Here is a 137,343-nt window from a genome sequence, read left to right as displayed (position 1 = left end):
TCTACATTTATATGGAAGCATAAATGCAAAACAATAAATGGGACAAAAAAATAAAATAGACAAGACAGGGCCACTTAATCTACCATTTAGCAAGATGTTTATTAAAGCTATAGTAATTTTATATTATTGACACACCTGTTTGCTTTCTTTCAGAATGAAAATATGTTACATTTACAATAAGTGGAAATAAAGCTAGTTTCATTTCACAAGCAACAAACATAAACAAACAATATATGCCACCCACATGAGATCTTGTTTTTTTCTCTCTCTCTTTCAGTCTAGATTCCCTACAGAATTTTATTTATTTTTAAATTAACAAATAAGGCCAGGCACTGTGGCTCATGCCTGTAATCCCAGCACTTTGGGAGGCCAAGGTGGGCAGATCACCTGAGGTCAGGAGTACGAGACCAGCCTGGCCAAAATGGCAAAACCCCATCTCTATTGAAAATACAAAAATTAGCCAGGTGTGGTGGTGAGCACCTGTAGTCCCAGCTACTCGGGAAGCTGAGGCAGGAGAATCGCTTAAACCTGGGAGGCAGAGGCTGCAGTCAGCCGAGATATCACACCATTGCACTCCAGCCTGAGCAAAAAAACGAGACTCTGTCTCAAAAAATAAATAAATTGACAAAATTGTATGGTGTACAACATAATGTTTTGATACATGTATGCATTGTGGAATGGCTAAATTAAGCAAATTAACATATACATTACCTCATATACATTTTTGTGGTTAGAACAGAAAATCTATTCTCATAGCAGTTTTGAAGTACACGATATATTATTAACTATAGTCACTATAGTGTACAATAGATTTCATTAAATTATTTATAAGTAAATGAAATTTTATATCTTCTGACCAGAATCTCTTCAATCCCCACCTTCCTCCGCTCTCCCATCCTCTAGTAACCACCAGTCTACTCTCTGCCTTTATAATATCAACTTTTTTTTTATTTTTTTGAGACGGAGTCTCACTGTGTCACCCAGGCTAGAGTGCAGTGGTGCGATTTCGGCTCACTGCAACCTCCGCCTCTCAGGTTCAAGCGATTCTCCTGCCTCAGCCTCCTGAGTAGCTAGGATTACAGGCACACACCACCACACCAGGCTAATTTTTGTATTTTTAGTAGAGACGGGGTTTCACTATGTTGGTCAGGCTGGTCTCGAACTCCTGACCTCGTAATCCACCCGCCTCGGCCTCCCAAAATGCTGGGATTACAGGCGTGAGCCACCACGCCTAACCAAGATCAACTTTTTGTAATTCCACATGTATGCAAGATCACACAGTATTTGCCTTTCAGTGCCTGGCTTATTTCACTTAACATAATGTCCTCCAGATTCATCCATGTTGTCTCAAGTGACAGGATTACATTCTTTTTAAGGCTGAAGAGTATTCCACTGTGTGTATATATGCCACATTGTCTTTATCCATTCATCCATTGGTAGGCACTTAGGTTGGTTCCATAACTTGGCTATTGTGAATAATGCTGGGGTGAACCTGGGAGTGCAGATATCTCTTTGACATACTGATTTCATTTTCTCTGGATATATACCCAGCGGTGGGTTTGCTGGGTCATATGGTAGTTCTCTTTTTAATTTTTTCAGAATCCTCCATACATTTTTTCATAATGGCTGTACTAATTTACATTCCCATTAACAGTGTACAAGGGTTCCCTTTTCTCCACATCCTTGACAACACTTGTTATCTTTTGTTTTTCAATAGTAGCCATTCCAACAGGTGTGAACAGGTGTAAGGTGATATCTCATTGTAATTTTAATGTGCATTTCCCTGATGATGAATAATGAGCATTTTTCACATACTCATTGGTTAATTGTATGTCTTATTTTGAGAAATATTTATTCAGGTCCTTCATCCAATTTTTAAATGGATCACTTGTTTTCTTATTGAGCAGTTTTGAGCTCCTTACATATTTTGGATATTAACCTCTTACCAGGTGTGTTTTGCAAATATTTTCTCCCATTTCACAGGTTGTCTTTTCACTCTGTTGATTGTTTCCTTGGCTGTCCAGATGTTTTTTACTTATATGTAATTCCACTTGTCTATTTTTACTTTTGTTGCTTGTGTTTTTGAGGTCATATTTTAAAAATTATTGCCCAGACCAATGTAATGGAACTTTTCGCCTAAGTTTTCTTTGGTAGTTTTACTTTCAGGTCTTACATTTAAGTCTTTAATCTGTTTTGAGTTAGTTTTTGTAAATGGTGTGAGATAAAGATCTGATCTCATTCTTCTGCATATGGATTTCTGGTTTTCCCCAACACCATACGTTGAAGAGACTTTTCTTCCCCCATTGTTCGTTCTTGGCATCTTTGTCAAAGATCAATTGACCATAAAGGCATGGATTTATGTCTGAGCTCTCTATTGCTCTATTGGTCCATGCATCTGTTTTCATGCCAGAGCCATGCTTTTTTTTTTTTTTTTTTTTTTTTTTTTTGAGACAGAGTCTCGCTCTGTCACCAGGCTGGAGTGCAGTGGCGCGATCTCGGCTCACTGCAACCCCCGCCACCCGGGTTCAAGTGATTCTCCTGCCTCTGCCTCCCAAGTAGCTGGAACTACAGGGGTGTGCCAACACTCCTGGCTAATTTTTGTATTTTTAGTAGAGACGGGGTTTCACCATGTTGGCCAGGATGGTCTCAATTTCCTGACCTCGTGATCCATCTGCCTCGGCCTCCCAAAGTGCTAGGATTACAGGTGTGAGCCACTGCACCTGGCCAACCATGCTATTTTGAGTATTATATCTGGTAGTAGGTTTTGAGAGCAGGTAGTGTATTACTTCCAGCTTTGTTCTTTTTGCTCAAGATTTAAGATTGCTTTTTCTATTTCTGTGAAAAAAAATCATTGGAATTTTGATAGGGATTGAATTGAACCTGTAGATATCTTTAGGAGCATGTATATTTTCACAATATTAATTCTTCTAATCCATGAACACACGGTATCTTTCCATTTACTTATGTATGTCTTCTTTAATTTCTTTCATCAATATTTTATTATTTTCAGTATACAGAAAGTATACAGTTCACCTCCTTGATTAACTTTATTCCTAAGTATTGTATTATTTTAGCAGCAATGTAGAGTTTTTTAATTTCTTTTTTTGATACTTTATTGTTACTGTACAGAAAGGCTACCAGTTATTTTATGTTGATTTTTTATTCTTCAACTTTACTAAATTAGTTCTAACAGTTTTTTGTGGAGTAGTTAAGAGTGTTGTGTATACAAGAATATGTCATCTGTGAACAGGACAATTTGACTTCCTTCTTTCCAATTTGGATGCCTTTTATTTCTTTCTTTTGCCTAATTTCTCTGAAGCTACAGTAATTTTAGAAGAGTGAAATTAGCCTAGAAATACATGAATAGGTAAATGAGGTAAATGCAACAGACAAAAAGCCCAGATACAGACAGAAGCATAAATAGAAGTATAGTTGTATGATAGGGAAGCATCACAAATCAGTGAGAGATAATGTACACTATTAATCAAATGGTAGGGAGACAGTTATCACTATGGAAAAAACAAAATTGGAAAAAAATGTGGAATATAAAATAAACTCAATAAATTATATACAAAACTATGGAAAAAGTAAACTGTTTGAGTCAAAAAGTTTATGACCTTGGGTTACAAAGAAAATAATTGTATTAGCCCAAGATAAGAACAATAGAATAGAAAGTCATAAATGTGGCTATATCAAAATTTTAAACTTCTACTTAATCAGAAACAGCATATACAAAGATGAGACAACATGTAGGATGAAGAACATATATAATGGAGTGTTACTTTTAATGATATGATACCAGGCCAGGCGCCTGTAATCCCAGCCCTTTGGGAGGCCGACGGGGGTGGATCACTTGTGGTCAGGAGTTGGAGACCAGCCTGGCCAACATGGTGAAACCCTGACTCTACCAAAAATATAAAAAAATTAGCCGGTGTGATGCACGTGGCTGTGATCCCAGCTACTCAAGAGGCTGAGGCAAGAGAATTGCTTTAATTCAGGAGGCAGAGGTTGCAATGAGCTGAGATTGTGCCACTGCACTCCAGCCTGGGTGACAGAGCAAGACTCCATCTCAAAAAATAAAGATATGATACAAAAATAACTAAAATTTACAAAGACAAAGATGACTCAATAGAAAACTTATGGAAAATATATAAAGGGGCAATTTACAGAATCCAAATACCAACAAACATATGAAAAGATGATAAAAGTCACCAGTAATCAGGAAAGTACAAATTAAAATAATGCTATGCCATTTTTCACCCATTGGATCAGCCAACATTTTAAGATCTAACAGTATTACATATTGTTGAGAGGTCAAAATGAAGTTCAGGTAAGTTGCTGATGGAAATCACTACAACCATTGCAGAGGGCAATTTGATTGCATTTATTAAATGTGAAAATATACATGCTCTATTTCTCAGAGATTCTTTTCAGTCTCTAGGTTAAATATGTGTGGATATGGAAATATGTAAAGATGAGTATTACAGCATTCTTTATAAGAGAGGAAAGGAGGAAGGTAGAAAGTAACCACATAATTCAACAGGGGAATGAGTAAATAAGTGAGCAAATGAATTGAAATCACATGGATGATTATTCAGTAGTTATAAGAATGAACTATATTTATAGGTATCTATATATATAGTTCCAAAAATAACATTGAGTAAACAAGTAAGCTGTCAAATAACGTGTACCAATGTGTATGAAACCCCAGAAAGAGAGTATTTTCTGTGGCTATATGTGTGTGAGTGTGTGGGGGTGAAAGTATATAAAAGAACCCTGATAATAGCGATTGGTTCTGCTTGGAGGTTGAGTCAATATGGATTATGATAGGGGTCAAAGTAAGAGTTTGTTTCTAACCATAACATTCTAGTTTTTAAAGAACTTATCATATAGTCACATATAACTTGTGCAATTTTTGTTGTTGTTGTTGTTGTTGTTTTTGGAGACGGAGTCTTGCTCTGTCGCCCAGGCTGGAGTGCAGTGGCCTGATCTCAGCTCACCGCAAGCTCCGCCTCCCCGGTTCACGCCATTCTCCTGCCTCAGCCTCCGGAGTAGCTGGGACCACAGGCGCCCGCCACCACGCCTGGCTAATTTTTTGTATTTTTTTGAGTAGAGACGGGGTTTCACGGTGTTAGCCAGGATGGTCTCAATCTCCTGACCTCGTGATCCGCCCGCCTCCGCCTCCCAAAGTGCTGGGATTACAGGCGTGAGCCACTGCGCCTGGCCAACTTGTGCAATTTTTTAAGATATGATAAAAAAACCAAAAGCCAACATGCTAATATCTTAACACCGGTTAATTCCAACTGGTGCCAGTATGGATGAGTTTTCTTGTCTGACTTCAACATGAAATCTTTCACCTATTCTAGTAGGAGTGAAGTTTCTCATATGAAAAATACATAAGTACTATATTATTCATTGATTTCAAATAATTTTATAATTTTGTCATCCCCTGAGAAACCCAAAATTTCTGTAAGTCCTGGCATTAAACCAAAAGTCTGAATTACCAACAGATTCTATTTCTCTTGGATCTTTTTTTCTATCATATGCTTCCACTAAAGATCAATTTGAGCCTGAATGTTAGTGTTCAAATATATTGCATTTCAGATGAGTTATAAGAATGAAAAGGCAGAATTCTTTATTACTAATAAAGATAATTCATTAGCTGCTGCAGGAAGAAACCATGCTATTTCCAAGGGACTGGGGGAGGAGAATAGAGGCAATTATCTATTAAATGTACTCTCTATAGAGGAGCAAATTAAACTAGTAAAGATAAGGGTGGAGTGTATCCTGAAGTTTCTTTAATCCATTTACAGTGTATGCCTGGCACTGGAGTACCTAATACACTAAATCTTCGAGTAATCTAATGCCCATTTTGCTCTTGGCTTCTAGCTCTGAAAGAAGAGTGGCAAACTAATTGTGAAAGCAACAGAGGCTTTTATGGTCTTCACAAAGCTTGGTGTATCCAAATGCAGATTAGTCTCAGGGATGCCATGTCAGTTAAGAGTAATCTATGGTCCTTTCAAAACTCTTGCTGGGTTTTGCCTAAGATTCGAAGCCTAAAGCTCTGAATTCTGACCTCCCTGATTACTGACTGAGGAAACAATATCCCCAAAATGGAAAGCTCCAGGTCTGTGTGCTTAGATTTAGGCTCCAAGGACTGAACACCCTGCATGTAAGGTGTGTGTCTAAGCAGTATTTATGACATAACAAACCAGCCAAGAGCTGGAGGTTCTGATCAGCAAATAAGGAAGGAACAACATCTGACATCTTTACCCACTTTAACTGTGAGTATATGAAATCTAGGCAACAAAATAAATAGAACAGAGACTGGAAGACGTGATGCTTCCTGGGAGAACATGTGCCCGTAAGGATCGATCTCATGGGATTCTTAGGCAGGTCTTGCTAACACAAAATCTGTGGGTGCAAACAATATGTATTCTATATTATATTATATATAGTCAGACCTCATTTTCCCACTGTATCTGGCATCAACACCCACCATCTATTTGAAGCACAAGTTTCTAATATTATATTTACAGGCAAAAAGTCAGGACCATCAAATGGCCTGCGTGCTAACTGCTGTACACACTAAGCAAAAACAGATTGAACTTTATCAATTTGCTGTTCGTAAAATGACTTCAAGATTCAAAGGTCTAAAGTTTTCTCTGGTGACCACACCTGAGGGTATCACACATTCAAAGCTTTTCCACGTGACTTTCTAACATTCTTGTCATTGTAGGATTAAAAATTGCACCACTGACTCAGGGAAATAACCTGGTTTTTTTCTTTTGCTCAGGAAAGTTCCCACAATAATCTCATCATGAGGCTCACTCGTTCTCACCTCCAGAGTTCTGGGGGGTAAAATAATACATAAATGCAAGGATTATCTTATATATACACCAAGGGAAAGGAAATACTGCCTATTAAGAATTAGCAGCTAACAGCTGGGCGCGGTGGCTCACACCTGTAATCCCAGCACTTTGGGAGGCCAAGGCAGGCGGATCACAAGATCAGGAGTTCGAGACCATGCTGGCTAACAAGGTGAAACCCCGTCTCTACTAAAAAAAAATACACACACAAAAAAAATTAGCCGGGCGTGGTGGCGGACGCCTGTAGTCCCAGCTACTTGGGAGTCTGAGGCAGGAGAATGGGATGAACCCAGGAGGCGGAGCTTGTAGTGAGCCGAGATCGAGCCACTGCACTCCAGCCTGGGCGACACAGAAAGACTCCGTCTCAAAAAAAAAAAAAAAAAAAAAAAAAAAAAGAGAGAATTAGCAGGTAACAGGCCAGGCACAATGACTCACATCTGTAATCCCAGCACTTTGGGAGGCCGAGGCAGGTGGATCACCTGAGGTCAGGAGTTCGAGACCAGCCATAGCGAAAACCTGTCTCTATTAAAAATACAAAAATAAGCCGGGCCTGGTGGCGGGCACCTGTAATCCCAACTACTTGGGAGTCTGAGGCACGAGAATTGCTTGAAACTGGGAGCCGGAGGTTGCAGTGAACCAAGATTGTGCCACTGTACTCCAGCCTGGGTGACAGAATGAGACTCTGTCTCAGAAAAAAAAAAAAAGAATTAGCGGCCAACAAATTAACCAGGAAAAGCTCCTATAAACTAACTCTCTGCAATCAGGAATTTCAGAGAAATGATAGAATGTAGAAAAAGACTAAAGTCCTAGGCTAGAGTAGGATATTGTAAGTCCAGACTCTAAGTCCAAATGGGATTTACACACTGTGGCATGTCTATAAAAGAGTTGGGTCTTCATGGCAGACTCCGAGTTGTCTGTTCTACCAATAGCTAAACTGACATGTCTGTCAAACCTGAGAAATCTTTGCCTAACCCAAGGTCACAGAATTTTTTTCTATGTTTAGTTCTAGAAGTGTTATTGTGTTGGTTGTATATTTAGGTCTATAACTTATTTTGAGTTAATTGTTGGGTATGGATTGAAGTTCAGGTTTATAAGCTTGCAACACTCCCTTATTGGTACCAGTAGCTTTTATGTAGGTTCAATTGGTCCAAAATGTGGAACATTGAAATTTCAGCTTCTGACAGATCTCTTTAGTCTCTCCTCTTTCTCTGGGAAGAAGAGCATCAGGGTAAACAAAGACTAAAACTGTCGGCAGATATTACCTTGGCTTCAAGGCAAGGACCAGGATTCCTCTGCTTTCTGTCTACCTGTGATAAACTCCTCTGGGCAGAGCCTCTTCTCAGGGAAAAGCCCTTCCATTGTTGCAAGACTTTGGTTAATTTCCAGAGTTTTGAAAAAAAATGATTTTGATAATTTTCACAAGTGTTAGATCTTCATTATACTTTAAAAGTTGAACATTATGATGTGTGAACTATAACTCAAAAAAGTTGTACTAAAATTAATTATATTTCTATATAGTAGCAATAATCAGAAACTAGAATGTTAAAATCAACGATATTTACGATGGCATAAAAAAGATGAAATAAGAATAAATTTAACAAAATATGTGAAAAATCTGTACAGTGAAAGCTTCAAATGTGACAGAGAAATTCAGGAAGATCTAATTTAATGGTGAGATATATCGTGTTCATGGTTTGGAAGAAATAGACTCACATACATTGACAACTGATTTTTAACAAAGATACCATGATAATTCAATGAAGAAAGTATAGTCTTTTCAGCAAGTGATGCTAGAACAATTTGATATTCATGAGCCAGAAAAAAAAACAAAACTGAAACTTCAATCCAAACACAAAAATTAACTCAAAAGTGTTCGTAGACCTAAATGTAAAACTAACACAATAGGACATCTAGAACTAAACGAAGAAGAAAATGTTTATGACCTTGTGTTAGGCAAAGATTCCTTACATATGACACCAAAAACATGATCCATAGATGGACAAATTAGTTAATTACATTTCATCAAAATTAAAAACTTCTGCCCTTTGAAAGACACTGTTAAAAGAATAAAAAAATAAGTCAGAGTGGGAGAAAATATTTGCTTTATTAGCTACTTGGTAAATCCAGCCTTACAGCTAGCAATTGGTAGAAGTTAGGGTTCAAATTAATGTATGGCTGACTCCAAAGCCCATGTTCTTCACCTTACTCAGACAAGGCTCCTTCTATAGCACTGAACCCTGTCCCTGCCCATGGTATATGCTTAATAGATGGTTGTTGTATGAATAACTACTAAATTAAATAGAAGGGAACTCAAGTGTACGTATATGATCTAAAAGAGTTTCATTAGAGGCCTTATAAACAATTAAATAATATATATTGAGAGAAAATACAAACAGATTACAATTTTTAATTCATACAAATTAAAAATTGAAAGAGAAACATATAAGATACAGTAAATCAAGAGGCATTCCAAGAGTAAGATCCTAGTGAACAGATCCGGGTAGGAGAATTATCACTTTTTTAATAGTGTGTGGTCTTCATGGGAGTCCCAGAATTTAAAGAACAGCTTCAAATAGGGAAACTAGCATTATCTAGGCATTTGACTTCACAGACATTAACAGCCACTTCACATTTACAAGACTGAGTTTGGGGTGATGCCTGGGGAAGAGTTAACTTAATGAATTGGCCTCAATTTAACATTTAAAAGAAATAGTATGCTTGTTTGTTATCCAATAGATGTTTAAGATTATAGACTAGTTAATTTCCAAGGTTAAATGAAATAGATTTTTTAAGGTCTTATGTTTCACATAGGGCAGCCAGCTTCTTTAAAATACATACACATTTCCAAATGGAAATCACTCTCACCAAAGCAAAAACCTTCACTAGGCAAGTTAACATTCAACTTGGGCAACTAAAGAGTGCAGGAAAACTTACTGAAATAAAATTGCTATTTTCTGGTTAAAACAATAACTTCCCTTTGTTTCCTCATAGATCATGAGGATTTAGCACATATTTTTGGCCTTGGAAGTCCTTCCCAGTGAGCTCTTGGCATTCCTTCATCTTAGCATCATAGATGCACTATATCACTATTATTTATTTTCAGTGCCTGTTCTCTATTTGGACTGCTATTTAATTTGTCTTTCCCTATCCAGCATCAAGCAAAGAACTTGTAATACGCTGAATGCTGCATAGAAGGTTTTGAAACTACTTACCTGCTGTGGAACACCTGTATAACTTTAAAATGCATCAATCAATCTCGAGAGTATGATCATGCTTCCTGCTTTTAAGGATCTGAAGTTAACTGCAACTCCAAGTATACAAGACTTCTTTGGGACCCATGGAAGCATCTCTACATGCTCATGTTTGCCAGATTCAGTGGCCTCCTGAAACCTGGCCCTAGCTAATAAGTTAAAAAGCTCTAAGTAATCCCGAGCTGCATTTGAATCTCCAAGATCACTTGTTCATGGGTTGGTAATACTTTAAAGAGCCATTTGTTTAACTGCTAATCTGGATCTTATATTCTGAGCCCCAGCTTTTTTCTAAAGCAAAGAAAATACAAAATAAAAGTAAGACCAAATGCCTTTGTACCATGGAGAGAGAAATGACTCATTGGAATGCTTCTGTTTTTCATCACATCAAAGATGCATCAACATAAATCAACCATTATATCATGCACCATGATAAAAAAGGGGGATAAAAGTCCCCAAACCACTGCCAATTAAACCAACACAGTGCCTTTGTATTATTCAGAATTTTTATCTTAGCCTTATTGAAAGAGCTTTTTTAGAACATATTTAAACAATTCTGTCATATTTCATTCTTGCATACTCATTAAAAAGGAAAATATGAGAGATACAAATGAAAGGTTTCCAAAAGTTTCCTCTCATTCAGAATCCAATTCTTCAGAATTATTTTGCAACCCAGACTCTTTGATGTCCTCGTTTTCCCACCAAATATGTTATCAAGAGCATGGTAGGGCAGAGTTTCTTAGAAGAAGGCAATGTTATTGTCATTGAACACTGGCACTCATCCTACAAGTTTTGATTTTGGCCTCTTTTTTTCTGTGGGGTGGGGGGCAGGGTCTCGCTCTGTTGCCCAGGCTGGAGTGCAGTGGCACAGTCATGGATCACTGCAGCCTTGGCCTCCTGGGCTCAAGTCGTCCTCCCACCTCAGCCTCCCAAGTAGCTGAGACCGCAAGTGTGTGCTATGTTTTTATTTTTTTACTTTTATTTTTTTAATTTTATTTATTTACTGTTTATTTATTTATTTATTTTTGAGACAGGGTCTCACTCTGTCACCCAGGCTGGAGTGCACTGGTGTGATCTGGGCTCACTGCAACCTCCACCTCCTGGGTTCAAGCATTTCTCCTGCCTCAACCTCCTGAGTAGCTGGGAGTACAGGATTGCACCACCATGCCCAGCTAATTTTTGTATTTCAGTAGAGACAGGATTTCACCATGTTGGCCAGGCTGGTCTCGAACTCCTAGCCTCAAGTGATCCGCGCACCTTGGACTCCCAAAGTTCTGGGATTACAGGCGTGAACCACCAGGCCCGCCCTAATTTTTTCATTTTTTTTATAGAAATGGGGTCTCACTGTGTTGCCTAAGCTGGTCTCAAATTCCTAGTCTCAAGTGATCCTCCCACCTCGGCCTCCCAAAGTCCTGGGATTACAGGTGTGAGCCATCACACCTAGCCATCTCTTCTTTGTCTTACCAGAAAGTGTTAGTGGAAAGTTTTTCAGGCAACAACCAATACTCTTATTATTTCCTGAAATGGTTCTCAAGTGGTCTATTGGCCCAAGCATTGAAGTGTGCAGGTGGTTTAGTCTTGCACCAGAATAGCAACGGACGACTGCATGTACAGGCAGAGCCAGCTAGGGTATGAGATAGTGATTGCAAGATGTGTCCCAATTTCAGAGAGGTAAAATACGGGTGGAAATGTCTGTGTTGGAGCCCTTGCTGGGATCTGCTGCTTTCTATTTGTGTCATCTTGGGCAGGAGAGCAAAAGTGTTTCCTGAATTTGGAGTGAGAAGAAAGCCACATTCTAATCCTGACCCTGTGACTCATTAGCTATGGGACTTTGGGCGAGGTGTTCAAGCTTCTACGGATTCAATTTCTCCATCTGTTAAATGAGGATAATGGAAATACAAAGTTATTGAAAATACCTTTGTAAGAAATTAATTCCAGATACCTAGCGAAAGTTCAGTGAATCTTAGGTATTATTATTCTTATTACTTAATGTCTTTGAATCTGAGCTCCCTCAAGTGTATTACAGGGAGAATAATAATAACATTTATCTTACTCTACCCACAGAATTATTCAATGAGTATCAAGTCAGCCAGAATTTTGAAATCACTATGTAAAGCACTAGGCAAATATATAATATTTCAAGGAATTACTATGACTTTGTCTTTGTTTCCATTGCTCTATCCATTATTACAAAAATTGGCTGTGTGATTAACACGCAAGAGTCAGAAAGAGATGAACTTCTGTACATGAGACCTACCTTGTCACCCTTCCAACCAAAATGGGCTAAATACTCACAAGTATCTTGGCAGAATGTTTTTATGGCTAACACAAATGGCTTTATTTGTAAAAGTGAATCATCATCTCGTACACTTGAAAGTTAGAATACAGTCTGCTTTAGAATATTAAAAACAGAATACAGGGATGCTTTCGCTCCCTTTTTACACTACACTGGCGTCAGAATATCAGGATAGTTTTAAAAAATATATTGCGGGGAATGGATAGTTACCTTGTTATTATTTGTCCATGTTAATGGTGTGTCTCTTCAAAAAATGATACAGGCTTTTTAGATTTTTACTTTCTATTCTGGTGCAAGAAATTAAATTTAAATATACTTTGACAAATCCTTTTTCTGTTTATTTCAGCTAGATAGGAATTTTGGAACCATTGTTGGGTCCATTGGAAAGGAAAATGTGTCCATTATGCCAGCTGAATGTTGGAGTTGATATTAACAATAATTTACTGTTTAAAGCAGAGAAAACAGAAATATAGGTGAATCACTAAGTCATTTGTGAAAAAATATGAACTAATCCATTGTTTTATTTATTTATTTATTTATTGAGACAGTCTCACTCTGTCACCCAGGCTAGAGTGCAGTAGCTAATCTCAGCTCACTGCAACCTCTGCCTCCCGGGTTCAAGTGATTCTCCTGCCTTAGCCTCCTGAGTAACTGGGATTACAGGCCCAGCTAGTTTTTGTATTTTGAGTAGACATGGGGTTTCGTCATGTTGGCCAGGCTGGTCTCGAACTCCTTTGGCCTCCCAAAGTGCTGGGATTACAGGCGCAAGCCACCATGCTGGGCCAATTGTGTTATATTTAAACATATATCCTAAAGTCTTAAACAAATAACTCAGAACATTAGTCTGAATTCTTCAGTTGCAAGCAAAGAAACCCATTCTAGTTAACTCGCAAAAAAAGAATTTGGGAAGCCTGTCGGGACTCACACACCTGAGGGGAAACTAGACCATCAGGTTGGATCTGAATCCACCAGGCAGCCTCGACAGCAGGAGCGCAGGCCCTGCACCTTGGCTGTAAGGCAATGAGAGAGAGCTCCAACCATGTGCCCACTCTCCAGCCCTCTGCACCATGATCCTGGCAGAATGTTTCCAACAACCTGAGTGGAAGTCACAAGTCTGTCAGGTGGTAATTTGGGAGCTAATGAGAGAAAGCCCTTATTTGGGGTGCTGGGCTTTAATTAGTGTTTTTGGAAATAAAGAGGTAGATCTGCTAGAATGAGTAGCCCAAATGAGGTCCCGGTCCCAGTCAAGACTCCTCCAAGTCTTTTTTTCTTTTCTTTTTTTTAGAAGGAGTCTCACTCTGCAGCCCAGGCTGGAGTGCTGTGGTTTGATCTCTGCATACTGCAGCCTCTGCCTCCTAGGCTCAGGTGATTCTCCTGCCTCAGCCTCTTGAGTAGCTGGGACTACAGGCACCCGCTACCATGCCTGGCTAATTTTCGTATTTTTAGTAGAGACAGGGTTTTGCCATGTTGGCCAGGCTGGTCTCGAACTCATTACTTCAAGTGATCTGCCCACCTTGGCCTCCCGAAGTGCTGGGATTACAGGTGTGAGCCACTGCGCCCGGCCATCCAACTCCTATTGTATCTGGATATGTTGACCAGCGAAGGCTGCCCAGAAGCAGTGAATATAATATTTCTTGTCTGGGCTGCCTTCACTGCTTCTGGGCCACCTCTTCAGGTGAACATAGCCACATAAATATAGATGGGAGGTTTCAAAAAATACCTAATCTGATTATACGAGGTTCCTAAAATAAACCTCTTCATGGCTTCTAGCTGTGTTCTGGGTAAAAATCCAAGACTCTTATTTGGTTCTTCACAATCTCTGCAGTCAGAATGTTTACGGCTCAAATCCTGGCCCCACCATTAGCATTTCACTTCCTGTGTCTCAGTTTCACTTTTTAAAAAATGAGCATAATGGTTGCTGTGTGATTAAAAGAGTGAATACAAATAATACAGAACAGTGCCTGGCCCAGAGTCAGGGTTTTGTAGGTATTATTTTTCATCTTGTTAACGTTTTTACCTTTACAATTATCTAATGAAAAAAGCATCCAGTTTAGTCTTGGTAATAGGATTGCAGGCACCTGAAGTCCCACTGTGATTGACTGCATGTATTATGGGTGAGGTAATTTCCAAAAAAGAGACTAGGTTACTGTTAAGAAGAAAAAGTAAATGCCAGATGGTGTATTATTAGTCAGGCCCCTCCAGGGAAAACAAAAAACCAGAACCAATAGGAATGTGCATCTATAAAGAAATTTATTTTAAAGAATTTGTTCCCATGACTTCTACACTGCTGGTGGGAATGTAAACTAGTACCACTATGGAAAACAGCATGGAGATTCCTTAAAGAACTAAAAGTAGAACTACCATTGGATCCAGCAATCCCACTACTGGGTATCTACCCAGAGGAAAATAAGTCATTATATGAAAAAGTATACTTGCACATGCATGTTTATAGCAGCACAATTTGCAACTGCAAAATAATGGAACCAACCCAAATGCCCATCAATCAATGCGTGGATAAAGAAACTGTGGTATGTATACACGGTGGAATACTACTCAGCCATAAAAAGGAATTAATTAATGGCATTTGCAGCAACCTAGTTGAGACTGGAGATTATGATTCCAAGTGAAGTAACTCGGGAATGGAAAACCAAACATCATATGTTCTCACTCATAAGTGGGAGCTAAGCTATGAGGATGCAAAGGCATAAGAATGACACAGTGGGCTTTGGGAACTCAGGAGGAAATGGTGGGAAGGGGGTGAGAGATAAAAGACTACAAATTGGGTGCAGTGTATACTGCTCAGGTGATGGGTACACCAAAATCTCATAAATCACCACTAAAGAACTTATGTAACCAAACACCACCTGTTCCCCAATAACCTTTGGAAATAAAAAATTAAAGAAATAATTTAAAAAAAAGAATTTGTTCACATGATTACAGAGGCTGACAAGTCCTAAGATCTGCAGGGTGAGTCAGCCAGCTGGAGACCAGAAAAACCAATAGTATAGTTCCAGTCTGAGTCTGAACACTTGAGAATCAGAAAAGCTGATGATAAAATTCCAGCTCAAAGACTCAAGACTCCAGGAAGAATGGATGTTTTCAGTTTCATTCCCAAGCCACAAGAAGAAAGTTGATGTCCCAGTTCAATAGCCGTCAGGCAGGAAGAATTCCCTCTCACTCAGGGGATGACCAGCAATTCTGTTCTACTCAGACCTTCAACTGACTGGATGAGGTCCTCTCGCATCAGGGAGAGCAATCTGCTTCACTGAGTCTGCCAATTTAAATGTTAATCTCATCCAAAACATCCTCACAGACACATCCAGAATGACGTTTTACCTGGGCATCTCCTGGCCCAGTCAGTTGACACATAAAATGAACCAATTCAGATGGCAAACAAATAGTAACAATGTTCTACATGCAGTAATTTGATTAATTTGGTAGAATATTGCAATTTATTTAAATTGCTCAAATTCATAGGGCGTCAGCATTGAAGTGCCATCGTTTAAGCAAATGGGAAACTGAAGATACCATCCTCTTAATAAGGCTAGTCTCCGTGTTACTGGTGGAGGGGGTCCATATTTAAATGATTTTCTGAACTAGGTACTGAAGTCGCTAAGCATAGGCAATTATGTAAGTAATACTTTGAGACCCGATTCTTGAACCAGATTAAGAATTCCAAATTTACATCCCTACTGCCCAGCTTCAGAGTCCCCGTGCAATTAAAGGAAAAGAGACCTTTTATTCCAAGAGCCTTGATGTCTAAGACACAAAGTTAGGTGACTTTTTTTTTTTTTTTTTGAGATGGAGTCTGACTGTTGCCCAGGCAGGAGTGCAGTGGCGCGATCTAGGCCCATTGCAACCTCCACCTCCTGGGTTCAAGCGATCCTACTGCCTCAGCCTCCCGAGTAGCTGGGATTACAGGCACCCGCCCCCATGCCTGGTTAATTTTTGTATTTTTTCTTTTTTTTTTTTAGTAGAGACAGGTTTTCACCATGTTGGCCAGGCTGGTCTCAAACTCCTGACCTCAAGTGATCTGCCTGCCTTGGCCTCCCAAAGTTTGCTGGGATTACAGCAAAGTTAGGTGACTTTTTAAAAAATCTTAGTAAGTGTTTTCTTTTAGATGTAGCCTCGGATCGTCACTCTTATTGGACCACTCTCTAAGCCTGGTTTCTCTTGTCATCACTTGATTTCCTCAGGACTTAACAGTTGTCTTTATTCCTCAATATAATCTGAATCCACAGAGAAGTGTGTACCCACAGTTCCATCACATGGGTGCAAAGACCGCACAATCTATCCTTCAAATGTTCTCTCTGAATATTTAAGGTGACGGGTATCTCAACTACTCTGACTTGATCATTACACATTATGTGGATGTATTAAAATATCACATGTAGCCCCAAAATATATACATATATTATGTATCAATAAAAAATACAATTTAAAAATGTATCTTTGAACAAAACAAATTATATTGGTATGAATCACAGACTCCCAGACAAAGTTGATCCACATGTTAGCACATTCTAAACCAGTGGTAATGTGACCCTGGTGAACCATTGCCAAAGTCACTGAAAGCTTCTTACAAAGAAGAGAGAAAGCAAGAAAGGTGGTTCACACCTGTAGTCCCAGCACTATGGGAGGTAGAGGTAGGGGGAATGCTTGAGCCCAGCCTGAGCAACATAGTGAGACCCCATCTCTACAAAAAAATACAACAATTAACCAGGCATGGTGGCATGTGCCTATAGTGCCAGCTACTTGGGAGGCTGAGGTGGGAGGATCACCTAAGCTCAAGGAGGTCGAGGCTGCAGTGAGCTGTGATTGCATCGCTGCACTCTAGCCTGGGCAGCAGAGTGAGACCCTGTCTCAAAAAAGAAAAAAAAGAAAAAAGAAAAAAAAAGTGGTTTTCAAGTCCTAAGGGTGAGGATGTAACACATTCCTAACTATTTAACAAGTCTGACATCTAGTGGTCAACCGGTGTATCTAAGGTAGCTAGAGGAGACAGATCGACCCTTATTCAAGTTAATTGTGATGGAAGTATTGTGTAGATATTGGAAGTGTACTTCTGACTGTCGGAGTCAGTGAGACTGGGTTAAAAAGGGAAGAATGGAAATTATTATGCAAGCCACTCCGATGTTTGTTACACCTAAGATAAAGTAATTGAAGTAGACCAAGAGCCGGGAGTTCCGAGTAATCACTTCACAAAGGAAAGGGAGACAGAGAAAAAAGAATGAGGCAGGGCGTAGTGGCTCACGCCTGTAATCCCAGCACTTTGGGAGGCTGAGGTGGGCGGATCACTAGGTCAAGAGATCGAAAAAAAAAAAAAAATTAGCTGGGCATGGTGGCGTGCACTTGTAGTCCCAGCTACTCGGGAGGCTGAGGTAGGAGAATCACTTGAACCCGGGAGGCAGACGTTTCAGTGATCCAAGATCGTGCCACACTGCACTCCAGCCTGGCAACAGAGCGAGACTCCATCTCAAAAAAAAAATAAAATAAAAAATATAAATAAATAAAAAGAATGAGCCTGAGGCAGTGCATATTTGCATGTTTCTTAATAATAATCACAATAATAGCTATTTGACATGATACTATATGATGAGTCTTACACTAAATGTTTCATACATTGCTGTCTTTCCAGAAACTGAAAAGTATTATAATTCCCACGTCATCAATGATGAAACTGAGGAGCAAGGTGACTTGCTGAGTTGCCCAAATTCTTACAAACAAGACTTAGTAGAGCTAAATCACTATCTTAGATCCATTTGTTTGTTTGTTTTAATGTGAGTCAGGGTCTTACTCTGTTACCCAGGCTGGAGGGCAGTGGTACAATCAAAGCTCACTGCAGTCTCGACTTCCTGGGCTCAAGTGATATTTCCACCTCAGTCTTCCATGTAGCTGGGGCCACAGGGGCACACCACCGTGCCTAGCTAATATTTTGTAGAGACAGGGTTTCGCCATGTTGCCCAGGCTGGCCTTGAACTCCTGGGCTCAAGCAATCCCCCTGCCTTGGCCTCCCAAAGTGCTAGGATTACAGGTGTAAGCCACAGTGCCCGGCCGATCCTAGATCTTTTACATTCCAACTAGGCCACCACGCCATATTGTCTCTGTTATTCAACAGGCAGAGGAAGAGAGCAAAAGCAATTTATCCTCTCTGAATTGACAAATTATTATGGCATCATATTCATCCATACATTGAAGACAAGTTTTTAAAAGCATCATACAGAGTTCTTGAGTGTTTCTGCTATTCAATTGGTGTGTGTGTGTGAATCATATTGGATTCTCTTTGATCCTGTTTCATGTTTGCTTTCGTTTTTCCTTTAGAATGTTGTAATTTCCATCTGGAGACTATATTAGACCAGAAAGGGCAATCAAAGAGATTTTTACTCCCTCCATATCCCCATTTTCTGGACAGAGAACAAATTCCCAATAGACGTGGATAGCTTGAAGCACCGCCAAACTTTCACTCTTGCAGAAGCCTTTCAACCAAGGACAGTGTTTTAGGTGTCTTTCCAACCTAAACCCCGCCTTCAGAAATTCAGTGACCTGCTCAAAGATTTTTAAATTTAGAGATTAGAGGGCCCAGGCAATAACCGTTCCTGGACTTTACATTGCTTTGTAGGCTAAGTTTTGTGTCACTCTAAATATCTTAGGACATTATTCAGTTTGTACCTCATAATTTCTGGAAGAACTCCTCTGAATCCTCCAGATGACAAGGCACTTACCCAGAGCTCCCAGATCCCCTGTCTGTGTCAGACACCCCTACTATAATCGAGCTAGAATAAGGGTTCTAGGGGCAACGTGATCCAAAAACACACCAAGCAAGTGACCTAGAAAATGTTCCAGCTGGGCACAGTGGCTCACGCCCGTAATCCCAACACTTTGGTAGGCCGAGGCAGGTGGATCATGAGGTCAGGAGTTCGAGACCAGCCTGACCAGCATGGTGAAACCCTGTCTCTACTAAAAACACAAAAATTAGCCAGGCGTGGTGACATGCACCTGTAATTTCCAGCTACTCGGGAGGCTGAGGCAGGAGAATCACTTGAACCTGGGAGGCAGAGGTTGCAGTCAGCCGAGACCGCGTAACCACACTCCAGCCTGGGCGACAGAATGAGACTTTGTCTCAAAAAAAAAAAAAAAAAAAAAAAAGAAAGAAAATATTCCTATGCATGAAAACAAGGAAGAAAGTGGATGGTGATGTACATGAATGAGGTGCTGGGGGGCAGGTGGGTACACAGAAATTCATAAAGCTGGCATGCTCTCACTGCTTACAACAGTCATTGGCCATTAAACAATGGACCGCTTGTCCTTAAAAGAACTGTCGAGCAGGAAATGGGCAGGCCCGGGATCAGATTTCCTCTCTTGTCTAAAGCCTGGATGTTGCTTCACTCAAGAGCTGGATTCTTGGTTCCAGGGGGCCACCTGACTCTCAGGGTGGTACATTGTAGACAAAGCTGAAATCTATGTGCTAAAAGAGCTGGGTAACCGGATATGCTAAGTTTGGAAGCCCAGGCATGTGGTCAACAAGCAGTGTCGGCCAAGTTTAATACCAATAGGAAGCGGCTTCTTTTTTTTTTTTTTTGAGACGGAGTCTCGCCGTGTCGCCCAGGCTCGAGTGCAGTGGCGCGATCTCAGCTCACCGCAAGCTCCGCCTCCCGGGGTCACGCCATCCTCCTGCCTCAGCCTCCCGAGTAGCTGGGACTACAGGCGCCCGCCACCGCGCCCGGCTAACTTTTTGTATTTTTAGTAGAGACGGGGTTTCACCGTGTTAGCCAGGATGGTCTCGAACTCCTGACCTCGATCCGCCCGTCTCAGCCTCCCAAAGTGCTGAGATTACAGGCGTGAGCCGCCGTGCCCGGCCGGAAGGGGCTTCTTAATCCACCACATGCTGAGAATTGATTGCTGGCCCAGTAGTGTCAGAACACACCCAGGGCTTTCAGCTGCAGTCGGGCCTCTGCACCCAAGTCTTGATGGCATCGTAATTAGGTCACCTGCGGCCTAACCTGGGGGACGATGACTCCGCCAGCCTGCCAGGGATGGTTTCAACAGCAGGACTGCATGGCAACAACAGCCACAGCAGTGAAAGCACTGACATTGCTCCAATAAGATGGGCAACGCCCAGGGCTGACCCTTTAAAAATACCCATGTAAGTAGATGCAGGTTTCATTTTATGCCTAAAGTGGGTGAACGGGATTATAGTTAGAATCCTGCAAGGTGTCTGTTAAAAAATCAATTACTTTGATATATCACCTCTCTGAACTTTTTTTTTTTTTGACACAGAGTTTCGCTTTTGTTGTCCAGGCTGGAGTTAAATGGTGTGATCTGAGCTCACCGCAACCTCTGCCTCCTGGATTCAAGCTATTCTCCTGCCTCAGCCTCCTGAGTAGCTGGGATTACAGGCATGTGCCACCGTGCCCGGCTAATTTTGTATTTTTAGTAGAGATGCGGTTTCTCCATGTTGATCAGGCTGGTCTGGAACACCTGACCTCGTGATCTGCCCGCTTCGGCCTCCCAAAGTGCTGCGATTACAGGCGTGAGCCACTGTGCCCGGCCACCTCTCTGAACTTTCTGTGTCCATATGCTCTCTCAGAAGAGCTATAGTTGAGAAGGTTTTCAACTCCAATCACCATTTATCTTCCAACTTGGGTGGGGAATAGGAATTAAAACCTCAGGGGCCGAAGTTTTTCACTCTAATAACTTTTCAGGAGAGGGGAATAGAAGTATAAAATATATTTCTTCAGATGTATTTGTCTTCCTTGGAGATTTTTTAAAAATGATTTTCATTCTTTTAAAGTACCAGGGATATTCCTTTATTCTTGGGGCATGCATGTCTGACCCTGGCCCTGACTAAATGCTGGTAAAAGATACTTTGAAGAAAGCAAGATAAATTGAAAAAGTCCCTTGTGGTGTAATCCCTTTTTCCCCTTTACAATGACAGTACAGTATAAATGAGATGGTCTGGATCTTTGTAGATGGTTTGTCTTATTTATTTTCCCACTTCTCCCCAGTTTTCTCTGCTTTCTGCAAAGGACCATAACACATTTTTTTTTTTTTACCTTGTGTCTCCTTCTTCATGCTTCATTTTATACATTCTAAGTTTTTTTAATTCCTATTTTTGCTAGCTAATATTTAAGATTTGCAGAATCAAGGCAGCTTGAGTCTTATCCTGTTTTATATCCTTTGATAAGGAAAGTAAATGTATCGTGCCACTGCACTCCAGCCTGGCGACAGCAGAGTGAGACTCCGTCTCAAAAAAAAAAAAAAATTAGTGAATAAGCTTGAACTGAGCACTTCTTCTCTTCTCTTTGTTTCATTCTTAGGTGATCTACTTCATCAAGTTTCCTGGCTTTTTTCTTTTCTTTTCTTTTCTCTTTTCTTTTCTGCTTTTTCTTTTGAGACAGTGTCTTGCTCTGTTGCCCAGGCTGGAGTGCAGTGGCGGCATCGCGGCCCACAGCAGCCTCAACCATATGGGCTCAAGCAATCCTCCCACCTCAGCCTCCTGAGTAGCTGCGACCACAGGTACGTGCCACCACACCTGGCTAATCTTTTTTTAATTTTTTCTTTAAAGACAGGAACTTGTTATTTTGTCCAGTCTGGTCTCAAACTCCTGGGCTTAAGCAATCCTCCTGCCTTGGCCTCCTAAAGTGCTGGGATTACAGACATGAGCCACTACGCCCAGCCAAGTTTCCTGGTGTTCATTTGAAGTGTATATTTGAGCTACACATGGTGGTGTATTCCTGTAGTCCTAGCTACTCAGGAGGCTGAGGTGGGAGGATTGCTTGTGCCCAGGAGTTCCAAGTATAGCCTGGACAGCATAGTGAGGCCCCATCTTTAAAAAAAAAAAAATTTATATCCAATAACAGTCAAATATATGAATTCCTGGTTAAACTCCCCAGACAGACTCCCAGCCCTAAATCCCAATCTCAGCCATCTATGTGGATGTCTAACATAGCCAAAATCCATACTCTTGATTCCCATAGGGCAACACCTGCACCATGTTGACCTTGCAGTTATCAGAATCCATCATTTAGGCGAAGGCTTAAACCACAGCTAAATCTGAGTTTTGGCAGATGCCTTGTGATTTCCCCAGAACACACGAGGATGGAAGGTCTACAAGTTACAGCTATGAGACCATCCCTCACTTGCCTCCTTGTCTTCCCTTGGATGCTATCGGGAGATAAATTCTCATCGGCTCTCTAGTTCTGATGAAATGTGGGGCGTCCTGACAACCACCCTCAGTAGAGAGCCGCAGAGGCTACTGTACTATAGTCAAGAATTGGCTCCTCAGCAACAAGGAGGCAGCATTCCTGCTGCCGTCACTGAGCCCTTTTTGTTTCAGATCATTATTTTGGTGTGTGAGACAAGAATCAGAGGGAACTGGTCTCTTTCACTTACTCCTCTGTTCACTACCTGTGTATGTAACAAGCTGTGCAAAAGTGTGTCACCGTATCTTTACCAGGAAGATCAGCCAAATCAAGGCCTTGACCTTGGCCAGCCTTGGGCTTATGACCTTGACAACTCTCCCCACAGCCTGCCTCCTTCTTCTGCAGTCTTCTCCATCTCAGTACATTGCAACACCAGCATTCAGAGCCCAGAAGTTTGGAGCCATCTTTGCTTCCTCCTTTTCGCACCCGATCCATACTTTCCAATATATCCTAAATCCTATTGACTCAAATTCCAAAACAAACCCAGAACTGGACCACTTCTCACCATCTCCAGTCCAATTCCCCACTGCAGGCATCTGTTTCTCTCCCAGGGAAGATTGCATGAGCTTCCTATGTGATCTCCCAGCTTACTCCTCCTTCCGCTTCGGTCTGTTCTCCACACACCTTCCAAGGTGATTCTTTTAAAAAGTGTCAGAGCATGCTATCTTTGCCCTGTTCACATCCGTCCATCTTCACATTCTATCAAAAATCTCTATGGGATTCGGCTCTGTCCTCTCTGATCTCAGCAACCACTGTTCTGTACCTTGTAATTTCCTGATGGGTTCTTCCTGCCTGCTGCACGGACAAAACCAGTTCACCAAAGACCATGGTATTTCAGTAAAGAAAGAGTTTAATTGGCATGAAGCTGGCTCTGTGAGAAATGGCATTACTACTCAAATCAGTCTCCCTGAAGCCTTGGAGGTTAGGTTTTTTTGAAGGATAGTTTAGTGGGTGGGGACAAGGGAATGGGTGCTGCTGATTGGTCAGGGATGCAGTTGTCGGGGTGTGGGAAACGGTCCTTGTGCACTGAGTCCGCCTCTGGCTGGGGAGTCCACAGGACCGGTTGAGTCATCAGTCAAGGGTCTGGGTGGAGTCTCTCAGTTGCTAGAATGGAAAAGTCTGAAATACATCTCGAGAGACCAATCTTAGGTTCTACAATAGTGATGTTATCTACAGGAGCAATTGGAGGGGTCACAAATCTTGTGACTTCTGGCCACATGACTCCTGAGCAGTAAGAGATTACAAAAACTATGCCTGCATTGGCCAGGGGTGGTGGCTCACGCCTGTAATCCCAGCACTTTGGGAGGCCAAGGCAGGCAGATCATGAGGTCAGGAGTTCAAGACCAGCCTGACCAACGTGGTGAAACCCCGTCTCTACTAAAAATACAAAAAAAAAAGAAAAAAAAATAGCTGGGCATGGTTGCACGCACCTGTAATCTCAGCTACTCAGGAGGCTGAGGCAGGAGAATCACTTAAACCTGGGAGGCAGAGGTTGCAGTGAGTCGAGATCGTGCCACTGCACTCCAGCCTGGTGACAGAGCAAGACTCCATCAAAAAAACAAAACAAAACAGAACAAAAAACTATGCCTGCATTTTAGCAGAACTTAGATTCCTCCCATAATCCTCATCTCCTGGTCTTTGATTAGTTTTACAAAGGCAGTTTAGTTTGGGGAAGGGCTATCATCATCCTTACTTTAAGGTTAAACTATAAACTAAATTCTTCCCAAAGTTAGCTTGGCCTACACCCAGAAATGACCAAGGACAGCTGAGAGGTTTGAAGCAAGATTGACAACTATGTCAGATTTCTCTTACTGTCTTAATTTTGCAAAGGCAGTTTCATCCTCTTCTCTCCTTCCTCCTTCTCAGAAGGCATATTCTCACCTTACAACTGTAACAGTGCTTATGCCTGGAACAGTTGCCCTCAGATGCTAGGACAGCCGCCCCTCCATGCTTCTACTCAAGTATCCCCCTTATTAGTGAGGCCTTCCTTGTCTGCTGCACAGCGGGCCCCTGCCCTCTGCCCTTGCATTTAATTTCCTTCTTTCCCTGTTTTTTCTCTACAAGAACTATCATATGCTATAGAATTTATTTATTGTCCAATTGTTAATTATTAGACTATTTTATTTATTTGGAAACAGGATCTCGTTCTGTCTCCCAGGCTGCAGTGCAGTGGCACAATCTTGGCTCACTGCAGCCTCCACCTTACTGGCTCAAGCAATCCTCCCACCTCAGCCTCCCTAGTAGCTGGGACTATAGGTGCACACCACTGAGCCCAGCTAAATTTTATTTTTTAACTTTTTGTAGAGATGGAATCTCACTATGTTGCCCAGGCTGGTCTCAAACGCCTGGGCTTAAGCAATCCTCCTGCCTTGGCCTCCCAAAGTGCTGGAATTACAGGTGTGAGCCACTGTGCCTGGCCTTGATTCTCAATAGAACGTAAAATCCATGAAGCCAAAGGGTTCTTCTGCTCTGTTTCTCTTGCACCTGAAACAGTGCCTGGCACCTAGTTAAGTGCTCAACTAATATTTCCTGAAAGTATGAGCCACAAAAAAGTGTCAAGCATTCTTCAATGAAACAATGGAACCCAATGTTTACTACATTATAAATGTGTGAAGTTGAATCAATCTGTCTTGGACTTATGAATGAATTTCCCTACTTTGAAAGGATAATATCTCAATACTTACTTGCTGTATGTTTTATAATGACAACTAAACTTAATTAATATTTGGTAAGTATATAAAATAGATAGTATATCAATGTAGTAGAACACAGTATACGACCTTGAATTAAGTATCATCCCTGATTACAGGGAGTTCAAAATCCATTAGAGGAAACAGATCCAGACATAAATAGTTCCATTTTAAATATATTTAACAAATATGTTGTGTTTGACCATTAGAGGGTGAACATTAATTATCCACTTCGTCAATTGCTGGTGTGCGCCGAGCACTCTGTAAATAGTAGCTGATGTGATGGTTGTTTATCATGAAAGAACAAGTGAACCGTTCTGAATGGTGAGAAAAGAAGTCTTGTGAGACTTTTCGAGCCAGTCTTCATAGGGTAAGCAGATACTTGCTGTTGGAAAAGCAGAGGAAGAAATTGCAGGTTCCACTGCCCAGCCACGCTGCCTGAGGCCATCGGGTGTGTGGCGAGCGGGGAAATAGCTGTCTCAACTGGGGATGAGCAAAAGTGGGAGATCAGAAACAAAGGCTGGGCCAGGCACGGTGGCTCACACTGTTGCACTCCAGCCTGGGCAACAAGAGTGAAACTCTGTCTCAAGGAAAAAAAAAAAAAAAAAACATAGGCCGGGAGGGGTGGCTCACACCTGTAATACCAGCACTTTGGTAGGTCAAGGTGGGCAGATCATCTGAGGTCAGGAGTTCAAGACCAGCCTGGTCAACATGGTGAAACCCTGTCTCTGCTAAAAATACAAAAATTAGCCAGGCTTGGTGGCATGCGCCTGCATTCCCAGCTACTCAGGAGGTTGAGACAGGAGAATAGCTTGAACCCAGGAGGCAGAGATTGCAGTGAGCCGAGATGGTGCCACTGCACTCCAGCCTGGGCGACAAGGGCGAAACTCTGAAACTCTGTCTCCAAAAAAAAAAAACAAAACCACTTTGCTTTAAGAAAGGTAGGATTTGGGGATGCTATGGCTTCAAAAAAAATCACATGTACTAAAAATAAGGGTAAAATTATATCAATGGATGATCTGTGTTACTCACATAATACAAGTTTCCACTGAGTGAGAAAATATCATCTTTCTTTAATTCCATTTCCCTTGAAAATAGTGGTTTCCATTAAAAGGAGGAAAAAAACTTGAAAAACTTAAGCTTCAGGAAATAGGATTTTTTAAAGAAAATCAAAATATACAAAGTAGTTTGGTGAAATCAAACCACTATCAGATTTCTTTTTTTTCCCCCAGAAACAGATTTGATAGTTAATCTAATTGGCTATTAAATGTATTCCTTTTATAAAGCCCATTATGTCATACTCTGTTTCAAAGCTTTGGAAGAGAGATATAAATAGTATCTCATCCTAAGCAAAATTAAACTGGCATAATTTCATTTGGAAATAAATACCTAGAAAAACTTACAAACGTTCAAAAAAGTAAAATCTGTTAGTCTGACAAAATCGTCTACAGTGAAAAGGCAGCTTCGGGAAGGAAGATTACCTGCTGTCAAATTAGAAAATTACAATTAAACCATTGATATTTCCGTGAGAAGAGAAAACTAGTAACCGTGAAGAAGTGAGGGAAAACAAATGATGACGTCATGTTAACAATAGGAAAGACATGTCCTTTTGTAAAAGATGCTGTCACCCATCACAGACTATTTCTTCCAATATGGATTTGCAAAACATGACAGTCGAGCTCACCAAATCTCTCGTGGTTGCCGTGGGGCAGGGCGAGGTGGCCCACACCTGTAATCCCAGTACTTTGAGAGGCCAAGGAGGGAGGATTGCTTGAGCCCAGGAGGTCAAGGCTGTAATGAGCCATGATCATGCCTCTACACTCCAGCCAGGATGACAGAGCAAGAGCCTGTCTCTAAAAAAAAGAAAAAACAACATCTTAAGAGATGTTACATCTCTTAAGAATACATTCTGGCCGGGTGGAGGCAGTGGCTCACGCCTGTAATCCCAGCACTTTGGGAGGCCGAGGCGGGCGGATCACAAGGTCAAGAGATCGAGACCATCCTGGCTAACACGGTGAAACCCAGTCTCTACTAAAAATACAAAAAATTAGCCGGGCGTGGTGGCAGGCGCCTGTAGTCCCAGCTACTCTGGAGGCTGAGGCAGGAGAATGGCGTGAACCCAGGAGGCGGATCTTGCAGTGAGCGGAGATCACCCCACTGCACTCCAACCTGGACGACAGAGTGAGACTCCATCTCAAAAAAAAAAAAAAAAATACATTGTGGCTGAGCACGTTGGCTCATGACTGTAATCCCAGCACTGTGGGAGGCTGAGGCAGGCAGATCACCTGAGGTCAGGAGTTCGAGACCAGCCTGGCCAACACTAGCCAAACCTTGTCTCTACTAAAAATACAAAAATTGGCCAGGCATGGTGGTGCATGCCTATAGTCCCAGCTACTCGGGAAGCTGATGAACAAGAATCGCTTGAACCTGGGAGGTGGAGGTTGCAGTGAGTTGAGATTGTGCCATTGCACTCCAGCCTGGGCGACAGAGCAGGACTCTGTCTTAAAAAAAAAAAAAAAAATTCTAATATTGTCCAACTCTTTTTCTCTTTTTTTCTTGTCTTTTCTTTCTTTCTTTTCTTTTCTTTTTTTTTTTTTTTTGAAACAGGGTCTCATTCTGTTGCACAGGCTATCGTGCAGTAGCATGATCATGTCTCATTGCACCCTTGAACTCCTGGGCTCAAGCCATCTCCGGCCTCAGCCTACTAGGTAGCTGGGACTACAGGCATATGCCACCATGCTGGTTAATTTTTAAAACTTATTTTTGTGGAGACAGGGTCTTACCATGTTGCCTAGGCTGGCCTCAAGCTATTCTCCTGTCTTGACCTCCCAAAGTGTTGGGATTACAGGTGTGAGCCACCACACCTAGCTATTTTCCAACTCTTAATGTTAGGAATTCTACTGAAATGTTTACCATGATCTAGGGCTGCAAGCAAATCATTTCTTCATGCTCAGGCATTGAGAAGATAACAAAACCTTCCCACAACCTCCCCAAATTCTATGCCTTTATGTACACAACCCGTCTTCCCTCCAACCCAGTCTCCACAGAGATGCTCATGTCTGCCTTTCCTTACATCTTTATCATCATCATTGGTCTCCTCTGAACTGATTGTAATTCAATGTTTAGAAATTAATGCAATATTTATTGTATATTGCACTGAAGTACCATAGAAAACTAAACTGGCTGACATCAACTCCTTAAAGGAGACGATCACCCATAGTCAAGATATGCACCCATTGCAGGGAAGCCTGAAATGATTCATTCCAAATCATACAAAGAAGTGTATGTGTTGTAATTGCATAGTCATTTATTTATTTAAGTCTAAATGTAATTGTGTAACTAAATGCAATTAGATGCTCACGATTTACTAACACATAGCCACTTGGATCTGGGTTTAGAGAGAGAAAGTGACTCTGGAGTCTAAAGAACCAAAAATGTGTGTGTGTGCTCATGTAATCTACGTGTTAAGTATTTGTGTGCTGCAAAGAGGACTCCTACGTCTTGTTGAGAGGGCCAAATGACTCTAACAAACAAAATTTTGATGAGTTAAGTGTAAATGAATCAGAAACATACGGATTACATTTTCGTTAATGCACAGGGATTTAAAAATTAAGGGAAAAATATTTGGCAAAGCTAATTTTGGCTTTTGCCAAACCCAAAGCTTTGGAAAAATAGTTGGAGACATTCAATGATCCAACTAAAGAAAACGCGGCCCACTTCCCCTCTCCTTTTTATAAAATCTTTATTTGTTCACACACATGGCATCAGAAAAGTTCGTTTCTGTTGGAGACGACGCCTGCTTCTAAACAAGACTGTGAGAAAATCCCTTGTTTATTAGTGAACTTGCCAGGCATTTATGTTTATGGAGCATAATTAATTCGCGAATCTTCTGAAGATGTATCACTCTTCCTCAGCCTTCCGGAGAGAAAGGACATCCGCTTCTGCCTGGGCACTACTGTCTGCCTGTCTCTACATCATAAATATATTTCCAAAGGATTCTCAATAGAAAGTATCTTCTCTTAATTCCTTCCAGATGTTGTTCTTAGTAGGGATGATTCTTCTGACTGTCTCCTAAATCCTGCTGGGTAATTCTGCACGTGGTCATGGTTAACACAAGCATGTGACGAATCCCAGATGTGGAAGTAATCAAAGTGATCCACAGATCTAAGGCAATACTCCAGAGAACAAATGAGGGGTATTGTGAGGTCAAAGCAATTAAGGAGGGTCACACTGGAAAGCCTGGGAGTTATGGAGTAGGGGAAAGAGTGAGCAGGGGGTCTGGGGAAAGAATGGAAATCCCTCATAGTTTAGAGTTATCGCTTCTGTCTCAGAAAACAGGGATAGGTAAGAGAGGACGAATATGAAAACCCCTTATAATTTAGTTATTGTTATGTGGACAGATATTCTGCTTTTCTGTGTGTCCTGAAGGCAGAGGATGACTAATTTTCTGTCCTTTATCCATAAAATTGTGCTGGATGTGATTGTTTGATTGAAACCATTAGACCATGGTGTCAAAGACAGATAAAAGAGAAAGACCTAAGATAGTCATAGAAAGTTAATAGAAACAAAATCTGGCTTACATATGGTGGAGAGAAACACAGCAGGACTGTCTAGGTGGTGTGGAATGGCAGAAAGTGCATTTGCAATGGGAAAACCTTGAACACAAATGCCAGCAACATCTATGGCTGGAGACACAGGGAACGATTCATTTTTTTGACTTGTAAAACGATGGTAATACCACCTATCTTAGAGGTTTGGATTGAAGGAAAATAAGCTTTATTTTAAATATTTTTTTAGCAAGAAGTGTCAGAATAGAACTGAATTTGGGAGACTTTAGTGGGGAGAAATGAAGTTGTTGTGAGTATTTTATTTAATTTTGCCCTTCTTTTTTTTTTTTTTTTTTTTGAGACGGAGTCTCGCTCTGTCGCCAGGCTGGAGTGCAGTGGCACACTCTCGGCTCACTGCAATCTCTGCCTCCTGGGTTCAAGTGATTCTCTTGCCTCAGCCTCCTGAGTAGCTGGGATTACAGGCATGCACCACCACACCCAGCTAATTTTTGTATTTTTAGTAGAGATGGGGTTTCACCACGTTGGAAAGGATGGTCTCAATCTCCTGGCCTCATGATCTGCCCACCTTGGCCTCCCAAAGTGCTGGGATTACAGGCGTGAGCCACCCCATCAGGTCTTAATTTTATCCTTCTTAAATGAATATGTTGTGCTTTTTTATTATAGAAGTAATACACAAAGTCACATATTCATTCAATTCAAACAATATAGAAGTATATGAAATACATGAATATAGTCCCCCTTCTACTTTCTAGTTCTCTCTTAGCAAGCAAAGTTAATGGTTTGATATGCATCCTTCCCTACTTTTTCCTAGATTTATGTACGTATATTCATGTTATAGGGATTTTTTAAAAAGGAAAGTGGGATCATATAATAAATAGATAAATCATCCTGCAATCTGCTTTTCTTTCACTTAATACAGCAGGAGCAAAAGGCATTTTAACTTTATTACAATGTTTGAGAACTGTGCATTCTTTATGAACATAGCTGCAAACATCAGGATTCTTAGGTACTATAATAAAAATGTGAGTATAATTTAATGAAAAACACAACGATGGTTCAATATTATTTAATATATGCCTATTTCCCATCACATCAATAAATCAAAGCAGACAAATCATATGCTCACTTTGAAAGATGAAAAAACTCTTTAGATTAAATTCAATATCTATTCATAATTCTAAAATATATCTTCATAAACCATAACAAAAGCATATTTTCTTAATATGATAAAGCATTAAGAAATTAAATAATAGCCAAGCTCACATGGAATAGTAAAAGCAATAGAGCCAACCTAAGTGCATAAGGAAGAATACAAGAGTTCTTGATATTACTACCTTAATATTTTACTGAAAATCACGTCATAATACAATGAGAAAAAAATGAAAATATTTGTATACAAAAGGAAGTGAAGGGAGGGAGGGAGGAAGGGAGGGAGGAGAGAGAGAGAGAGAGAAAGAAAAAGAAAAGAAAGAAAGAAAGAAAAATAATGTAAATTTAAATCTATATTAAATATATGGGTTATATCTAACTGTTATATAATCATAATTTGAAATATATGCCTATGTTATATCAGAAGTCTATCAATGAAATGTTATTTCGAGATGTCGGGATTACACAGTGCCTTTTTCTTTTTGTTTTTCTATTTCACAGAAGTCTTCTATAATGACTATATATTATTTTCAAAATCAGCTAAATAGGCCAAGTTCAGTGGCTCATCCCTGTAATCCCAGCACTTTGGGAGGCGGAGGCAGGCAGATCACCCGAGGTCAGGAGTTCAAGACCAGCCTGGCCAACATGGTAAAACCCTGTCTCTACTAAAAATACAAAAATTAGCTGGACATGGTGACACCCAGCTGTAATCCCAGCTACTGGGGAGGCTGGTAGGCAGGAGAATCACTTAAACCCAGGAGGCAGAGGTTGCAGTGAGCTGAGATGGGGCTACTGCATTCCAGCCTTGGCAACAGAGAGAGTTTCCCTCAGAAAACAAACAAACAAACAAAAACAAACAAACAAACAAAAACTAGTTAATTAAATATATTAATAAATTTTATTTAAAAATAAACTTTTTGGCTGGGCGTGGTGGCTCACACCTGTAATCCCAGCACTTTGGGAGGCTGAGGTGGGCGGATCATGAGTTCAGGAGATTGAGACCACCCTGGCTAACACAGTGAAACCCCTTCTCCACTAAAAAATACAAAAAATTAGCCTGGCATGGTGGCAGGCACCTGTCATCCCAGCTACTCGGGAGGCTGAGGCAGGAAAACAGCGTGAACCCAGGAGGCAGAGCTTGCAGTGAGCTGAGATCGCACCACTGCACTCCAGCCTGGACAACAGAGCAAGACTCCATCTCAAAAAATAAATAAATAAATAAATAAATAAATAAACTTTTTGTATTACACGAGAACACCAGTTCAGATTGAGTTACTCCAAGGTACATTTTTATTTTGGACTGAATTTTAAACCCAAGTCCAATTTTCAGAGTTTATGCAAACCTCCCTCCATTTCCCCTCTGCACTCACACATTGCATCCAGCTGTATGAGTTGGTGATGAGCATCAATCTTTTGACAGAATCTCAGGGGACACATAAAATTTCCTGTTTTCTCTTAATTTAATTTTTGCTCCATTCTCCAACTTTCTCAAGGAAAAAAGTTGGTCTTCTCCAGGTTTATGGACTCTGTTTACCTACTTCTGGCAAGGCAAAATGCCACAATGTTTCTGGAGGTTTGGCAACATAAATCAAAAAGCTATTTCATAGAGTTGATGGGGAAGAAGAGGAAAAGAAGAATATATGCAGTTGCTATGGTAACAGGTAGGACCACATCTCTTACGCACCTCCTCCTCCATACTCCATAATTAGTTTTACCTTGAGGCCATTAAATGGAAGCTTGCTCCTCACAACCAGCTTTTAGAAAAAGCGAATTCTGGCCGGCATGGTGGCTCACGCCTGTAATCCCAGCACTTTAGGAGTCTGAGGCGGGCAGAGTACCTGAGATCAGGATTTCAAAACCAGCCTGGCTAACATGTTGAAACCCTGTCTCTACTAAAAATACAAAAATTAGCCAGGCGTGGTGGCTCATACCTGTAATCCCAGCTACTCAGGAGGCTGAGGTGGGAGAATCACTTGAACCCCAGAGACGGAGGTTGCAGTGAGCCAAGATCACGCCATTGCACTCCAGCCTGAGCAACAAGAGCGAAAATGTTGAGAGAAAGAATGAAAGAAAGAAAAAGAAAGAAAGAAAAGGAAGGAAGGAAGGAAGGAAGGAAAGAAAGGGAGGGAAGGAAGGAGAGAAAGGGAGGGAAGGAAGGAAGGAGAGAGAGAAAGAGAAAGAAAGAGAAAGAAAGAAAGAAAGAGAAAAAGCTAAAGGGAGGAGTTAAAGAATCTGCCTTACAACTTTAAACACTTATTAAGTAAACGCTGAATTGAGCATCTGAAAATAAGCTTCTTTCTCTCCTGGAGAGCAAAGTGCTTCAAGTTTTGAAATATATTAATGTTTTGTATTTGCATAAAAATCTTACATCCCAAAGCAGTCTGCATTTCAGAAACTCTTTTTTTGGAAATGCCAAGTTGAATTTGGCATCAGTTTAATAATATGCAGAGACAGCGAAGAATAGTAATAATAATGCTTGCCTGGTCACACAGCAGAATGTGAGGAGATTAGGAAAGACTGCAGTGTTTTCTTCCCCTCAGGAAAACAGAACTAAATTCTCATTAGAGTCAGGAGATGAGTGAAGTCTTGCAATTTCAGAAAGATTTCAATGATTCCCCCAGTAACCCTATCGACACCTGGCTGGAGGGGAGAATTCCAGGGATGATGACATCAACTTGAAGAATCTCGGAAGGTTGAAGCTGAAAAGGACACTTCCCTATAGGCTAATCCTATAAGACTAATCCTGTATTTTCCAGAATGAGAAACTGATCCCCAGAGAGGTGATGTGAATTGCCCACTGCCACCCGATGAACTGATCACCAAGTGAGCTCTTGAACACAAGTCTCTATATTTTCAGAAGTGCTGCATCTTAAACTGGCCTCCTTCTCATCCCTCTTTCACTCCTGGGCTGTGTTACTGCTAGAGTAATCACAGTGTGGCAGACAATGGGCTACCCTGGCAGCCTTTATTTCATTTAATTCTCACTGCAGTACTATGAGGTATGGTTTTCGCCTCTTTCACAGATGAGGAAACAGAGCCTCAGAGATGTGAAGTAATTTAGACACAATCTGGAAGCCAATTGTATTCAACTTCGAGGCCTATGATCCCAAGTATTCCTGTTGGCAGAGAGCAATTCCATCAGGCCTCCTCCCCGTTTGCCTGTTATTTACCCATTGGGTTATCTGGAATAAGGTTTTTTGTAAAAGGTACTTACAATCACAGCCCCGTGTTTGGGAAGCGAAACTTAGTTCTCACTCCTTTACCTCTTTTTCTTTTTCTTTTTCTTGAGACGAAGTCTTACTCTGTCACCACTGGACAGAGTAAGACTGCTGGAGTACAGTGGCTCGATCTCGTCCCCTGCAACCTCCTCCTCCCAGGTTCATGCGATTCTCCTGCCTCAGACTCCCGAGTAGCTGGGATTACAGGCATGCGCCACCGTACCCAGATAAGTTTTGTATTTTTAGTAGAGATGGGGTTTCACCATGTTGTCCAGGCTGGTCTCAAACTCCTGACCTCAGGTGATCTGCCCACCTCGGCCTCCCAATGTGCTGGGATTACAGACGTGAGCCACCACGCCCGGCCTATACCTCTTTTTCTACCTACACATTTTGTAGGGCACATGGCAATATTTCCCTCTGTATCTAAAAAGTGAATAAGCCTAGTTCACATATATATCATTGAGATTTTCAAACTCTTTTTTACTGGGTGTCTGTTGCATATCACAGAATTTTATTATATTGTCTGTAATCTGTATCATAATCTTGAAAGTTAGAGATGACATCATTTGCTTATTTTGTGTCTTCCCTTCTCCAGTGTACTTAGTTCAGTTACAAGTGCCTCATAGAGGCTGAATATCACGTGATGGGTTTAATTGAATTGGCATCAGTTTCCCCGGAGACCACAGAGCACTTGCATAAATCTAAAATATCTGGATCCCACCACTGATCACTGGCTTCAATGGCAAAAGAAGGGGAGAATGAAGGTCCAACTGAAATATGCAAAGTGCCATCTCCAAGCAGCAGGTGCAATTTCTACCCGGCTCTGTGGTGTTTAGCAGCTGTGGAATCTGCCATCCGTCACCTTGGAGCCAACACTCGCCCCTCCAGGGCTGAAATATTGGCTTCCCCTTGTGTGCTTGTCTCCTACATAGAGACGGCCTTGCTTCTGTCAGCCTCCCCTTGGCAATAGGCTTGGAGCCTGCCTGCTGTGCTTGGAATTGATGTGACTCTGGTCCCAAAACCAAGATGCAAAGTCTTTTATGGCCAACTTTAGAGAAAGGAGTGAATAGGATAGAGGGGGAGAATGCAGAGGCAAAGGGAGAAGAAAGACATGTTGAAAGGTGAACAAGACAAGGCCGGGCGCGATGGCTTACGCCTGTAATCCCAGCACTTTGGGAGGCTGAGGCAGGAGGATCACGAGATCAGGAGTTCAAGATCAGCCTGACCAACATGGTGAAACCTTGTCTCTACTAAAAATACAAAAATTAGCCGGGCGTGGTGGCACATGCCTGTAATCCCAGCTACTCAGAAGGCTGAAGCAGGAGAATCACTGGAACCTGGGAGGCGGAGGTTGCAGTGAGCCAAGATCGCACCACTGCACTACAGCCTGGGCGACAGAGCAAGATTCTGTCTCAGCAAAAAAAAAAAAAAAAGAAAAGAAAAAAGAAAGGTGAACAAGACATAAATAATTCCATTAACAAAGGCTTTGGGGAAAATTATTTCTCTGTTAGCCTTGAAACACAAAAGCAGGGGCTCTGAGGGTAGCTGGCCCCTGAGAAACTGAGGCCTATTGCTCTGTTCATTCCCCTTTCTGTGTTTTGCTTAAAGCAGTGAGGAGTATGAAACAAGGAGGAAAGCTGGGCACCTGTAGTCTCAGCTACTTGGAAGGCTGAGGCAGGGGCATTCTTTGAGACCAGGAGTTTGAGACTAGCCTGGGCAACAGAGGGAGACCCCCACCTTAAAAACATATATATGTGGCCAGGCGCGGTGGCTCATGTCTGTAATCCCAGCACTTTGGGAAGCTGATGCAGGCAGATCACTTGAAGTCAAGAGTTTGAGACCAGCCTGGCCAAAATGATGAAACCCCATCTCTACTAAAAATACAAAAATTAGCCAGGCATGGTGTTGCACACCTGTAATCCCAGCTAGTCTGGAAGCTGAGGCAGGAGAATTGCTTGAACCTGAGAGGCAGAGGTGGCAATAAGCTGAGATTGTGGCACCGTACTCCAGCCTGGGTGACAGAGCGAGACTCCAAAAAATGTGTGTGTGTGTGTGTGTGTGTGTGTGTGTGTGTGTGTGTGTGTGTGTGAGGGCTGAGGGCTGAGGGCTTCTATCAGCTTTACTTGTGTCACAAGTAAACAAAACAATATTCCCTGAGGATATTCACGGCCTACTCACTAAAAGAACTTCTGAGGCCTGGAGCGGTGGCTCATGCCAGTAATCCCAGCACTTTGGGAGGCCGAGGTGGGTGGATCATGAGGTCAGGAGACTGAGACCATCCCGGCTAACACGGTGAAACCCCGTCTCTACTAAAAATAAAAAAAAAAAAATAGCCAGGCGTGGTGGCGGGCGCCTGTAGTCCCAGCTACTCGGGAGGCTGAGGCCGGAGAGTGGCGTGAACCTGGGAGGCAGAGCTTGCAGTGAGCTGAAATCACGCCACTGCACTCCAGCCTGGGCGACAGAGCGAGACTCCGTCTCAAAAAAGAAAAAAAAGAACGTCTGTTTTTGTCTAGAAAGATGCTTCCTTTATTCTGAAAGGGATGATCTATTGCTGTGTTTTGATTGCTGTTGTTGGTAGTTTTGCTTTAATAAAGTGTATCATCATCCTTACCATATCATTCTCTTTCTAACCCAAAAGAGGATTGAGTATACTTCTGTCTTCAGTGATTTATTGAACATGGTACCATGTAAATAGAAATGCATGGGCAGGGCACGATGTCTCATGCCTATAATCCCAGCACTTAAGGAGGCCACGACAGGAAGATAGCTTGAGGCCAGAAATTTGAGACAAGCCTGGGAAACATAGCAAGACCCATCTCTACAAAAAAAAATTTTAGAAAGTTACTTTGACATGGCAGTATGAACCTGTAGACCTAGCTACTCAGGAGGCTGAGGCAGGAGGATTGCTTGAGCCCAGGAGTTTGAGGCTGTAGTAAGCTGTGATGACACTACTGAACTCCAGCCTGGATGACGGAGTAAGACCATGACTCAAAAAAAAAAAAAAAAAAAAAAAAAGAAGAAGAAGAAAAAGAAAAAAAAGAACATAGTCCCATTCAATGGAAACCAAGGTGATAATGCCTATATATAAAAGCAGCCAGTACAGTGCCTGGCACTTGGCAGTTTTTCAAGATTTATTGTAGCATACCTTTTTGCTAGGGAGATTGCCGTAACCTAAGACAGGGAACTGATATTGAAACGGATGAATGCCCTGTGAACTCTATGAATGGATCACAAAACAAAATAAATAAATGCTACAATTAACTTATATCTAAGTAAAAGAACATTTATGGAATGGAAAAAAAAAAGATGAAAGCGTAGCATTTATTGAACCAGGATGAGATTGCATGAGAATAAGTAATCACATCTTTTATTTGACCCGAACGTTTTCTGGTGAAAGTTTGGAATTCAAAGTTGTTTGGGAGACGGAAGGAAGTGATAAAGCAAGCTTGGAATGGGAGAAGTATGATTAAAAGCAGCTTGTACAGAGGTCCACTAGTATGGGTTTTTGGAGGACCAGGGAAAGAATGTGAGAATTTTTCTCAAAGAAGACTGCCCTTCCTTTAGTTTTCCAGAATTAACAAACTAATAGGGAGGATGGGAAATCATGATGACTTCATGGTGATACTGGTACATGGATGAAATAGTACAGGCTGTAGATGGACAGAGAAGCTGATCTGATTTGGAGGAGGGCAGTGGGTTTTGTTACTAGACTAAAAACTCCATACAACCTAGTGATGTGCCTCCCACTCAAAGTCAAGTTGATGTTGACACAATTATTTGACATCATCCAGATGATTGAGAGACTGGTTAGAAAATCTAGATGGAGAGCTTGTGCGCAGACAGCATGGGCACCCCACCAAGCTGATCAGGATGACCAGGGACGCACAGCTCGCCATCTTGGCCAGCATGCCAGGCGTGCCGCACTTCTCCTTTGTCGTTCTCTATCGCTCTGTGGCCATCAGCAATCCCAGGAAGCAGGGATGAAAATAGCGCTTTCTCCACCCGAGGGTTTCAGAACATAATCTAAGGCAGGATGCAGGGGGCGAGGGGCCTTCACACTTCATCCTTTCTACCCATCACGCGTGCGAAACAATCACACCGGGATTTTTCCAAACAACCTTTATTTCCTCAAAGTCTTCCTTAACCCTATGGAACAAGAAGCTGCCACTGAATAGGGCCTACCATAGGGGCTGCTTTCTTTTCTGCTCTCGTCCCTCAATATAAAAATACGTTTTGTGGTCCCCAAACCCCCAAAAAGAAAATCTAGACCCAATAGATTCTTCATTGTCAATTATCCAAGTTGACTGTGTAGAATGCTTAACTCACTCTCGGTTGATATCATGCTTGACTGCCTTTCAACCCTACAGCGAAAAGTCCCTCAAAAGCCCCTTGTGCCTGCCCTTACAGTGCGAGGGGTCAGAGGATGCTGGAGGTAGAGCCCCTGAACAAGCAGCAAAGAGCGCTGTGCACAGCAGAAACCTACAGATGAGGGTGCCATGATGGAGGCGCTCAGGGTGGCAGGCAGGAAGGAGAAACACGGCAGGGAGAGAGGGCGGGGTGAAGATGCGTGATCACAGAATCCACCTGAGAGCTGTTGGAGGTGGGAATCTCTACTCCAGAGGATCAGAACATGGAAAATGTGCTGATGACTAAGGTTTGTTTTTAGAGCTCAATATTTATGGATTAATTTATCCTAGGACGTGGAATGTGGAAAGCTCATCTCCTCCTCAATATTTCCACCGTGTGTTGTTGTGCTTCCTTTTTATCTGATTTGTCTTATTAAAATTTGTTTTAGAGAATGATAGGAAAAGAGAGATGAGAAAAATTAGTCTGTGGTGTTCTTTGATGTTCGTCAGTAAAGTTTGAAAATAATGGCATAGAAGAGCTTTGGAGATCGCCGCGGAGCCAGCGTCGTCAACCAATTTATGTTTAGAAGGTATACGGTATACCTACATATTTAGAAAAAAACTATTTTGAAATCAATAGGTCTCTTAATTGTTACAGAGGCTAGGAAGGGGAGTGGGGGTAAAGGGGGAGGTGGAGATGGCTAATGGGTACAAAACGTATACTTAGAAAGAATAAATAAGGTCTGCTATTTGATAGCACAACAGGGTGACTATAGTCAATAATAATTTAATTGTACATTTAAAAATAACTAAAAGAGTATAATTGGATTGTTTGTAACAGAAAGGATAAATGCTTGAGGGATGGATACCCCATTTTCCATGATGTGATTATCATGAATTGCATGCCTGTCAGAACATCTCATGCACCCCATAAATATATACACCTAATATGTACCCACACAAACTAAAAATCAAAAACTTTTAGAAACTAATCCATGTGGCAAACATAAACATAAAGTGACTGGAAGAGAGAAGAAAAGCATTGACATTGAGTAAAATATAAGAAAAAAGAATGAATAACAATTGCACAAGAAATAAGAAAGAAGTGATCAGAACCAGTTTCTTTCCCGGGGAAGGCTTCTGAGTGGAGGCAGGAGCATTACAGACATGGTGGACCAGAGAAAGACATGAGCAGGAGTGTGTAGGTGATTGTGCCCTAGATATGTGGAAAGGCACTGGTGTGGGGACAGGAAGGTGTGGGGGCTGGAGGCACGGAGTGAGGATGTTCAACAGCATGAAGTGTAGAGAATCAACAGCCTTCACATCCAGACTTCACGAAATTTAAGGTAGGTAGCCATTGTTCTGTATTGATTAATGAAACTAAGAGTGAAAGTGGAACCAGGGCCAGTGGTATGAGCCTGTAGTCGCAGCAACACAGGAGGCTGAGCGGGAGGATTCCTTGAGCCCAGGAGTTCAAAATCAGTCTGGGCAATATAGAGAAATCTTGTCTCTTAAAAAAAAATGGGAAAGATGAAAGATTGGAGACGGGACTCCACACTGGAATGAAAAAACAATACTTTAGTCACGAAATGATGAGAGGCTGACCCTGCACAGATCCGTAGTAATGGCTGTTGAGAAAAGCTTCAGTTGCTGGAGATAAAAGCTAGCATACTGGATTTACTTTATGAAATGGAAATTCTAATAGCATCTAAATGTTTCTTTTAAATCTGGGATTTGGCAGTGTTCATGTTTTAATCATGCAAAACATTTGATTGGTTGGCTGAACCAAAGGATTGTTATTGTTATTTTTGTATCCAGTAATTTATTTTAAAGCTGTGAGTAGAATTTCTGTGTTATGTTGCTTCTGGTTTAGTGGGAAAGAATGTACTATTTAACTTTCCTCAGTAGGAAGGGTAAAAAGAGAGACAGAGAGGAGGCTGATAGTTGTTTATTTTAAATTCTGAAGTTTAGAAAACTAAGGCTGGTGGCTTTATGATCAATGTTTTCAGTAAAAGCCTGTCTGGAAAGGAATGGAATGGAAATTTTGCCTTCTAAAAATTATGTCTGTCTTTTGTTCATTTTATTCAAGACACCATCAACTGAAAATACATGAAGCTTTTCTTGCATGTCTATTCTGAGGATGGAAAAACTTCCAAAGAAGAAGTACCTTATCCCAGATAACTTCTTCCTCCTAGAGATGGGTTTAATAGTTGACTTAGGAGATTTTCCGATCTTGTGAACACAATTTACTTTGGCCTTGGAGATAGGGAATCTGTCGCCTAATAACAACTTAAGTTCGTTGCTTGATATATGACAGTTTGCACCCAGCTATCCAGGCAGACACCAGCTTCTCTCAGTCATGCTCTCATCAAAGACTTTCAGTCCACAGGACTGTCCTTGAATGAGGCTCCTGAATCCCTCTCCCATATCCAGGAGACAAAATAGGGATTTTGTGCAATAAGGCCAGAGAGATGGGAGGAGGGTGTGTGTAGGTAACACACACCTGTTCTCAGACTTGTTGCTATGTATTTTTAAGGGGTGATCTGGAGGTTTTAGGTTTAAATCTAGAGATCATATGGACTTGGTGATTCAGTACCATGAGAGATCCTGAGGTTGCCATTCTGGGAAGTTGCCACTGACTTTCCAGGGAATAAGGGGCAAGATTTTTTTTTTTTTTTAACTATAAGTCCCTGGCTATAGCACTTTTAAGTACCTCAAGATGTTACTAGCCTAGCCAGGCGTGGTGGCACATGCCTGTAATTCCCAGCTACTAGGGAGGCTGAGGCAGGAGAATTGCTTGAACCTGGGAGACGGAGGTTGCCGTGAGCCGAGATCATGCCATTGCACTCCAGCCTGGGCAACAAGAGTGAAACTCCGTCTCAAAAAAAAAAAAGTTGTTACTAGTCAAGGCTTAGAGTGCCAAGAAAGATCTCTAATTAGGGTCTGTCATTCCATGATGGGGTCAGTTTTTTGTTTTTTTCAATTTGTCTGTTTGTTAAGCAGTCTTGCTACTAAACAACAATTCCTCTGTAGTTGAGCATTCATCATGTCCTGTCTGCTCCCGTCTTTCTTCTCGTTCTTCATGGTACTTGATCCTTGTCTCATTGTTTCATTGATTATCCATTTGAAGTACCTTGTCCTCTCTGAAAATATGTCGCATCCTTTATAAACCAATTAAAATTGCACCTCTCCAATAATCCTAGAATGACCCTTTTCTCAGCACCCAGGTATTTAGTATGAATCTTAAAGGACGATGAGTTTCTCTGGAGAACAGGATATTGCAAAAAGCCATTTGTAAGGGAAAATGAAGAGTTCTTGCAAAGATTCGGAATAGAGAAATGCATGTTGTATTGATCTGATGTGATCTGATTCCAGGATGCTTGGAATCAATATAAGTTGATTATGAGAAGGTAAGCTCTAAGGACGCTGAGCATCTTGTACACTGTGCTAAGGACTTTATTCCATAGTCAAGTTGATGGTTTCCACCAGATATTCAGATATTTATTTGTGACTGAAAATTCTAGCATCTGCCAAGATTTCTAGGCAATATAATTGGTTGCCTGGTTTGATGATAACAATGACTCTTCTCAATCTCTTCAATTTTCTCTTCTGTTCATGTTCAAAGAAGCTTCACTGAATAAACTCTGGCTTTATCCAAGTATCCTAAACCTTGGTCCTTTGTATCAATCTGGAAGGTCCTCAGGATCCTTCGGGATTTATGAAAGTTCAGCCCTCTTTTCTTTGTGTGCTGGTTAAAAGGCAGCATACCTGACCTAACATCAAACTAAACTTAGAAAGTGAGAAATCAGGCAGGGTGCAGTGGCTCACACCTGTAATCCCAGCACTTTGGGAGGCCAAGGTGGGCGGATTATCTGAGGCCAGGAGTTCGAGATCAGCCTGGCTAACATGGTGAAACCCCATCTCTGATAAAAATACAAAATTAGCTGGGCGTGGTGGTATGCGCCTGTAATCCCAGCTACTCAGGAGGCTGAGGCAGAAGAATCACTTGAACCCAGGAGGCAGACGTTGCAGTGAACTGGAATTGCACCACTGCACTCCAGCCTGGGCAACAGAGTGAGACTCCATCTCCAAAAAAAAGAAAGTGAGAAATCAATCATGAGGAACTGATATGAGATTTTCGTATGTTGGAAGTCAAATAAAAGTGAACATATATAGTTTACAGTCATCATATATTCTAATGAACTGACATGAATTCTGTGAAATAAACATTTTCCTTTTCACAAAGATAGGAAGCCTATGATCCACATAAAAATGGGGTCATTTAACCATGTCCCTATTTGTAAGACTGACATATATTGCCTATGTCATCGGCCTCACAGCTCTGCCAGGGAGATAAGTGATTAAAAGGGCATGGGAGAGTTTCCTTGTAATTCATAGCACTATTAAATCTTTCTTCTGTATCTATTCATTTAGTTGCTCATGCACTTACTAATTCATACATTAAATCAATATTATTAAGGACTGACCATCTGCCAGTCAGATGTGTTAAGTGCTGGGGTTTCAGCATTGAACAAGTCACGGAGTCTGATATTATGCATCTTATAGTTGAGCTTATAAGGGGGCTGGGAAGTTCTATGCTGAGTCAGTCATTGTAAGAATGATGTGTATTACTAAGAAAGCAGGCTGCTAAGGAAGCATAAAATAGGTGGTCCTAACTTAGCCAAGGGGGACCAGAAAATCCTTCCTGGATAAAGTGACATTTAAACTGAGACTTGAAAGATGAGGGGAAATTAGGTAAAGAGCTCTAAAGAGTCTGGAATGAATGCTCTTCTAAGAATCTACCATTAGTCAAAACGCTTTCTGACATCATGTAAAAAACAGTTTCAAAGCACTGCCCTTTGGAGCAGCCATCCATCTCTGGATCTTGGCTGCAATAAGTTCATCTTAGTGATTTCACTAAGTCCAGTGATTAAATATTGCACGGGGAGAGCAAAGAGATGTGACTCTTTGACGTGCTTGGCTCCATCCCAGATTTATGTCTACGAAGAGGGATAAACTCAGGAAACGCCAAGCCAGGAAAAATGTGCTGGCATCTCCTCTTGGCAGTCAAGGACTTTTGAAATCATTGGCGACTAGATCAAATCAGAACAGGCAAATTTGATCTAAAGTAATTCCCAATACTCTAATTACATCCAAATTATCAAACAAAAATTTAAAAATTGATGAAACTCTCTGACCTCAAGAGAGTCCAAACATCAAATAGCAACAATGTTTGTGGATGACAATACTATAAATAACTTTTCATCCAGGTGCATCATCAGAGGGGCTCCAGATTTCTTTAAAAAAGAAAAATGTAAAAAGAATGCTTGACAGTCTACGTTTTAAAAAAATTTTTAATTTCCACCTTTAAGGCTGTTTATTATATTAGCACAATATTTTTAAAATGTCTTTTTACCTCTAATCCTTGTTCTGAACCGCTTTCACTGGTTTTCCTATTCTTACCCAATTATTCTGTTCCAGTAGTTTTTCTTTCATGAGTCCCGCTTCCACTGGCTTCATTCCATTTCTCTTAGACATGCTCTCTCCTCTCACTGTGCCAGACTGTTTTGTGGTCTCTTCTTTCTGCAGTATGCATCTCCTTCCTTCTTTTCTTTTGCCATTAATGTTCTGTTTTTCCATGAATTTTCCCAGGATTCTGATTTTTCTCTATTTACTCCTTTCCTTATTTTCTGAGTTATTTGATCTCCATTTCCATCTTCATACTAGCTTGTTTGTTGTTACTTTGTTGGCAAGTGTAAGTATTTTCCTATTTCTACTTCTGGCACATACATTATATATCAAAGAAACCTATTATCTGTGCCACTGGAAAAGAAAATACCAACTCTGCCATCACTTTAGGCTACATAGAAATCACTGCACTTTGGTGGCCAGTGATTACTATTCATTTTTACATTCAACAATTTATATTTCATTATTATATGTATTTATACATCTTTATACACATGTATAAAAATAAACATTTTCATGCAGGGCATGGTGGCTCAGCACTTTGGGAGGTCGAGGTGGGTGGATCACGAGGTCAGGAGTTCAAGACCAGCCTGGCCAAGATGGTGAAACCCCATCTCTACTAAAAATACAAAAAATTAACTGGGTGTGGTGGCGGGCGCCTGTAATCCCAACTACTCGGGAGGCTGAGGCAGAGAATTTCTTGAACTCAGGAGGCAGCAGAGGTTGCAGTGAGCTGAGATCACGCCACTGCACTCCAGCCTGGGTGACAGAGTGAGACTCCATCTCAAAATAAATCTCAAAATAAATAAACAAACATTTTCAGATATTATGTACTCTTAAATTTATAGATCCTCTCTTGTCCACTCTCTCTGTTAATATGACAGGCTCCGAGGCATATAATTATTTTCCACTCACAGGAATTAGTGCACAAAGGGGATAAAGAACTTTCTCAAGGCTGGGCATGGTGGCTCATCCCTGTAATCCCAGCACTTTAGGAGGCTGAGGTAGTGGATCACCCGAGGTCAGGAGTTCGAGACCAGCCTGGCCAGCATAGTGAAATCCCGTCTCTACTAAAAACACAAAAATTAGCCAGGCATGGTGGCACACACCTGTAGTCCCAGCTATTCGGGAGGCTGAGGCAGGAGAATTACTTGAACCCAGGAGATGGAGGTTGCAGTGAGCCGAGATCACGTCATAGCACTCCAGCCTGGGTGACAAGGTGAAACTCTGTCTCAAAAAAAAAAAAAAAAAAACTTTCTCAAGGACCACAATCTCCTAAATGGCAAAGCCAGAATTCAAACCATGACATCCTGCCTTTAAGCCCAAGTATCTTTCTGCTTCTGTTTTTCTACTTATACTGTTATCAGCATCATGTTGAATGGGCCATTCAGGTAATGTAGGATGGAAAGCTTTGTGTGAGAGAAAAAGAGCTAAAAATATATTAGCAAAAATATCAATAATCTCTTGAAGCAAAAATTATTTCTTCTTTGGCCTACTTAATCCTATGAAAAAAAAAAAACATGTATGTGTGGGAGAGAGCAAGGGTGCTGGGGGCCGAGGGCTACCTTACAAGCCAGTCCATGACTGTTTCTTCTTCGTGCTTGGCACTGGGGAAGACGAAGAAGCAAGACCGCAGTAACACTGAGGGTAACTCATCCTTCAAGCCCCGCACGTCTTTTCATTGTTATTTCTTAGCATTTCTGTAGCTGAAGGCTTCAGGCATGAGATGCCAGAAGTTATGTGTATGGAGCAAGTCCATTTTTTCCAGCTTTTCAATACTGCCTGCTCTGATTCCAGAGGAAGCTCTTTCCTGTCTCCATTTGTCTGGCTTCTCATCCCTTAGAATGCCCATACTATTTTCTCATATAAACTTTATTTGCTATTGCTGCTCTCCTACTGCTTAACTCAACTGTATTTTCCCCCCAGATATTTTCTAAGGCTGCCAGAGCTCCAAATCCTAACACAGTGTGGTTCCACAAAGTTGGACATATTAGCAAGAAATACGGTAGAAAATAAAGAGATGTTGGCTGGGTGCGGTGGCTCACGCCTGTAATCCCAGCACTGTGAGAGGCCGAGGCGGGCAGATCACCTGAGGTCGGGAGTTCGAGACCAGCCTGACCCACATAGAGAAACCCCGTCTCTACTGAAAATACAAAACTAGCCAGGCATAGTGGCGCATGCCTGTAATCCCAGCTACTCGGGAGGCTGGGGCAGGAGAATTGCTTGAACCTGGGAGACGGAGGTTGCAGTGAGCCGAGATCGTGCCATTGCACTCCAGCCTGGGCAACAAGAGCAAAACTCTGTCTCAAAAGGAAAAAAAAAAAAAGAAAAGAAAGAGACATTGATGAGTTTTTAGAATATTACATCATAAATCATCATCATCATTATCATCATCATCATCTTCACAGTTCTAGTTAATTCTTTTTGGGTGCTCAATCTGTGCTAGTCACTTATAATCTCTCATCCTAATTACACTCATGAAATGTAGATATTATTAAACAGCTTATAAATGAGAGAACTGAGTTTAAATGGCTTGCCCAAAGTCAACCACTTGGTCTATGGTAGAACCAATATTTATGCCCGGGACGCAGGCCATAAGCAAGCCCTATCCCCAGTCTCCATCCAGTGGCTCAGTCCCTGCCCATCACACCCCCATCTTCATTCTCCTGAACCCCATAAGAAGTCCAAGCCTCAGGCCATGTATCATTACACAGATGTCCCCACCAGTTCATCCATACATATCTATACTTTCCCCAATCTGACCCATCAGTCACCCTCCCAAATCTTTCCTTTGTGCCAAGAACTCTCCAATATCTTCAAACTCTTCTCTGAACATTTTCCTCACTTCCTAGCACTAACCAAAACCTTGCTGTACCCTGAGGTCCCTGCTTTTCCCGTGGCCTTTTTAAGAGGAAGTTGTTTGGTTCCCACATCTCCAAATGCCTCAGACCCTAGAGGTAGGCTAGGTTTTCCTTGCTCTTCATTGCTACTTCTTTTTTTTTTTTTTTTTTTTTTTTTTGAGATGGAGTCTCACTCTGTTGCCCAGGCTGGAGTGCAACGGCATGATCTCAGCTCGCTGCAAGCTCCGCCTCCTGGGTTCAAGCAATTCTCCTGCCTTAGCCTCCTGAGTAGCTGGGATTACAGGCACGCGCCGCCACACTCAGCTAATTTTTGTATTTTTAGTTGAGACGGGGTTTCACCATGTTAGCCAGGATGGTCTTGATCTCTTGACCTCGTGATCTGCCCACCTGGCCTCCCAAAGTGCTGGAATTACGGGTGTGAGCCACAGCTCCTGGTCCTTCATTGCCACTTCTAAACCACCTCTCCTCTGTCCTTCAAAGCCCCTAGATCCCTTGAAACTCAGGTGATCAGAAGTTTCCACCCGTTACTCCTCCTATTGGTAGGTGTCAACCTCCTAGCTAATTGCCCTCAGTACTGATGAATATGAGTACCTAGCTGTCTTTCTTTCCGCCACTGCAATGCCTCTCATAATTCTCGTTCATGTTAAAATCTACTTGAATGATTTATTCTTCACCGTAGTTCTCCTGTCCACATCTTCTTCTTTTGCTGCAATAATATTTTCTCACACTCCACTTTAGCCACTCACCTACATTGTCACACTCTAGATCTGCTTATCACTTTGTAAAGTGGCCCAGACACTTTCTCTCTATATGACTTAAGTTAGTTAATGTCTCATTCTGCAGCAGTTTCTTCTATAAAATGAGTCTATCTGTGATTCTAACTCCAAAAGCCGTTGTATAGTTTGAATGAGTTCGTGAATATAAACCTCCCAGTACATTGCCTGTCACATTTGAAATATTCAATAACAGTTATTCTTATTATGGTTACTGTTACCACTTATAAATCCTCGATTTTAAAAGTCCATGTCTGAACATCGCTTTCCACTCATTTCATCTAATTTACTCTAGTTCTCACCCTATATCAAATATCCTCCTGCACTGAGCCCTCTGGTCCATTTGCTCTACCAGTTTTTTACTATTTATCACCCCAAGAATGTCCTCCTTACCCAGCCTAGCTTCCATGATACAGCTCAAAAACCATTCCCTTGCAAACATCGTTTTCTTAGGTTGGTCCTCTTCCCCACAGTCACATTTGTCTAGAATTCCCAGATATTATTTACTCCATATCCTCCCCAGAGCAGCTGAAATTAGCCTGAGAAAAGTTGCACAACCAGGGTAACTGGATACATCTCAAATGTAAAACCACAAGTATGAAACAGGAATTCAACAAAGTCATATAATCCTTCCATGCTGCCCTGGTCTCTTCTCTTTCCCCCTCTTCTCAAATCTCCAGTACCAGGCCGGGCATGGTGGCTCAAACGCTTGTAATCCCAGCTTTGGGAGGCTGAGGCAGGCAGATCACGAGGTCAGGAGTTCGAGACCAGCCTGACCAACATGGCGAAACCCTGCCTCTACTAAAAACACAAAAATTAGCTGGGTGTGGTGGCGGGCGCCTGTAATCCCAGCTACTCAGGAGGCTGAGGCAGGAGAATCGCTTGAACCCGGGAGGCGGAGGTTGCAGTGAGCCGAGATCGCGCCACTGCACTCCAGCCTGGGCCACAGAGCAAGACTCTGTCTCCAAAAAAAAAAAAAAAACTCCAGTGTCCCCACTCCCCTTGCTATCAGATGTTGGTCGCACCTCATACTTCATCCAGAATGTCTCCATTGTCACACCATCCAGTCCCTTAAACCACAGTCAGTGCCATGCCTGTCTGTCTTAGGCCAGACATGCATCCATGTCTAAGGCCAGCCTCTCTTCTCTGTGCACTGGAGTCCACGTGACTTTCGTAAGACACATGACTACTGTTATCCCTCCTCAACTGTTTGAAAAGTGCTTTTCCCAGATGTTCCCACAACTGCATTTTCTCTTCATTCAGCTAAAAATTCAAAGGTTACCTTCTCAACGAGGCCTCTCCTGCTACCCTGAAAAGTTTCCTCCCTACATTGCTTTACCACCTTCATTGCAGTTGTTAGCACCAACAATTATCTTAGCCATTTTTTTACACCCTTCTTTTTTGTTTTTTAGACGGAGTCTCACTCTGTTGCCCAGGCTGGAGTGCAGTGGCATGATCTTGGCTGACCGAAACCTATGCCTCCTGGGCTCAAGCAATTCTCCTGCCTCGGCCTCCGAGTATCTGGGACTACAGGCACTAATTTTTTTGTATTTTTAGTAGAGACGGGGTTTCTCCATGTTGGTCAGGCTGGTCTTGAACTCCAGACCTCAGGTGATCTGCCCACCTCAGCCTCCCAAAGTGCTGAACCACAGCACCCGGCCAGTTTTACACCCTTCTTATCTCTCCCACTTGAATAAAAGTAAGCTTCATAAGGGCAAGAGATGCCTGTCACTCCTGTAACCCAAGCTCCTTGGATAGTGCCTGGCACTCTGCAAGAACACAGTGGACGTTTTTGAGTAATTGACTCTAAAAGCCTGTGTTATTATTTCTACTGCAGCAGATTATCTTCCCACTGAAGGCAAACGATGAAAACAATCAAAGGAAAACAATTCTGGATGAGCACTTTCTGGAGAAACAGAGGCCACACTTTCTATGGCAGAGACTTCTAAGAGAGCAATGAAGGAAGGAATGGTTGCAGTGGCACTGTGATGAGAAACAGAAGAGTGCGTCCCATGAAATTAAGACTAGCTAGCTGGAGAAAGGCTCAGATCCCAAAAGATTTTACTTGTAGATGGGCAGAGCTCACATAGAAATATCTATAGGGCAGGGCACCGTGGCTCACACCTGTAATCCCAGCACTTTGGAAGGTCAAGGTGGGTGGATCACGAGGTCAGGAGATCAAGATCAGCCTGGCCAAGATGGTGAAACCCCATCTCTACTAAAAATACAAAAAATTAACCGGCAGATCACCTGAGGTCAGGAGTTCGAGACAAACCTGGCCAACATGGTGAAACTCCATCTGTACTAACAATATAAAAATTTGCCAGGCATGGTGGCATCCACCTGTAGCCCCAGCTACTTGGGAGGCTGAGGCACAAGAATTGCTTGAACCTGGGAGGTGGAGGTTGCAATGAGCCGGGATCGCACCACTGCCCTCCAGCCTGGGTGACAGAGCAGCACTCCGTCTCAAAAAAAGAAAAGAAGAGAAAAGAAGTATTGTATAGAAACAATGTGTGCACAAAGACAATTTTAACTAAAATAAAAAATGCCCTTGGATATTTGACTCAAGAGAGTGCCAGGGAGGCTGAAAAGCTGGGTTTTTCAATAAAACCAGCTGAAATGTGGAGAGTTCCATGGTCAACTATATGTCTTAACAGAGTGGCCACTGGAATTTTCATTAGCTGCACTCATTTCAAAGGGTTATAATAGGATAATTGAACAGAAAGATCCCTTTGGACCTGAACTTGGCAGAGAAAGTCTTTCCCAGAAGATCATTTCACCCAATATTTGTAATAGATAAGTGTCAAAATATGTCATTTGGAAGATGATACTTTCAATTCATACAAGAATAGTTTTTAGAGATAATTTTTACAAAATAGAAAATATGTAATTAATTAGCTTGATTCCCAAGTTAGAAAAATAAGACACACATGTGTGCTATGCTGTGACTGCTAAACCCACTAGTTTTACAGTATCATTCAATTCTGCAATTCTCACTATCCTCCTACTATATATTGTAGTTATCAAAGAGGTTAAAAAAATTTGTTTTACAAATTTTATGAAACATTGATCACCTCATTATTATTTTCAAAGAGTTTTGAAAACTTGCCATCTCTTTTGTCTGGTTCTTGGGAGAAGCATATTTCTATTAGGTTGGTACAAAAATAATTGTTTTTGTTATTACTTTCAATGGCAAAAATCACAATTACATTTGCACCAACCTACTAGTTATTATTATTTTTGTTCTTAGGATTTTGATGAAAGTAAACTTACTTTAATTTAGCAGTAAATCCCATCAGTTGAATGAAGAGAGAAATGGATAGATAGAAATGTGTAGAAATGTGAAGAAGCAAATATATTAAAATATCCTAAAATGTCAGTGTAGAACATGGGTGGGGGATGTCTAAGTGTTAGCTGTAATATTTGAATATTTCTATTTCTTTAATTTTTTCATAATATAATATTTTAAAACAAATTCGAATAAGACTAATCCATATGATATTCTTTATGTAACAGTTTTCAGTTTTGTGTTCATTATACCTTGCTTGGTTCAGATGTCATGGGATTAATTGTATAACCAAAAGATACGAATACCTAAATCTTGAGAGAATATATTTTCCAGTCATTAGAAATAAAACCTAATGATATGGACTCTTAATTGATGACTCTATAATTGGCTAGATTTGTAAGAAGAATAATTTGCTCAAGGGCTTATGAGAAAAAAGAAAAAAAATTTTTTTAGCAACTTTTTTTCTTTTTAAAAGACTAGTCAAGTGCAGTAGTGAAAAGGGGGTAAAGAACAGAACAAGTTCAGTCTGTAACTGACTGTGAATAGTCAATTGAGATAACTCACAAACTTCACACTGGCCCCTAGCAATTTTTTTCTATGAGACAAAACCCAGGAAGGTGTGTATCACGTGTGCCCCCTTCCGTGTATTTATATATACATGCAAATTCACTTGCATGTACACACAGCATTTCTGAAAACAAACATAAGAGGCTGGGTCCATTGGTTGCTTCCAGGGAGGAACATTAGCCAGCCAGCACTCAGAGGTGGGAGAGAGACTTCACTGTCTGCCCTTTTATATCTTTTGGATATTGATCTGGATGAATGTCATGCTCATGCCAAAAGTAGAATGAGTTACTACCTGTACAGTTAGCAGGCAGTAGGCAGGGATTGTGAGTAAAGGCTGTTCTCAGACGTAGTGGGCTGTTTCTCAACAGAGACCCCTCTCCGGGCCTCTGAGAAACAATCGTTTATTTGGAATTCATTATATGTCGGATCCATATGTGTTAATGGCTATGCATGCATTCTTTCTTTAATATACATGGCGATAGAGTTGCATAAGGGACTCACTCTATTTTATAGAGGAATCTGTGGCTCAGGAATTCGAAGTTCTTCATCTAAGTTCATACACTTAGGAAGTGGCAGAATGGGGCTTAAATGCAGGTTTGTTTGAATCAAAGTTGTACTACTGTCACTCTGTCACCTCGATTACTTGTTGGATTACTGAAAATCAGTCACAATATCTCTATTATTTGATTTATTGGTCTTTTCTTTCTTTCTTTTTTTTTTTTCTGAGACAGAGTCTTGCTCTGTCGCCCCAGCTGGAGTGCAGTGGCACGATCTCGGCTCACTGCAACCTCCGCCTCCCTGGCTCAAGCAATTCTCCTGCCTCAGCCTCCTGAGTAGCTGGGATTACAGGCACACACAACCATGCCTAGCTAATTTTTGTATATTTAGTAGAGACGAGGTTTCATAATGTTGGCCAGGTTGGTCTTGAACTCCTGACCTCGTGATCGGCCTCCCAAAGTGCTGGGACTACAGGTGTGAACGACCGGGCCCGGCCGATTTATGGGTCTTTAACAGAACAGTAATAATTTCCCTAATATTTTACTCTGAAAGCTTTATTAAACACCCCATGTCCTTTGATACAGAATCTGAGAGCTAGTAGAATCCTCAGAAATCATCCCTTACCAGGCCGGGCGCGGTGGCTCACGCCTGTAATCCTAGCACTTTGGGAGGCCGAGGCGGGCGGATCACAAGGTCGGGAGATCGAGACCATCCTCGCTAACAGAGTGAAACCCCATCTCTACTAAAAATACAAAAAATTAGCCGGGCATGGTGGCGGGCGCCTGCAGTCCCAGCTACTCAGGAGGCTGAGGCAGGAGAATGGCGTGAAGCTGGGAGGCGGAGCTTGCAGTGAGCCGAGATCGCGCCAGCCTGGGCCACAGAGCGAGACTCTGTCTCAAAAAAAAAAAAAAAAAAAAAAAAAAAGAAATCATCCCTTACCAACACCTTTAGCTGATGGAAAGGGAAATAATGTACAACCAGGTTAAATAATGTATTCAAAGCCATATGGCCTCTGAGTAGCATTGCTAAGAAAGATTTATATGGCTCTTCCATTGTATCATGATGCTATTTTATTGTAAAATGCAAAATTAGAGGTGTAAATTAATTTAATCTGATTGGTTAAGTACTACATTGAGTTTAGCATCCACACATTGCGTCTGCTATGGCATGCCTTGATTCCTTATATCAATATCAACTCTTAGTTTAGCTCATTAATCTAGAGTACATTTAGCCCAGCTTCTACAAGGCCAATCTCTTTACCCCAACCTTGTTGCTGGCACTGTTCCACTCAGGGATGGATAGAGAACAAGCAAGCAAATAATGCTTTTTTCAATAACATGTCTTTGTTCTTTCAACACAGGCGAAGTTATGTTACATAAAGTCATTTCACTGATATATTTCAAGTTTTCATGGGAATTACAATTTCTCTTTTTTAAAAATGTCCCCGCTGACTGCACTGATAGGGAATTAAAATTTCTATTGGGTAAATTTAAATGAAGGGGAAATTGACAATGACATCACCTGGTGGGAGAATTCAGGGACACATTTCAAAGCAGCCTCATGGTAAATAGGTTACCAGGACCTCAACTACATAACAGAGTAATTCTGAGATGTGTTAGAATACATCAGTATTGATGCTAAATCCAATGTACACTAAATCAAATCCTATAAATATTGATTGATCTCCTGCCAAGAAGACCTCTTAATCACTGTGATACGTTGGCAGTTTTGAAAATGGCATAATAGGCTGGGCGTGGTGGCTCATGCCTGTAATCCCCCCACTTTGGGAGGCCGAGGATGGGCGGATCACAAGGTCAGGAGATCGAGACCATCCTGGCTAATATGGTGAAACTCCGTCTCCACTAAAAATACAAAAAAATTAGCCGGGCATGGTGGTGGGCACCTGTAGTCCCAGCTACTGGGGAGGCTGAGGCAGGAGAATGGCGTGAACTTGGGAGGCGGAGCTTGCAGTGAGCCAAGATCGTGCCACTGCACTGCAGCCTGGGCGACAGAGGGAGACTCCGTCTCAAAAAAAAAAAAAAAAAAAAAAAAGACAATGGCATAATGATGGGTAGAGAAACTCAAATAGAGACATCCAGAAAAGAATGGAAAGAGTCAAATTTCCCCTTGTTTCCAAGTGCTAGAGCTCTTTACTAGTGAACGTTAATCTGTATGGCAGAGAGTAAAGGGCACACTCAACAGGTGGCATTTCTTTCAGGATCTAGTGACATTTTCAACACCAACCCTGGTGAAGTGGAAGAGGAGGTCAAGGAGTGCGCTCCAATGGCAGTGGCCAAGTGAGGGGTGTCATCACCCTAAGAGTTTCATGAATGGCAGTGCATATATAACTCCACGCTGATTTATGGCCACCTTTAGAGGCCTCATGAATATTACCTATTTATTCCTTCCTTGGGCTTCCCACATATCTAAACTTTGGGACTTGTTACCTTGTACTGCGTTCATTTATGTGCCACCTTCTTCATTTTGATGGTGAAAACTAGGTCTGATTTGAGGGAGGGTACATCCTAGGAGTCAATTCTTTTGGTTCTAGAGCTAGATAATTTTGATTCAAATCCTCCTCTGACATTGATGAGAATGTGATATCGGCCAATTCACACAACTGCTCTGTGCCTCAGTTTCCTCATCTTTATATATTTGAGTAGTTGCTAGGAGGATTAAATAAATTTATATATATATTAAATACATTTATATATATATATGTATATAACATTTAGAAGAGTGCCTGGCACATGGTGAGAGGTAAGTCCTCCATAAGGTAAATTATTATTATTATTATTTTGTGTCAATGAATGTCATAGCAGTAATTTTATTATTTTAATTTAATTTAATAAAACCCACAATTTTTAATTAGTGATTAGTAATTATTTTAATTAATGATGACATGTATTCACACTTCACACAAATTCATAAAGAATAAATCATAGAGGTAAAGCTATAATAAATATCACATTGCAAATACACAATTAGCAACATGAAAAGTACATGGAATTTTTGAAGCATGAAGAAACTTGAGTGCTAACTCTAAACAGATAAAGCATCTGTTTATCTTGGATAAGTCTTTTAAACTTTATAAAGAATAACTATGCAGAGATAACATTTAGTACTTAAGAAATAATAAATTTACATGACTTTCTCTCTCTTCCTGTGAAATAAAGATATTAGACCAGATTATTACTTCTTGCTAAAAGATTCAATGACTCTCAGACAGGAGATGAAAATATAATAACAATTGCCTTGGGTCTCCAATCTTGACACATACTGTCTACAGAATTTGGCACACTTTGTTGCTGTCCTCTATTATAATATATGTGTTTGAATCTTTTCTGACTATCTAGTTTAAGACTGGAAACCATTAATTTAACTTATTAATTCAATGGACATGTATTAAGCATCTGCTATATCCAAGTTAATAGGATCTGGAAATACATAGTGACAAAAGCAGTCTCTCGCCTCCGTGAGTTTACAGTCTAATTGTGAGAGAAGCGTGAAAACAAAGAGTTCAATAATCATTACATATCCACAGTGGAAGTCTATACAGAGCACAATGGGAGCACAGAAGAATGAGAACGTGTTTGCACTGTGAAATGGCCGTAGTAAGTAAAAGTTTCACAAAGGAAGTAAAAGCTGTTTAGATTTTTATCATTCTCTTCCCATCAGTCCCTATTATACTGCTGGCACTTTTTGAAATAAGCAGAAACCTAATATGCAATTTCCAAAGATTGTCTTTAAAGATGTACCTTATTGAATACATGTGGATATATAGCCTAGGGCACATGCTACACCTTCTTGTCACTAAGTACGCACATTGCAGGAGCCTGCCAGTCCCAGCATAGTTTCTCATTTCCACTTCATAACACTGTCTACAAGATTTTACAAAGAGATCAATTGCTCATTACGTTACTGGTATCTTGTCCTCAGTTTGTCCCACATGCAGTGAGAGAAATATTTTATACCATCCTATGGAAGACTGAGAATAAAAAGAACATATCCTTGCTGTAAGTTAAACATCTAAAAATGGTATGATTCTTTTCAGAGTGTGCTGCCAGATGCTGCTAGATACTGGGTATGTGGCCAGAAGATGTTAACCCAACACTAACAGTCATATAAATCATGATTCCCCAAAGGTCAGATGCTACCACTGCATGGTTATTTTCTTCAACTTACTCTGTAGTCTCTCTTATAGAATTTGTAAGGTTTATGCTGTACACATTATGGGACAAAAGGTCTTTATCTCATGAAACAGGGCTAGGCAGTGAGAAACCCAACGAGAAGGGCAAAATTAAGATTTCCTACGGATGTCACCAGCAAAGTCATTATTATTGAAATTGAATAAATGAATGGAAAAAGCAAAACAAGCTCTGAGTTAGAAAAATAAATTACACATGGCCAAGCTCAGATTCATTCCTATTACCTACAATTAGAATTTTTAAAAATTGAGCCTTCCCTTTGAATTTCCAAAATTAGTAGGAAGGGGGAAGTGAAAAGGCCATTAAAGGAAAAAAGGAAGAGATCAGAGTTTTGAAGAGACCATCAACAGATGTTGTTTCAGAAATTGGATTTGGAATGAGTCCAAAAGGACTATTTCTAAGACAAGAGCTAAGTAGACCATGGGTGAATTTCATCTGATGCATTTCATCTGAGCATTGATACTGGAAGACACATTAGAGAGGGCATCTGGAAGTTAGCTTACCAAAAGGAAATAGGATCACTTAAGGAGTCTAATAATGAGCAAAAATAAAGAGATTGAGCTATTGGAAGGAAGGCAGAATCATGTGATGGTTTCTTTAGAAAGTCTTGATCATCTTTAGATGTATATCTTAGAGACTCACTCCTAGAATCTTACACACCAGTAATTTTTTTTTTTTTTTTTTGAGATAGATTCTCACTCTGTCACCCAGGCTGAAGTGCGGTGGCGTGATCTGCAACCTCTGCCTCCCGGGTTGAAGCGGTTTCTGTGCCTCAGCCTCCCGAGTAGCTGGGATTACAGGCGTGCGCCGCCACGCCCAGCTAATTTTTCTGTATTTTTAGTAGAGATGGGGTTTCACCATGTTGGCAAGGTTGGTCTTGAACTCCTGACCTCAAGTCATCCACCCACCTCAGCTTCCCAAAGTGCTAGGATTACAGGTGTGAGCCACCATGCCCAGCCACACCAGTATTTCTTTACCCTCTATTTTGATCCAATGTTTATCCAGAAGTAGTTCAAGATTAAGAAGTAGTTCAAGTGAGCAGACAACTTGAATTCCATTGAGCCTAATCTATATTTATTTTCCCTCCATAGTTACAATATGGAAAACATAATCACGTAAGTGTAAAGGAAAGTATATTCTACGTCCTGAAAAATCACTGTGGTTCATTCACGCTGGGAAAGGTGGCCGCTTTTCTGACATGAATCCGTAGCTGCATTATCATGGGGGTTTCCTGGGTAAAGAGGAGGCTGCCGGTCTCTTGCTTCCCCCACTTTTCCATTTTTTCCTCTTTTGCAGCCAGCCATGGTCCCATGCTTGCTAGCAACAGAAAGTACAGCAGATGGCAGCAAGCAGCTGCTGCATTTTCCAAACCTTGGTCAGCAACTGTTTTCAAGCCAGCACAAGGCAGGTTGAATGGAGGCAAAGATGGATGTGGATTTGTTAAGAGTCCCCCGTCCTCCATCTCTTGTTCTGTCTCTACCTTTCTGCCCTGCCCAGTGATGAGCAAACACCTCATTTCACAGAAGCAGAGCAAACTGGAAACAAGAGGAGGAGACAAAAGCTGGGGCTTGGCGGGACACACTGAACTGGACTCAAGCCTGAAGTGACCTAGTCAGGCGTGGTATCGATGTCGTGGCAGATCTTCCTTGGCCTCCGTGGGCTGTTGAGCAATTTCTTGGACCCACATCTGTGAATGCTAATCCAACACCAAACAATATTTTGCAGAATTATTCCATCCACTTTGCAACTTCCAGCTTTGTAGGGGCTTCACGGGGGCTGCAGGTAGCAGGAAAGACCTGAGGGTGAACTGCGTTGTGCTGAGAGATAAGCCTGGATTTTACCAATTCAGGCTTGGCAGACCACATCAGAGCTGTCAAAAGGCTATGAACTGCTCTGAGCTCCTGCCTTTAAACTTGCCCTGTTTAGTTCAGCTCAGAAGCCTGGAATTTGTGAAGGTAAACAATTCTTATCCCATGGATAAACTGGATAATGCAATTTAAAATACAGACGTATATTCTTCAGACAAACGTAACCGCCCTGACATTAATGGGGCCATTTATCTATGTTGAAGTCAGTAAGCCATAAGCACTGTCAGTGATGTGGGGATTTGGGGATTTGATTAGTTTTGGGTTTCCAGTGGCTTAACAGGAACAGAGGGTGCGAGGTGAGGTAGCTGGTCTTATCTTCTTGAGTTATTAGATAACTTGTGTTCTTTCTCCTTTGTGCTAAAACCTAAAAGGTAAATTTGTTCTTTTGTGTTTTCCATAATTCAACAGATTGTTAACCTGGTTTATTTTTCATAACCAGCAAATTGTACCTATGCTGATCATTCAGTTTTGTGGTCAAATATTACAAAGCTGGGTTATGTAAGCTTATATTTTTCATGAAATCAGCCCTATAAGAAATTAGGATTACAGGTCCTAACACTTTTTTCTTTTTGAAACGGAGTCTCGCTTTGTCGCCCAGGCTGGAGTGCGGTGGTGGGATCTCAGCTCACTGCAAGCTCCGCCTCCTGGGTTCACACCATTCTCCTGCCTCAGCCTCCCAAGTAGCTGGGACTACAGGTGCCCGCCACCACGCCCGGCTAAAGTTTTATATTTTTAGTAGAGTTTCACTGTGTTAGCCAGGATGGTCTCGATCTCCTGACCTCGTGATCCGCCCGCCTCAGCCTCCCAAAGTGCTGGGATTACAGGTGTGAGCCTCCGTGCCCAGCCTACAGGTCCTAACACTTTAACTTCCAGAGTTCAAGATTATTAAAGTAACTTCAATACTGGACGGCATTTGTAAGCTTTACGTGCTCCCAGCTGGTTCGTTGACATGGAGTTCAGACTTGCATGCAATCACCCTTGACTATCTTTGGCTGTCCTTTCTCAGAAACAGGGCAATCATCTTAACAAAAACCTGGCCAATAGATTTCCAAATGTTGCGTTCATAGAAAGAACACTGGTTTTGAGAAAAACTTTCACATGTATTTTCTTTTCCCTTCTCTCTCTTTTTTTTTTTTTCAGACAGGGTCTCGCAGTGTTGCATAGGCTGGAGTTCAGCGGCATGCTCACGGCTCACTGCAGCCTTGACCTCTTGGGCTCAAGAGCTCAAGCAGTCCTCCCATCTCAGCCTCCCAAGTAGCTGGAACCACAGGCACATGCCACCACACCCAACTAATTTTTGTATTTTTAGTAGAGGCAGGGTTTCGCCATGTGTCTCAGGCTGGTCTCAAATTCCTGGGCTCAAGGGATCTGCCTACCTCAGCAACCCAAAACACTGGGTTTACAGGCATGAGCCGCCGTGCCCTGCCTCAAATGTATTTTCAAGTGGAGCAAAGTTAAGGGGCTCACAGTCACTTGAAGTTTTAGCAAAACTTGGGAGTAAGCGAGAATGTTCTCTTAAGCAACTGTTCTGCCTCATTGGTGGGATGAGCCATTTGGCTGCCTCTGGTTTCCCACTAGCAAACAGTAACTGATTGGGAAGATGAACAGGATTAGCTAAATGATTAATCTCCATCTGCTCTAATACATAAATTATGAAATCATACTCATCATACCAATTTTTGCCAATTCAAAATGTGAACCCATTGGCAAAAAAAAAAAAAAAAAAGGAAAAGAAAAATTTCCAGTCACCGAGAGATGTTCCACTGTAGTCTTTCAAAATGTTTTTAAAACAGTTTGAAAAATCTTACTTTCAAAGTTTGAATTTTATCCCAGTCCATTGTCCTCCTGCCCGACTGTTGACAAATCATCACCACAGGGGATCTGGTGAGAAAAACATGGGTGGCCCTAGGCTGGTATCTGGCCAAATCAAGTATACATTTGGCGAATATGGCCAGACTGTAGGCTACCTAGGTGGCTTTGTGGTCTCATGTGATCAAAGTCGGGGATAGATTAAGGAGACTAGATCTTTCTTTAGTAGATGGAATATAGCAATTCCAATTACTGACATCCTAAAAGCTTCTCTGGAGATGCAGAGCAAATTCTCTATACATTTAATGTTTTCTACATTAAAGGATATTTTGCTTCCACAACTGAAGTGAATTATGGAAACAAAACCTCCTTTAAGATAAGCCTGAAATTATCATTGTATTTGACAATGGGAGGAAAAAAGCTGAGACGTTTTCAGAATCTACCAGCAATGCATCCCCCAGAGAATACACAATTTGCATGAATCCCCCTGAGCTAGGGAAGCTGAGGATATCTGAAAGAGAAGGGGGAAAATGTATTTTAAAAGCTTCCCAGAAACAGATTAAGAGTTAAGAAAAAGAAAAATCCTGTTAACAACTGGAATGGGCAGACACCGCTCTGCCAGCCTTAAAAGAGTCAGATGAGAGGCCAGACACGGATTTCTGCTTTTCCGAAAGTCACCCAGACATAGACAAGGATAAAGTAAAAACGAGAAATGTAGAACAACATGATCCCTTTATTTTGATAATTTAGAAAATAAAAAGAAATGATTGCAGTGTAGGCAAGCAGCAGAGGCCTAAAACTTCAATACTTTACATGGAAAAGGAGACTGGAGGTGTTTGAAGAAAAAGCAATTTCAATTGCAGTGGCTTTTAACCTTTTGGGAGCATTGAATTGCCTTGAGAATCTGGAAAATGCTATGCATCCTCTTCCCCCGAATACAAATGCATGATTTTCCATTCCATTCATGAAATTTCACTCATAATTATTTTGCACGTATGACAGGTTAATAACTCTTACACAGAATAGAGTTTCTGGCTTTGTTTTGTTTTGTTTTTCATCTTTTTGTTTGGTTTGTTTGGTAATGAGTTTTGCAAACCTTGGGAAGGTAGTGTGAGGCAAGGTTATTGGTGAGGGAAGGTGATTAACTGTGTTCTAAATAAATAGTAGTTATGGTGAATCATTTCCCTCCCATCCTACCTCAAAGAAAAAATTTGGATAAATAAAATATGTACGAAATTACAATGACATACCAAGAATGGTGAATTCTTAATGCTCCTCAATGTAAACTGGCATGTAAACACATGGACATTTTTCTTGCATCTCTACTTATTGGTTATATTTGTTTCAATCATTAAGATCTTTGAGACTGGGCGCGATGGCTCATGCCTGTAATCCCAGCACTTTGGGAGGCTGAGGCGGGCGGATCACCTGAGGTAGGGAGTTCAAGACCAGCCTAACCAACATGGAGAAACCCTGTCTCTACTAAAAATACAGACTAGCCGGGCGTGGTGGCGCATGACTGTAATCCCAGCTACTAAGGAGGCTGAGGCAGGAGAATTGCTTGAACCTGGGAGGTGGAGGTTGTAGTGAGCCGAGATTGTGCCATTGCACTCCAGCCTGGGCAACAAGAGTGAAACTCCATCTCAAAAAAAAAAAAAAAAAAAAAAGATCCTTGAAAAGCATCATATCATTCATTGTGTCTTTCTTATGTCTTTTACTTAAGACAGTTACCTGGTGTGGCATGACACAATATCTCCCAGCCTCTAAAATATTATTTCTCAATCATATTTTGCCATAGGAATGATCTTGTCTGGTCACATTCCAGAAGCAGGAGGAAAAAAAAATAGCATTTCTGAAGCCAATGAGTGCCAGTCACTTGAAGATGGTAATCTGAACAGGAAGAGCACTGTGACTTACTACTGTCCTTCAGAGAAAAAGGAAGAGGTGCACGTCACAGACGGGAAGTCAGTGAACCAGAGGCAAAGGTACTGAAACTTTATTTGGCAAATATGAAACATCCGTTGTGCCAAGAGCACAGATCCAGTTTTTGCAAGATGCAAATTTCATGGCAAACAACAAAAGCCTGAAGAACCACTTAGCTAATAACTGACTTCGTACTCAGCATCCCTTTTCTGTTTTTCTGCTGTGACAGGCCTTTATTGAAAGCCAGAATATATAGATCAGTCAAAACCTCAGAACAAAAAGGTAGTGGGCCTGAGCTCAGAATGTCAGGCAATTAATGCACTAGTGTTGGCATCAGCCTCCAAATCCTTGAAAATATAAAATACTTGAACACTCGTCTCTCTTATGAATGAGTTCCCCATCATATATTGGTTTCCTTAATGAAGATCAGAAAGGAGTTTCGGAAAATGATATGCTTAGCCAATTTAACACCAGCTGTTTGATTCTCCAAGTTTCCTTACCCTAAATGACTTTACAACAAAGTCAAGTAGAAACGCCGCTGAACAATCCTGTCATCCTTTCCTCACCCTGGCCGAATGAGGCTTTTTTTGGATTGCAAAAATTGATTAAAATTAAAAGACATCGTTTAATTAATCTTCTGTGCCATGAGACTCCATCAGGCTGTCTACAAAGACCACTGGGAGGCTGAGGATCACTTGAGCCCAGGAGTTTGAGGCTATAGTGAGCCTCAAAGGGTCTCTGCACTGCAGCCTGGGTGACAGAGCGAGACCTGTCACACACACACACACACACACACACACACACAAAGACTTTTAGCCACATTTCCAGATTTCAATGTAAATGGTACTTGGGGAATGCTTTTTGACCCAAGAAAGGAAACTAGGTCTGAGTGTTTATCGTTTGTAGATTGGTGAATAGATTCAGAAAAGCTAATAACACAAATTTGAGAGTGGCATTTTGTGGGCATAGATTTCACATTAAAACTGAGACCAAAAGACTAGTGTCTGTTATCTTGACATTTTGTGGAGTTAAAACTAAGGACAAAGGCTGTTTAGAGAGCACAGCGGTGATCTGTACTTATGAAATTTAGTGACCCTCAGTTGCTTGGCAAAACTACAAAAAAAAATTGTGACCTGCTTTTTATACAGGTGAATAAACAATTCAGGTATCAAACAATGAACCCCTTGATTTCAAAGGACAGTGATGTGTTTGACGATAAGAGACAATTCCTATAATTCTTTTGTATTCCAGTGAAGTTTATAGCATGAACGACTTGTTTTTTTGGTACAATCCTGTACATTAATTGTTACCAGCACGTATCTCGGAGCTCCTGTCCACACAATAGTCATTACTAACACCTGAGTTGATCTGCACAAGGGCACGGATTACACGGGTAAGTGAAATAGCATCCACATTCATCACCGATTTCAGTTATGTCTAAGAATATAGGATCAAATTTTTATGTTCAGACTATAATCAAAAAATATTTCTAGAGGATACTTTGTTACTATACAGGTGTGATAGTAATCAGATTATCTAATGACTATAGGAAGAATTGTGCTTTCAAATTAAGGAACTGGCCTGGGTGTCATGGCCCACGCCTGTAATCCCAGCCCTTTGGGAGGCCAGAGTAGGAAGATCGCTTGAGACCAGGAGTTTGAGGCCAGCCTTGGCAACATAGCAGGACCTCGTCTCTATTTCTAAAAAAATAATTTTTATATACATATTTTATATATATTATATATATTTTTATAATATATATATTTTTAAATTTAGGGACTGGCCCTTAATTTAGCAGTGATGTCATATAAGGGAACAAAAATCACATCATTTGAAGTAGCATAAGAAAAAAAATGGCTCTGCTACTGTTTATAGGAACATTATATATGAGTGTATATATAATATTTAAAAAACATATTAAAATAATGTTTTACGTCTGTAAGTACAGTATATGTTGCTATATGTTATATATATGCACACATATATACAGATTATATTACATGTATATATGTATACATAATATATAATCATGTTATCTGTATATATACATGAAATTATATTATATATAATTTTATCACTGCATTACTTATATCTTGGCAAAATTTTATTGAAATATAACTCACACAAAGTGCATAAATGCTAAGTGCAATACAGAGTTCAGTGAATTTTACAAAGTGAATGCCTCTGTGAAACCACCCCCCAGATCAAGACATAGAATATTAATAACACCTTCAAAACCTTTCTCATGTCTATTCACCTTTACTACCCTATAGAAAAAGACAAGTGTTCCCACATTTTCTATTACCTGGAGAAGATTCTTCCTTAAATGTTAGAAGAATTGGTGAGTAAAAAAATCTGGGCCTAGAATTTTGTCGGGGGAGGGATGGGAGTAGTTTGTGGAAAGGTTTGTCAGATTTTATTTTTCTTCTTATTTTGATTTTATTAAATAATCCTTTTTATTTGAAGAAGTGTGTCCATTTGACAATAACTCTTTAAATTTTGGTGTAAGCTGCTCATTAGATTCTTTTATTAACTGCTTTAATATCTGTAGGTTTTGTGGTAAATCTGTCAATTTGTGTTTTTCTATTTTTATGATATCAGTTTTTCTAGTAATTTATATCTTATTAGAATTTTCAAAGTCAACTTTGGCTTTATTGATTTTCTTTTTATTATGTTTGCTGTTTGATATCTGCTGTTAGCATTATTTCATTTCTTATTTTTCTTTGGGTTTAATTTGCTATCCTTTTTCTAGCTTATTTGATGAATATTAGACTTTTTTTTTTTTTTTTGAGACAGTCTTGCTCTGTTGTCCATGCTGGAATGCAATGGCGTGATCTCGGCTCACTGCAACCTCCACCTCCTAGGGTCAATCAATTCTTCTGCCTCAGCCTCCCAAGTAGCTGGGAATACAGGCACCCACCACCACACCTGGCTAATTTTTGTATTTTTAGTAGAGACCAGGTTTCACCATATTGGCCCAGCTGGTCTCGAACTCCTGACCTTGTGATCCACCCATCACGGCCTCCCAAAGTGCTGGGATTACAGGTGTGAGCCATGGCACCTGGCTGAATATTAGACATTTTGTAGATCTTTTTTCTTTTCTAATATGTGCATATATATTTCACTCTAGGCCTTCAGATGCATCCCTTACATTAAGTACCATTTCTCGTTATCATTCATTTCAAAATATTTTCTTATTTACTGATATTCTTTTTTTTTTTTTTTTTTTTTTTTTTTTTTTGAGACAGGGTTTCACTCTGTCCCCCAGGCTGGAGTGCAGTTGCACGATCTCAGCTCACCTCAACCTCCACCACCCGGGTTCAAGTGATTCTCCTGTCTCAGCCTCCTGAGTAGCTGGGATTACAGGCATGCACCACCATGCCCAGCTAATTTTTGTATTGTTAGTAGAAATGGGGTTTCGCCATGTTGGCCAGGCTGGTCTCGAACTCCTGACTTCAAGTGATCCGCCCACCTCGGCCTCCCAAAAGTGCTGGGATTACGGGCGTGAGGCACCACGCCTGGCCAGTTGTTTTCTTTTCAATTTTATCCAGCTTTCATAGCAGTTCCCAATATGGGAATTAGTTTGATTGAAGCCATGTCCTCATGGCTAGAAGTAGTTTCTTCTTCTTCTTCTTGTTTTTTTGTTTGTTTGTTCTTTGTTGTTGTTGTTGTTTTGGTTTGTTTGTTTGTTTTTCGAGATGGAGTCTCACTCTGTTGCCCAGGCTGGAGTGCAGTGGCACAATCTTGGCTCACTGCAATCTCCGCCTCCCGGGTTCAAGCAGTTCTCCTGCCTCAGCCTCCTGAGTAGCTGGGATTTACAGGTATGGGCCACTATGCCCGGCTATTTTTTGTATTTTTAGTAGAGAAGGAGTTTCACCACATTGACCAGTCTGGTCTTGAACATCTGACCTCAGATGATCCACCCACCTTGGCCTCCCAAGGTGCTGGGATTACAGACGTGAGCCACCACGCCCGGCAGAAGTAGTTTCTTCAACCAGCATTTAAACCTACTGAAGTTTCACAGATTCAATTCTTGTTCAAAAAGTTCTCCTCCTTTTAACCTCCTAACTGCTATGGGAGAAAGCTGCTTCCCTTCCTTCTTGGCCTTGAGTTTGGCCTTGTGGCTTTCTTTGGCTTTGGGGATATTAGCAGACATGATGCAAGCAGGGACTTTCGACGCATTTGCTTGGCTCCGCATGCCTTCTCAGTCTCTTGCTATGCCATTGGAAGAGCTCGCCTAGTTGGCCTGCTGCTCCAAGAAGGATGAGAAACATGTGGAGCAGCTTCCTGACCAATCCACAAACCTACAGCTTAAAGCAGAACTGCCCGGCTGTGCCCCCGGCTAAATCGAGAAACTCAAGCCTTCCCACAAACTCATGAATGAGCTCAGCCACACACAGCGGAGTCACCATAGCCAACCAGCATGTCCTGGAGAAATAAATTACCGTGGCTTTAAGATACTGATTTTGGGGGTGTGTGTTATGTACCATTATTTCAATAAGAAGAAAATACTAACGGATACACAGGACTTCTGTTTTAAAAGTTTATAACTGCCCTCCCTCCCACCTACAGCATAATCAGCTTTCCGTGAACATACCTTAGAAAATGGGGACAGTTGGCTGGGTGTAATGGCTCACGCCCGTAATCCCAGAACTTTGGGAGGTCAAGGTGGGCACATCACGAGGTCAGGAGTTTGAGACCAGCCTGGCCAACATAATGAAACCCCGTCTCTACTAAAAATACAAAAAATTAGCTGGGCGTGGTGGCGGGTGCCTGTAATCCCAGCCACTCGGGAAGCTGAGGCAGGAGAATCGCTTGAACCCGGGAGGCGGAGGTTGCAGTGAGCTGAGATTGTGCCACTGCACTTCAGCTCTGGCGACAGAGCAAGACTCCACCTCAAAAAAAGAAAGAAAGAAAGAAAATGGGGACAGTGAGGTCAAGGGTACGTGCACGTTTGACAGCTCCACACTCCGTTCCTCTCTCTCTCTCTCTCTCTTTCTCTCTCTCTCTCTCTCAATACTGGAAACCATTATTCTTTGGCAGCATAAATTCCAGTGACACAAATACTAACACGGACATTTTAATCAATTTGTTCTCACTAAAGGGGGAAAGCTGGACTCAATATTCAAGATTCATTCGTTCTATATAACACTAGAAAAATAAAAGAGTTGGACAAAAAGACAGCAAGGCAATCTTTAGTACCGCTAACTTTGAAAAGAGAAGAGTTATTGTCCTAACATAGTAAGAAAATTCTTATTCCACATGTATAGAGATTAACTATGTTAACACAAGTCCAATTTTAGCCCACTGATGTGGAAAAATGCAAATCAAAAATCTGGACACATTCTCTTGCGTATAGCATGTCTGAGAATAGCCTGACTTTTGAAACATAGTTGTTTCTCATAAGTGCAAATAGTAAACTGCCTACAAGCCAACGAAACCACATGGCACCATTGGCATGATATATATATATATATATGTAAAAAAAAGGTCACAGTAGTGCTGGACTTTAGTAGGTTTCTTGAATTGGAAAGACTAAATGTTACCACAAATACCGTTAACAATCTCCTATTTGAAGACAAAGTGTGCCAATCATAGAATCCCTGACAAAGATTATTGCTCACAATAGGCCCCAGTATTCCTCAAAGGAATCTAGTGCTTTTGCCAAAGCACGAGATTTCAAATACAAAACAGGCCCACAGGAATCCTAAGAGTTTGGACTTAATGAAAAAAAAAATTCAAACAATAAAACGCAAGCCTACATAGGTTTGGTTTTTTGTTGTTTGTTTGATGGGGGGCAAATAAAGCACATTTAATAAATTGTCAATTTGTTTTAAAAATTTCTTGTTATAAAATAATAAAGAGCATTTTGAAAGTCGATGTTTTAATTTTTAAGTTTACTTTTATTTCTTTTATCTCCTGTTTTATTTTCAGGGTTACATGGGCAGGATGTGCAGGTTTGTTACATAGTTAAACGTGTGTCATGGGGATTGGCTGCACAGATCATCCCATTACCTATGTATTAAGCCCAGCATCCATTAGTTATTCTTCCTCATGCTCTCTCTCCTCCCACCCTCAACCCCGACAGGCCCCAGGGTATGTTGTTCCCCCCTGCATGTGTCCATGTGTTCTTATCATTCTGCTCCCACTTATAAGTGAGAACATGCGGTATTTGATTTTCTGTTCCTGCCTTAGTTTGCTGAGAATAATGGCTTACAGTTTCATCCCTGTCCCTGCATAGGACATGATCTTATTCCTTTTTATGACTGTATAGTATTCCATGGTATATATGTACCACATTTTCTTTTTCCAGTCTATCATTGATAGGTATTTAGATTCCATGTCTTTGCTATCATGAATAGTGTTGCAGTGAACACACGCATGCATGTATCTTTATAATAAAATGATTTATATTCCTTTGGGTATGTACCCAGTAATGGGATTGCTGGGTCAAATGGTATTTCTGGTTCTAGGTCTTTGAGGAATCACCACACTGTCTTCCACAATGGTTTACCTAATTTACACTCCCACCAACAGTGTAAAAACCTTCCTTTTTCTCCACAAACGCACCAGCATCAATTGTTTTTTTGCTTTTTAACAATAGCCATTCTCACTAGTGTGAGATGGTATCTCATTGTGCTTTTGATTTGCATTCCTCTAATGATCAATGATGTTGAGCTTCTTTTCGAATGTTTGTTGGCTGCCTGTATGCCTTCTTTTAAGAAGTGTATGTCGAGGCCAGGCGCAGTGACTCACACCTGTAATCCCAGCACTTTGGGAGGCTGAGGCGGGCAGATCACGAGGTTAAGAGATCGAGACCATCCTGGCTAACACGGTGAAACCCCATCTCTACAAAAAAATACAAAAAAATTAGCCAGGCATGGTGGCGGGCACCTGTAGTCGCAGCTACTCAGGAGGGTGAGGCAGGAGAATGGCGTGAACCCGGGAGGTGGAGCTTGCAGTGAGCCGAGATCGCACCACTGCACTCCAGCCTGGGCGACAGAGCGAGACTCCGTCTCAAAAAAAAAAAGGAAGAAGTGTATGCCAGGCACTGTGGCTCACACCTGTAATCCCAGCACTTTGGGAGGCCAAGGAGGCCAGATCACGAGGTCAGGAGATCAAGATCATCCTGGCTAACACGGTGAAACCCTGTCTCTACTAAAAATACAAAAAATTAGCTGGGCGAGGTGGCGGGCGCCTGTAGTCCCAGCTACTCGGGAGGCTGAGGCAGGTGAATGGCGTGAACCCAGGAGGCGGAGCTTGCAGTGCGCCGAGATCACACCACTGCACTCCAGCCTGGGCGACAGAGCGAGACTCAGCCTAAACAAAAAAATAAACTAACTAACTAACTAACTAAATAAATAAATAAATAAATGTGTGCATTTATGTCCTTTGCTAATTTTTTAATGGCGTTGTTTTTTTCTTGTAAATTTAAGTTCTTTGTAGATGCTTGATATTAGACCATTGTCAAATGGGTAAATTGTAAAAATTTTCTCCCATTCTGTAGGTTGTCTGTTTACTCTGATGATAGTTTCTTTTGCTGTGCAAAAGCTCTTTAGTTTCATTAGATCCCATTTGTCAATTTTTGCTTTTGTTGCAGTTGATTTTGGCATCTTCCTCATGAAATATTTTCCCATGCCTATGTCCTAAGTTTTCTTCTAGGGTTTTTGTAGTTTTGGGTTGTACATTTAAGTGTTTAATCCATCTTGAGTTGATTTTTGTATATGGTTTAAAGAAAGGGTCCAGATTCAATTTTCTGCATATGGCTAGCCAGTTCTCCCAGCAGCATTTATTAAACAGAGAATCCTTTCCCCATTGCTGATTTTTGTCAGGTTTGTTGAAGATCAGATGGTCGTAGGTGTTTGGTATTATTTCTGGGTTCCCTATTCTGTTCCATTGGTCTATTTGTCTGTTCTTCTACCAGTACCATGCTGTTTTGGTTAGCATAACCTTGTAGCATAGTTCGAAGTTGGGTTGTGTGATGCCTCCAGCTTTGCTCTTTTTGCTGAGGATTGTCTTGGCTATTCGGGCTGTTTTTTGGTTCCGTATGAATTTTAGAGTAGTTTTTCTAATTCTGTGAAGAATGTCAATGGTAGTTTAATGGGAATAGTATTGAATCTATAAATTGCTTTGGACAGTGTCGCCATTTTCACAATATTGATTCTTCCTATCCATGAGCATGGAATGTTTTTTCATTTGTTTGCGTCCTCTCTGATTTATTTGAGCAGTGGGTTGTAGTTCTCCTTGAAGAGGTCCTTCACTTCCCTTGTTAGCTGTATTCCAAGGTATCTTATTCCTTTTGCAGCAATTGTGAATGGGAGTACATTCATTATTTGGCTCTCTGCTTGCCTGTTGTTGAGAAATGCTAGTGATTTTTGCACATTGATTTTGTATCCTGATACTTTGCTGAAGTTGTGTATCAGCTTAAGAAGTTTTGGGCTGAGACGATGGGGTTTTGGATCATGTCATCTGAAACAAAGGTAGTTTGACTTCCTCTCTTCTTATCTGAATACCTTTATTTCTTTCTCTTGCCTGATTAACCTGGCCAGAACTTCTATGTTGAATAGGAGTGGTGAGAGAGGGCATCCTTGTCTTGTGCTGGTTTTCAAGGGGAATGCTTCCAGCTTTTGCCCATTCAGTATGATACTGGTTGTGGGTTTGTCATATCTGGCTCTTATTATTTTGAGATATGTTCCTTCAATATCTAATTTACTGGAAGTTTTTAATATAAAGGGATGTTGAATTTTATCGAAGGCCTTTTCTGCATCTATTGAGATAATCGTGGTTTTTTGTCTTTAGTTCTGCTTATGTGATGAGTCACTTTTATTGATTTGCGTATGCTGAACCAAGCGTGCATCCTACTTTATCAACGAAGCCTACTTTATCGAGGTGAATCAGCTTTTTAATGTGCTGCTGGATTTGGTTTGCCAGTGTTTTTTTTGAGGATTTTCGCACTGATGTTCATGAAGCATGTATTTTACTTTTTAATAAGAGACAGGGTCTCCCTATGTTGGCCAGTTTGGTCTTGAACTCCCGGACTGAAACAGTCCTCCTGCCTCAGCCTCCCAAAGTGCTGGGATTATAGGCGTGAGCCACTGCACCTAACCTGAAAGTGAATTTTAAAACCACTTTTTACCAAGAACTCAGAAGAAACAAACTGCTAAGGTACTCACCCTGTGCTCAATACAAACTGCAATAAAAGACAAAATGTCAAATATAAGACACAGTTTTTATAGCCTTTATCTTTAGAATCCAAGGGCTGAAAAGGGGCTGAAACTGGACTGGAGATCAAGTTTCTTTACCTCAGCCAGTTCCTTAATATTCTTATCAATTTTCTTAAAAGGTTTTTTTCAGCCAGGTGTTGCGGCTCATGCCTGTAATCCCAGCACTTTGGGAGGCTGAGGCGAGCAGATCACCTGAGCCCAGGAGTTGAAGGCCAGCCTGGGCAACATGGCAAAACTTTGTCATTGCAAAAAATGCAAAAAGGAACTAAGTGTGGTGGTACATGCCTGTAGTCCCAGCTCCTTGGAAGGCTTGGAAGGATTGTCTGAGCCTAGCACTCCAGCTTGGGTGACAGAGCGAGATCTTGTCTCCAAAAAAAAAAAAAAGTTTTTTTTCTATTTTCTGGATATGAAAATAAGACCTGTTAATTATTGAAAGATATATAAAAATATACAATGAAACTAAAAACAACCTGTAATTTTATCATCTAAGTATCTGTGTATATATTTAGGTATCTATGTATGTATATGATTTTTAAATGAAATTAAGTTCATAGCATGTATATAGATTTGTGCTCTGATGTTTACACTTAATATATCAGGAACACATTAATATGTGATTTAACATTTTCTGATTTTTGATGTTTTTCTGCTGTTTCCTTTGTGTGTGTGTCTTCTGTAACAAAGACTGTTTTATTTTATTTGTCTTGTTCACAAATTCTATTCATAACAATTTTGAAGGCACTGAAAGCAGATTATTTTTTAAATTATCTTAACAAAATAGTTTATCTTTCAAGAATACTTACAATATATAGTTTTGATATATACTTATGCTTTATATTTGTATACTTTTGAATAGTATGATACATCCTTTTGTAATGAAATATACAATAATCGTCTAGACTTCATGGTTTTCAATACTCACTTCAAAATCTTTCAAGCCATGGCATGTCTATGTTTTGATGTCATTTTTTTTAGGTATTCTTCAAATACACTAATAGTATATTTGAAAATGTATTTCAGGTTTCCTCCCACATAAAAGTTAATGAATGTAATGAATGAATACCATAAAATTTTAAATCACAATTCTTTTTTTTTGAGACGGAGTCTCACTCTGTCGTACAGGCTGGAGTGCAGTGGCGCAATCTTGGCTCACTGCAACCTCCGCCCCCTGGGTTCAAGCAATTCTCCTGCCTCAGCCTCCCTAGTAGCTGGGATTACAGGTGTGCGCCACCATGCCCAGCTAATTTTTGTATTTTTTGTAGAGACGGGGTTTTGCCATGTTGGCCAGGCTGGTCTCAAACTCCTGACCTCAAGTGATGTCTCCACCTCGGCCTCCCAAAGTGCTGGGATTACAGGCGTGAGCCGCCGCGCCTGGCCTCTAAATCACAATGTGTTTTAATTAAACATTTATAAATACTTGCATTGCATGGAGAAGTTTGAGGTCAGTCTAATACGTGTACGGCACTTTTCAAAGTAAACATGTTATTCTCTCTGCCAAAGTATTTACCATTTTTTCCCTTTGTCTCATTTCCAAACAATTTGCTTGAATTTGTCTAGAGTGTTTCTCTTATGTATTTTTTTCCTAGAAACATAGTCAGACTGAAAAGTCTACATATGTAGATTTCAATCACGTTAGATGATTTCCTCAAATACATCTTTGAGTACTGCTTATAATTTGGGGTACAGGGGCGCATTTTCTTCAGGGCCTCTCAAAATTCCCGGCTATCTCCCTGTACTCTGTCTCACAACGTCTTCTCTTTCATCATTTTCATACATTTTATTTTTCTCTGCTTCATGGAAGGGAAAAGCTTGTCCTCTGCATCATTGATTTGTTTCTCTGGAGTCTCATTTCTGTCTTTCTCTCTGCAATGTAAATTTCAATCCAATATTGGACCTTCAGTTTCTTGTCTCTCTTAGTACTCTCACCTAGCTTTTTAATCTTATTCTGCAACTGCTCATTTTAAATCACTCTCTCCTTATGGCTTTCTACTTCTGTTACATACAGGTTGTATCTTCTTACATTCTGCCAAACTGTCAGCAGTTTTCCGAAAACTTTTCCTGGACCTAGAGTAAGGCCTGTTCCGAGGTCACCTCTTAATCAAATTCCTTAAGATGCTAATAGTTGCCAGGCGCGGTGGCTCATGCCTGTAATTCCAGCACTTTGGGAGGCCGAGGCAGGCGGATCACGAGGTCAGGAGATCAAGACCATCCTGGCTAACACGGTGAAACCCCGTCTCTGCTAAAAATTTTAAAAAATCAGCTGGGTGCAGTGGCACGTGCCTGTAGTCCCAGCTACTCGGGAGGGCGAGACAGGAGAATCACTTGAACCCAGGAGGCGGAGGTTGCAGTGAGCCGAGATTGTGCCACTGCACTCCAGCTTGGGCGACAGAGTGAGACTCGGTCTCAAAAAAAAAAAAAAAAGAAAGAAAAAAAAAAAAGAGAGACGCTAATAATTCTGGTCCCTGACCCTATAGCATTTTATCACATATCCCCCCTGTTTTATCCCCTTTAACTCTAGAATGACAAAAGATCTCACCATTTCAAAGTCAATGGACTGCCTGGATTACTCTCGGCTCATTCTATTCATGTTGATTCTGGTGGAATCCACTTTTCCTATATTTTGAGGGAAGGTGGGTTGACGTGAGAATCTCTCAACCAACTCCAAACTCTGAAAAACTTTCATTCAGCTGGAATGACAGCGGATCTTCTATTACGTTGCCTGGTGACCTGAGAGAACACCAAGTACTTAACAACCATAATTCTCAACAAGAACATCCGTCAACATTTTCCTTCATCTACTTCTTGCTCTTTGCATGGGAGGCCTTCCCCTGTAAGGCAACCTAATGCACTGATATCTCCCCTGCCTTCATCTTTCTGCCTACTTCTCCTCTGAGAGTCCCTGTTTGGGTGTAGGGAGAAAGAAAGGAACTGAGAGAAGAGACAGCATATTACCAGATAGCTAGAAGAGAGGCTTTTGAATGTTCTCACGAAAAAAGGAATGATAAATGCATGAGATGATGAACGTACTAAGTACCCTAATTTGATCATTATACATAATATATATGTATCAAAACATCAAGTTGTACTTCATAAATGTGCATAATTACAATGTGTCCATTTAAAAAAATAATTAATTGTTTTTAAAAAAGAGAAATAAAATGTTTCCCGACCTAATTTCAGGCAATCAGTCTTGGTCTGTTTTGGTGGAATAACTCTAGCATCTGCATGCTTTTTATTTTTTATTTTTATTTATTTATTTTTTTGGAGACAGAGTCTCGCTCTATCACCCAGGCTGGAGTGCGGTGGCATCTCAGCTCACTGCAACCCCCACCTCCCGGGTACAAGCAATTCTCATGCCTCAGCCTCCTAAGTAGCTTGGGACTACAGGCGTGTGGAGGCTGAGGCACAAGAATTGCTTGTACCCGGGAGGTGGAGGTTGCAGTAAGCTGAGACGCCACCGCACTCCAGCCTGGGTGATAGAGCGAGACTCTGTCTCCAAAAAAATAAATAAATAAAAATAAAAAATAAAAAGCATGCAGCTGCTAAACAGCTAATTTTTTGCATTTTTAGTAGAGATGGGGTTTTGCCGTGTTGGCCAGGCTGGTCCCAAACTCCTGGCTTCAAGTGATCCACCCACCTCGGCCTCCCAAATGCATGTTTTTTAATTAGGCATTTTTCAATTAATTTAATATGGTTGATTCTTCAGGTAGCAATTCCATTCAGAATTGTATTTTTTGGTATGCTAATTTGTCCCTCTTCTTTGGCATCTTGATGGGATGACCATCAGGAGCAGCTGGATTAGAGACTGCTAATTTAGGTCCTTTTAACCTAAGGCCTCTCTTCCTGTTTTTTGTTTTTTGTTTTTTTTGAGACAGAGTCTCGCTCCTGTCATCCGGGCTGGAGTGCAGTGGCACATCTCGGCTCACTGCAATTTTCACCTCCTGTTCAAGTGATTCTTCTGCCTCAGCCTCCTGCATAGCTGGGATTACAGGCACCCATGACGGCACCCGGCTAATTTTTTGTATTTTTAGTAGAGATGGGGTTTCACCATGTTGGCCAGGCTAGTCTTGAACTCCTGACCTCAGATGATCTGCCCACCTCAGCCTCCCAAAGTGCTGAGATTACAGGCATGAGCCACTGTGCCTGGCCCTCTCTTCCTATCTTTAAGTGTAAACGTTTTCCCTCATAACTGCCCTCAGAATACCAATACCACAGCTGATATTTGTAGCACGAATATTTGATCAATGCAAACTTGATAGAAATAGCCTTACTATGAAAAATTCAAGCCAACCTCCCAACCTCAAAAGAAGTCTCCTCACAACGTGGTAACAACTTCATTTTAGCCACTGGAGAGCAGATGACACCTTACTATGCTCTACGGTTGCACTCCTATACCTAAGTGCCTAGGAGCAGCATTTGCTATTGAAATTTCTCAGATACATGGAAGGGAATCTCCTGAATCTATATTCTGTCTTATCTATAAAGCATCCCATTATGTCAAACAAAACCCGTTTACATGAATGAATTCAAATTGATAAGAAAGAGGGCCAGGCGCAGTGGCCTGTAATCCCAGCACTTTGAGAGGCCAACGTGGACAGACCACTTGAGGTCAGGAGTTCAAGACCACCCTGGCCAACATGGTAAAACCCTGTCTCTACTAAAAACGCAAAAATTAGCCAGTGGTGCATGCCTGTGATTCCAGCTACACAGGTAGGTGAGGCAGGAGAGTCACTTGAACCCAGGAGGAGGAGGTGGCAGTGAACCGAGGTAGCGCCACTGCACTCCAGCCTGGGGGGATGAATGCGGCTCTGTCTCAAAAACTAACTAACTAACTAAATAAATAAATGAAAAGAAAAGAAATTGGCTGGGTGTGGTGGCTCACGCCTGTAATCCCAACACTTTGGGAGGCCGAGGTATGTGGATCACTTGAGGTCAGGAGTTCAAGATCAGCCTGGCCAACATGATGAGACCCCGTCTCTACTAAAAATACAAAAACTTAGCTGGGCATGGTGGTGTGCACTTGTAATCCCAGCTACTCGGGAGGCTGAAGCAAGAGAATCGCTTGAACCCAGGAGGCGGTAGTTGCAGTGAGCCAAGATCGCGACACTGCACTCCAACCTGGGTGACAAAGCAAGACTCTGTCTCAAAAAAAAAAAAAAAAGGAAGAAATTGATAGGAAGAGTTGCATTATTTTTGACAGTGATATAATAGGAATCAAAAACAATATTTTGCAGTGTGTGTTAATTTTACTCTTATTGTAAGTCAGTTATTTTACTTTACAACAATTATAATCATCTTCATAGTATTCATACATCTTTATGTATAAATAAATCATATCATTTATTGAATAACCACATTATTTCAACTGTGATTGATTATCTAAATTGATTGAAATATAGAAATATAATTAGGCAACCATTGTTCTGATAAATGTTTGTTAACACATAAATGAATCTAGAATTAAGGGTTCAGGAGTCTATGGATTCTATAAAATTGATTGTGAATTTCTGAGTGTATGTGAGTTTTTTTTAATCAAGAGGGTTTGAGTTTTCAACAGATTCTCAAAGCAATTTATGACCAAAAGAAGGTTAAACACCATGCTTTAGGGATTTTTAAAAGTATATATTAATAACATTTCCTCTCCATCCCCCATTATTTTGAAATGATGAATCCAGTGCTCATGAGGCCAAAGACTTAAATATTATCAGAAAAGCTAAGAGGCTCATCTTGGAAAAACATACCACATTGTCACTTACAGTCTCTAAGTCCAGGTTATGGCCCTTACAACCTCTCAGAACCTTGGTTTCCTTATCTGTAAAATAAGAAGTTTGGGCTAGAAAGATGAATTCTTAGATCACTCCCAGCTGTAAAATTGTAGGATTAGTATTGAAGACTCACACATAAACTTTAAAAAAATAAAATAAACAAACAAGACACATGGTTATAATATCCTTGCAACAGACACGATTTTATTAACATAATCAATGAAGTATTTAAACAGGAAGTTAAACTCTGTGAGTTCTCAGAATCTCATAAAATCCATTGTCTCTCAAATTCAAGCCTCTTGAAAGCTAGATATTTGATCTCAGATGAAATGACTTGATCAGTTTATGTATTCTACTGTTTAAATTCTTGTCTGTTACAATGTTTTGCATGATGTTCAAAAAGCTTAATGAACAAAAGCAAACATTGTGGTGACCTATTGAGATGAAATAAGCAAAGTAAGGAGCAAAAAATGGTATAAACACATTGGCTCATCTAATCTAAACATGTGGTCGAGAGAAAAAGAAAACAATCCTTGTTCCCTGTAAATTAATTGTTATAATTTAACAGCAGGACAATCAAAATGTGGTTGGAAATGAGTGGTATATAATCATTGTGAAGAGGAAAGAGAGAAGCTGGCTGAGAAATACTGGATGGGTTTAAACATTGCAGAAGATCCTTGTTTATTTGCTCTATAAGGCAGTGCAGGCACTCCGTTAGCCAGCACCCCAGGATAAACCTATAAATATTTACTATCTCCTGGCTCAACTGCTGGACAAGTGACTGAAAATTACTCACTTCACTTGACTAGAGCTTGAACCACACATCTGATATTTGCAGACTCTTTTGAATAAGGGTCATATCACAAAAAGTTATTTTTTTTAAATCAAGCAGATTTTTAGTTTGCAGATTAAACCATTGCTCCATGTGCATTTGATGGGCTAAGAATGGAGTCCACTAGACATGAAAACAGAGGAGTTGATTTTTTTATCTAATAATAGAATTATTTGGCCAGGCATGATGGCTCATGCCTGTAATCCCAGCACTTTGGGAGGCCGAGGTGGGTGGATCACCTGAGGTCAGGAGTTTGAGACCAGCCTGGCCAACATGGTGAAACCCCATCTCTACTAAAAATACAAAAAATTGGCCAGGTATGGTGGCAGGTGCCTGTAATCCCAGCTACTTGGGAGGCTGAGGCAGGAGAATTACTTCAACGCAGGAGGCAGAGGTTGCAGTGAGCTGAGATTGGGCCATTTCACTCCAGCCTGGGTGACAAGAGCAAGATTCCAACTCAAAAAAGAAAAAAAGAAAAAAAAAAAACCTCGAATTATTTGCTTTAAAGTGGAGGTATTAGGCTAAACTTATTGCCAGAGGCAAGATTTGAGTAAAAAGACCTAAGCAGATAATAACTATGTCTTCAGGTGAGAAATGAACATGCACATAATTGAGTTACTTCTGAAGCCATATAAATTGGTTTGTTTCTGATTATTGGGAAGATTGTTAGAAAATCATAATTTATTTTCCTATTTTGAAGTTTTCCTCATAATTTATTATTGTAGTCTTCTCTACAACCTTAAGAGAGACGGAGAAGGGAAATGTGGTTGAAAAGAGCCAGGTTATTTTCTAGGGGTCAAAAGTTGTCTATTATAGATGTTGACACGGATGTGGTGAAAAGGGAACACTTAGGCCGGGCGCGGTGGCTCACACCTGTAATCCCAGCACTTTGGGAGGCCGAGGTGGGCGGATCACCTGAGGTCAGGAGTTCGAGACCAGCCTGACCAACATGGCGAAACCCTGTCTTTACTAAACATACAAAAAATTAGCTGGATGTGGTGACAGGTGCCCGTAATCCCAGCTACTCAGCAGGCTGAGGCAGGAGAATCACTTGAACCTGGGAGGTGGAGGTTACAGTGAGCCGAGTCGCCCACTGCACTCCAGCCTGGGCAACAAGACTGAAACTCTGTCTCAAAAAAAAAAAAAAAAAGAAAAGAAAAAAAGGAAAAGGGAACAGTGATGGTGGGAATGTAAGTTAGTACAACCACTATGGAAAACAGTATAGAGATTCCTTAAAGAACTAAAAGTAGAACTACCCTTCGATCTAAAATCCCACTACTGGGTATGTACCCAAAGGAAAAGAATTCATTGTATGGAAACGACACTTGCACATGCATGTTTATAGCAGCGCAATTTGCAATTGCAAAGATGTGGAACCAGCCTAAGTGCCCATCAACCAATGAATAAAGAAAATGTGGTTTATATACATGATGGAATACTACTCAGCCATTAAAAGGAGTAAAATAATATCTTTTGCAGCAACTTGGATGGAGTTGGAGGCCATCATTCTAAGAGAAGTAACTCAGGAATGGAAAACTAAATATTGTATGTTCTCACCTATAAGTGGGAGCTAAGCTGTGAGGCTGCAAAGGAATAAGAATCACATAATGAACTTTGGGGGCTCTGGGGAAAGGTTGGGAGGGGTGAGGGATAAAAGACTACATATGGGGTGCACTGTACACTGCTTGGATGACTGGTGCGCTAAAATCTCAGAAACCACCACTAAAAGAACTTATCAGTGTAATAAAAAACCACCTGTACCTCCAAAAACTACTGAAATAAAAATTAAAAATAAAAACAATAGAAAAATAAAAAGTGAACAAAGGATTTGAATAGACATTTCTTAAAAGAAGACATAGAAATGACCAACAAGTATGTGAATAAATGCTCAATATCATTACTAAGAGAAATGCAAATCAAAACCGCAATAAGATATCATCTCACCCCAGTTAAAATGGCTATTATCAAAAAGACAAAAAATATCAAATGCCAATGAGGACGTGGAGAAACAAGAACTCTTATACACTGTCAGTGGGAATGTAAATTAGTACAGCCATTATGGTAAAACAGTATGGAGGTTCCTCAAAAAACTCAAAATAGAACTACCAAGTGATTCATACATCCCACTGCTGGACATACATACAAAATAAAGGAATTCTGTATATGGAGGAGATATCTGCATTCCCTTGTTTATCACAGCACTATTTACAATAAATGTCCATCAGCAGATGAATGGATAAAGAAAATGTGGTATATATACCACATATGGCTGGCTGGATAGCATACAATGGAATGCTATCGAGCCATAAAAAAGAATGGAATCATGTATTTTGCAACAACATGGAGGGACTGGAGGTCATTGTCTTAAGTGAAACAAGTCAGGCACAGAAAGTAACACATCACCTGTTCTCACTCTAAGTGGGTGCTAAAAAAATGTGTACACATGCATGTAGAGAGTGGAATGACAGACGATGGAGACTCAGAAGGGTGAAGGGGTGGAAGGGGGAGGATTATGAGAAATTAGTTGATGGGTACAATGTGTTATTTGCATGATCCATACCTTAAAAGCCCTGACTTGACCACTATGCGATCTATGCTTGTAACAAAATTGTACGTTTCCCCCAAAAAACAAAAACGAAACGTGTCTTTTGTGAAGCCACAACTTAAAGCTACTTCAGTTATAAGCTGAAGGAAAAGCTCTTTCCAATACATCATTTTACTGATCTACTAACCATGCTGCTGTTCAAATTTGGACCTTGCAATAACCAAAATAACACCTTTTATAGAAACACTTTTGTGGGTATGATATATATAGCCAATAAGTATAATACTCTCTGGATCCCAGAAAAGAGAGAGTAGAAATGGCAACATGCTCCTTTTAGAAGTAAATGAGGATGACTGGTCTGACAGCATTGCAAACTAAAGTAATTGCCAAAAATATATACAGTGTTCTATAAACATGCCTATTATTTATAGTGCATTATAATTTGTTGCTTTAATTATATGTGATAGTATAATTACTCACTATGATAATCTGTCCTAAAATATCATAATTTCAATTATATGTATTTGATCTACTAGTTTCTCGGAAGAAATAAAAGCTAAGTGTCTTCCGTAATCCCATGTTCTATCCATTGATTGTATAAAAATAATATGCACTATAATGTGTGCCATTTTGTGAAAGTCGTGTTATATAGAACAGCATAAAAAGTACCACTGGGGACCAGGCGCAGTGACTCACACCTGTAATCCCAGCACTTTGGGAGGCCGAGGCGGGCTGATCACCTGAGGTCAGGAGTTCGAGACCAGCCTGGCCAACATGGTGAAACCCCGTCTCTACTAAAAATACAAAAAAAAAAAAAAAAAAAAATTAGCAGGGCGTGGTGGTGGCCACCTATAATCCCAGCTACTCGGCAGGCTGAGACAGGAGAATCACTTGAACCCAGGAGGCAGAGGTTGCAGTGAGCCGAGATCATGCCACACTGCACTCCAGCCTGGGCAACAAAGAGAGAAACTCCATCTCAAAAAGAAAAAAAGTACTACTGGGTGGGTGCAGTGGCTCACACCTGTAATCTCAACTTTAGAAGGCCCAGGAGGGAGTACTGTTTGAGGGCAGGAGCTTGAGACCAGCCCTGGCAACATAGTGAGACCCCCCATCTCTAAAAAAATTAAAAATCAGCTGGGTGCAGTGGTGTGCACCTGTAGTCCTACCTTTTCGGAAGGCTGAGGCAGAAGGATTGTTGAGCCCCGGAGTTCAAGGTTGCAGTGAGCCATGATCACACCACTGCGCTCCAGCCTGGGTGACAGAACAAGATCCTGTCTCAAAATAAAACTTTTTTTTTTTTTTAAAGTACCACTGCTGTCCTCAAGAGTTTTACAAATCATGAAGGGGAACAAGTCACACAGTCAACAAAATTCAACAATCATCTTTACCAGTCATCTTCTGTCATACTGTGCTAGGCACAGAGGAGTTGTGATGCTTAACAAAAACAATTTCAGCCGGGCACGGTGGCTTCACGCCTGTAATCCCAACACTTTGGAAGGCCGAGGTGGGCGGATCACTAGGTCAGGAGATCGAGACCCTCCTGGCTAATATGGTGAAACTCTGTTTCTACTAAAAATACAAAAAAATGAGCCGGGTGTGGTGGCGGGCGCCTGTAGTCCCAGCTACTCGGGAGGCTGAGGCAGGAGAATGGCGTGAACCCGGGAGGCGGAGCTTGCAGTGAGCCGAGATCGCGCCACTGCACTCCAGCCTGGGCGACAGAGTGGGACTCTGTCTCAGAACAAAACAAAACAGAACAAAATAAACAAAATAGTTTCAACATTTTAATATAATAGCATGCATGATATCTGTTATTCATTCAGTGAACAAAACTTTCTCCCAAGCCTACCTTTCGATATTCACAATCTATAGGAGAAAGACGTGATAAGTAGGCAAACAAATGACATCTTGAATTACACATTAGGAAAAGAGTCACACAGGGTGAAGACGAAGAATGAAGAGGGACATCTGCTTCTATGAGCTTTATTAAAGGAGGCCTATGTGTGGTATCCCTCAAGGACTGAGACAGCTCCTGCCTGGCAGGAGAGAGAGGAGAGTGATCAAAGGCTCCAAGGCACAAAGGAGCACGGTGTTCCTGTAGATGGAAGTAAGCCAGTGTGGCTGGAGCACAGTGCACTTGGAAAGACCTCTTGAAATGAAAGGAAAACTGGAGTGAGATCAGCACTTGAGAGGTGCACCCTACACAAGAATGCAGAGGGCAAAGCATGAAGCAGGATCCAGAAGATACCATAGAGTAGGTGGTGCTTTTTTTTTTTTTTTTGAGACGGAGCCTCACCCTATTGCCCAGGCTGGAGTGCAGTGGTGCAGTCTCGGCTCACTGCAAGCTCTGCCACCTGGGTTCAAGTGATTCTCCTGCCTCAGCCTCCCGAGTAGCTGAAATTACAGGCGCCGGCCACCGCGCCCGGCTAATTTTTGCATTTTTAGTAGAGACGGGGTTTCACCATCTTGGTCAGGCTGGCCTTGAACTCCTGACCTCGTGATCCACCTGCCTCGGCCTGCCAAATTGCTGGGATTACAGGCGTGAGCCACCGTGCCCGGCCTGAGGAGCTGGTATTTTAAGATGAGATTTGAAGGCATGGTATGTTTTCTGTAGGCCATGATAGCATAAGAGGGAATGAGTAACACTGTGACGCAAAGAAAACTTCCAACAGTGGTATTTATTCTCAGAGGATTCAAACATTTGTGCAGGGAGATGCAATAGATACGTTTGTAATGGTGAGGTCTTAAATACTAAGATAAGATTGATGCGTTTTATTATTCAAGCAATAGGGAAACTACTTAAGCACTATAAACAGGAAGTGGCTTGATCAAGGGAAGTTTTGTGAGGCTCATCGGGAGGAGTATGTGAGACAGGTTGGAGGCAGAGATGCCCACAAGAAAGCCAATGAAATAGAGTAAGTGTGAAGAGGTGGCTCTCCACAGGGGTGGTGGCAACAGACATATGCATAAGGTGAGGAGTACAGAGACAACTGTATTGTCACTAGTCACTAGGTACTGCATCATTGATTTCAACCCACTCCTGAGAGATCTCAGCTCACACAACATCTATAAACAACCATGGAGAGAAGCAATGTTCAGGATAGGTATGTAGTTTTAATACTATACGCGGCTGGGCACAGTGGCTCACTCCTGTAATCCCAGCACTTTGGGAGGCTGAGGCAGGTAGATCACAAGGTCAGGAGTTTGAGACCAGCCTGGCCAATATGGTGAAACCCCATCTCTATTAAAAATACAAAAATTAGCTGGGCATGGTGGTGTGCACCTGTAGTCCCAGCTACTTGGGAGGCTGAGGCAGGAGAATCGCTTGAACCCGGGAGGTGGAAGTTGCAGTGAGCCAAGATCAAGCCACTGCACTCCAGCCTGAGCGACAGAGCAAGACTCTGTCTCAAAAAAAAAAAAAAAAAAAAAAAGAAAAAGAAAAAGACTATACACTTAATCGTTTCTCTGGTTACTCTGAAATTCACCCCTTTACGGAGGCAGGGTTGCCAAAAGATAAGGATTCTGAGCTGTATCACCTTGGCCTGAATTGCACTAACTGAATTTTAGTTCATGTGAGACCACCAGTGGGAGCGAGGTGTAGCAAAAGAGAGTTCTGTGGCCTGCATCAACACACTGATGCTAAGAACGATGCTGCAGGTAGGATTTGCTATATCACATCAGACGATCTTTAGGATAATGCTGGGCAGACGTCTCATTCCAGTCTCTTAGGAATGTTTGTAATGGCTGTGCTTCTTCAGAGTATTTGATTTGTTTTCTTCTGATTATTAGTTATGAAGTTTGTGATTAATCAGGCTCTCCTTTTAGGAGTTACTACTGGAAACTTTAGAGCCAATCTGTGGCCCTTGTTGATTGATTACTTTTGTGTCTTAACCTCCATGTTACACTCTTGCTTCTTTCCTCTTTCCTCTTTTTAATTTTCCTCCGTGAAATATTACTGCATGAGATATTACTGAAGTTTATAAGATTTTGTAAACCACCTTAGTTTCTAGAATAAGTAACAGTAAGATTAGGAAAATGGAATAAAATGCTGAATAAGTGCTAATTCTTTTCCTTTTTCTTCTTCTTCTTTTTTTTTTTTTTGAGACGGAGTCTTGCTCTGTCTCCCAGGCTGTAGTACAGTGGTGCAATCTTGGCTCACTGCAACCTCCGCCTCCTGGGTTCAAGCAATTCTTCTGCCTCAGCCTCTCAAGTAGCTGGGACTACAGGCACGCGCCACCACGCCTGGCTAATTTTTGTATTTTTAGTAGAGACAGGGTTTCACCATATTGGCCAGGCTGGCCTCGAACTCCTGACTTTGCAATCCGCCTGCTTGATCTCCCAAAGTGCTAGGATTACAGGCGTGAGCCACCACGTCTGGCAGGTGCTAATTATTTTTCTTGTAGCCAACCTTTCCTACCCTCTATGGGTAGAAGTTTGTTTTTCTTTTATTTTGTTTTGTTAATTGACAGGAGCAAAATCTGTCTTTAAAAAAAGCATAAATTGTGTTTGTTCATTTATTTTGTCTGCCATTTTGAAAGCATCCCAATAAAAGGCCAACAGTTGCAAAGCCAAAAATCTGTAACTTCAGACAACTCTTTCCATTTATAGAAGGTGGATGACTTTGTTATAGAAGATGCTGGGCGTGGTGGCTCACGCCTATAATCCCAGCACTTTGGGAGGCCAAGGTGGGCAGATCACAAGGTCAGGAGATCGAGACCAGCCTGTCCAACACGGTGAAACCCCGTCTCTATTAAAAATACAAAAAAAATTAGCCGGGCGTGGTGGTGGGCACCTGTAGTCTCAGCTACTTGGGAGGCTAAGGCAGGAGAAAGGCATGATCCCGGGAGGTGGAGGTTGCAGTGAGCCGAGATGGCGCCACCGCACTCCAGCCTGGGCAACAGAGCGAGACTGTCTTAAAAAAAAAAAAAAAAAAAAAAAAGACTCCTCCATTTATAGAGGAGACTGGATGACATAAGACTGAGAGAAAATAAGTTGTTAAAGAAACTAGAACAAAACTAAGGAAGGAGAGGAGAAGAAGCAAAGACCCAATTTAAATTTAAATACTGCTGATTGGAGAGGTTGATGAATGAGTACAGATACAGAGTTCTACAGAAGAAATAAGACCTAGCGATTGTTAGATGAGTAGGTGGCTGTAGTTGACAATGATCTAGTGCATATTTCAAAATAGCTAGAAAAGAATAATTGGAACGTTTCTTGCAGAAAGAGAAGACAAATACTTAGGGTGATGGATATCTCAAGTACATTGGTTTGATCTGTGCAAATTACATGGATGTATTAAATTATCACTGTACCCTGAAAATATGTACGTCTATTACATATCAATAAAAATAAATAAAATTGAAAAATAAATAAATACTTCTGATTTTAACCACTAGATGAAGTAAAGCCAAAACTATATAATTGGTATTGAAATTGTGAGATTACCCAGTTTCCTCTGTCATAAAGTGCTCTCACTGACATGGTCAAATTTATTCAGATAAGAAATTCTAGATTTGTTCTCTGTCATGTCCATGATGTCCTAGACTGGCAAGACATTCACATAAGAAGGATGTGATGTTGCTTTTTTACGGGTGATAAATAAGACACCAGCAAGATAAAAAGATCAACCAAAGATCCCAGAGGGACTTACGACAGAGTTGATGATGGAAGCCATCATCCTATGCAGTGGGTTGACAGCCGATTCAGACCTGTATCGTAGATTCTATTGGATTCATGAGAAATATAAGATGATATCACAATGTAAGTCTCTTTAGTCACTTGTGAGTCCCTTATCCCTAATGAACATACACAAAAAGTAGCTAAGATGCCCCTGTCCTCAATCAGGGAATCACCCCCACATGCTTGTGATTCAGAGTGAAAGGACCACAAACTTGAGTAGAGTGCCAAAATTCTACAAGCCAGAGAAAGTCTGTGATATGACAGAGACTACTGATATTTTAGCCAGGCTTTCAGATCATTGAGTCATGGCCTGCTATGCACTGGGGAGCGGTGATGAACAAGACAGATCTGGCCCCTGCCCTGGTGCCTCTTAGTAATAATACTCATTGTGAATTTACTACATGCCAAGGTCCATTCCAATCACTGTACATCACTTAACTGATTAAAGCATCACATCAATCCTGTGAGTTAGATATTACAGTTATCCTCATTTTATAGATGAAGAAAATGAAGCACAAAAGAAGTTAAAGTACCATAACTTGAATGAAATTCCAGTTTCTGTTCCCAAATGTAAGAAGCTTAGGAGTCATTATTTCCAACCTCCTAATGAGAAAAAAAATGCTGAGTAAACTAAAATCAACAACTCTTCTTAGATCCATCAGAGAATTGAGGCAACAGGGCAAACTGCTGCCCTGAAAGCCAGAAAGACAGACAGGTGGATACAGAGAATCACAGCTTTCCAGCCAAATCCCCACAGCTAGTCCTAATATGGCAGGAACACTTAAAACTGTGATTAATGAATTGGTGGGTGCTCAGTGTAGATTAACTTGAGGCCTAAAGCTTCCAGGGGGCCCAGTCTTAAGGAGCCCTCACACTTCTGTGAGGTTTATCTCCAGGAGCTCTGCCAGGTTCTTGCGGTGATGATCTGAAAAGAAGTCCTCTCCTAGTTCTGGCAGGGCAAGAAGAGGGGCCATTTTGAAATATGACCAGACACCTCTGTTCTCCTGAAAAAGGGGACTACCCTGAAAGGAAAACTATTTTCTTTTCTTTTCTTTTTCTTTTTCTTTTTTTTTGAGTCAGAGTCTCACTCTGTTGCCCAGGCTGGAGTGTAGTGGAGCCATCTCGGCTCACTGCAACCTCCACCTCCCAGGTTGAAGCGATTTTCCTGCCTCAGCCTCCCGAGTAGCTGGGAATACAGGCACATGCTACCACGCCCGGCTAATTTTTGTATTTTCAGTAAAGACGGGGTTTCACCGTATTGGCCAGGCTGGTCTCAAACTCCCAACCTCGTGATCTGCCCGCCTCAGCCTCCCAAAGTGCTGGGATTATAGGCGTGAGCCACCATGCCCAGCGAAAGGAAAACTATTTTACCAGAGCCTCTGACTGGAGTTTTTACCAAAGCTTAACCAACCTATAACAAGGGAAATATTCAACTCTAGTACATTGTAGACTTCCACATAGGGGAAAGAAAATAGCCAACTCAGACTCCCCAAAACACTGAGATCTAATCATAAGACTACAAAATATTTTCCATCCTCCTCACCCTACCACCATATCAATAGGGCTTTAGTGTAATAACAGAGGAATACAGCTAAAATAACTGGAAGCCTCAAACTCTATTTAAAGAGTCTCTAGAAAAACCCAAAGCCAGCAGAGGAGACAAAAACAATGACACTGGAAGATATTTTAGCTTCTGACACCAGAGCTAAAGAAACAATATGCATAGACTAACTCTAGCCAGAAAAGCATGAAAACACAAACCCTCACATTACCTCTGTTCCTCTTACCAGGTGTATTATGTCCAGCTTGCAACAACAAATTTCAAGGTATGCTGAAAGGCAAAAAACAATCTGAAGAGGCAATGCAAGCATCAGACCAGATTCAATATGGGAGACATTCTGGAATCATCTGACTGGAAATGTAAAATAACTATGATTAATATGCTAAAGGCTTGAATAGAAAAAGTGGACAACATGCAGAAAGCGAGGTAACCTGTAAGCAGAAAAATGAAAACTCTAAGAAAGAATCCAAAGGAAATGCCACAAATCAAAAAGTGTAATGGAAATAAAGAATGCATTTCGCCAGGTGTGGTGGCTCATGCCTGTAATCCCAGCACTTTGGGAGGTCAAGGTAGGTGGATCACCTGAGGTCAGGAGCTCGAGACCAGCCTGGTCAACATGGTGAAACCTCATCTCTACCAAAAATACAAAAATTAGCCAGGTGTGGTGGTACATACCTGTAATCCCAGCTACTCAGGAGGCTGAGGCAGGAGAATAGCTTGAACCCGGGAGGTGGAGGTTGCAGTGAGCCGAGATCGTGCCATTGCACTCCAGCCTGGGCAACAAGAGCGAAACTCCATCTCAAAAAAAAAAAAAAGAATGCATTTCATGGGCTCATTAGTAGATTAGAGACAGCTGAGGAAAGAATCAGTGAGCTTAGGGCTCATCAGTAGACTAGAGACAGCTGAGGAAAGAATCAGTGAGCTTAGGGCTCATCAGTAGACTAGAGACAGCTGAGGAAAGAATCAGTGTGCTTAACAAGATGTCAATAGAAACTTGCAAAATGAAAATGCAAAAAAAAAAAAAAACTGCAAAAAGAAAAAAAAAAGGAAGACACAGTACAGAATATCCAAGAACTGTGGGACAATTTCAAAAGATGCAACATGTGTGTAATGAGAATAGCAGAAGGAGAAGAAAAAGAATGGTGAAAGGAGAGTCATGAAGACTTGGGACGTAATGAGAGTGTATAACCGAAAAATCTAATGGAACCTGGGCTTCTCTGGAGTGTTAGGGACCAATTGAAAAATAGACACAGAAATCAAATATGTTTCAATATGTCAGCCTTGTTGCTGATATTGGTTCAGAGAAAGTGGCTTGGACCCAAAGGCAAAATGACTTCCAACTCCTGCTCATCACAGATTACATTTAGCCACTCAGTCGAAACAGAGATGCTACACCATTAGTGCTCCCTGGGCTGGGCTTGTTGCCTGAAGAAAGTAGAAATCCAGAACAGGTGTAGCTTGTGGGTGGTTGGTAACACAAGAGAAAGCCAGAGATGGAGATTTGCACACTCACTCATCCTTATCCCGAAGTTTTCAACCAGCTAAGTTACTTCCCCTGTGGAGGGAAGCCAGTAAAGAACAGAGAAAGCAATTGAATGAAAAATATCCTCCTCCTGTGGGAGGAGAGAGTGCCACCGTTTGTTAGAAATGTGAGGCACGGGAAATACGCGTGTAGCTAGGGAGAAATCAACCTCTAAGCCGACCCCTAGAAAGTATACAAGAACTGACATGAGGGGTGGAGCTGCAGACTGTGGCTCTTCCAGGCATCAGAAACACACTAGATTTAAAAATTAATATTTTAAAATGATACTTGTTCTGGTACATTTTTTCAGATCTACCTTGTGAGCAAATGAGGAGAAATGTATATTTAAAAAGACCATGGAAGGAGAAAAGAACGAGATACTCCATAAATAAAAGAAAAATCACGCCTTATTCATTTTTGTTTTCCTATATCCTACCAGAAACAGTGCCTTGGTCGACACAGTGTTTATAAATGAATGTTATGGTGGAAGACAATGAGGCACATATTAAGCAACTATTTATAGCTACTGTAAAGAATCATCATTATAAGTCTTTTAAAATGTTCTTGAATTGGTGGTTATCAGATAATACTGATTTTTTAAAAAAAATCTGGGTCACTGAATACGTAAATTAATCAGATGAATAAATGAATCGTTTTCTCCAAAATAACCAGAGGTTTTTGAGTTGAGGGAAACCATCTGATAAATGAACTGAGATTTCTGTTTCCCCAAAATCTAGAATTGTTCAGAAAGATAAAATACTTTGAGATATTTATGCAAACCTTCTGATGTGGGAAGGTTCACCCATATCAAATTGAAGGCCTTTATATCTCACTACAATATAGCTTTGTTGAGTGACGAGATTTAAGAGCTATTAAGGGATTGGAAAGCTAAAGATAAGCCTGACAGGGGAATTAAGACTAGAGAGAAAGTGAGAGTCTAGAGGAGGAAGGAAGGCTTAGGCTGGAAACGTAGGAAATGGGGAGCCATTGTCCATGAGCAACTGCATCTTCCTTTAAGAAGCCATTTCAGGCTGGGTGCGGTGGCTCATGCCAGTAATCCCAGCACTCTGGGAGGCTGAGGCAGGTGGATCATGAGGTCAGGAGTTCAAGACCACTCTGGCCAAGACGGTGAAACCCCCTGTCTACTAAAAATACAAAAATTAACTGGGCGTGGTGGTGGGTGCCTGTAATCCCAGCTACTCGGGAGGCTGAGGCAGAGAATTGCTTGAACCTGGGAGGCAGAGGTTGCAGTGAGCTGAGATCGCGCCACTGCACTCCAGCCTGAGCGACAGAGTGAGACTCCATCTCAAAAAAAAAAAAAAAAGGCAGAAAAAAAAGAAGCCATTTCAAACCTTTGCCTTATGGGTATATATGAATGAGGCTAATTCATATTTTAACCACACAAGTAAGCCAAAGGAGCTGGACTAGCAGAACTGCTGTCAGCAGAGCCTGTTGCAAGCTGTATCCCCTGGCTGTGTGCTTGACTGAATTCCTTTCTAGCCCTGGGCTGAGCGTCATTGATTTAGGAACCTCGCTGGGCTGTTTTTGTTGTTGTTATTTCCATTGCTTGCCCAGTTTCCTGATTATAACAATCAACCTAGTTGCAGTGGTCATTTCTTGCCTGTCCATTCATTCAGGGTATTCTTGGATTATATGTCAGATATCCATAAATTGCAAAAATGCATAAATATCAAGTGTGAGCCCTTAGAACCAGTACAATAAATACCTCATTGTTGGACCAACCCATCCAGTGCCACTAAATCAATACTGCTAATAGAAATATGTCTCTCCCTCTTCTAATCTTCCTCACCAAGAAAATTCTCTCTCTCTCTCTCTCCTCATTAATTATGAAATCAATAGACCCGGTAGGGTGGCTCATGCCTGTAATCCCAGCACTTTGGGAGGCTGAGGTAGGCAGATCACTGGAGGTCAGGAGTTTGAGACCAGCCTGGCCAAGATGGCAAAGCCCCGTCTCTACAAAAAATGCAAAAATTAGCCAGGCATGATGGTGCATACCTGTGGTCCCAGCTACTCGGGAGGCTGCAGCATAAGCCAAGATCGCGGCACTGCACTCCAGCCTGGGCATCAGAGTGAGACTGTCTTACAAAAAAAAATATATAAAATAAACAACTTCCAGAAATTAGAGAGGCTTTGTCCAAACCCTGCATGATTCACTCTTGTTCATTCTTTGAATAACTCGTATGAGCAGAAATGGCCTTATAAGTAGGTAAAAGAGAATATTTACTTAGGAAGATTTTTGGAACATTGAGAATACTTGCCTGCAGTAACCAGCCTCCAACGTGACCCCCAGTGATCCCCACTTTCTGATATTCATACCCTGTGTAACTCCCTTCCATATTGGGCCAGGGTGGGTCAGTGTGTCCAAGAGAATACGGCAGAAGTGATGACACGTCACTTCTGAAATTAAGTTATAAGAGACGCCACAGCTTGCTCTTGATTGCACTTTCTCTTTGTCTCCTAGATCGCTTACTGGGGGGAAGCCAGCTGCCGTGTCATGAGTGCCCACTGTGGAAATGAACTGAAACCTCCTGCCGACAGCCACCCAGGTGAGCTTGGAATTGGATGCTCCAGTCCAGCCAAACCCTCAGTTTACTGTAACCCCAGTTGACAGCTTGGCTACTACCTCCCGGGACACCCTGAAGCAGAACCACCCAGCTAAGCTCCTCCTGAATTCCTGACTCACAGAAACTATGCAAGATAATAAATATTTGTTGTTTTATCTCTTTAAGTTTTGCGGTAATTTGTTATGAAGCAATAAATAACTAATAGACTACCCATGAATTAATTCTTTTACTAATTCATTTATTCAACAAGTACCTGTTAAAGTCTACAGTCTTTCAATCTCTGTAACACACTTCAGTGCGATAATAAAACAATATATCCCCTCAAGGAGCTAACAGAATCATTTGGAACACAAGTACATAAATAGTGTTAATTCAAATTGGTAAGTGCAATGAAAAAGTTATATTAAAAAGCATGCAAAACTAGAAAGTTTATCCAGAAGAGTTTGGTAAAGCTTCATAGAACTATCATACTTACACTGTGTCTTAAAGAACAAGGAGAATCAGTCAATGAGGAGATAAAATGTATTGCAAGGAAGAAATAGCCATTAGCCAAAGCTGAATTCATGAGGTATCATGCTGTATGCAGCGATTTGGAGTCAGTTTAGTGCTTCTGGAATGGAATACTGGAAGTAGAGAATGGCGGGAGATATATCTAGAAATGTATTACAAAGGGCCCTAAATGCTATATTAGAACACTTAAAGTTTATCCTATAGGTCCTGCGGAGCCAATGAGCGCCCATAAACAAACAAACAAACAAAATGTCATCATCAAATTTGCATTTGGTTACAGAATGAATGGAGGATGGATCTGAGGTCAAAAAGGCTAGAAGCAAGGACTCTAGTTGGAAAGCTGGTCTTGCAATGATCAAATAAGAGAGGATAAAGGCCTGGATTAGGGCCTTGGTGGCAGGAATGGAGAGGACTAGATGACTGTTTGGACATGGGGAAAAGCAAAGGAGGAATAAAGGACAATGTTCTGCTTCGCGACTGTGTGACATGATGGAATGTGATTCCACCACAAGAGAAAATAGACAGAGGGGAGAAAAAGATTATTGGGGAAGTTTCTAAGTTCAGTCTGGGCTGTGCTAAGGTTGAAACTGCTCCCCTTTGATAAGAAACATCACATAATTGGTAGTAATACCTTTGTCTACAATTAAAGTCCCATCATCCCTGGTAGGGAGGTATGACATGCCAACGCACACCGTAAGACAGTGAAGTGTAAAGAACTGAGAATCAGGAAATATGCACGCATCAAAATGGCAATCTTTCATTGATAGAAAGAAACAGGACTTTATATAAATCTTGGCAGTCTTTTGGGTATAGGAGCGCCTGGCGAGGGGGTGGTGATTCAGTGGGAAACTGGCGAATCATGGGGAAATTCTACTACACGCAGGAAGCCAAATTTAGGATTTAAAATAGGACCTCCCTGACTCAAATTTCCTTTTCAAACATGGTATTATCAAGAGTAATTGGATTATTTCAAATGTTATTTCTAGAGTTTCATTTTAAAATAAAATTATATTGGCCACTCAAATCACAGACTGGATTGCCATCTGTTTCCTACTCCAGTATATTCTTGCCGTCTGGGTATTTGCCTTCTCAGAGAAAGAAAGAGAAGGCAAACGGCTTAGGATGTGGGGAAGAATATGCAATTGGACTTATGAAGATGGCAGTATAGCCCGGGGCTTTTTCTTCTCATTTGGGAAAGCTGTTGCTGGAGGAGAAAAAAAAAAGTGAGAATGGAAAAGAAAGTAACTTTTTTTTTTTAGCACTTACCAGATGTCAAGCTCGACTAGGTGTTTTCCATATACTGTCATTTAATCCTCATACATTTGGAAGGTGTGTATTATTAACCCTGTTACAGAAATCAGGAAGCAGGCTTTCAGAAAGTTTAAGTAATTTGCCTAAAACTGCACAGGACACTGCTTTCAAAATCTGTTTTCCCCCTTAATTAAATGATGAGTCACCTGTTCATTCACAGCTAATGTATATTGCAAGGAGAAAGTGATCCTTTTGCTTGATAAAACACACTTTTTGAATCATCATGGAAAATGTGCGGTACCCCAAATAACCCATCCAGAAATAGCAAAGAAGACGCGGTAGGGTAAGACTTTCTCCTCCCTAGTCTCAGCATATGGATAATTCCTCCTTTTGGAATTGAAGTCATAACTACTGAATTTTTCATAAATATTTTAAATGGAAAAATCCTCATTGCCCTTTTGAATTATAATTCTAATACTTGTTCCTGTAGGGGAAGAGAAAAGAGAGAGAAAGAAAAATGGGTAAGGAAAAAGTAGAGTTCCTTGGTAGTCCCATGCTGCCCAGAAATGATCACTGTTCAAAATTCGTATAGTATTTCTATGAACTTTCTTCTAGGCAAATGCATATGTGTGTCTAAGTATGTACACACAGACACACACATATATGAGACTTTCCTATAAGGGCTTCTGTGCAATCTGCTTTTCTCATTTATTTAACAACATATTGTTTAAATATCTCATGATGCATATAGCTACCCGATTCATTGAAAGAGCTTCACTCTATTCTATTATTTAGAAATGGTTACCAAACTTGGCCGGGCGCAGTGGCTCACGCCTGTAATCCCAGCACTTTGGGAGGCTGAGGTGGGCGGATCATGAGGTCAGGAAATGGAGACCATCCTGGCTCACATGGTGAAACCCTGTCTCTACTAAAAATACAAAAAATTAGCCGAGCGTGGTGGTGGGCGCCTGCAGTACCAGCTACTTGGGAGGCTGAAGCAAGAGAATGGCGTGAACCTGGGAGGCTGAGCTTGCAGTGAGACGAGATTGTGCCACTGTACTCCAGCCTGGGTGACAGAGCAAGACTCCGTCTCAAAAAAACAAAAAAAGAAACAATAAAAGGAAAAAGAAATGGTTACCAAACTTAAATAGCATTTCAAGAGCAAAATAAAGTTAATGAAGGGTGGAACAACATGCAAATCTGAAACTACCTATATTGTGTATCTCTAGTGCATTTGTTCTCTAGTGTCCATCTGTGTACCCTACAGCTAGTTGGCTCAAGAAGCAGATACTTTCAGATGAAATTTTCCCAGAGCAGAAAAAAAATTAAAAACCTTAGTTGGACCATCGATTGCTGGAGTCAGAAGTAGACCCGCAGTTGCTCCTCAATCTTGCTTTGCACACTGGCAATGTCTCACCCACTCCCAACATCCCAACTCCTCTGTCCTGGGGCTCGTTCCCATGGTACATTATATTCTTTTACACCAGGAGCATCCTACAGAGAGTTGCCTACCTAAGAAGCGGCAGCCTGATGCTGATGAAAATCCAGCTATGGCTCACAACTGAATAAACTGTTTATCTGTTCCTGTTGTGTGATACAGTCACTACATACTCTAGAAAATAATCTCTCTCTCTCTCTTTCTTTTTTTTTTTTAGGCCCATGACATAGTTTTACTGCAGCTCCAATCTGACTCTACCCTACTCACACTCTATTCTCAGGGGTTTGGGGAAGACCACCCCACTAGGGGCCCTGTCCCCACCAGAGCTTGGACATGGGATCTCTCTCAAGCAGGGGACTTTGTCCTTCTTGGAGGCTTCCTGTCTCTCTCAGGACTGTACGTGCTCTGAGCTGGGCTCGGCTGACACTTGGCTGTTCCTTCAGTCTTGGCCCTGAGGCCATGACAATCCGGGAAGTTCCGGCTGTCCATGTCAGTGGGGCCTGGGGATGTGGCAGTCCACGTAGAAGTTCCTGGCGTTCTAGGGCAGACTGAATTCTGCCCCTTCCAGCTCCAGCATCAGCACGATCTGCCAGCCCAGCAGGGAGTTCTCCTGGAGGAGGGAGGCCATGTCTAGCATGCTGTCTTCCCTCTCTTCGGGAGGAGGCAGAAGGTCCAGGTCTTCGCTCACATGCACATGGCAGGTGGAGCATGCCAGGAAGGCTTCACAGGCACCTTCCAGGTTCACCCCATGGCATTGGGTCAGGTGGAGAATATTGTCCTCCGACTCTGCAGCTCACTGGATCCGCCAGCCTGACAGGTCTACAAACACCACGTTCACCACATCCCTGGGCATGTCAGCCTGTCTCCTGAAATGTCCTGGTTGTCACTGGCGCCTACGCCTCCCTGGACCCTAAAGAGCTCCTGGGTATGTTACACAAGGTGTCCCTGGCAGCCCACAGCAGAACCCTGGCACTCATTCTTCCCCGGCCCTCGGAGGCGGCCATGACAGGTGTCGGGTGAACCAGTCAGACAATTATCTCTCTTATCTTTCATCATGGCTCACCAAAAGGGAATTTTTTCTCAAAGTATATATCCAGTTTTTTATGTCTGACCATTATAAATAAATCTTCCAAATTTGATGAAAAAGTTATCTAGTCGTTTTCAAGTTAAATCATAATCACAAAAAAAGAAAAAAATAGAGCAAAACATGATGTCATTTACATAGATCGGGAGTCTGCAAATTAGAGCCATGGTTCAAATTCAGCCCATTGCCTGTTTTTATAAATAAAGTTGTTTTTTTTTGTTTTGTTTTGTTTTGTTTTTTTTTGAGACAGAGTCTTGCTCTGTTACACAGGCTGGAGTACAGTAGAGCAATCTTGGCTCACTGTAATCTCCTCCTCCCAGGTTCAAGCAATTCTCTTGCCTCAGCCCCCCAAGTAGCTGGGATTACAGGCATGTGCCGCCACACCCGGCTAAGTTTTGTATTTTTAGTAGAGACAGGGTTTCGCCATGTTGGCCAGGCTGGTCGTGAACTCCTGACCTCAGGGGATCCACCTGCCTCAGCCTCCCAAAGTGCTGGGATTACAGGCATGAGCCACTGCGCCTGCCCTAAATAAAGTTTTTTTAAAAAACTTTTTATTAGCCCTGCCTAAGCAAGACCTCAAAAAATTTGGTTATCAACTCACACTGTTCCTCTCCATGGAAACTTCTAGTAAATGGCAAAAAACTTATTCATTCTAAAGAATGAGCATATAAATAAAGTTTTATTGGAACACAGCCACACACATTGATTTATGTATTGTCTATGGCTACTTTCACCCTATAATGGCCAAGTTGAGAAGTTGCAGCAGAGATCATATGGCCTTCAAAGCTTAAAATATTTACTATGTGGCCCATTAGAGAATGTTTGCCAACCCCTGATATAAATCAATACTCAAGAATCTTTCAAGTAATTTGATATGTTTTCTCTGCTAGAGTCCCATTTTGTTTCATAGAGACACAGTGCCTTATGTCAACAAAATGTCCCAGTGGTAAGAATTCTTAGAAGAGCAGCTCTTCAGTGAGACTGGTCTTTCTCTTCGGGGACAGTGATATGTTTCTCTGCCTCCTCCGGTGATATCCCTCTAAGCGATGCCTTCTCCCCTTCATGCATCCTTAGCACGACAACGACACTTGCCAAGAGTCCTACGATGCTACTCAGCAATTTCTCTCCCTGCTTACCAGAAAGGAAGAAAGAAATTCCAGAAAACAAATTAAGAAAGAAAATGTGGGTGGAGGACGGATGACTTACTGGTATCTCCTCCACCCATCCTGTCTCCTGTCCCTACTCCGATCACCAGTGAGACGCCTGAGGTGTGGGAGGGGCTGTCAACAAAAGCGTGAGTGCCTGCAGATGTGGGTGTGTGCCTTTGAAAGTGAGACTGTTGGAGAATGGCCCTGTGCTCAAAGGAGAGAGAATTTGTCCCCCGGGACAGAGAGCATCTGTAGGAAATTACAAACTTGAGGTCACGTGTATTTAAGAGTGAGAAACTCAGTGTGGAAGAGACTTCGACAGAGTGAGTGATAGAGATGTGAATGTACCCAGGACAGTGAGCGTGTGAGACAGTGAAGAAGGCAGGGATGAATATGTGTCCCAGAAAGACACCACATGTGTGACTGTGTGTGTGAACAAACAGAGAAGGAAAATAAATGAAATTCATGAGGAGGGATACAAAATATGGATGAGACTGAGATTCTTTCCAGCAAGAGGGGATTTATACATATATGATGTCACTTTGGTGTGACTACATTGCATGTCAATCCAGTACCACCAACAAGAAATTCAATCTTAATCCGACTCCTCTGGGTTGTAAAGCATAGTAGAAGTGGAAGACAAGATGGTTAACTATCTTGTGAAATCAACTATCTCACAAAATATGTGTTCTTCTAGTGTTTTGTTGAGATTTCGATTCCACCAATTATAATGTATTGTAATCACCAATTAACCACTTATTTCACTTGTATTTCCCACTTCATTCTGGGTCTCCCACACAATGTTTGATGCATGGTTTATAATCATTAAATATTTGCTGAATGAACATATTAATCAGTGAAATAGGTTAGCTCTAAATTGAAAATTACAACTCCTGCCATCGATATGCAGGTAAAAAAGACAGCTGCTCATAGGCTACTTCCGTAATCCCTTCAATGAGACCCAAACTGATAGCAAGGATCATGGTTATTGTCATTGCCACAATTGAAAGACAATGATATATGTGCACCAGTCTTCACTACAATCTTTTTAAACACTTTTTTAAAAAGTTTTGGTATTTAAATAACTTTTTGTTTGTTTGTTGTTGTTGTCGAGACAGGGTCTCCCTGTGTTGGTAGGGCTGGTCTCAAACTCCTGGGCTCAAGCAATCCTCCCACCTCAGCCTCCCAAAGTTCTGGGACTGCAGGCTTGAGTCACCATGCCTGGCGAACATACTCCTAGAACAACAAAGTATTAGAACTGGCTCATGATCAGCCAGGTCCCCAGTTGTGGAGAAAAAGTATTCTCTCTCAGGACCTGAATATCAACCCTTGTGGGAGAAGCTTATGTCTGGAGTTGGATTTCACTCAGATAAGACATGGCAGAGCTGACTATTCCCCAGCAGCAACCCAAGTCTAAGCATTTGCCTCTGCTGTAGCTAAGGGATAGATGGACATTTCTGTTAAGTTGAACTATTCCCCAAAACAGAATAAGCATATCCTGCCCAAAGGGAAGTTCATAACATCAAGACCATCTCAAGGGTTGGATTTGGGTGCAGACAATGAACCTGAGAACCATACAGTTTTAGAGCTTCAAAGCTTCTTAGAGAGAGATGACCAAATGTTCCAGTTTCTCCAGGATAGTCCCAGTTTATGCCTTTTGTCTTGGTGTAATTTCAAAGGCAGCCACTTTCACTCTAGAAAGTTAATTATATGGTCAACCTGCTCAGAAATGATCTAATGCTCACTTTACATAACAGATGCTTGTAACCTGGAGCAGTGAAGTGTCTCACCCAGTCACATAGCTAGTGGGACTGTGTGCCCATTCACTGTGGGATTTTCACCATTGCAAGTGGTAACAAAACTTTTCTTTTTGCAGAAAACTCAGGAGAAAGCCTTCACCTCCCTATCATGTAATTCTCTAATGACATGAATAAAAACAGAAGGAAACTGTCTTAGAGACATTCACTTTCCTAAGGCTTAAACTATGGAAGGATTTCTTCATTCATAAAGGAAATGCATACGTTTAGAGAAAACATTTCAATCGGAAAAAAGGGTCCAGATTCAGGCCTCAAGAGAGGGTTCATGGATCTCTCGCAGGAAGGAATTCAAAGTGAGTTGCAGAGTACAGTGAGAAGAGATAGTTTACTGAAAGCTACTCAGTTACAGAGCGAGAATGTCCTCAGAAAGCAAGACGAGGAATGCACCATCTTTGTTTTAAACTCTTCTTATATAGGGATCTTATCTATGTAAAAGCTAAGCTGTGTCTACATGCGGGTGAGCCGAAAAAATGACATTTATTACTTTGTTGATTTAAAGAAAGTTATCCTTGGCATTTTAGTGCGTAAGTACATCAAAGCATGACTATAGTCACCTTAAAAGCACATATCGTTTTGCAATATTGGGACATCTGGGCATTTTGTTGTCACAGGAGTTTGTCCTTGCAGGCGTTATTAAGCTGTTTCCTTGGTGGTAAACATCTTACGGCCGTGGGTCGTGACTGGCAAGGAATGCGTCTTACTAGTTTTAAGATGGAATTGATTTGAAAATGATGTCACCCTGGCTCTCCTATGTCCCTGTTTCCCTAACAATTCCACCATCATATTGGCCTCATCTCAAGTACAACTCAAAATCCTTGATTGTGGGTATACCGAGGGGTGGTGAATTTCAGCTTACGCTTACGCTGCTGGGTAAAGTCCAGCCAGGATTGTGCCTATTCCTGGCATGGGGATAGGAGATGGGTGTTGTGGCTACAAGGTCAGCACTAATTTGCTGACATATGATGAATCTGTACACTGCATTAGACATTAGACATTTATGGACATTTAAAAAAGTATTTGTATAAAACACTTTCCATTCCTTGCTACATAATGTTTTGGATCCTAAAACAACTCAGTGCAGAGGTCAAATTTTGGAGTTCAGCAAAGGCTGCAGTAATCTTACGCAATACATGGGACCTTCACTGACGAAAGAGCTATTGGGTAATTTCATGATATGATGACCTACCTCTCACGTACCCAATCTGTCACCTCCTCTCTTCCCTCTCTGTCCTACCTTGGCTCAGGCTTTGTCACTTTTTATATGGTTGTCACTTGGCTCCATTCTAATGCACCCTGGAGACCACTACAATCTCTGTTACTTACTAGATGAAAAATCCTTTAATAATTCTCCATTGTCTATAAGATGAAAGTCAGGCCGGATGTAACGGCTCAAACCTGTAATCCTAGCTTTTTGGGAGGACAAGGCAGGAGCTGAAAAGTCCGAGACCGGCCTGGGCAACAGGGCAAAACCCTGTCTCTACAAAAAATACAAAAATTAGCCAGCGTGGTGGCACACTCCTGTGGCCCCAGCTATTCAGGAGGCTGATTGGGGGGATCCCTTCACCCTGGGAGTTCAAGGCTGCAGTGAGCCATATTGCGTCACTGTGCTCTAGCCTGGGCAACAGAGGAGACCCTTTTTCAAAAGAAAAAAACTGAAGAAATGAATATGTGAAAGAGTGAATTAATTCATGAAAGAATAAAACTCATAGCATGGTGCAATGAAAGCTGGCGGTTATTGTACCTGCCTATCCACAAAGCTTTCTCATGGCTTACAGAGTAGGAATGTGACACAGGGATGGCCAATCAAAATGCCCCTTTCCCATCGTCATGTGATTCAACTAGGGTGGTCTGTGACTGAAGCCACAGAAATCAGATCTCCACCCTTGTATTTTTTCTTTTTTTTTTTTGAGACAAAGTTTTGCTCTTGTTGCCCAGGCTGGAGTGCAATGCCACAATCTTGGCTCACTGCAACCTCTGCCTCCCATGTTCAAGCGATTCTCCTGCCTCAGCCTCCCGAGTAGCTGGGATTACAGGCATGTGCCACCACGCCTGGCTAATTTTGTATTTTTAGTGAGACAGGGTTTCTCCATGTTGGTCAGGCTGTTCTCGAACTCCCGACCTCAGGTGATCCACCCGCCTCAGTCTCCCAAAGTGCTGGGATTACAGGCGTGAGCCACCGCACCCGGCCTGCCCTTGTATTTTTTGTTTGGAGCTGTACAAGAGGCAATTTCGCCTCTGAAATCACAATAACAGAGGACTATAAAGTTGGGGCTGTCTGGTGAGTTGACTTATAGTTACAGCACTTTAGGGGGCCAAGGTGGGAGGATCGCTTGAGCTCAGGAGTTTGAGACAAGCCTGGGCAACATAGTGAGACTTTGTCTCAAATAAAATATAAACTAATAAAATATTAAAAATAAAACAAACAAAATAAAAAAGGTGGGGCTACAGGCAAAGACTTGCATATTAGAAGAGAATACAAATAAGCAAAGGAAAGAAAGTAAAAGAAATAGATGGCAGTTTGGAGTATGAGAGCCACTGAATCCCTATTACACCCTCTCTCAGGGTTCTCTTGATACCTTGAACTGCCTCAGTGTGTGCCAAGCTAAATGATTCTCCCCTCCCCTTACTTTCCTAAAGCTTGAGAGTTTCTGTTTTGTTTTGTTTTGTTTTCCCGAAGGATGCTAAGTCATTAGTTTTATCTTTACCCACTACAAACTAATGAGTCCTGTTTAATACTACTGCCATTCTGGTCTTTTCTTAGACACTCTTGTCCACTTTGCAAAATTTCCTCCTGTTACTTCCCAATGTAAAAGCTCTACTGGAACAAACAGGCCTGAGTGTATCCTTGAGTCACCTTCCAGCTCTGTTCTTTGTTCTTTCTTGATCCACCTTCTGGGAATGTTCTTCCACTGTATCCCCTCTATTCCACTAATGACAAAACTACCCATTCTTCAAGACTGAGTTCAAATTTCACTTCCTTCTGAAGCCTTTCCAGCTCACTCAAGCCAGAAATAATCACTCTTTATTAAACGCTATAACCAGCATCATTTCTGTCTTTTCTTGTATTTTGGATAATTGTACACAACTGGACCCTTACCCATCCAGAGCCTTTTTCATTTTCTAGAATGTTTAGTAGAGTCCTGTGTACAGCAGTGCTCAATGAGTGTTTGGTGAGCAAATATCCCTATAGGCATAAGTGATTGGTTTTTCAGGAACCAAACAAATCTTTCCAAAATGAAGATCATGAGATACATGACCTACTTCTAGAATCTGTGAAATCTTTTGATGATCCATCTGTAAGTGCTACCTTCCCACCTCACACACACACGTGTGTGCACAAATACACTTCCTTTCTGAGGGTAACAGTGTAGGAACATCACCCCATAAAGAGTATGAGTGACTCACGCCTGTCATCCCAGCACTTTGGGAGGCCGAGGCTGGCGGATCACCTAAGCTTAAGAGTTCAAGACCAGCCTGAGCAACATGGTGAAACTCTGTGTCTACTAAAAATGCAAAAAATTAGCTGGGCGTGGTGGTGCCTGCCTGTGATGCCAGCTACTTGGGAGGCTGAGGCAGGAGAGTAGCTTGAACCCGGGAGACAGAGGTTGCAGTGAGTTGAGATCACACCACTGCACTCCAGCCTGGGCAACAGAGCGAGACTCTGTCACAGACACACAACAAAAAGAGTACATGTGAATTTAGAAAAACCGGAGGGTTTCCATGGAAAATGTGGAAATTTTTTAGATAGAGAATTGTGCTTAAATGTTTAGAGATGTGATAATACACATATAGTTTAGGGGGTCTTACCCGACACTTGGAAACACCAACCCTAAAAGAATGCGATTGAGATAGGAGAGATTTTCACTGTGAAGGTGGATATACTTGTTTGCAGGCTTTTCTTACTCCAGGCACATCCATTTGGGAATTTTTAAAATGTGCTTCCAAAAGTCATTTCTGGAATCCTTTGGGAATCGGCTTGGCTTTCCTGTTGTTCAAGTGAATCCACATGGCTGTAACACCTCAGGCAAAATGTGAACTGAACACCATGCTGGCATGTCCGCAGAGCCATGAGTTTGAGAGCAGTCTTCTCGCTTTAGTGGTGGGGATAAATTAGGGAAACAGACCATGAGCAGAGAGAAGGCAAGACATTGGACAGGGTAGTTATTACAGCGATTACTTGTTTATAAAGCACATAGGGATAGGAATGAAGCATGGCTGGCTTTCTGTCACCTAATGTAATATATCTGGAAGGTATGTCATCCAGTTCTCTCTTTCCAAGTTCACGGGGATGCTGACAACGTGTTGTCCCAGACCTACATGAAAGAAAAACCTCTGGCCTTATCCCAAACCCATTGCATACTTTTCCTTTTTAAAAAAAAAAAAAAAAAAAAAAAAAGCATACAAACACATTTTCCAGCAGGGACACTTCAAAGCAATTGCTGATTCATTGATCCATTCATTCAGCAAACAATTATGGAGTGTCTATTATGTGCCAGACATCATGGTAGATGTTCAGGAAAATTAATAAAAATGAAATATGATCCCTGCTCTCCAAAGTTGCTCAGAGCTTTATAGGAAAGAAATACCAAGGAACACAATAACAATACAACAAAGCAATGATAATATCAATAATGACAGTGGGTAGCAATTACTAAAAATGTAACACATGCCAGGCATGAGGCTGACTGCATTTATACATTATTTAATAATTTTTTTTTTTTGAGATGGGACTTCACTCTGTCACCCAAGCTAAAGTGCAGTGGTGCAATCTTGGCTCACTGCAGCCTCCATCTCCCAGATTGAAGCAATTCTCCTGCCTCAGCCTCCCAAGTAGCTGAGATTACAGGCACATGCCACCATGCCTGGCTAACTTTTTTTTTTTTTTTTTTGAGACGAAGTCTCGCTCTGTCACCAGGCTGGAGTGCAGTGGCATGATCTCGTCTCACTGCAAGCTTCACCTCCCGGGTTCATGCCATTCTCCTGCCTCAGCCTCCCGAGTAGCTGGGACTACAGGTGCCCACCACCACACCCAGCTCATTTTTTGTATTTTTAGTAGAGACAGAGTTTCACTGTGTTAGCCAGGATGGTCTCGATCTCCTGACCTCGTGATCTGCCGCCTCGGCCTCCCAAAGTGTTGGGATTACAGGCGTGAGCCACTGCGCCCGGCCCATGCCCAGCTAATTTTTGTATTTTTAGTAGAGACAGGGTTTCGCCATGTTGGCCGGGCTGGTCTTGAATTGTTGGCCTCAAGTGATCCACCTGCCTCAGCCTCCCAAAGTGCTGTGATTACAGGTTTGAGCCACCACGCCTAGTCTACGTTAATTATTACAATACACTATGAGTTTTACAGATGTGGAAACTGAGGCTTAGAGAAATTAAACAACTTATTGAAAATTAGAGAGGCAGTTAACTCTAGAACCAGGAAACCTAAGTTTATCTGCCTCTAGAGCTTATGATTTTAACTACTAGGTCAAAGAAAGCACAGAGAAAAGTGGGTATTGACTCCCTGGATCATGAACCGGATCTTAGAAATAAGCGGGAATTTGCCTGTGGAATCAAAAGAAGCTGGGTGGGGTAAATGCTGTAAACCTCCCTCTGAGGAGCCACTTGGACGGCCAGCATGGATAACCACCTAGCATGGCTCAATCTCCACCATCTCTGAGTAGTGTGAGTCCCTAGGCCAGCACAAGAAGGCTTCTAGTGAAAACACCTTTGCAAAGATTCTAACAGTGAAAGAAGTGTAGCGTGGCTGATTCCACCTTGCTTCTAGTCTCACAGGCTGGCTGTCCCCACTCATTTCTGGGCATAGGGCAAGCTAACCATGGGAGAAATTTAGTCCATAATTTAACTTTAAAGCAATGATGATCATAGTCTCTCCCTAAAACTGATCCCCTCCTTGTTCTGGAACTGAAACTGCCTTTGTAAGACTAATGAAAGCCCACAAGATTAGGATTAGCCTGAATTCTGCTAAAATGGTAGATGTAGCTAAATGATAACCAGTCATGTGCCCTAGCCTGTTTTTCTGTAATCCCTTACTGCTCCGGAGTCACGTGGCCAGAGGTCACAAGATTTGTGAGTTCTCCAATTGTTCCCATAGATAACATCGCTATTGTGGAACCTAAGGTTGCTCTTTTGAGATGTTTTTCAGACTTTTGCATTCTAGCAACTGACGGACCCCACCCAGACCTGTGACTCCTGGCTCAATCAGTCCTGTGGCCCCTATCCAGAGGCTGACTCAGCACACGGGTTCCCTTTCCATAGCCCTATGATTTCACTCTTTTTTTTTTTTTTTGAGATGGAATCTCTCCCTGTCACCGAGGCTGGAGTGCAATCTCAGCTCACTGCAACCTCCGCCTCCCAGGTTTAAGCAATTCTCCTGCTTCAGCCTCCCAAGTAGCTGGGATTACAGGACGTGCCACCACGCCCAGCTAATTTTTTTTATCTTTAGTAGAGATGGGGTTTCATCATGTTGGCCAGACTGGTCTCGAACTCCTGACCTCGTGATCCGCCTGCCTTGGCCTCCCAAAGTGCTGGGATTACAGGCATGAGACATGGCGCCTGGCCTTACATTTCTTAGAGTCTGTTAAATTAAGTTTAGTCTAAATCTGCCTCCTTACATATCTAAAGTTCAGCCTAAAGGTTTATCTGTACATGGTGAACTATACCCTAAATGGAGGTGTAAATAGACTATAACCTACTCTTGTGCCAATCACTAAGTTTCAGTCAGTGAAGGATAGCAAACTGTTCCAACTGGGTTCAAAGAAGACAAACGCCGAACTGTAACCAATCCGCGGTTTCTGCACCTCACTTCTGTTTTCCTGCATGTCCTTTCCTTTTTCTGTCCATAAATCTTCCATCACATGGCGGTGGTAAAGGCTCTCTGAAGGCATTCTGGCTTGGGGGTTGCCTGACTCTCAGACTGTTCTTTGCTCAATTAAACTCTGTTAAACTTAATTTGTCTAAGATTTTTCTTTTAAAAAACCCCATAGACCAGATTATTGGCTACAGCTCTCTTGATAATCCTATTCCTCAATATGTAGACTGGAGAATGAGGCAGGCTACTTTTCAAATTTACTTAGATATGGCCAGGCATGTTGGCTCATGCCTGTAATCCCAGCACTTTGGGAGGCCAAGGCAGGCGGATCACTTGAGGCCAGGAGTTACAGACCAGCTTGGTCAACATGGTAAAACCCCATCTCTACTAAAAGCATAAAAATTAGCATGGCATGGTGGCATGTGCCTATAATCCCAGCTACTCAAGAGGCTGAGGCATGAGAATCACTTGAACCCGGAAGGGTGGTCGGAGGTTGTAGTGAGCTGAGATTGCACCACTGCACTCTAGCACTCCAGCCTGGGCCACAGAGTGAGACTCCATCTCAAAAAAAAAAAAAAAAAAGACATTTACTAAGGGAGGCTGGCTCTGGACTCACTGCCTATGGGTTAGCCCTGCTTCACGCACACAAAAGAAAAATGTACTTACTTAGATAGGAGTTTGTGGAACACACATAAAGCTTTACATTATCTCTATAGCCAAAGTGACAGAATCATTTTGGAACGATTCTTCTTGTATCTTTACGAAGACCTTTAATTCTCTATATCTTGTCAACTTTAGGCCCTCAAACTGACTCTGTCTTTAGTTTTCAATCCTTTGTGAAAGCTCACTTCTTTTAAAAACTCTTCTGTAGTACTGAGCAAGGGAATCCCTCTCCAAAAGAATGACTTCCTTATTCAGAATATGAAGGAAAACATAAAGGAAGGAAAAAGCAGAAAAATGTAGGTTTTCAAAAATATCCATGCCTTACTTCAGGTATTTTATTCAACATTTGTTGGTTTCAAAAAAAAAAAAAATTTTTTTTTTTTTTTTTACCATCACCCAGGCTGGGGTGTGGTGGCATGATCTTGGCTCACTGAACCTCTGCCTCCCGGGTTGAGAGGATTCTCATGTCTCAGCCTCCTGAGTAGCTGGGATTACAGCTGAGTGCCACCATGCCTGGCTAATTTTTTTTGTATTTTTAGTAGCAACAGGGTTTCACTATGTTGGCCAGGCTGGTCTAGAACTCCTGGCCTCAAGTGATCTGCCTGCCTTGGCATCCCAAAGTGCTGAGATTACAGGTGTGAGCCATCACGCCTGGCCATCATAAATCTTACTGATGGACTGGTTTCTCTCATACATTTGACAATCAAATAATAATAATAAAAAAATATGTGACAAGCTTTGAAAAAAAAGCCATATAAATACTAGGAGTACTCATCTTCTCTTGCTGCATAAGAAAGCGCTGCACACCTGGGCAAGGTGGCTTGTGCCTGTAAACCCAGCTACTCTGGAGGACAAGCCTGGAGGATCAGTTGGGACCAGGAGTTCAAGATCAGCCTGAGAAACATAGCAAGATACCTCCGTCTCTTAAAAAAAAAAAAAATTGAAAAAATTAGCTGGGCATGGTGACAGGCACCTGTAGTCCTAACTACTCAGGAGGCTGAGGCAAGAGGACTGCTTGAGGCCAGGAGTCTGAGACCAGCCTAGCAATATAGTGAGACCCCCATCTCTACCAAAAAATTAAAAATTAGCCAGGTGTGGTGGTGCATGCCCGTAAACTACTCAGGAAGCTGAGGTAAAAGGATGACTTGAGCCCAGGCATTGGAGGCTGTAGTGACCTATGATTGTACCACTGCACTCCAGCCTGGGCAACAGAGAGAGACCCTGTCTCTAAAAAAAAACAACAACAAAAAGTATCACCTATTTAGCAGCTGAAAATGATGCTCATAATATTAGCTCATAGTTCTGTAGGTCCAGAGAGGTTCAGCAGGGTCTCAGGCACAGGATAGCCAAAGGCAAAGGTCAGGGTGTTGGCTGGGGTTAGTTGTTATCTGGAGACTGGGGAAGAAACCATTCCAAGTTCAGCCTGGTTTTGGTAGAATTTGAGTTCTTGCAATTGATGTGCCGAAGTGCTTTTTTCCTTGGTAGCTGTCGGTAAGGGCTGTTCTTGGTTCCTCAAAGTTGCTTACATTTCTTCTCAGCAGCCTTTGCCATCTTCAAAGTCAGCCGTGGAGCATGGAGTCCTTCTCACTTTCTGAGTCTCTGTGATTTCGTCTTCGGCCCTCTTTTCTGCCCCCTTCTTCTATCAGCCAGAGAAAGTTCTCTGCTTTTCACGGTCCATTTGCGTAGATCAGGCCCACCGGAAAACCTTCCTCTCTTAAGGTAAACTGTGTCCTACAGAGCTGTATGTAAGAATTTAATAATGGGAGTGGTAGATTCCCGGATTCACAGACTCCAGAGATTAGGATATGGAATCTTGGGGGGCTGTTTTTAGAATTCTGCCTACCACATTAAGGTGTCAGTAAATAAAAGTACAGAATTTCCAGTTAAATATTAATTTCAAGAAAGCAACAAATATATATATTTTTTAGCCCGAGTATGTCTCATGCAATATTTGGGACATACATAAACATTTTTGTTGTTTACCTGAAATTCAAATTTAATTGGCCATTCTATGCCCTATTTTTACCTGACAACTCTAATAAACACAATCCACTATTATCACATTTCTTTGCTTTAGTATGCCAGAAATGCTAATTTCCACAAGTGCAGAGACAATCATTTAATAATATTACATGTTCTAATGAATCCACTTTCACACAGAAACTAGTTTATATCTACTAATTCAAAAGTATTATTATTATTGAGATAAAGTCTCACTCTGTTGCTATTATTATTATTATTGAGATAAAGTCTCACTCTGTTGCCTAGGCTGGAGCGCAGTGGCATGATCTTGACTTACTGCAACCTGCTTCCCAGGTTCAAGCAATTCTTCTGCCTCAGCCTCCCGAGTAGCTGGGATTACAAGCATGCGCCACCACACCTGGCTAATTTTTGTATTTTTAGTAGTGACAGGGTTTCACCGTGTTGAACAGGGTGGTCTCAAACTCCTGGCCTCAAGTGATCCACTCACCTCAGCCTCCCAAAGTACTGGGATTACAGGCATGAGCCACCGCGCCTGGCCAAAATTATTATATTTAAATGTAAAGGGAAGAAAACTGAATACTTTTGAATGCCCATTATGTACCAAGCACCAAACTAGACATGTAAAGAAGGGAAGGAAAAGGAGAGAGAGAGAGAGTATGAATTATGGGCAAATATTCTTTTTTTTTTTCTTAGACAGAGTTTCACTCTTTTTGCCCAGGCTGGAGTGCAATGGTGCAATCTCAGTTCATTGCAACTCTGCCACCTGGGTTCCAGTAATTCTCCTGCCTCAGCCTCCTGAGTAGCTGGGATTACAGGCATGCGCCACCACACCCGGCTAATTTTGTATTTTTAATAGAGACAGGGTTTCTCCATGTTGCTCAGGCTGGTCATGAACTCCCGACCTCAGATGATCTGCCCGCCTCGGCCTCCCAAAGTGTTGGGATTACAGGCGTGAGCCGCTGCACCCGGCCTAAATATTCTACTTTTTGCCTCACAATAGAATGAGCACAGAAAAACTGTATCAGTCAGCTACTCCATCTCCATTTCAAAAACTGTTTTAATCATGTCTTTTTTTTAGTTTTTATTTTTTGTGTAGATGGGGCCTCACTGTGTTGCCCAGGCTGGTCTCAAACTCCTGGCCTCCAGCGATCCTTTTTTGTACGTTTGATCCTTTGACATCTTGGGGCCTTACTGACCCTGGAAAGAGGCCTCCTCTCAGGGCTAGCAAATTCCTAGAGGTAGAGAACATTTTGCCTCACAGCACACCTCACATGTGCAAACCAACCAAGCCATAGCCCAGACTCCCAACCGCCTCCTTCCTCGGGCTCTCTCAAGGCTCTCGCACTCAGGGCCACTATCCACCATGTGTCCTGTTTACCTCAGGACCAGTTACCAAAACTAGGGGCATCACCCCCAACCCCAAGGCCCACTGAAATTATTCAAACCAGCTGACCCTGAACCTGCTCAGCCTACTTACCCTGCCTAGCCTGTTCCTTCCAGCAGAACCACAGCAAAGTCTCTTGCCCCTGTTTACCCCTCGCTCCCTCTGTGTCCCGACAGACCCCAGTCCTTCCCCATGTGGCCCTGTCTGGCCTGCTGTAGCCCCTGTTTCCAGGGATCTGTAAGTACAAATAACATCTTCCCTCATGACAGTCGTTTCCATGTCTGCGTGCCTTACCATACCTGATTCAGACACATTTCAGGTATCCCTGAAACACCTTTAATGAAGTACCTAATTTATGCATATGGCTTTGAAAATCACTGGGCAGTAGGAAGGATTGAGAACACCAGTATAAATAAGACTCAAGCTTGGCTGTCAACTTTTTCAGCATTCTGGTCGGAGGGTGTACTTCTGTCCACGTATAGCCCCGGGAAGTAAACGGTTTAGGTAGGGAGACAGAAGTGCTGAGACTGTATATTTCATGCTGCAAGTTTCCAGGCAGAAGCCTTGGTCCTTGAAGCAATGCCTTGATATTATCCTCCCGCTTCATCGCTTCCTTCTCACCCAAAAGCTGAAGACTGGACATCAGGCCTTCTGGAACATTGTCAAGTCTTCGCAACAGCAGGTCTCAGGGTTTTTTTCATTATAACCCATGGGAGAGGAATATAATAGTACATAGCGACTGTGTGCACATATACAAATACATAATCATATACAAATAGGAAACAAAAGCTTCCACAACAAAATTTACCCTTAACACACTTTTTTTTTTGAGACAGCCTCCCTCTGTTGCCCAGGCTGGAGCGCAGTGGTGCAATCTCAGCTCACTGCAACCTCTGCCTCCCGGGTTCAAATGATTCTCCTGCTTCAGCCTCCCAAGTAGCTGGGATTACAGGCATCTGCCACCATGTCCAGTTAATTTTTGTACTTCTAACAGAGACAGGGTTTCACCATGTTGGCCAGGCTGGTCTTGAACTCCTGGCCTCAGATGATCCACCTGCCTCGGCCTCCCACAGTGCTGAGATTACAGGAATGAGCCACCGCGCCTGGCCCCCTCACACACTTTGGTATTTTCTCCTTGCTTACCCTTTTTTTTTGTTCTATTTTGTCTGCTTTGTTATTTTTAATCTTGCTGATCCTAATCCACCAAATTGATTTCATGATTTACTAAGGGGTCAGGGAATAGAGTTTGAAAAACATTGCTCTGAATATTGTGGATGAGAGAAAAATGGTGGCTGCAGTTTTCTCTCTGAGCTGATGAACAATCCCAATTAGGAAAACAAAATTTTCAGAGTTTGAGGCCCAGTTATATTCATTGCCTTTATTCATTGCCGTCTTCCTTTACTAGCTCTCAAACAGAACTACCATTTTGAAGTTTTGTCCAAATGGTAAGCTCCTGCCAGAATTTTCATTTTAAGATGGAATAAAGGTGTGTAGGACTTTTTAGATTGATGACCTGGGAGAGGTTTAGGGGATCGTGTACAGAAACTTTCAGATTTTAACTATGTTTTGTAATGCTTTGTAAAGCATGTACCCATAACCTACCCGTAATGTAGGTTATGGGAACATGCTTACTAATTGTACTGTTCTCCATACTTTTTATATGCCAGAATTATTTCATAATAATAAAAAGAGACTGGCAAAAATGGGAAAGAAATATCAAACACATTCATATAATAAGGATGAGCTAGGAAAGGGGATGAGCCACCCGAAAAATAACTTTAGGCCGGGCGCGGTGGCTCATGCTTGTAATCTCAGCACTTTGGGAGGCCAAGTGGGGGCGGATCACCTGAGGTCAGGAGTTCCAGACCAGCCTGATCAACATCGTGAAACCCCTTCTCTAATAAAAATAGAAAAAAATTAGCTGGGTGTGGTGGTGGATGCCATTAATCACAGGTACTCAGGAGGCTGAGGCAGGAGAATCACTTCAACCCAGGAGACAGAGGTTGCAGTGAGCCGAGCTCACTACCCTCCAGCCTGGGTGACAGAGTGAGGCTGTGTCTCAAAAAATAAAAAAAAAGAATTTCATGTCTGGGCATGGTGGCTTACACCTCTAATCCCAGCACTTTGGGAGACTGAGGTGGGAGAACCGCTTGAGCACACGAGTTCATTCGAGACCAGCCTGGGCAATCAGTGAGACCTCAGCTCTAGAAAAAAATATTTTTTTTAATTAGCCAGTTGTGGCGGTGCATTCCTATAGTCCCAGCTACTTGGGAGGCTGAGGTGGGAGGATTGCTTGAGCCTGGGAATTGGAGGTTGCCATGAGCTGAGATTGTGCCATTTTACTCCAGCCTGGGAGACAGAGTGAGACCCTGTCTCAAAAAATAATAATAATTAATGAATTATTTATTTGTTTTGTAATTTTAGATTCACGGGGTACATGTGTAGGTTTATTACATGAGTCTATAGCTTGATGTTGAAGTTTGGGCTTCTAATGATCCAGTCACCCAAGTAGTAATCATAGTACCTGATAGGTAGTTCGCAAAAGAATTTTATATATGACATATCAAGTTGAAAACTTAAGACCCAAACTCCAGCAGCTTGGTAGGATCCAAAAGCTAATTCTTAGTTACTTTTCCCATGTTCGTTCCCAACCTCCTCCAAGATGTATACTAATGATAACAGCTAACATTTATTGAGTACATATTCTGTCTCAGACTACACAACTAGTGTCACCTACATCTTTTCATTTAATCCTCACAATAACCTTCAGGAGAAGACTGTTATTATCCCCACTTTAGAGATAAGAAAAACAGTATTAGGATGGCTAGGTAACTTGCCAAATGTTATACACCTAGTAAGAACAGGCGGAGCCAGAAATGCAAATCAAATTCCCTTAACCTCCAAAATCTACTGTCTCACAGAAGACAATGAAGAAAGAAGTGTATGTTAGTCCATTTTCACACGGCTGATAAAGGCATACCCGAGACTGGGAAATTTATAAAGAAAAAGAGGTGTAATGGACTCACAGTTCCACGTGGCTGGGAGGCCTCACAATCATGGCAGAGGGTAAAAGTCACATCTTACATGGTGGCAGACAAGAGAGAATGAGAGCCAAGTGAAAGGACTTTCCTTTTATAAAACCGTCAGACCCTTTTTTCAGGCGGCCGGGAAGACGGCGGTCACTCAGACAGACGGTGCCTACTAAAAGCAGCCGACCACCTTTCAAAACAAGAAGAGGGTCCTGCTGGGAGACACTGGCAGGAGAAGTCCCCGTTGTACTACAAGAACATCAGTCTGGGCTTCAAGAGGCTATTGAGGGCGCCCACATTGACAAGAAATGCCCCTTCACTGGGAATGTCTCCATTCGAGGGTGGGTCCTCTCTGGCGTGGTGACCAAGACGAAGATGCAGAGGATCATTGTCATCTGCCGAGACTGCACTACATCTGCAAGTACAACCGCTTCAAGAAGGGCCACAAGAACATGTCCGTACAACTGTCCCCCTGCTTCAGGGACGTCCAGATCAGTGACATCGTCACAGTGGGCGAGTGCCAGCCCCTGAGCAAGACGGTGCGCTTCGATGTGCTCAAGGTCACCAAGGCCGCCAGCACCAAGAAGCAGTTCCAGGAGCTCTGAGGCTGGACATCAGCCTGCTCCCCACAACGAAATAAATTTATTTTCTCATTCCCAGGCAAAAAACCACAAAAAACAAAAAACGAAAAACAAAACCATCAGATCTCATGAGACTTACTCACTACCACGAGATCAGTATGGGGGAAACCGTCCCTATGATTCAATTATCTCCCACTGGAGCCCTCCTATAACACGAGGGTATTACGTGAGCTGTAATTCAAGATGAGATTTGGGTGGGGACACAGCCAAACCATATCAAAGTGATACACTGTTTAACTTAATCCATTGTAATAATAGATCACCTGTTTAGATTGAATGCATTAGAGCAGCAGAATCTTTTACCTCCAGTCATTAAGAATTAAGACAGAGATGGCTGTGTTTATAGCTACTGGAAACTTAAAGAGGGAGAGAGTCCAGCAAACAGAGTCTTTGGGGAAATCTGGCATCTTCGAGGCAATCTGTAAGACAGAGAAAGTTTATTAATAAGCCACATATGGCCACCCTTGCCACATCAGGGAGGCACATGTGTGGTACAGGCAGCTGTGATAGCAGCCGTGGGGCCTGGAGAATTCCAGTCCCAGGTTTTATGAGGAGTTAGTGGAGATTTGAAGCAAGCACACAGTAGCAAGCAGTCCTCTTGGGACAGCCCCACCCTTTTGTGTCGTTGTTATATTTTTCAATCTCTCTTGTAAAACTGCCTATGTCTCTGCCTTTCAGCCCCAGGGAAATAACAGCTCTATTGAATAAAGCATCCAATCACCAGAAGCTGTAAGAATCATTCTCATATACGAAGAGGCGTGCAAACTTAGAATGACACGCAGAAGTGGTGCTGAGGAATGGGGGCGGGGGAAGTAGATAGAATGCTGGGTTAGAACTCAGTGGAATCCCTTACCACTCATTAGCTATCTAAACCTAAGCAAGCGGCCGGCGCGGCGGCTCACGCCTGTAATCCCAGCACTTCGGGAGGCCAAGGCAGGCAGATCACCTGAGGTCAGGAGTTCAAGACCAGCCTGTCCAACATGGTGAAACCCTGTCTCTACTAAAAATACAAAAATTTGGATGTGGTGGCGTGTGCCTGTAATCCCAGCTACTCAGGAGGCTGAGGTAAGAGAATCGCTTGAGCCTGGGAGATGGAGTTTTCAGTGAGCCGAGATCATGCCACTGCACTCCAGCCTGGGCGACAGAGCAAGACTCTGTCTCAGAAACAAACAAACAGACAAACAAACTAAACCTAAGCAAATCTGGGTTTCGCCACTCTGGAGTTTCTGAGTTTTTCCTCCAATGGAAACTTTTCTCTCAGTCCTTTAACATGCTTCAAAATTTGCCTTCTTAAATAATAAAATATAAACAGGGTGCCTTTTCTTGGTCAAAAACACCTGTCATGGGACCGGGCATGGTGGCTCATGCCTGTAGTCCTAGCACTTTGGGAGGCCAAGTCAGGTGGATCACTTTAGGTCAGGAGCTTGAGACCAGCCTGGCCAACATGGTGAAAACCCATCTCTACTAAAAATACAAAAAGTAGCCAGGCATGGTGGCGGGAGCCTGTAATCCCAGCTACTCAGGAGGCTGAGGCAGGAGAATCACTTGAACCTGGGAGGCAGAGTCTGCAGTGAGCCGAGATCACGCCATTGCACTCCAGCCTGGGCAACAGAGCAAGACTCTGTCTCAGAAAACAAAAACAAAAACAAACAACAACAACAACAAACACATCTGTCATGGGACAAACTCCAAAAAGTTTGTACATTGACATCCTCACCCCCAGTACCCCAGAATATGACCATATTGGGGGATTGGGTCTTTAAAGGGTTAATGAGGTTACTACGAGGTCACTAGGCTTCTAATCCAATATGACTGATGTCTTTACATGAAAAGGAGATTAGAACACAGACACAGAAGAAAAGACCATGTGAGGACACAGGAAGCAGATGGCCATCTACAAGCCAAGGAGAGAGGCCTCAGAAGGAACCAACCCTGCTGACACCGTGATCTCAGATTTTAGCCTTCAGAATTGTGAACAAGTAAATTTCTGTTGCTGAAGCCACTCAGCTGTGGTATTTTGTTATGGCAGCCCCAGCAAACTAATACAACTAATACAACACCTCACCTAATTAAGATAAAACGTATACAACACCAAGTTAAGAAATTGGTGCTTAATCGGGGATGCTTGCTCAAAAAGGCATGGAGCAAAATTGATAAGAGCAGCAACTCCTTTGTATGTTGCAAGGTGCCAAGTACTGTGCTGAGCACTCGGCATGGATTGAATCGTTTCACCCTCATAGTAGATCCTACAAACAGTATTATTATTCTCACTTTACAAATGAGAAAACAGAATCAAAGAGCTTGTGGCACTCACTTGGAATCACACAGCTAATCAGTGGCAGAGCTGAGATTGAAATCCATAGGCTGGGGCTGGCCGTGTTGGCTCACACCTGTAATCCCAACACTTTGGGAGGCTGAGGCGGGCGGATCACCTGAGGTCAAGAGTTCAAGACCAGCCTGGCCAACATGGTGAAACCCTGTCTCTACTAAAAATACAAAACATTTTCTGGGCATGGTGGCAGGCGCCTGTAATCGCAACTACTTGGGAGGCTAAGGAAGAAGAATCGCTTGAACCTGGGAGGCAGAGGTTGCAGTGAGCCGAGATAGTGCCACTGCATGCCAACCTGGGCAATAAGAGTGAAGCTCAGTCTCAAACAAACAAACAAACAAACAAGCAACAGCAACAAAGAAATCCATAGGCTGTGCTCCTAATCCTTAGGAGATCCTGTAGATTCTTCAAGAAAAGGATGCAACCTTTGCAAAAGGACTGTCTACCCCCGGTGCTTCTCTTCCTTCTTCCTCTTCATTTCTTACCTATTCAACTTGCTTTTTCATCTTCCCACCTTACTAAAACTGCTCTCTCATGGGTCAAATGTAACCTCTTAATTCCAAAACATTGAATAGGTCAATTGGCATTTGGTATCCATTCTTTCACCTTCTACGTCCCCCCAAATCAGTATTTCAGGGGATGAAAGGATACAAACTGGAATTTCCAGGATCCGTTATCATTAGAGTTCTAGGTACAATTTAGGAAATTCTGTATCTGATTTTGCTGTCTTTATCTAGTTGTTGGGTTTACTTTTTTCTTCCAACCCTTAAATGTTATCACCCAAGTCTCTGGCTTCGATTCCCTTCTTTTTTCCCACATGTTGTCTTTCTTGAGTTCATCTCCCAGGACATCATGCACAAATTTTAAGTAGGTAGCTCTCAGTGTCACCCAAGCCCCAGACTCACGTGTTTTATATCTGCTGGGACCTCTTCTATCTGCCCTGCTGTCACCTGAGACCCAGCAGAACTCCACACCTACCTTTGCCCACTCCATCTTGACCCTCTCGCCAATGCTGCTCTTCCCATCTCCTCCCAGTGCCTTTCCCATCTCCTTTCCAGTGCCACCATTCAGTCCCATCGTGGGTACCAAAGGGCTTTTGGGTCCCATTTCTCTTATTTCCTCTATCCAAACCATGCCACGGATCTCCTTTATTTCTCCCCTTTTTCAATTCTACTATTCTATTGACACAGCCTAGGTTCTTACTGATTTATCTAGGAATCTGATGCATTATCCTTTCTCTATAATTTCTTTCTTTTTTTTTAATTCATTTAACAAACTTTTCTGGTACACCCATCATATCAAGGCACTGGAGAAGCAAAAATAAAACATATAAGGTCATTGTCTAAAAGCGTTCATATTGGAGTACGGGAGACAGGCGCATGCATCTATGTGAAATACCCACAGGCATGTGTATATTTAACTGCAATAGGAAATAAATTGACATAACAGTGATCTGAGCAAACTGCCTTGGGACAAACTAGAGAGGAGGAATCAATTCAGTCTTTGATGACAGAAAGGGATTAACAGAGGAAATGATATTTGAACAGGGCCTTGTTGAATGAAGAGGATTTAGACAGGTGAAAAATTGGAAGGAGGGCATACCTAGGCTGAGAGAAGAGGATGAGGAAAGGGCGGAAGTCATGTGTGTGCTTGTTTGAGAGGTCAAATTGTTTGGAGGAGCTAGAGAACAGATGTGTGTGTGTGGTCAGGACGTGTCAGGAAAGAAGACTGGCAAAGTAAATTAGAGTCATGTTGAGAAGAGCTCTGACTATAATGTTACAGAAATTTATACCTTGTCTTGTAGGCAATGAGGTATTCATTCAAAATTTTAAGCCACAGCCATGACATTTTTATATTTGTTTTTTGAGCAACCTGTCAGAAAGCTTTCTGGAGAATAAATGAGAGCTATGGCTTTCTACCTGCATTCCAACAATTCCAAATAGAGTCATGGACACCAACAATTAGATATAAATTTAAGTCATGTATGTGACTGTGCATTTATCTGAACAAAGAGTCTGTGCTGACACTGTCCAACAAAAGCATAATGTGAGCCACACAAGTAGTTTTAAACCTTCTGGTAGCTACTTAAAAAATAAAAGGAAACAGCTGGGCATGGTGGCTCATGCCTGTAATCCCAACACTTTGGGAGGCCGAGGTGGGTGAGTCACTTGGGGCTAGGAGTTCGAGACAAGCCTGACCAACATGGTAAAACCCCTCTCTCCTAAGAATACAAAAATTAGCCAGGCATGGTGGTGGGTGCCTGTAATCCCAGCTACTCTGGAAGCTAAGGCAGGAGAATCGCTTGAACTCAGGAGGCAGAGGGTGCAGTGAGCAGAGATCGTGCCACTGTACTCCAGCCTGGGTGACAGAGTGAGACTCTGTCTCAAAAAAAGAAAAAAAAGGAAACAGATGAAATAAATTTTAATAATATTTAAATAACGTCTTTAACCCAATATATTCAAAACATTATCATTTCAACATGCAGTCAATATTTTAAAAATTAATAGATGTATTTTACATTCCCTTTTTATCCCCTCATATGTGATCTTTGAAATCAGCTGTGTATCTTACACTTACAGCACATCTCAATTTGGACCCGCCACAATTCAAGTGCCCTAGAGCCACCTGTGGCTAGTGGCTAACATATTGAACAGTGCAGGTCTATATATTTTGTTTGTTTGTAGAAATGGGGGCTCTCTATGTTGCTCAGGCTGGTCACAAACTTCTGGGCTCAACCTATCTTCCCACCTTGGTGTCCCAAATTGCTGGGACTACAGGTGAGAGCAACCACACTCAGCTGTCTATACATTTTTTTTTTTTGAGACGGAGTTTTCACTCTTGTCGTCCAGGCTGGAGTGCAGTGGTGCAATCTCAGCTCACTGCAATCTCCACCTCCTGGGTTCAAGCAGTTCTCCTGCCTCAGTCTCCTGAGTAGCTGGGATTACAGGCGCGCCACCATGCCCGGCTAATTTTTTGTATTTTTAGTAGAGATGGGGTTTTGCCATGTTGGCCAGGCTGGTCAGGAACTCCTGACCTCAGGTGATCTGCCCACCTGGGCCTCCCAAAGTGCTGGGATTACAGGAGTGAGCCACCACGCCAAGCCGAGGTCTACAGATTTTAAAAGATTCTCAAATGGGTTCATGGTCCACCAAAAGATTAAAAACTACTGAAGCAAGGGAGAGAAGCTCATCTGCTACCTCATCCTCCTGTTCTCCAACCAAGGAGCCTCTGGAAGCCTCCTGGCATGCTTGGGCCTCTCTCCATTGGTTGCTTCTGATGCCACCCAGCACTGGAATTGGCCCTCGAGAGGCTGCTGGAGCCTCCTGTGCCTAACGCCCTCAGCCATGTCAGCTTCATACTAACAGGATAAGAATAACTGCAAGAGGGGGCTTGCTATCCTAAGTCCACCGAGGGGTAAGCATGGGTTCCACTGCAATATCTGCTGGGGGCCTGTTCTGAGGGATGCTAAACAATTCCCAACTTCATGCTTTTCCTCAGACTACTCTGTCTCTCGCAGCTCTGATCATTTTTTTCTCTTCGGCAAGAAAAACATCCTCTTGCATGTTCATGCATTATTCCAGCTCTGTTGTTTGTGGCTAGGGTGACTGTCTCTCAGGCCAGGTTTACGCCTGTTGTCCCAGCATAATTATTAATGGTGCCTCCTTTCACAATCAAAAGTGTTCTGGTTTGGAAGACAAATGAAGATCTATTTTGAAACTCAAAAGCTGGGCTCTGAATAAATTCTTTCTCTCCTCTTCCTGTTGTTACAACCCTACCCGAAAGCAGGGGTGGCTCTTACGGAATGAGTGTGAGAAAGAGAGCACACTGACTACATGTTCAAAATACTCTCTTATCCCCCAAAACCAGAACGTTGTCTTATCATAATTCACAAATATCCATTATATGAAACCCAGAGCCCACTCTATACTTAATGGGGGAAACATTGTTTCGTGGTAATGAGTCATTACCGTTAAACCAGGAGGAAAACAACCAAAGCTGCTTACTAATGTCAATATTACTGTGAAAGTCCTCATAGCCAGTAGGATCAGGATCAGTATTTGGTTAGATAAGGGCTGATTAAAGCAGGGAAATTGTATTGATCTATATATGTATATATGTATAAAATAATCTATATGTATTCTATATATAATCTAGCACATATATAAAAATCTAATCAACTATAAATCAGTGGCGAAGTATTATTCAGGATACAACACTATTACCTTGTACTAAGCAACAAAACACATTTCACTTAAGTTAAATTCATTCATAAAAAAAATTTTTTTTTTGAGATGGAGTTTTGCTCTTGTCACCCAGGCTGGAGTACAATGGCATGATCTTGGCTCACTGAAACCTCCGCCTCCTGGGTTCAAACGATTCTCCTGCCTCAGCCTCCTGAGTAGCTGGGATTACAAGCATGTGCCGCCACATCTGAATAATTTTTTGTATTTTTAGTAGAGACAGGGTTTCACCAAGTTGGCCAGGCTGGTCTCGAACTCTTGACCTCAGGTGATCCACCCACCTTGGCCTCCCAAAGTGCTGGGATGACAGGCGTGAGCCACTGCGCCTGGCCAAATTCATTCAATGTTTTATTAAATATTACTTAAAATCTACCTTACCTTAATAAATTACTTTTATTAAATTAAAATGTTAAATGCTATAATTAAAGTAATGAATAGAAGAAAATATAGGCCCAAATTGACTTCAACCCTGGATGAGAAATTGATTCCAAATTGTAAAACAATAAAATAAACAACAAAGAAAAATATTGATATATTGACAACATATGCTTTAAAACCTCAATGATATCTTTTCAATTCAGCATAGGTAAATGTATAGAGAAGCAATATACTGGGAAAATATAATACATGTGGAAAAGGTTAATATTATGATATAAAGAGCTGTTGCATGGCCAGGAGTGGTGGCTCACGCCTATCATCCCAGCACTTTGGGAGGCCAAGGTGGGCGGATCACTGGAGCCCAGGAGTTTGAGACTAGCCTGGCAACATAATGAGACCTTGTCTCCACAAAATAAAAATACTAGCTGGACATGGTGGCATGCGCCTGTAGCCCCAGCTACTCAGGAGTTTGAGTGGGAGGATTGCTTGAGCCTAGGAGCTCTAGGCTACAGTGAGCCATGATCGCACCACTGCTCTACAGCCTGGGCGATAGAGTAAGACTCTGTCTCAGAAAAAAAGAGCCACTGCATAGATTTGGGAAAAATACTAAGATCTTAAGAGTTAAAGGAGTAGAGCATACACAAATAAACAGTAAGTAAACAGATTGCAGAATAGCAAACAGATGTCTAAGATAAACTTTGCAGAAAATGCTCCAAGGATGTGGATGCAAACAGCTAACTTGAGGCAGTTTGCCCAGGGTCTTCCCTTGGGATATCAGAGTGTGCATCTGAACCTCAGCATCCACACTCTTACTCCTCCAGGATGGAAGAGTGGATGGCAAGAGGAATCGATAAGCAAATCTATTGGTAAAGCACAACCATTGTTTTCTTTTAAACACACACATGTAATTGTCAAGTCATTCTCATTACAACAACTATGACAAACACAACAACAAACCCTAAATTGGGCAAATGACGAAATCTTCCATTTCAATGAATGATACTACTGGGCATCTCATACGTGATGGGATGGCAATATGGGAAAATACATTTTCAAGCAATTTGAATCTGTGTATGAATAGCCTTTAATCGTGCTACGTACTATACAGACATCCCTCAAGTTTGTTACACGTTTCTGAAAACCCACTCAAAAGCCAAACATGTGAAGACTGACCCCTAGGAAAATAAAAATTAAGGGCAATTGTTCTCAGATTTTAAAGTGGCCAAGATCCCTCTGAGGAATTTGTTTAAATACCATTTCTGGTTCCAACCCTTATCCCTGTTGAGGCAGAGGAATTTATATCCTTGGAAAGCCCACAGGTAATCCCCAGGCGGACAGGTTACAGGGCACCATGCTAATAAATAGTTCTGAGAGGAAGTTTCTATTACCAGGTTGCTAAAATCATGTAACATCCCTAAATTACACCTCACTTTTTAGATACATTTTTTACAATGCATTTTCGGCATTTCACGCGTCTCCTGATTTTAGTTTTTATTATTAAGCACATAGTCAAAGAACTGAAATATCGTAAGGATCAGAATGAGGGGTAAAAATTGCTGGTAGACATAATGCTTAGGGAATAATTCACTAATTTGTGTCTTAGGGACTCCACCTGGCACTTTGGCTGTATCTAATAATTTCTTTTTTCTACCTTCCATATTATTATTTTTTTTACCTTCTATGCATTTCAGTAAAATAATTAGGATAAATTCCATAAAATATTTAAATCACTCATGAATACTTCCTGTCATAGAGATGAATAAAAGCTCTCATGAAAATGTGCTGGAGTTTGGAGAATATCTGGAATTTTTTTTCTGGGCAAAGGGGATGCAGAATGGTGCACCCATGCAGAATAGCAGAGGACCAAGGTGCTAGGCTTACAATGTGATTTGTTTGAAGACCCTGTGGTTTCAAACTATGCTTGGATATGTCTTGGACCCCCTCTGAGGGGTATTAACAAACAAACAAACAAACAAATGTAAAATTCAAGAAGATTTTGCCAGAATCAAGAAGCCTGAAATATTTGTGTGTGGGTTTTTTGTTTGCTGTTTGTTTGTTTTTGAGATGGAGTCTCAGCCTGTCACCCAGGCTGGAGTACGGTGGCACGATCTCGGCTCACTGCAATCTCCACCTCCCCATTTCAAGTGATTCTCCTGCTTCAGCCTCTCAAATAGCTGGGACTACAGGCGTGTACCACCATGCCTGGCTAGTTTTTGTATTTTTAGTAGAGACGGGGTGTCACCATGTTGGCCAGGCTGGTCTCGAACTATTGACTTCAGGTGATCCACCCGCCTTGGCCTCCCAAAGTGCTGGGATTACAGGCATGAGCCACCACACCCTGCCTTGAAATATTTTTCAATTGATGTATGAAATTCCCAATTTAGCTTAGAATAGGTGGCTAAGAAGGTGAACATGAGAAAACTAGTATTATATAAAAGTTGGATATCTAAAAATCTAGGGCCACCCCTCATAATTTATCTTTTGTTGTTTGTTTGTTTGTTTGTTTTGTTTTGTTTTTTGGAGACAAAGTCTCCTCTCCCTCTGTTTCCTGGGCTGAAGTGCAATGGCATGATCATGGCTCACTGCAGCCTTGGCTTACCAGGTTCAAGCAATCTTCCCACTTCAATCTCTTGAGTAGCTGGGACCAAGGTGCACACCAACACACCGGAATTTTTTTTTTTTTTTAATAGAGATGAGGTCTCCCTACTTCCTATGTTGCCCAGGCTGTTCTTGAACTCCTAAACTCAAGCGATCCTCCCATCTCAGCCTCCCAAAGTACTGGAATTATAAATGTGAGCCACCATAACTGGCCTTATTTTTGAAAATATTCAGAATATATGGATGTTTTTACATAATACTTTTTTTTATATTTTCTTTATAATAGTTCATCTCTGACAATAATTGAAATGTCTAATAAGAGGGGTTGGTTAAAATAGTCATTAAATAATTTAGTGGTTATATAGTCATTAAATAATTTATAAATAATTTAATTTTATTAAAATATTTAGATATAATATTAAATAAGCAATATGGAAAATTTACATGTAGATGATCTCAATTAAGCAGAAAAAAAAGGGAATACTAAAATGGTAACACAGACTGACGAGCCCTAATCCAAACATCTGAAATGCAAAACTTTTTTGAGCACTAACATGACGCTCAAATAAAATACTCATTGGATCCTTTTAGCCTTTGGATTTTCAAATTAGGGATGCTCAACCAGTAAAATTCGAATGTTCCAAAATCCGGGGAAAAAAATTGAAACTCAAAGCACTTCAGGTCCCAAGCATTTCAGATAAGGGATGCTCAATTTGTAGTGGTGGGATTGTGGCTGTTTAGTTTGGCATGAGCCTGAATCTATACCTTCAGTTCCTGGGTAACAAACTGCAACTTAATTTAGAACATAAACAAATGGCAAACCTAATCTAGGAGTATAACAAACGGCAAGAGTCTCAGCCAAACACTAGCGCCGAACTTCAGCCAAGGAAAGGCGACCAACTTATCAGACCATGTCTAAGTAAGACAAACACCTCACTACAACCAGTCAAGCCATTTCTTTCTTTCTTTTTTTTTTAGACGGAGTCTAGCTCTGTTGCCCAGGCTGGAGTGCAGTGGAGTGATCTCGGCTTACTACAACCTCTGCCTCCTGGGTTCAAGCCATTCTCCTGCCTCAGCCTCCCAAGTAGCTAGGATTACAGGCGTGCGCCACTATGCCCGGCTACTTCTTTGTATTTTTAGTACAGACGAGGTTTCACTATGTTGGCCAGGCTGGTCTCAAACTCCTGACCTCAAGTGATCCACCTGCCTCAGGTTCCCAAAGTGCTGGGATTACAGGAGTGAGCCACTGCACCCAGCCTAGTCAAGCTATTTCTGTACTTTACTTCCATGTTCTATCTGTAAATACTCAGTGCTCACATTCTCTCTTTCTCTGTTTCTTTCCTTCTTTCCTTCCTTCCTTTCTCTCTCTCTCTCTCTTTCTTTCATTTCTTTCTTTCTTTTCTTTCTTTCTTTTCTTTTTTCTCTTCTTTTCCTTTCTTTCTTTCTTTCTTTCTTTCTTTCTTTCTTTCTTTCTTTCTTTCTTTCTTTCTTTCATTCTTTCTTTCTTTCTTTCCCTTCTTCTGCTTCCATTTTGTTTATTCAGTTTTTTTAGAGACAGGGTCTCACTCTGTTGTCCAGCCTGGAGTGCAGTGGTATGATCATAGCTCACTGCAGCCTCAAACTCTTGGTCTCATGGTCTCATGGGCTTATGGGATCCTCCTACCTCAACCGCCAAGTAGTTGGGACTACAGGCACCTGCCACTGCACCTTCCTAAATTATTTTAAATTTTTGGTAAAGACAGGGTCTCACTTTGTTGCCCAGGCTGATCCTGAACTCCTGGCTTCAAGTGATCCTCCTGCCTCAGTCTCCCAAAGTGCTGGGATTACAGGTCTGAGCCACTCACTGCACCTGGCCAGGAGTTCAAGATCAGCCTGGGCAAAAAAGCGAGACCCTGTCTTTACCAAAAAATGTAAATAATTTAGGAGCCCACATTTTAGAGAGGAGCTCTCTGAACCTCCTTCAGTTGTGAGTCCTGCCCAGTTAGGTATTTGCTCAAATAAACTGCAAAATATAGGTTGTCTAATGTTTTTCTTTTAAAAATAACTAACATGCATTTTTTAACCATATATTTCTATATTGTAAAGTGCTTTACAATAAAAATACATTACTTTTTTTTTTTGGGGGGGGGGACAGAGTTTCACTCTTGTTGCCCAGGCTGGAGTGCAATGGCACGATCTTGGCTCACCGCAACCTCCTCCTCCCAGGTTCAAGTGATTCTCCTGCCTCAGCCTGCCTAGTAGCTGGGATTACAAGCATGTGCCACCACGCCTGGCTAATTTTGTATTTTTAGTAGAGACAGGGTTTCTCCATGTTGGTCAGGCTGGTCTCAAACTCCCGACCTCAGGTAATCTGCCTGCCTCGGCCTCCCAAAGTGCTGGGATTATAGGCGTGAGCCACCACGCCTGGCCCAAAAATACATTACTTGTATATGGGAAAAATGTTTATTGTTAGTAAGAAAGTGTAAGTTTTGGAGTATGGAAGTTTCCAATCCATATTCTAGTTTTTCAATTCACTGGTTGAACAAGGCTCAGTTTATTCACCTGCAAAATGAGAAAAATCATATCTAAGTTAAAGTGTTGTTGTGAGACTTAATGAGCTAACCCATTGAGAGTGCATAGGGCTCCACAGACTCTTAAAGGGATACTAGTTCTTTCATTTAATTTATATCCATTCAAGTGAGGATGCAGGGAGGTATTAGTAATGTTCCCGTAGAACAAAGGTTTAATAGACATTGAATCCAGGTAAGTATTTGATAGAAACTGAAATAAAACATTTGATCCTGTTTTTTCAACGCATCAATGGACTTGAGATTTGGAATGCATTTCTTTATTTTTATTTTTATTTTTATTTTATTTTTTTTGAGACGAGTCTCGCTCTGTGGCCCAGGCTGGAGTGCAGTGGCGCGATCTAGACTCACTGCAAGCTCCGCCTCCCAGGTTCACGCCATTCTCCTGCCTCAGCCTCCCGAGTAGCTGGGACTACAGGCGACCGCCACCACACCCGGCTAATTTTTTGTATTTTCGGTAGAGACGGGGTTTCACCGTGTTAGTCAGGATGGTCTCGATCTCCTGACCTCGTGATCTGCCCGCCTAGGCCTCCCAAAGTGCTGGGATTACAGGCGTGAGCCACCGCGCCCGGCCTTGGAATGCATTTCTTTTACAAAATACACTGCTGTGCATATGATATAAGAACTATGGGCCAGGCGCGGTGGCTCACACCTGTAATCCCAGCACTTTCAAAGGCCGACGGGGGCGGATCACCTGAGGTCGGGAGTTTGAGACCAGCCTGGCCAACATAGAGAAACCTTGTCTTTACTAAAAAATACAAAATTAGCTGGGCGTGGTGGCACATGCCTGTAATCCCAGCTACTTGGGAGGCTGAGGCAGGAGAATCGCTTGAACCCGGGAGGCAGAGGTTGTGGTGAGCCTAGAGCCTAGATCACGCCATTGCACTCCAGACTGGTCACCAAAAGCGAATCTCTGTCTCAAAAAAAAAAAAAAAAGAACTGTGACAATGCAGATGTCCGCTGAATTTCAAAGTCAAATGCTGTCATGGAGCACCTCAAGCCATCTGTTCAACTGTTGATGAAACTGGAGATATAGCCTACAAACCAAGCAAAACTCTTATGATGTTAGAGAAACATATTACATCATGTTACAATCTACACAGGGTTGGCTAACCTAAAGTTTGCAGTCTTTTGGGATTTCCCCCAAATAAAATAATCTCACAATATAACAGGTTTAGATGCAAAAAAATCATTCTCACACAAAAGATATATTCTTGGTGATTTTTTATTACCATCACTAGGACTGAAAATTTAAGTTTGTGACATCTATTATCAATTGAAACTGTCCTCGTCACCATTACCTCCTTTTCCCTCATCCCTGTGTACTTTTCTAGCTCTGTTGATGAAATCGTTTTCTGATCATTTGTTTTCTAACTCCCAGACATTGTCTAAGAAGCATCCCTTGCTGGGCGCGGTGGCTCATGCCTGTGATCCCAGCACTTTAGGGGGCAGAGGCGGGTGGATCATGAGGTCAGGAGTTCGAGACCAGCCTGACCAACATAGTGAAACCCCGTCTCTACTAAAAATACAAAAATTAGCCTGGTGTGGTGGCGCACACCTATAATCCCAGCTACTCAGTAGACTGAGTCAGGAGAATCCGGGAGGTGGAGGTTGCAGTGAGCCAAGCCACTGTACTCCAGCCTGGGCAACAGAGTAAGACCTCATCTCAAAAAAAAAAAAAAAAAAAAAAAAAGAAGCATCCCTATCAGAGCAGAGGCAAGCAAGTTAAAGAAACAACTAAACAACTAGTGGATCTGAGGTTTCTGTATGACTCAAAGATGAAGGTATGGGATCAGATATGAGTGAGTGGGTGGGGCATGGTGGCTCACGCCTGTAATCCCAGCACTTTGGGAGGCTGAGGTGGGAGGATCACTTGAGCCCAGGAGTTCAAGACCAGTTTGGGCAACATGGCAAAACCCATCTCTACTAAAAATACAAAAAATTAGCCAGGCTTGGTGGTGCATCCCTATAGACTCAGCTACTCTGGGGGCTGAAGTGGGAGAATCACCTGACCCCAGGAAGTTGAGGCTGCAGTGAGCCGTGATCCTGCCACTGCACTCCAACCTGGGCAATGGACATAAGACCTTGTCTCAAAAAAAAAAAAAAAAAAAAAAAAAAAGAAGAAGAGAAGAGAAGTGAGTGAGTGAAGGGAGCTCCACTGGATTGGAAAAGGCCTTGGGAAAAGCCAGGGAGATATGGTGACAGACAGAATATCAGTTACCCCTTGTTACAGGTCAAATTATGTTCCTCAGGACATGCTGAGGTTCTAACCCCTGGTTTCTGTGCATGTGAACTTATTTAGAAATAAGGTCTTTGCAGATGTAATCAAGTTAAAATGAGGCCAGTAGACTGAACCCTAATCTGATAAGATTGGCGTCCTTGTTAGAAGAGGAGGAGACAGAAACACACAGAGAGGAGAACACCATGTGACCACAGAGACAGAGATGGAAATGCTGCAGCTGCAGGACAAGGATGCCAAGGATTGGCAGCCACCACCCAAAACCAGGAGGAGGCAAGGGACGTTTCCCCTAAGATTTCAGAGGGAGCACTGCCCCCACCAACCCCTTGATTACGGACTTCTAGCCTCTGGAACTCTGTGAGAAGAAATTTCTGTTGTTTTAAGACACCCTGTGTGTGATTGTATTTTGTCATGGCAATGCCAGGAAATTCATATACTAATGAAAGTAAAATAGGCCAAAGGAAGCTAGAGCATGAAACCTGTCTCTGGAACTGTCTTAGTGTTGCTGGTATTCGACAACTGATGGCAGCTGGTGGACATAATATTTAGGAAATAACTCATTAATTTGTGTCTTAAGGACTCCACCTGGCACATGAGGTCACCGCCTTCCAGAGGTAGTGGTATGTTGGGCTAATAAGGCAGGCAGAGTTGGATGCTAATATTAGGTTTATGTAATACCAAGTATTTTTAAATGAAGTCATGCCAAAAGATAGGATATAATGAAGAGAAACCACTAAGGCCTGAAACAGATAGGAAAGTCTGCATGGGAATGAGGTGGAACTTAAAAATCTCTGGAATGTTTTCTTCTGGTTGAATAAGGTGAGGAGTGGTGCAACCATTGAGAATTGCAAAGGATCAAGGTGCTCGGGCTTATACAATGTGATTTGTATGAAGACTTTAGGGCCTCACACCAAGCTTGACTCTGTTTTGCATCCTTTAAAAGTGATTTCTAATAAATACATACATATACATATACAAAGATAAATAAATAAATATTAAAAGGCCGAGGCTGGGTGTGGTGGCTCACGCCTGTAATCCCAGCACTTTGGTAGGCCAAGTCGGGTGGATCACCTGAGGTTGGGAGTTCGAGACCAGCCTGCTCAACATGGTGAAACCCTGTCTCTACTGAAAATACAAAAATTAGCCAGGCGTGGTTGCACATGCCTGTGATTCCAGCTACCTGGGAGGCTGAGGCAGAAGAATCACTTGAACCTGGGAGGCGGAGGTTGCAGTGAGCAGAGATCATGCCACTGCACTCCAGCCTGGGCAACAAGAGTGAAACTCCGTCTCAAAATAAATAAATAAATAAATAAATAAATAAATAAATAAATAAATAAATAAAATAAAAGGCCAGGCGCAGTGGCTCACACCTGTAATCCCAGAACTTTGGGAGGCCGAGGCGGGCGGATCACCTGAGGTCAGGAATTCTAGAGCAGTCTGGCCAACATGGTGAAACCCTGCCTCTACTAAAAATACAAAAATTAGCCGGGCGTGGTGGTGCATGCCTGTAATTCCCAGCTACTAGGGAGGCCGAGGCTGGAGAATCGCTTGAACCCAGGAGGCAGAGGTTGCAGTGAGTGGAGATCGTGCCATTGCACTCCAGCCTGGGCAACAAGAGCGAAACTCCATCTCAAATAAAATAAAATAAAATAAAATAAAAATTAAATTAAAGAGTCTTCTTTAATTTAATATGATAATATGAAACCAAAGAATAGACTGACTTCAGAGCTATTCACGAGGTCATCAGGTGCTTCTACTAGCTTTGATTTATTTACCCACCCAGGGTTTAATTCTACTGCCTGTGTCAGAGATCAATGTTACCTATCAATTTAGTTCACTTTATTAACTCCTAGTATGCTGACACTTGGGTAAAGAAGTTTAATCGATATTTTCTTGTGGTGAGCCGTGTGCATTTCTTCAATATTCATGAATTCCTGAATTCATGAGCCTACAGTACAGAATCTCGTTGTTACCAAATCCCCATGGATATGTCACTCCACCACGCTGGCGGTGTAATGACTCTTGATGAGAAAGTCCCCACAAAGGCACCAGCTGGGGAGGAGCCCCTCACCGTTGCTTTTCTAACAGGACAGCCGTGCAGTCCTTATGGGGCGGAGCTCGTTCTGAGGCCGGCCAGCTGTCTCCCTGTCACTGATCCTGCAGGGAGATATGTCGCTTTCGGAAGTGCGTGCAGGGCAGCCTAAGATTCACATTAATACAAGACAGAGGTCAAATGCTGTTCCGTACTAACTTTTGTTCCCTTCCAAATATATCAGGAACGTTTGCTTCGGGTCCTTCCAGACGGCAGGAATGTGTGCGGGGGAGAACAGAAGCTGGAGTGAGGATTGTTTTATTTTAATTCTGGCTCTGGGCTGGAAAGGGGTGACCTGACCTATTTTGTAAATAACCTGAACCAGAGTTTAAGAAATAATGGCATTGTGTATTGCCATGGTTAACAAGAATTTATGAAAAATTAATACGTCCTATTCTTTAAAAGCACAAATGGTGAAAATAATTTCTCCAGAGCATTTTAAATTCTTCCTGCTTCTCTAGAAACTGCTTTGAGATGCGATCAATGGATCTCCTGTAGCATCAGGCAACACGCCCGTCAGTCATGGGCTCCTTCCAGTGTCCTCCACACCTTGTCCTCTGTGGCCACTTGTTGGGAAATGAGCTTTGGTCATAGTCACCACGTGATTCCTGGGTTCTGAAGAACTTTATATTCAGAGAATAGGCACTGGGGTGAAGACAAACTGGGAATGAAAGGAAGCCAGGAGCCAACACTGAAACATTTTTTGTTAGTTTTTTGGATGGGAATTTCATGACATAGTATACACAATTATACAATATCCAGTATAACTAAGATAAATGTACATGTATCTGTTAACAAGCATGCTGGATCTTATCTATGAATAAGAGTTCTGGTCTCCAAAAAAGTGACTGTAGAAACGCATAGCATCTGTCAGTTTAGGTTGCATTACGTTACAGTCAAGAAATGACCCCAAATCCCTGTGGCTTATGACAGCTAGATTTTATCTCTCACCCATATGATGAGTCTGCCTCACATCACCTGTGGCTCTACTTCATGCCATTCTTATTCAGGGAACCACGGACCTCATCGGTTTTCTGGAAGAGAAAAAAGAGAAGTGGTAGACCACACAATGGCTTTTAAAGCTTTGTTTTGGAAGCACACACAGAACTTTTGGACATATGCTAATGGCTACAATAAGCCAAAGTGCCAAGCCTCAGTCAGGGGAGTAGGCCTATATTATCCTTTCTCAGGAATGGGTCCTGTGGGCAGGGAAGTGAATATTTTGGACAATAATACAATCAACCACCATCAAACATTTAATTCAAACAATATTTCTATTGGATGAAACAGACTGGGATTCCTTCTTCAGAATTATGTTCTGTGCCAGTTTACAATCCACATAAGGAAGTCATCTCTCCTTTAATAAATTCATCAATCAGTTAATTTTTTTTTGTTTTTTTGAGACGGAGTCTCACTCTGTCGCCCAGGCTGGAGTGCAGTGATGTGATCTCAGCTCACTGCAAACTCCACCTCCTGGGTTCAAGTGATTCTCCTGCCTCAGCCTCTCAAATTGTTGGGATCAGAGGCGCCCGCCACCACACTTGGCTAATTTTTGTATTTTTGGTAGAGACAGGGTTTTACCATGTTGGCCAGGCTGGTCTCGAACTCCTGACCTCATGTGATCCACCCACCTTGACTTCCCAAAGTGTTGGGATTACAGGCATGAGCCACCACACCCAGTAGTTAATTTTTTAACAAATTAGTTTATAAATTGTTATTCAACTAACTTTTACTGAGTGCCAGCTCTGTACCAAGAATAGTGGTAAGCACTGGTTAGAAAAACTCAAATAAGATACAGTTTCTGCCCTTAGAGAGCTTAGAGACTTTTCATATATCACATTGCTTTAATGGTACTCTAAAATGGAAATAGCCAGTTTAGTCTCCCTGGTGAGGAATAGCTCTGAATGATTTGGGCTTATTTCTAAAAGCCAAATCAGTATACTTCTCTATGGGAGCCCAAAACGATCCCAGAGAGGACACTCCCCCAAACCATATTGAACACATAGATTCTCCCCTCCACATTCAAACGCTGGTTACTGAGCTTCAGTAGCCTTTGCTATTCCTGGCATGTGAAATGCCTGCTCTATTGAGCTTGGATCCTGAATTTTATAAAGTATTTTCTCCAGGCCAGACACTGTGTAATCCTTCTAAACAAAAATCTAATTTAATCCTCCTAGAACTTACATCATTGTCACGTAAACTTTATTTTATATATGCAAAAACTGAAACCCCAGAAAAAAAGCAAGGAGGCCAGGCATGGTGGCTCGTGCCTGTAATCCTAACACTTTGGGAGGCCAAGGTGGGCAGATTGCCTGAGCTCATGAGTTCGAGACCAGCCTGGGCAACACAGTGAAACCCTGTCTCTACTAAAATACAAAAAATTAGCCAGGCATGGCGGTGTGTGCCTGTAGTCCCAGTTACTCGGGAGGCTGAGGCAGGAGAACCACTTGAACCCGGGAAGCGGAGGTTTTAGTGAGCCGAGATCGCGCCACTGCACTCCAGCCTGGGCGACAGAACGAGACTCCCTCTCCAAAAACAAAACAAAACAAAACAAAAAAAGCAAGGATATCCAAGCAGTAAGTGACTCAGGATTCAACCCAATGTTGACATCGAAGTCCAGGCACCAAACTACGGTGCAATAGTGTTCATCATCTGAAACTTAGCCTGAGGCTAAGTTTCAAACTTCTTAAATTATGGTACCTGCTTTGATTTTCTATTGGGCTTTTTTCCTTATGTACTCTTCAAGGAGGAGAACGTCACACAGATGACCTCAAACACTAGAGATTTGGTGTATGGATACACACAGAAACAAAGGAAATACAGGCAGGGCCAGTGGAAGCTCAGAAAGATTAAACAACTGGACCTCATCTTTTCTTGCTCATACGCAAGACATACATTAGAGGTCTATTAGATCTTCATAGACACCTATTCTAACCATGACCATAACTAGTATACTCTCTCTTCTCTGATTTTCTGACTTTTTTTTTTTTTTTTTTGAGACGGAGTCTCACTCTGGAGTGCAGTGGTGCAATCTCGGCTCACTGCAACCTCCACCTCCTGAGTTCAAGCAATTCTCTTGCCTCAGCCTCCCAAGTAGCTGGGATTACAGGTGCGTGCCACCACTGGCTAATTTTTGTCTTTTTAGTAGAGAAGGGGTTTCACCATCTTGGCCAGGCTGGTCTTGAACTCTTGACCTTGTGATCCATCCGCCTTGGCCTCCCAAAGTGCTGGGATTACAGACATGAGTCACCACATCTGGCTTGGTTTTCTGACTCTTTAAGCTTATGTTATTGCTATCAAATGACAAAGTTAGCTACAGATAGAGAGAGAGATAGATAGATAGATAGATAGATAGATAGATAGATAGATAGATGGATGATAGAGAGATAACCCTAGTTCAAGCTCATCAAAAGGAGAAATCTGATGGACAGCCACCTCCCATTATCTCTGCATGGGTGGCAGATTGGCTCCCTTTGAGTCCAGCATGCTCTCCTAGTCTGGTGTCTGTAGCTGTAGGGGCAGATGAATGTGATACTTCTACAGCTATCTATACTACTATCTAGGTCTCCTTCTTCACCTGGGCTATCGGGTCTGGGAAAGAGTTAAGGAAGTGGCAGGTGCCATGATGGAGCCATTCTGGCCACTCCTTCAGCTACATTTGTCAATCTGAATCTTAGTTTAACCATCTCCTGCGTTCACCGCTTATATGATGTCATAAGCACATGCAGGTCAAAGGTGGCTCTGCCTTCTCTTCACTCTCATTTTGCCCTCTTCACCTCTACCCATCCACATCTCAGAAGTAAGAGTACGGCGCAGAGGCCTTGCTGACATCTAATAAGCATGGGCTAATGAATCAAAAAACCCACAACCACCTGCTCCCTGGGTCTTAAGGGAAAATATAGGGATTGAGCTGAATACATGGTCATTCCCTTTCCTATTAATTTCCCCAGCTCATCTGTGGGTTGTGTTCTCTGCTCCACTGGGGTGACACAAACATGACAGATGGCACTCTCATAGACAAGGAGTTTATTCTGCGACACAGTGAGAGCTATATATTTTGCTATAAAACTCTTATAAATCACTCATATATTCTGGGTAGAATCACCATGACACAAGAGAGATAAATGTTATTTAATACATGTGAACAGTTGAAATTTGTGAACCGCAAGAGCATAGATTCATATGTATCAGTGAATCATAAATATAGATTTCATTTTGAGGTTTTGATGTAAACATACAGTATTAATAAACAAAGTTAATGACTTTCTAGAAAATAAAGGTTTCTTATATGGTGGAGGAATAAATATTGAATAATCAGTAAATTGAAGAATTTACAAACTTTGTGCATCAAAAACACTTTAACAATTTAAAAAGTAAACTATGATAATCTAAGAAATAATTATAGCTATAAAAGGACAAAACAAGCACGTACGGATTTATCAATAAATCCATAAGTTAAAGGGAAGCTATTAAGATAAATAAAGAGATAACCAAGGGGAAAACATTAGCATTAGAATGGCGTCCAACCTAGGCTAGAAAGAAAACACATGAATAGGTACAGACAAGATCAAGAATGTGATCTTACGCTTATCACACTGGGAATGCAATGTCAGTCTTCGGCAAACTAGTCATATGGAAATCTTGTATCTTTGTATAGTAGAGGAAGAATTATAAGCTCTTCTACTTTTTCTTTTTTTTTTTTTTTTTACTTTTTTTCTTATTACAAATTATACATATTCATCATAGAACACACAGATATGTCAAAAGAAGGGTAAAAGACCATCTGCGGTCATCTATAGTTCAGAAATATACTTAGATCGTAATCATAATCTTTTAAAAAATTTAATGGCATACTATGAAAATTATTCAATAAAATTGTAAATTATTCTGTAATATAGTAAAAGCCAATAATAGCATCAAAGATGATTTCGAGCTGAAGTAAACCCTAGGTTACTTAGTCTGACCTTTATAACAATCCCTTCATAATCTCTGCAAATGACTGTGAGTACTTTTCTTGACCACTTCATTGACCTATATCAAAATCTCCAAATCATCACTTTGCCAGGAAATTCTTTCAATTTCCGAAAGCTTTAATTTTGAGAAGTCTTTTGCTATCCTGATTTTTGCCTACCCTTATTTTCTCTCCAGAACAGCACTGGGTTTCGGGTCCACTTCAACTTATTCCCATCCTCTGGCATCGTAACTGTGACTACATCAGGGTGACTTTACTATACAAACTCTTTTAATCTCTAAAATTAGCCTAGTAGCATTTATCTTACATTCCTCATAGAGTTGTTTAAAAAAATCAAGAAAGAAAATGTTTATAAAAATGACAATACATTTGAAGCATTATCTGAATAATAAACATATTTCCTCTTTTACCTTTACTGTTTGAAAATGTTATCATTTTCACCTCAGTTCCTACTCCAAGATGCCTGATTCTCTCTTGCATCTCTTATAAATTATAATATTCAGAATCATCATCTTATCAACTCCTTTGGATACATGCCAATTTGTGAATATCTCCTGTAAAAAGTGCCACACTGAACTAAGCAGGATGATCCTGATGTGGCTGAATAAGTGGAAAATAAAATGATTGTTCTGTCATGAATCTGCCCGGCTGTCCGCTGCTGTGCATGCTGAGATGCAAGCGTTTTTATTATTACGGATGTCTGTGTCATTTATAAAGGATTTAAGAAATGTCTTTGAAAAACTCTTTTAAAGGTAGCAAAATGACGAAAAGACTAAATATAGAATAATAAACACTGACGATTTATTTTCCCTTAACCACACAACTGATGGGGTATAGATGTCCTTTAAATCATCCAGTTTTGCTCTTCATTAACTGAAGGACAGAGGGCTTGAATTATTATCTAAAATGAAGTTTAAGATAGATCTGTGACTTTAAGTCACCCATGATTTCACTTACACTGTCTTTTCAGTGCTATGAAGAGCTATAATGAGCCCTGAAAATAACAAGCACAAAATACAATGATCTACTTGGTTTTCTCAGTAACTGTTTCTCTCTTTTCTAGAAAGGCAATTCGAAGGCAAATTATTGGTAACTTATCTGAAAATAACATGACCCGTTCTGAAATAACATAAATGACTATTTACCAAGTTGGACAGATGATTTCATGAATTGTTAGCTCTTCTGTGCAAAGGCAGGCAGGAATGAGAGTCAGCTGTGTTAACCCTTTGCTTTCCTTTGAGTCAAACAGTTTGTATGAACAAACAGGGCAGTCATCCACTCTCCCAGCTCTATTTGCTGTCTGCCTTCAGCAAGTCACTTTATCATTCCTCCACTCTGTTTCTCCACCTGGAAAATCTGGAATATCATACCTATAACTCCTTTTTTTTTCGAAGACTGTTGAGATCTTTAGAAGAAATACATTCTACACTTTCAAAGATTTATGACAGTATTTTGTTTTTAGCTGCCTACCTAAAGAAAGGGAATGAACTGGAGTTGTTGAAGCAATAAGGATATGCCATTTGAGGTTAGACTGTGGTTAGCAGGAACCAACTGCTAAACGTGGTTTTGTTTTGTATTTCCTTTGTCAATTTCAGCTGATTTCAGGCAGGCCCATTCTGAGAATAAGGCTGCATTTCACAATTCCTGTAATGTGCCCACGTAAGAAAGAAGGCAGGTAGTCTGTTTGGTGATAGTATATTTCAAGAACTAATTGTTATTTCCTGTGAATTTGCAACCCAATGTGCTGTGAGTTGAGTTGGAACTAGAATATCAAATACCAAATAGCATACAAAAGGGATAACACTGCAAAAAAAAAATTCAAGTCAAAAATCAAAACAGAGCTCAGAGATTTCAGAAGCAATGGCTTCTTGTCAAGAATAACTGTCATTAAAATTTCCATAAGCACCAGTGAAATTGATTTTGGGGAAAAGTCTAAGGGAGGGTCTGTTTTATAAGACACACTGAAACTTTATTTTATTCTGAATTTCCCCAGCCAAGTTTGTAAGATCTCAGATTTTTCTTGGGCCCTTTCCCTGCCAAGGGGCCAAAGGTTTATCTCTATTGACACATACAGATAAAAAATTTTCATCCAGGAACCTCTATCAGCAGAGTCTGAATAGTCGTCTTTGGCTGGTGAATCACACTAAGGGAGTCTCAGTCCTGAGATGATCAGTGGTGAGAAGTTCAAAAAATAATGAAAAGAGCAAGCACTTAGGCGTCACAATACGCTTCTGGTATAACGCACCAAGCCGATGGAGCACAAGAATTGGTCTGGCGTCATTGTTTTATGTTCTCTGGATGTTGAAGAGTCTGATTTGCATTAGAAACCTCTGCATTCAATAAACAAAAATCAGGATAATAATGACCAAAGTACTATTTGGAACAGAAAACAAATTCAAGCAATGGGTGTTTTGCACTGAATTCATTCAAGATTTTATTAGTTAAGCTCTCACTTAGGTTATTAGGCTCAGCTTGCTTTTTATTTCACTGGCCTCAGTTACTGCAAACAAAAGGAGCCTGGTGTGTGTGTGTGTGTGTGTGTGTGTGTGTGTGTAAGCGCACGTGTATGAGAATGTCAGACATATCACACACAGGCTTTCTACATTC

The 137,343-nt window shown here is 41.6% G+C and overlaps 2 long non-coding RNA genes and 3 pseudogenes across 7 annotated transcripts, besides 1 other annotated feature; 3 read left to right on the top strand and 2 right to left on the bottom strand.

Moving 5' to 3' along the window:
* Positions 1 to 6,224: 6,224 nt before the first annotated feature.
* LOC100506929 (uncharacterized) lies at positions 6,225 to 10,728 on the top strand. 6 transcript variants are annotated; one of them, NR_188405.1, is made up of 3 exons: positions 6,225 to 6,284; positions 6,797 to 7,041; positions 10,022 to 10,728. It is a non-coding gene; the product is annotated as an uncharacterized LOC100506929 (long non-coding RNA). The 6 variants fall into 6 exon arrangements; NR_188401.1 differs by having other exon boundaries at positions 6,225 to 6,364; NR_188404.1 differs by having other exon boundaries at positions 6,225 to 6,392.
* A 29,077-nt stretch (positions 10,729 to 39,805) lies between these two features.
* On the top strand, positions 39,806 to 64,192 carry LOC105373228 (uncharacterized). Its single transcript, XR_949320.2, has 4 exons — positions 39,806 to 39,929; positions 61,724 to 61,910; positions 63,100 to 63,241; positions 64,122 to 64,192. It is a non-coding gene; the product is annotated as an uncharacterized LOC105373228 (long non-coding RNA).
* Positions 57,452 to 57,746: a silencer, noted in NCBI's record as "tiled region #3663; K562 Repressive non-DNase unmatched - State 13:Ctcf". NCBI's record gives its function as "represses a minimal TATA promoter and a strong SV40 promoter by Sharpr-MPRA in K562 cells {active_cell/tissue: K562}" and the evidence as "EXISTENCE:reporter gene assay evidence [ECO:0000049][PMID:27701403]".
* LOC100128958 (ferredoxin 2 pseudogene) lies at positions 95,251 to 95,761 on the bottom strand (annotated as a pseudogene).
* On the bottom strand, positions 96,398 to 96,508 carry RNU5F-8P (RNA, U5F small nuclear 8, pseudogene; annotated as a pseudogene).
* On the top strand, positions 112,802 to 113,341 carry RPS11P2 (ribosomal protein S11 pseudogene 2; annotated as a pseudogene).

The sequence above is a fragment of the Homo sapiens genome, chromosome 1, assembly GCF_000001405.40.
Source record: "Homo sapiens chromosome 1, GRCh38.p14 Primary Assembly".
Classification (NCBI taxonomy): domain Eukaryota; kingdom Metazoa; phylum Chordata; class Mammalia; order Primates; family Hominidae; genus Homo; species Homo sapiens.
This window is presented reverse-complemented; position numbering and strand designations above follow the sequence as displayed.